General features: G+C 38.8%; 2 protein-coding genes across 2 annotated transcripts; one reads left to right on the top strand and one right to left on the bottom strand.

The window, feature by feature from the left end:
• Positions 1-34,696: 34,696 nt before the first annotated feature.
• Positions 34,697-126,947, top strand: LOC131996386 (uncharacterized). Its single transcript, XM_059366030.1, has 2 exons — positions 34,697-36,919; positions 126,918-126,947. The coding sequence occupies exons 1-2, from the start codon at positions 34,697-34,699 to the stop codon at positions 126,945-126,947; spliced, it is 2,253 nt and encodes a 750-aa protein (XP_059222013.1).
• A 378-nt stretch (positions 126,948-127,325) lies between these two features.
• LOC131996385 (uncharacterized) lies at positions 127,326-127,745 on the bottom strand. The gene has a single exon (XM_059366021.1). The coding sequence runs from the start codon at positions 127,743-127,745 to the stop codon at positions 127,326-127,328; it is 420 nt and encodes a 139-aa protein (XP_059222004.1).
• Positions 127,746-144,179: the final 16,434 nt, after the last annotated feature.

Here is a 144,179-nt window from a genome sequence, read left to right as displayed (position 1 = left end):
GATCTCGTCTTGAAAAACGCATTATTTTTCATTTGGAAATATTCTGTTGCATAATGTTAATTTTGTACCATTCATTAAAGTGATCAAGATCGGACTGGAGATAATACTGATCATCTTGGTCATTAAAAGACCTAAAAATTTTCACATCATCGGCAAACATCAAAATATTAGAATGCTTTATTATGTTAGGTAAATCATTAATAAAAAGACAAACAAGATCTGGCCGAGGTGGCTACCTTGGGGAACACCGGATTAAACAATTATGGTTTTTAAGATCGGATTTCCAAATTTCGCATTTTATGTACGGCTAATCAGATATATCATAATAAAAGATTTTTCAATATCTGCCGTAGATATCCATAGATATTAATGAATTATTTAACAGTATCAATAAAGGATAGGAAAGCTGATCGGCACTCTGTTTAAAAATGCTAGCCGGGATACAGTCCGGACCAGCAAGAAATGTAGCATTCAAAGCATTCCTGTAGAAAAGAGTAAAATTTTGCTATATTTTATAATTATTTTTAGCAAAGCAATACTCTTTTTTATGGGAGGGACATTTAGTGGGAAATTGTTTTGGGAATGAAATAGCAATATTTAGGGAGGATGGAAACGATACTCTGGTTGACGAGTATTAGATCGAGTGATTTACCAAATGAATCATATACATTACTGATCTGAAAAAATCCGAAGACGAATAAAGAAATAACGAAATCGTTAGAAATGCTAATAGTAACAACTGGTATTCCGGTCCGGCTTGGACCACAATTAAATTATATGTTGGAGACCTGTGTAAAATGTCAGCTAATTCGAATAAGAATTGCGCCCTTTGGGGGCTCACGAAGAAAAATAGAGAGATCGATTTATATGGGAGCTGTATCGGGCTATAGACCGATTCAGACCATAATAAACACGTATGTTGATGGTTATGAGAGGATCCGACGCACAAAATTTGAGGAAAATCGGATAATAATTGCGACCTCTAGAGGCTCAAGAAGTCAAGATCCCAGATCGGTTTATATGACAGCTATATCAGGTTATGAACCGATTTGAACCTCATTTGACACAGTTGTTGAAAGTAAGAATAAAATACGTCATGCAAAATTTCAGCCAAATCGGATAAGAATTGCGCACTCTAGAGACCCAAGATCGGTTTATATGGCAGCTATATCAAAACATGGACGGATATGGCCCATTTACAATACCAACCGACCTACACTAATAAGAAGTATTTGTGCAAAATTTCAAACGGCTAGCTTTACTCCTTCGGAAGTTAGCGTGCTTTCGACAGACAGATGTACTGACGGACAGACGGACGGACATGGCTAGATCGACATAAAATTTTGCGACGGGCGATCAAGAATATATATACTTTATAGGGTCTCAGACGAATATTTCGAGTAGTTACAAACAGAATGACGAAATTAGTATATCCCCCATCCTATGGTGGAGGGTATAAAAACAAAAGACTAATAATGATACATTCTTCGAAAGGATTCTAATAACCACAATTTCAATACCAGACATGCATGGAATTGTTGTCTGCTCGGAGGGTAATTTGGCGGATACTGCAATCAGCATCACATCTGTAAATTCTGTACTATGAACAAAAGATCTCCATATCGTAAACCTTATATGAAGCCATGTTTCAGTAAAAGCTACAACCGAAAATCAAAATCAAAGCTATCTGAGATAAGAGTAGATAATTTGGTATTTAACACTTTGATATAAAAAAGAGATGTCATTATCAAAGGTTTCTAGTTTTTTAGAACAAGTCATGTGACAAAAAAGCAGTATCATTACAATGAATATCGTTATAGATATATTCTTAACAGTCTTCAACGGTTGTTGCACCCGCGAACCTAACCGCAAACAATGTATTTTTGGGTGCAATAACCTGTAGTTGTTAAGAAGGTACAGTCGTTACAGGTGAGGTTAAAAGGAGTATGGTATCTATCACTACCGGAAGGGTGTGTATTGATGGAAGCTGAAGCAAGGGAGCGATTAGTTGAAGGCGGGTTTGAAGCATATGAAGTAGATGGATCGGATGATTGTGAGCCATTAACATTGATTGATGGAATTGATAACGTAGCTATTGATGAATTTGATGGGGCAATATTGACGAGATGTTTGGTGCATTATTAGAATTTGTATCGAAATAAGCAGAAGAATATTCGTTAGTAATTAAAGTTTTAGAAGGTTTTTTACGTTTCCGCAACTAGTTATTAGACGAAGCCAAAAACTTTTGCAAACCGGATTTTCAAAGCATTTTTGTATCTGAGAATTTTTCGGCCTAAACAATGAGATCTTTGTTAGCAGCGAACGCCGGGCAATGCCATCTGAAATGCTTCAACGTCTCGTCATCTTTCTTAAATGCTATCACTTGCCGCACCTATTTTGCATAAGTGTGCCCGTAGTCCTATATGTGCCGTTGTCCTATGTGTGTTTAAATCGAAAGCTTTGTTTACCTTCTTCTTACTTCCTTTAAGTAATAGCCTCTTCTTCTCAAGATCCAAAATTCCCCATGAGATCTTAGTTGTCCTACCAACCGTTTCGCAGTTATACACGGGCGTTCGTCCCCCCACGCCTTAAACTCGGATCGCGTCGACCCGAAAGCGTTCGTGTTAACCAAGTTTATTGACGGCAGTTCTCCGGCCTTCACTACCAAATCATCTGCTTTTTCATTCCCCCTTACTCTGCTATGTCCCGGCACCTAAATCCATGGGATTGTGGATTGTATTATGACCAGGCAGTCGAAAACAGATGTCAATTCCTGGGTTCTCTATGTAGACCCCCAGGTCCACTCTGTCCTCTAGCTTTGATCCACGTGTGTAGCATGAACTTCCTGATGGTAATACCAGAGTTCCATGATTGTGCCATTGGCAGCAGTGCCTCTTACTCGACCTCAAGTGTCGACTCAGGTATCTGATTGGAAACATCCTCCATTACATCTATGTTTCTTATCGTCGCCTTGATTATACCGCTATGGTATGACCAGCTCCTATCCTCAATCCATTCTCCCATCGCCTTAAGTCTCGAAGCCTCAGAGGCTGCCTCACACTTAATCTGTACGTCTGTGGGTCGGATATCTAAATAGTCTCCATTGCCCTAGTGGGAGGCCACCGTAGCGCAGAGGTTAACATGTCAGCCTATGACGCTGCACGCCCGGGTTCAAATCCAGGCTATACCATCAGAAAAAGCTTTCAGTGGTGGTTTTCCCCTCCTAAAGCTGGCGACATTTGTGAGTTCTTCTCTCCAAAGAGGTGGCCGAATCTTGGGAAACCACCACCATGGATTCTGCTTAAAATAATACAAATGAATTTGGTTGAAGGGCATAATTTTATGGTTACTTAGACCATACTTGGAACAGTTGTTGGTCATAACAGTCATAACAGAACGACTGTGCAAAATTTCAACTAAACCGGAGATCGGTTAATATGGCAGCTATATCAGGTTAGAGACTGATTTAGTCAGTACTTGACACAGTTGTGTGAAGTCATAGCAGATCACTACACCAAAAATGTCTGCCAAATAGTGCAACAATTACGTCTTTTAAGGGCTCAAGAAGTCAAATCGGGAGATCGGTTTATATGGGAGCTATATCAGGTTATAGACCGATTCGGACCGTACTAAGCACAGTTTTTGGAAGTCATAACAGAATACCACATGCAAGATTTCCGCAAAATCGGACAAAAAATCGACTTCCAAGGGCTCAAGAAGTCAAATCTGGAGATCGGTTTATATCGGAAATCTCCAATGGCCTACATCAATATTTAGTACCTGTGCAAAATTTCAAGCAGCTAGCTATTCGCGTTTGACCGCTATCGTGGTTTCAAAAGATGGACGGACATGGCTATTTCGAATCAGAACGTCGAGACGATCAAGAATATACAATATACACTTTATGGGGTCTTAGACGAATATTTCGAGGTGTTAATAGATTACCCATCTATGGTGGTGGGTATAAAAAAGAAATATAGAGAAATGATCCATTTTCTTCATAAAGGTATAATGTTTACTTTTAAAGCAGTTATGAAGTATTTTGACTTTGTGTTGAATTTAAGGTATATGTAGGAGCTCCATAACAATCAGTGTGCCGAGCGCTAAAGGCAGGCATGCGATTGCAGCAGCACAGACTCGGAAAAAGATTTGGCGACGGAAAGGCGAACACAAAAAAAGATGCAGTATGTAGATTCTAACTTAAAAATAAAAATAACTCAAAGCGAAAGAATGACATTGACATGACTTTGACGAAAACGCCAGCTCAATGCTGAAAGCGTGCGAAATATTAAAAATTAGAAATCATTTTTGTTACGGCTAAAGAAATCAATATCTTAAAAGATATAGAAAAAAATATAATCATTTTTCCAACAACCAATTGGGAGATTTCTAGTGGAAAATAAGTGACTCTTTCGCTAATCATACTCATAAAAAAAAAAACAAGTAAAAGCGTGCTAAGTTCGGCCGGGCCGAATCTTATATACCCTCCACCATGGATCGCATTTGTCGAGTTCTTTTCCCGTTATCTCTTCTTAGGCTAAAAAAGGATATAAGAAAAGATTTGCTCTGCTATTAGAGCGATATCAAGATATGGTCCGGTTCGGACCACAATTAAATTATATGTTGGAGACCTGTGTAAAATGTCAGCCAATTCGCATAAGAATTGCGCCCATTGGGGACTTAAGAAGTAAAATAAAGAGAACGATTTATGTGGGAGCTGTATCGGGCTATAGACAGATTCAGACCATAATAAACATGTTTGTTGATGGTCATGAGAGAATCCGTCGTACAAAATTTCAGGGATATCGGATAATAATTGCGACCTCTAGGGATCGAGAAGTCAAGATCCCAGATCGGTTTATATGGCAGCTATATCAGGCAATGGACCGATTTGAACCATACTTGGCACAGTTGATGGATGTCATAACGAAATACTTCGTGCAAAAATTCATTCAAATCGGATAAGAATTGTGCCCTCTAGAGGCTCAAGAAGTCAAGACCCAAGATCGGTTTATATGGCAGCTATATCAGGTTATGAACCGATTTGAACCATACGTGGTACAGTTGTTGGGTATCAAAACGAAACACGTCGTACAAAATTCAATTCCAATCGGATAAGAATTGCGCACTCTAGAGGCTCAAGAAGTCAAGACCCAAGATCGGTTTATATGGCAGCTATATCAGGTTATGGACCGATTTAAACCATACTCGGCACAGTTCTTGGATATCATAACAAAACACGTCGTGCAAAAATTAATTTCAATCGGATAAGAATTGCGCACTCTAGAGGCTCAAGAAGTCAAGACCCAAGATCGGTTTATATGACAGCTATATCAGGTTATGGACCGATTTGAACCATACTTGGCACATTTGTTGGATATCATAACAAAACACGTCGTGCAAAATTTCATTCCAATCGGATAAGAATTGCGCACTCTAGAGGCTCAAGAAGTCAAAACCCAAGATCGGTTTATATGGCAGCTATATCAGGTTATGAACCGATTTGAACCATACTTTGCACAGTTGTTGGATATAGCAACGAAACACGTCGTGCAAAATTTCATTCCAATCGGATAAGAATTGCGCACTCTAGAGGCTCAAGAAGTCAAGACCCTAGATCGGTTTATATGGCAGCTATATCAAAACATGGACCGATATGGCCCATTTACAATACCAACCGACCTACACTAATTAGAAGTATTTGTGCAAAATTTCAAGCGGCTAGCTTTACTCCTTCGGAAGTTAGCGTGCTTTCGACAGACAGACGGACGGACGGACGGACGGACGGACGGACGGACGGACAGACGGACGGACATGGCTAGATCGACATAAAATTTCACGACGATCAAGAATATATATACTTTATAGGGTCTCAGACGAATATTTCGAGTAGTTACAATCAGAATGACGAAATTAGTATACCCCCCATCTTATGGTGGAGGGTATAAAAAAATCTATCAATTTATGAGTTTCAGTCAGTAACTAGGATGGCTACTAAATTGGATCCAAGATTCAAAAAGAACGTGTTTCAGTATAATTCAAAAGCTGAACAAGCATCAGCAATTCGACCTGTTCGACCAGAAAAGCTGCCAGTAGGCTCGTTATCCCGCTTTGATTATTTTATAGTTTTCCTTGAGCCATGTGTAAAAAACATCCCAATAAACTGCCGCTTTTTTACGACATGCTCTGTTATAAAGTCTGCAAACCTCTCCCAATGCTGCGAATCTCCACGGTCATCCATGTAGTGAGAGTCGCATCCCACCCTATAATTCCCTCATTTCCTGTCTATTTTGCCTCACTAAGGATAGCAAATTTTACCATAACAATTCCATTGAGAAGAAGCTGGAATACTTCTCTCATATCAGTGAATGCTCTCCGATTAAAATTTTTAATTATATAGGACCTCCTTCGTATTGACGAGTCCGAAGGCCTTTAACAGAGCGATAGCACTTAGTATAGAAGTTTACACGGCTGATTACCTAAAGTAATTTCTGAAAAAGTGTCGCCAGCACTAGGAGGAGATAGCTGAAAATTTTCCGATGTTCTCGTCGAGTTTTGAATGGGTTCAGCGTCAATAGCGGACATGCTTACCTGTGAGCTATGATAGCTCCCATCATTAAGAAGCATCGGTGCAAAATTCGGTGCTTGAATGCACACTCTAATTAAATGTCCATATAGAAAGAGGAACCCCAAGGGTTTTCAAATCTTAATCGAAGAACGCATAGAAAATATAGACGAAACATTTTTTTGCGTTTTGAGAATTCGAAAATTGAAGCAGGCCTGTATATATATATTTAATTTGTTTCCTGATCAATATATGTACATAGGTGTTGCAAGTGGAATGACTAGATAATTATAACCCCATCAAATGGTGATGGGTCAACCAGGGAAAGGCCGATATATCATTGCGCTAAAACTTTTATTTATGTTGTCAAATTCAGAGGTTATCTTATCATAAAATGTCTCATATTTTACTGGCAATGAAGCCATTTCATCTGCAGCTGGGATTCTTTGTACCAAGCCCCTTGCTGGTGCTTGTCTGAGTGGCTTTTTAAGCCAAACCAAACGAAGCTATTGATTTTAATAATTCACAGTGTCAAGAAAAGCCAACAGCAACAACAATACCAAGAAAAACAATGAACGGAAGTTGAAATAATGGGATCTTTCTGCGGCAGCATCATCCATCGGTAGCTCACGCATGAGTGGCGCGTGCCGGTATTTAGTGCGAGAACAGTCAGTCGAATTTTCTCATGATTTTCATGATGCGGCCATTACCGTTTTTCAAAGGTTATGCAACCCCGTTAGGAAGCCCAATAGCAATCTGTCAGCTCAAATAGCAGGAGTACATTTTCTTAAAGTAAATGCCCTATTTTTATTTTTATTACATTTCATTTTTGCAGCAAACCATGGGGATGGGACGACAATCAACATTTCAATATTTTTCCGTCTTTTATTGGTGGTGTGGCAAAGATGTTAAAGGACTGTGGGTCTTATTCTTAAATTTTAATATTTAATACAAACATATGTAATTTTTGTGTAAGCGAAGTTTCTGTTGCTGTTTTAGGTCTTATTGATAAATGGCTCCCAATTTATTGTATTTTGAAGAGTTACGTTCTTGGACCATTTTTCATTATGTAAAACACATTGTTTAAATTATTAAAAACATCGTGAAATGTTTTTATGAATCCAAATGATAACCATTAGTCTAGTGTGAGGGAGGGAGGTAGAAAGTCGACGACAGATGCATCAGATGTTTTAATTTTTTTTTTTTTGACACTAAAAGCTTTCGATAAAACCTTTCGACGGGGGCGAGAAAGTGTAAGATAACTTATTTACGTTTCGCACGCAATCTTCTTAAAATCTTATCTATATCTTCTACATATATACACACTAGCTGACCCGGGCCCTGCGCCTTCTTTTACTTTATATGAAAAAAACTTTCCTTGGAATATTTATTTTCGACAATTAAAAAGCTTTCAGTGAAATACCATGCTACGAAAATAGTATATCGCTGGACTAACAGTTTAACAATATAAGTGCCTTTATCTGAATCCCATATGGTCTTTATTGGTCTACGAATACGAAGTTTGGATATAGGGTGTACTCCATTCTTAAAATACTTCATTTAAGCCCGTCTACTCATGATTTCTGATTTGGTGGTGTTTTCGGGGAGAGGTGGTCCCCCAGATACTTGGCCCTGGAAAATATCAGCATCGTGCTCTTCTCTCAAATACCACTATTGCCATTGGCTTAAGAGGAGTTTACAGAATGAGGCGTCCCCCAAAACACATGGCCCCAAAATAGGTTATCAAATATGTTTTCTAATCTTAAAAACCTTTCATTTGAGCCACATATTGGCATGGTCGAAAAAGTTTATTCCATTAGGGGTGTTTTTTGGGAAAGGGGTGATGCCCTAAATACATAGTCCTAAATTTGGATATCAAATACGTATTCTACTCCCAAATACCTTTATTTGAGCCCCATATTGCGATGGTCACTAAAAAATTGCTGTTTGTGGGGTATTTTGGGAAAGGGGTAGACCCCCAGAAAATTGGTCCCGAAAATGGGTATAAATTCTTGCTCTACCCCCCAATTCCTTTCATTTAAGCTCCACATTGACATGGTCGGTAAATAGCCCGATTTAGGGGTGTTTTGGGGATTGGGGTGGTCCCCAATCCTCTGCTAATCCCGGAAAATATATCCGCAACTTGCTCTATGTATCATTTATTTGAACCCCATATTGCCATTGCCCTCTATATTGGATATCGAATTCGTTTTCTAATCTCATTTAAACGCCTTATTGCAAAAGTCAGCAAATATGTCAGGTTTGAGGTATTGGCCTTAAAAGCTATGAATATTTAGTTCCACTGTCCTGAAGACCCAAATTGTATTGGTGAACAAATACGTCCTACTTGAGGGTTGTTATGGTGGTGGGACGTCCGCTAGACACTTGGCCCCTAATGTTAATATCAGATACGTGGTCTACTCCCACATACCTTTAATTTGAGCCCCATATTTCCATAGTCGGCAAACATGACCAGCTTGGGGGTGTTTTGGGGGATGGGCGGCCACTCAGTGAGTTGGCCTTGAAAATATATATCGGATTTGTGTTCCACTTTGAAAATCCTCTTATTCGAGCCTCATATTGCAATAATCAGAAAATACTTACTATTTGGGTGGTGTTGTGGGGGTGGGGTGGCCCCATAAACACTTTTCCCGAATATTGATATCAAATTCGTGCTTTACTTCCGAAGACATTTTATTTGGGCCTTATATTGCTATGGTCGTAAATTCGTCGCCTTCGGGTGATGTTTTTGGTGAGAGGCGGCCCCCAAACACTTGGTCCCATATTTGGATATCAGACTCGTATTCTACATTCAAATACCTTTTATTGAAGCCCCATATTCCTATGGTCAGTAAATAAGTTCTGTTTGGGGGGTGTTTTGGGAAAGGGATGGACCCCCGAAAACGTGGTCCCACATTTGTATATCAGTTTCGTATTCTACTCGCAAATACCTTTCATTTGAGTCCCATATTGCTATGGTCGGTAAATATGTCCAATTTAGCGGTGTTTTGGGGCTCGGGGTGGTCCCCCTAGCACTTGGTCCGGCAATTGGATATCAGATACGTTTTCTTATCCTAAATACCTTTCATTTGAGTCCCATACTGTCGTAATTGGTCTAAATATATGTTTGGTAGGTTTTAGGGTGGGGCAGCCCCCTTAGGTACCCATCCGAAATTTGTATACAAAATTTTTATTTTTAGGGTACTACATGAGTGCACACAAAATTTCGCTTAAATCACACCACCAATGTCCGAGATCTGGCGTTTCTGAAAATTAGGGTAAGGGGGAGGGTCCGCCCCCTTTAGATATCAAAAAATGTAGTACCCTATTTTCACCACTGATTCAATAAGCACCATCTGTGAAAATTTAAAGAAAACAAGTAAAAGCGTGCTAAGTTCGGCCGGGCCGAATCTTATATACCCTCCACCATGGATCGCATTTGTCGAGTTCTTTTCCCGGCATCTCTTCTTAGGCAAAAAAGATATAAGAAAAGAGTTGCTCTGCTATTAAAACGATATCAAGATATGGTCCGGTTCGGACCACAATTAAATTATATGTTGGAGACCTGTGTAAAATTTCAGCCAATTCGTATAAGAATTGCGCCCATTGGGGCTCACGAAGTAAAATAGAGAGAACGATTTATATGGGATCTGTATTATATGGCAGCTATATCAGGTTATGAACCGATTTGAACCTTATTTGACACAGTTGTTGAAAGTAAAAATAAAATACGTCATGCAAAATTTCAGCCAAATCGGATAGGAATTGCGCCCTCTAGAAGCTCAAGAAATCAAATCCCCAGATCTGTTTATATGACAGCTATATCAGGTTATGGACCGATTTCAACCATACTTGGCACAGTTGTTGGATATCATAACGAAATACTTGGTGCCAAAAATTCATTCCAATCGGATAAGAATTGCGCACTCTAGAGGCTCAAGAAGTCAAGACCCAAGATCGGTTTATATGGCAGCTATATCAGGTTATGGACCGATTTAAACCATACTTGGCACAGCTGTTGGGTATCATAACAAAACACGTCGTGCGAAATTCCATTTCAATCGGATAAGAATTGCGCCCTCTAGAGGCTCAAGAAGTCAAGACCCAAGATCGGTTTATATGGCAGCTATATCAAGTTATGAACCGATTTGAACCATACTTGGCACAGTTGTTGAATATAATAACAAAACACGTCGTGCAAAATTTCATTTCAATCGGATAAGAATTGCGCACTCTAGAGGCTCAAGAAGTCAAGACCCAAGACCGGTTTATATGGCAGCTATATCAGGTTATGGACCGATTTGAACCATACTTGACACAGTTGTTGGATATCATAACAAAACACGTTGTGCAAAATTTCATCCCAATCGGATAAGAATTGCGCCCTCTAGAGGCTCAAGAAGTCAAGACCCAAGATCGGTTTATATGGCAGCTATATCAGGTTATCGACCGATTTGAACCATACTTGGCACAGTTGTTGGATATCATAAAGAAACACGCCGTACAAAATTTCTTTCGAATCGGATAAGAATTGCGCACTATAGAGGCTCAAGAAGTCAAGACCCAAGATCGATTTATATGGCAGCTATATCAAAACATGGACCGATATGGCCCATTTGCAATACCAACCGACCTACACTAATAAGAAGTATTTGCGCAAAATTTCAAGCGGCTAGCTTTACTCCTTCGGAAGTTAGCGTGCTTTCGACAGACAGACGGACGGACGGACTCTAGAGGCTCAAGAAGTCAAGACCCAAGATCGGTTTATATGGCAGCTATATCAGGTTATGAACCGATTTGAACCATACTTGGCACAGTTGTTGAATATAATAACAAAACACGTCGTGCAAAATTTCATTTCAATCGGATAAGAATTGCGCACTCTAGAGGCTCAAGAAGTCAAGACCCAAGATCGGTTTATATGGCAGCTATATCAGGTTATGGACCGATTTGAACCATACTTGGCACAGTTGTTGGATATCATAAAGAAACACGCCGTACAAAATTTCTTTCGAATCGGATAAGAATTGCGCACTCTAGAGGCTCAAGAAGTCAAGACCCCAGATCGATTTATATGGCAGCTATATCAAAACATGGACCGATATGGCCCATTTGCAATACCAACCGACCTACACTAATAAGAAGTATTTGTGCAAAATTTCAAGCGGCTAGCTTTACTCCTTCGGAAGTTAGCGTGCTTTCGACAGACAGACGGACGGACGGACGGACGGACGGACAGACGGACGGACATGGCTAGATCGACATAAAATGTCACGACGATCAAGAATAAATATACTTTATGGGGTCTCAGACGAATATTTCGAGTAGTTACAAACAGAATGACGAAATTAGTATACCCCCCATCTTATGGTGGAGGGTATAAAAAGAAAACACACGAATATACAAAGAAAGAAGCAACAAGTAAAAGCGTGCTAAGTTCGGGCGGGCCGAATCTTATATACCCTCCACCATGGAGAGTCATATAAACCGATCTTGGGTCTTGACTTCTAGAGTCTCTAGAGGGCGCAATTCTTATACGATTGGATTGAATTTTTGCACGAAGTATTTTGTTATGATGTCCAACAACTGTGCCAAGTATGGTTCAATTCAGTTCATAACCTGATATAGCTGCCATATAAACAGATCTGGGAACTTGACTTCTTGAGCTTCTAGTGGGCGCAATTCCTATCCGATTTGGCTGAAATTGTGCATAACGTATTTTATTTTAACTTTCAACAACTATGCCAAATAAGGTTTAAATCGGTTCATAACCTGATATAGGTGGCATATTAAGCGATCTGGGATCATGACTTCTTGAGCCTCTAGCGGTCGCAATTATTATCCGAATTGCCTGAAATTTTGTACGACGGATCCTCTCTTGGCCGTCAACATACGTGTTTATTATGATCTGAATCGGTTTATAGCCCGATACAGCTCCCATATTAATTGATCTCTCTATTTTACTTCTTGAGCCCCCAAAGGGCGCAATTCTTATTCGAATTGGCTGACATTTTACACAGGTCTACAACATATAATTTAATTGTGGTCCAAACCGGACCCTATCTCTCTCATAGCAGAGCAAATCTTTTCTTATATCCTTTTTTGTCTAAGAAGAGAAGATGCCGGGAAAAGAAAAGATTCGGCCCGGCCGAACTTAGCACGCTTTTACATGTTATATATATATATATATATATATATATATATATATATATATATATATATATATATATATATGTATATATATATATATATATATATATATATATATATATATATATATATATATATATATATATATATATATATATATATATATATATATATATATATATATATATATATATACTAGCTAACCCGGACCAGCTCCGCTGCGCCTTCTTTTACTTTATATGGAACAAAAGTTTCCTTGGAATATTTTTTTCGACAATTAAAGATCTTTTTGTGAAATACCATGCTACGAAAATAGTATATCGCTTGACTAACAGTTTTGCAATATAAGTGCCTTTATCTGAATCCCATATTATCTCTATTGGTCTACGAATTTAAGTTTGGATGTAAGGTGTACTCCATTCTTAAAATACTTCATTTCAGCCCGATATTCTCATGATGTCTGATTTAGTCGTGTTTTCGGGGGAGAGATGGTCTCCCAGATACTTGGCCCTGAACAAATATCACCATCATGCTCTTCTCTCAAATACCATTTATTTAAACCCCATATTGCCATTGGCTTAAGAGGAGTTTACAGGATGAGGCGTCCCCCAAACACATGGCAAATTGGTTGTCAAATTCGTTTTCTAATCTCAAATACCTTTCATTTGAGCCACATATTGACGTGATCGAAATTTTTTTTCCCTTTAGGGGGTGTTTAGGGATTTTGGGAAAGGACTGATACATGATCCTACATATGAATATAAAATTCGTATTCTACTCCCAAATACCTTTATTTGAGCCCCATATTGCGATGGTCACTAAAAAATTGCTGTTTGTGGGTTATTTTGGGAAAGGGGATGTTCCCCAATTGGTCCCGAAAATGGGTGTCAATTCTTGCTCTACCCCCCAATACCTTTCATTTAAACTCCACATTGACATGGTGGGTAAATATGCCCGATTTAGGGGTGTTTTGGCGATTGTATTTGAATCCCATGTTGTCATCGGCCACAAAATTGGATATCAAATTCGTTTTCTAATCTCAAATACTATTCACTTAAACCCCTTATTGAAAAAGCCAGCAAATATGTCCAGTTTTGTGTATAGGCCCTAATAACTATGAATATCGAGCTCCACTGTCTTGAAGACCCAAATTGTCTTGGTGAGCAAATACGTCCTATTTGGGAGTAGTTATGGTGGTGGGACGTCCGCTAGACAGTTGGCCCCTAATGTTCATATCAGATACGTGGCCTACTCCCACATACCTTTCATTTGAGCCCCATATTTCTATAGTCGGCAAACATGACCGGCTTGGGGGTGTTTTGGGGGATGGGTGGCAGTGAATGGCTTTGAAAATATATATATTGGATTCGTGTTCCACTTTAAAAACCCTCTTATTTAAGCCTCATATTGCAATAGTCAGAAAATACTTACTATTTGTGGGGGTAATCACAAGTAATATTGAGAGTGAAGAGAAAATCCTCCTTCGTAAGAATCGGTTATCCATTTTATTGCATTATTACTGCAATAGATCTTGTCTCTAAGCCAAAAAAAAACATGCCATTACCAAATTTTAAGACGATCGCATGATACCTACGACCTGTACTTTGCACAAACATGGACAGACGGACATAGCTAAATCGAATCAGAAGTTGGTTTTGAGTCGATCGGTATACTAATCAATGGGTCTATCTCTCTTCTCTCTTGGTTGTTACAAACAAATTCACTAAGTTATATTGCCTTGTAGTACCACAGTAGTGGTGTAGGGTATAAAAATGAATTTGTGTTTGTTTGTGGGTTTGTAAATTTATTTTTTCCGTATAGGCTCGAAACGGCTGAACAGATTTCTTGGAAATTTTCACAGATTGTGGGGACGGGTCTGGAAGGAGCAATGGGATATATAATTTTTTGATATCGCAAGGGGGGCGAACCATCCCCTACCCCAAAAGGACCACCCAAAAATAAAAGTGGACCGATCGGGAGAATTTGGGTCTTAAATAAAAGGTATTCGGGAGTAGAATACAAATTAGATATCAAAAGTTGAGTCCAAGTATGTAGGGAGGTTCTTCGACCCCAAAACCCCTTCATATAGGCATATTGGACGATAATGACAATATGGGACTTAACTGAAAGCTATTCGGAAGTAGATTACGAATATAGTCTGGAAGAAATTTTCTTATAACGCGAGGATGGCGGACCCTCCCTCGTTACCACAAAAACACCAAACTAAATCAAGGTTGACCAGTCGGGACAATATGTGTATCAAATGAAAGGTATTGGAGAGTAGAATACGAATATGGTGGGTCCAAGGAATACGGGGTCTTCTCCAAATCCGAAACTCTCCAAAAAAACATATTGGGCGTACACATTAATATGGGACTCAAATGAAAGGTATCGGGAAAAGATTACAAATATGACATAAAAATTTGTTTGTTTGTACCGTGTAGACTCGAAAACGGCTGAACCAAATTCTTTAAAATTTTCACAGATAGTGGGTAGTGGTCTGGAAGGAGCAATAGGTTATATAATATTTTGATATCTCAAAGGGGATGTACCCTCCCCCTGACCCAAAAAGTACTACCCATAAATAAAAGTGGACCGATCGGGGCAATATGGGCACCAATGGAAAGGTTTCGGGAGTAGAATACAAATTTGATATCAAAAGTTGGGACCAAGTACCTAGGGGTCTGCCCCGACCCCAAAACCCCTTCAAATAAGCATATTGGACGATATTGACAAAATGGGACTCGAATGAGAGGTATTCGGGAGTATATTACGAATATGGTCAAGAAGGAGGGATAGACTATATAATATGTGGATATCGGAAAGGGGTCGGACCCTCCCCCGTCCCCAAAAATACCACCCAAATTCAAGGTTGACCGATCGGGACCATGTGGGCATCAAATGGAAGGTATTAGAGAGTAGAATATGAATATGATATTAAAAGATGGGTCCAAGGAACCCAGGGGCCACTCCAACCTAAAAAGTTCCCCAGCCAAGCATATTGGACGTGCATATCAATATGGGACTCAAATGAAAGGATTATGTCTTAGTATTTGCGGGTCGCCCCAACCCCAAAATGCCTCGCAAATGGGAGTTTTACTTGATCATAGCTATATAAGACTCAAATGCAAGGTATTTAGGAGTTTATTACGAATATGACCTTAAACTTTGTGTCCCAGAATCTAGGTGGCGCTTTACCTTCAAAAATCGCCTCCAATAGATTATTTGGCCAATTAAAACAAATAGGGGATCAAACGATAGATATTTTTGACTAGAGTGCGTCATTCAAACATGTGCTCAAGTGGCAGATGGAGAGTGGCGCATAACCCTCATACAGACACCCTTCACCAAACGGCTGTATACACCAATCATAATAATATGGGGTTAAATTAAAGGTATAAGGTTGTGGACTGCAATCTGATATCTTCATTCTACTCATACATCTAGCGGACCAATTCACCCCAAAACAGTCGATCAATCATAATGACCTAAAAGTACACTGTGTGATTTATTTAATGTGCGGGGACACAAATAAATGTAGGCCGGCATACCCCAAAAATTATGACGTTTAGTGTGATAGGAGGAGTTGCAAACCTTAATGTTAAGATTGCAACCATTTTAAGCTCATCGATAGACAAGACGAAACGACGTGCTGCTGGGCCAAACTTTTTTGTTCAAAAGTTTTGCAACAACTATCGCCATCGCACCAAATATATAGACTGGCAAATAAGTTCTTTACCACAGAAAATAGTTTAATAACGCAATTAGATTTGATTTAAAAAAGGACTAAGTGATGACTATTAAAAAGGTAGTCATATAGTCATTTATAGACAACTACCACATGAGGATCAATGTTATAGACGTTAACCCACACAAGCGAGCAGCAGCAGATGGGAGATGGGTAGGGCGATTTAAGCGAAATTTTGTTGGCACACTTATATTAACCTAAAAACAAAAATTTGGTATCACAATCTGCGATGGGATGTCTAGGAGGGCCGCCCACCCCAATGTGGGTATCAAATTAATGGTATTTGAGATAGAAAACGAATCTGATATCCAATTGTAGGACTAAGTGTTTCGTGGGTCACCCCACCCCCCAAAAAACCCCGAATCGGACATATTTACTGACCATAGCAGTATCGATCTTAAATGAAAGGACGTTGGGGGTAGAGCAAGAAATTGCTTCCATTTTTGAGACCATGTCGCTGGGGATCCACCATACCCTTAAACAGGACTTTTACTTATTGGGGTTTTTGGGTGTTTCAGAGTAGAAAAACTAACTGGAAATTTGGAATACATTTTGAACTGACTTGGGCAGAAATTTCCAAATTTGGTGTACTCCTTTCCAATATAGCATTATCGGCCGCAGCAGCGTGGGCCGGGCTCAGCTAGTCTTATATATAAAAATCAATTTGTGTTTGTTTGTGTAATCCTTATTGACTCAGAAACTGTTGAACCGATTTTCTTGAAATTTTCACAGATGGTGCATAATGATCCCGTGGTGAAAATAGGGTACTACATTTTTTGATATCTGAAGGGGGGGGAGGGGGGGGGGACGGACCCTCCCCCTAACCCTAATTTTAGAAACGCCGGATCTCGGAGGTGTGTGGTGCGATTTAAGCCATATTTTGTGTGCTCTCATATTGTACCCTAAAAATAAAAATTTGGTTTCCAAATTTCGGATGGGGTACATAAGGGGGCCGCTCCACCCTAAAACCTACCAAACATACATTTACACCAATCACGAAAAAATGGGACTCAACCTAAAGGTATTTAGACATAAGACAACGTATCTGATATCCAATTGTCGGACCAAGTGTTTCGGGGAGCCATCCAAACACACAGAACACCTATAAATCAGACATATTTACCAACCATGGCAATATGGGACTCAAATGAAAGGTATTTGCGAGTAGAATACGAATCTGATATCTCAGTGTGGGACTACGTTTCCGGGGGTCCATCCCTTCCCCAAAACACCCCCAAACAGGACTTATTTACTGACCATAGGAATATGGGGCTTATATAAAAGGTATTTAAGTGTAGAATTTGAATCTGATATCTAAATATGGGACCAAGTGTTTGGTGGGCCGCCTCTCCCTAAAAACATCCCCCCAAGGTGACATATTTACGACCATAGGAATATGGGGCTCAAATTAAAGGTCTTTGGGAGTAAAGCACGAATCTGATAACAATATTCGGGAAAAGTGTCTATGGGGCCACCCCACTCCCACAACACCACCCAAATAGGAAGTATTTGCTGACTATTTCAATATGAGGCTCAAATAAGGGGATTTTTAGAGTAGAACACTAATCCGATATATATTTTCAAGGCCAACTCACTGAGTGGCCGCCCTTTCCCCAAGCCGGTCACGTTTGACGACTATGGAAATATGGGGCTCAAATTAAAGGTATTTTGGAGTGGACCACGTATCTGATATCAACATTAGGGGTCAACTGTTCGGGGGACGTCCCACCACCATAACAACCCCCCATTGGACGTATTTGCTCACCAAGACAATTTGGGTCTTAAAGAGAGTGTAAATACTCATAGTTTTTAAGATCAATACCCCAAACCGGACATATTTGCTGACTTTTGCAATAAGGAGTTTAAATTAGTTTAGTAAACGAATTTGATATCCAATTTTGAGGCCAATGGAAATATGTGCTTCAAATAAATGATATATAGTTATATGAAAAAGGAACACGTTGATGATATATTTTCCGGGCTTAGTGTTTGGGGGACCACCCCAATCCCCAAAAGACCCCTAAATCGGGCATATTTACCCTACATGTCAATGTAGAGCTTAAATGAAAGGAATTGGGGGTAGAGAAAGAATTGATCAAGAGAATATCGGGCTGAAATAAAGTTTTTTAAGAATGGAGTACACCTTACATTCAAACTTAAATTCGTTGACCAATAAAGATCATATGGGATTCAGATAAAGGCACTTATATTGTTAAACTGTTAGTCAAGCGATATACTATTTTCGTTGCATTGTATTTCACTAAAAGCAGCTTTTTAATTGTCGAAAATAAATATTCCAAGAAAAATTTTATTCCATATAAAGTAAAAGGAGGCGCAGCGGAGCGTGTCCAGGTCAGCTAGTCTATAGATATAACAAGTAGGAGCGTGCTAAGTTCGGCCGGGCCGAATCTTATATACCCTCCACCATTGATCGCATTTGTCGAGTTCTATGCGCGGTATCTCTTTTTAGACAAACATAGAATACTGTTATCCTATTGGAGCTATATCAAATTATAGTCCGATTCGGACCATAAATGAATGCTGATTGACATTGTGGAAGTCATTGTGTAATATTTCAGTTCATTCGGATAAGAATTGCGCCTTGTAGGGGCTCAAGAAGCAAAATTGGGAGATAGGTTTATATAAGAGCTGTATCAAGCTATTGATCGATTCAGACCATACTAGACACGTATGTTGAAGGTCATGAGAGGAGCCCTTGTACAAAATTTAAGCCAAATCGAATCAGAATTGCGCCCTCTAGAGGTTCAAGAAGTCAAGATCCCAGATCGGTTTTTACGGCAGCTATATCAGGTTCTATATCGATTTACGCCATACTTGGCACAGTTATTGGAAGTCATAACAAAACACCTCATGCAAAATTTCAGCCAAATCGGATGAGAATTGCTCCCTCAATTGGCTCAAGAAGTCAAGATCCAAGATCGGTTTATATGACAACTATACCAGATTATGCACCGATTTGAATCATACTTAGCACAGTTGTTAAAAGTAACACCAAAACACTACGTGCAAAATTTTAGTTAAATCGGACGATAATTGCGCCCTCTAGAGGCTCAAGAAATCAAGAGCCCAGATCGGTTTATATGACAGCTATTCCAGATTATGAACCGATTTGAACCATACTTGGCACAATTGTTGAATATCATAACAAAATACGTCGTGCAAAATTCCATTCCAATCGGATAAGATTTGCGCCTTCTGGAGGTTCAAGAAGTCAAGACCCAAGATCGGTTTATATGGCAGCTATATCAGGTTATGAACCGATTTAAGCCATACTTAGCACAATTGTTGGATATCATAACAAAATACGGCGTGCAAAATTTCATTTAAATCGGATAAGATTTGCGCCTTCTAGAGGTTCAAGAAGTCAAGACCGAAGATCGGTTTATATGGCAGCTATATCAGGTTATGAACCGATTTGAGCCATACTTAGCGCAGTTGTTGGATATCATACCAAAACACGTCGTGCAAAATTTCATTCAAATCGGATAAGAATTGCGCACTCTAGAGGCTCAAGAAGTCAATACCCAAGATCGGTTTATATGTCAGCTATATCGGGTTATGAACCGATTTGAGCCATACTTGGCACAATTGTTGGATATAATAACAAAACACGTCGTGTAAAATTTCATTCAAATCGGATAAGATTTGCGCCTTCTAGAGGTTCAAGAAATCAAGACTCAAGATCGGTTTATATGGCAGCTATATCAAAACAGGACCGATATGGCCCATTTACAATACCAACCGACCTACACTAATAAGAAGTATTTGTGCAAAATTTCAAGCGGCTAGCGTTACTCCTTCGGAAGTTAGCGTGCTTGCGACAGACAGACGGACTGACGGACGGACAGACGGACGGACAGACGGACGGACAGACGGACGGACGTGGCTAGATCGACGTAAAATTTCGCGACGATCAAGAATATATATACTTTATGGGGTCTCAGACGAATATTTCGAGTAGTTACAAACAGATTGACGAAATTAGTATACCCCCCATCCTATGGTGGAGGGTTTAAAATTAATTTGTGTTTGATTGTCTTTTAGTTTTTTTGTTCGATGTCAGTTAGTTAGTTAGTTTGTTAGTTAGTAAGTCAGTTTGTTAGTTAGTTAGTTAGTTAGTTAGTAAGTTAGCTAGTTAGTTAGTTAGTTAGTTAGTTAGTTAGTTAGTTAGTTAATTAGTTAATTAGTTAGTTAGTTAGTTTGTTTGTTTATTTGTTTTTTTTGTTTGTTTGTTTGTTTGTTTGTTTGTTTGTGTGTTCCTTATGGACTCAGAAACGGTTGAACCTATTTTCTTTAAATTTGCACTGATGTTGCTTCATGATCCCGTGGTGAAAACAGGCTACCAAATTTTTTAATATCTGAAGGGGGAGCGGACCCTCCCCCTTACCCTTATTTTCAGATACGTCAGATCTCGGAGATGGGCGGTGCGATTTAAGCGAACCTAGGGTAGGCCCCAAAACCTACCTAATCTTATATATAAAAATCAATTTGTGTTTGTTTGTAGATTTGTTTGTTTGTTTGATTATTAATATGTTTGTGTGTTCCTTATAGACTCAGAAACGGCTAAACCTATGTTCTTGAAATTTTCACAGATGGTACATATGAAAATAGTGGTGAAAATAGGGTACTACATTTTTGGATATCTGAAGGGGGAGCGGACCCTCCCCCTTATCCTTATTTTCAGAAACGCCAGATCTCGGATGTGGTTGGTGCGATTTAAGCGAAATTTTGTGTGCTCTCATATAGTATCCTAAGAATAGAAATTTGTTATCCAAATTTCGGATGGGGTACCTAGGGGGGCTGCCCCATCCTAAAACCTATCAAACATATATTTAGACCAATCACGACAATATGGGACTCAAATGAAAGGTATTTAGGATAAGAAAACGTATTTGATATCCAATTGTCGAACCAAGTGCTAGGGGGACCACCCCAACCCCCAAAACACCCCTAAATCGGTCATATTTACCGACCATATCAATAGGGACTCAAATGAAAGGTATTTACGAGTAGAATACGAATCTGATATCCAAATGTGGGACAAAGTTTCTGGGGGTCCACCCCTTCCCCCAACAGGACTTATTTTCTGACCATGGTAATATGGGGCTTAAATAAAAGGTATTTGAGTGTAGAATTCGAATCTGTTATCCACCCCCAAACATGACTTATTTACTGACCATGGTAATATGGGGCTTAAATAAAAGGTATTTGAGTGGTATGTGAATCTGATATCCAAATATGGGACCACGTGTTTGGGGGGGCCGCCTCTCCCCAAGAACATCCCCCAAAGGGGACAAATTTACGACCATAGCAATATGGGGCTCAAATGAAAGGTGTTTGGGAGTAAAGCATGAATTTGATATCAATATTCGGGAAAAGTGTTTATGGGGCCACCCCACCCCCCAACTAGGAACTAGGAAGTATTTGCTGCCTATTGCAATATGAGGCTCAAACTTAAATTCGTAGACCAATAACGATCATATGGGATTCAGATAAAGGCACTTATATTGTTAAATTGTTAGTCAAGCGATATACTATTTCGTAGCATGGTATTTCACTAAAAGCTCTGTAATTGTCGAAAATAAATATTCAAAGGAAAATTTTGCTCCATATAAAGTTAAAGAAGGCGCAGCGAAGCGGGCCGGGTTCAGGTAGTAAAATATAAATTTGAGCATACGCTGATTTTTGATGTGAGAAATCTGGATAAATCATGAATTTGTGAAAACAATTTAATTTGGCTTTTAATTTGGTCATAAACTTGTGTCTTCTCCTCGATATTCCCAGGCAGTGACACAAGAGGTGCTCGACCGTATCCAATTCCATCTTTGCCAACGCACATCCTATAGAAGTTTGCCTCTCCCAGCGTCCAGCGCGGCGCAAAAATCAACATTTTCATGTGCTCCTACGATATAGAAATGGTACATATAGGAATGTCAGATTTTTTGTCATAACAAAATACCGTATGCCAATTTCATGTAAATCGGACAAAAATGCGGCTTTCAAATACTCAAGAAGTCATATCGGGAGATCAATTTAAATTGGGGCTATATCCAAATCTGAATCGATATGGCCCATTTGCAATCCCCAATGACCTACATCAATAAGAAGTATCTGTGCAAATTTTAAAACGGTTAGCTTTACGCGCTCGACCGCTTTCGTGAAAGAGGGACGATATGGCTAGTTCGAATCAGAATATCGAGACGGTTAAGAATGTATATCAATTATTTCGAGATGTTCCAAACGGAATGACTAGATTAGTATACCCCCATCCTATAGTGGTGGATATAAAAAGAATTAATAAAATTGATTACAAAAATATAGTATCACATGGAATCTCTTCTATTTAACAACATTTTTATATAAGACCCCACATGCTATCCACTCCAATATAAATGTAACATACAGCTAGACACTAACAATGCAATCATCCACAATACAATCAAAACTAAACAAAATGTAAATGACAAGGAGCTTGGTGTTCTGAAAATGTAGCTAATTTGCCTGGTTCGTTTGTTCAAATGGCGTTTGTTTATTTTCTTTTCAGATGCTGGATGGCTGATGCCATTTGTTGGTGATTTCAACAGCATTGTTGTAAGAGCTGCTGTAAATTCAAATGTTGCACTTCTAGTCAGCACAATTTACAACACGTTAACACCCTGCTTCAAAAAATCAAATGGATAGTTTCCTTGGCTGCTCCAACAAAATACGTCGGAAGATTTTCTCTGGAAATTATTTTATTTTTTTGCAAATAAGGACCACAGGGTTTATGTTTTTGTGTCTGGTGCAATTTGTTTATTGTTGGCATAGAAATTAAAAGTAACATTTTGTGTACTTCCTTTTAACGACAGCGGGATGGTGTTAAGTGCGAACAAGGAAGTTCTAAATAGCTAAGCAAATTTGAACAAATTTATTCATTGAAAAAGTATTTTGCTGTATTAAATTTAACAAAAAGCAGTAAAGTGAAAGAAGTCTGTCAAACCAACAAAAATTAAAGCTTCTGGGAAGCGAACAAGGATGATCGACAGACCGGTTTAGATGGGAGCAATATCAGATTATAGACAGATTTGGACCGTATTTGGCAGAGTTATTTGAAATCGTAACAGAACACCGCATGCAAAATTTCAGCCAAATAAGACGAACATTGCGGCTTCTAGGTGCTCAAGAAGTCAAATCGGGCTATCGATTTTCATGCAAGCTGTATCGATTAGGACCGTACTTGGTATACTTGGTGTCCCCATAGACACTTTTCCCAAATATTGATATCAGATTCGTGCTTTACTCCCAAAGACCTTTCCTTTGAGCCCCATATTGCTATGGTCGTAAATTTGTCCCCTTTGGGGGATGTTTTTGGGGAGAGGCGGCCCCCTAAATACTTGGTGCCATATTTGGATATCAGATTTGAATTCTACACTCAAATACCTTTTATTTAAGCCCCATAGCCATGATCAGCAAATAAGTCCTGCTTGAGGGGTGTTTTGGGGAAGGGGTGAACCCCCAGAAACTTTGTCCCAAATTTGGATCTCAGATTCGAATTTTACTTGCAAATACATAATAAATAAATAAAAATTAAGGGGTGTTTTGGGGCTGGGGGTGGTCCCCCTAGCACTTGGTCCGACAATTGGATATCAGATACGTTTTCTTATCCTAAATACCTTTCTTTTGAGTACCATATTGTCGTGATTGGTCTAAATATATGTTTGGTAGGTTTTAGGGTGGGGCAGGCCCCCTAGGTACCCCATCCGAATTTTGGATACCAAATTTTTATTTTTAGGGTACTATATGAGAGCACACAAAATTTCGCTTAAATCGCAGCACCCATCTCCGAGATCTAGCGTTTCTGAAAATTGGGTAAGGGGGAGGGTCCGCCCCCCCTTCAGATATCAAAAAAACTAGTACCCTATTTTCACCACTGGGTCATTATGCACCATCTTTGAAAATTTCAAGAAAATCGGTTTAGCCGTTTCTGAGTCTATAAGGAACACACAAACATACAAACAAACAAACCAACAAACGAACACAAATTGATTTTTATACCCTCCACCATAGGATGGGGGTACACTAATTTCATCATTCTGTTTGTTTGTATTCGTCTGAGACCCCATAAAGTACATATATTCTTGATCGTCGTGACATTTTATGTCGATCTAGCCATGTCCGTCCGTCTGTCCGTCCATCCGTCTGTCCGTCCATTCGTCTGTCCGTCCATCCGTCTGTCCGTCCATCCGTCTGTCCGTCCATCCGTCTGTCCGTCCATCCGTCTGTCGGTCCATCCGTCTGTCTGTCTTTCGAATGCACCCTAACTTCCGAACGAGTAAAGCTAGTCGCTTGAAATTTTGCACAAAAAATTCTTATTAGTGTAGGTTGGTTGGTATTGTAAATGGGCTATATCGGTCCAGGTTTTGATATAGCTGCCATATAAAACGATCTTGGGTCTTGAATTCTTGAGCCTCTAGAGTGCGCAATTCTTATCCGATTGGAATGAAATTTTTCACGACGTGTTTTGTTGTGTTATTCAACAACTGTGCCAAGAATGGCTCAAATCGTTCCATAACCTGATATAGCTGCCATATAAACCGATCTTGGGTCTTGATTTCTTGAGCCTCTAAGGTGCGCAATTCTTATCCGATTGGAATGAAATTTTGCACGACGTGTTTTGTTATGATATTCAACAACTGTGCGTAGTATGGTTCAAATCGGTTCATAACCTGATATAGCTGCCATATAAACAGATCTTGGGTTTTGACTTCTTGAGCTTCTAGAGGGCGCAATTCCTTTCCGATTTGGCTGAAATTTTGCATGACGTATTTTATTCTTACTTTCAAAAACTGTGTCAAATAAGGTTCAAATCGGTTCATAACCTCATATAGCTTCCATATAAACCGATCTGGGATCTTGACTTCTTGAGCCTCTAGAGGTCGCACTTATTTGTTATCCGATTGTCCTGAAATTTTGTGCGACGGATCCTCTCATGACCATCAACATACGAGTTTATTATCGTCTGAATCGGTCTATAGCCCGATACAGCTCCCATATAAATCGATCTCTCTATTTTTCTTCTTGAGCCCCCAAAGGGCGCAATTCTTATTCGAATTAGCTGATATTTTACACAGGTCTCCAACATATAATTTAATTGTAGTCCAAGCCGGACCATATCTTGATATTGCTCTAATAGCAGAGGAAATCTTTTCTTATAACCTTTTTTGCCTAAGAAGAGATGCCTGGAAAAGATCTCGACAAATGCGATCCATGGTGGAGGGTATATAAGATTCGGCCCGGCCGAACTTTGCACGCTTTTACTTGTTATATATAAGAAGATGGGGTCTTAGACGAATATTTCGAGCTGTTATAAACGTAATGACTAGATTAATATACCCGCATCCTATGGTGGTGGGTATAAAAACAAAAACAAAGATAATACAACACAGATACACCATGGCAAATTTGCCCCGCCTTCCCTGCGAGTGGTAATACACAACTAAATTAATGCGAAATGTACAAACAGTTTAATTTATATTTTTTTTTCAAACGCAATAGCATAGAATGAAGTTTTTGAGGCATTCTCGTAACTTCACGGAAAAAATAGGTTTTTAAAAGCATTTTTCGAAATGTGAATTCATACCCAGCTGATGCTACGACGGCATAGTTAAGTATTTAAAGCCTTGTCCGTCAGTCTATTGTAGGGATTCAAGAATGAATACTCGCCTCTTCGGAGGATGCTTGGGGACCGACTACCAACTATTTCTCTCCCAGCAGATTTTAATTGTGGCACGTAGAAGGATTGATACCTGTGTATCGATGACCTCACCTCGGCATTTAGCTGTTCCATTGCGGGCACCACTCCTTGGCATATTTCCATCGTTCATTACCCGTTTCATACGGGAACGGAGGCGCCTAATTAGGATAATGCATGGTTTTGGCGATCATTTTGTGAGCGGATATCCGCAACATTGACAGGATCATCTTAGGTGCCATCTACCATTACGAGAAGAACCGATTGAAGGATTGATTAAAACGCATATGGTTCAGCTCCTCAGTTCAGTCAAATTGGCTGCTGGTTTTGCTAACAGGGAATGTATTAGAGGAATTCGCGCGACGGATGGATCCTTGGTCTTCGATAACAGGAGCAAGGCAGACTACCTTGCTGATCACCTTGACAATGTACAGAATGTAATGGACTCATTCAGGTCAATGCGGGCTATGCGGTGGTTTCCTATAGGTCGGTGTGGAATGGCGCCAACTGTGTTCCTCCGCTCCAGGTTCGTAAGATTTTGTTACATTTGTTGTTGTTACGTATGCTTTTTCCGACTGGTGTTGCATGCAGGTCTGCGGAGTCGAGAAAATTATCTCGACTTCGACTCCGGACAAAGTTGTAAAAATGTTAAAAGAGTCTGACCAGGCGAAATCACGATCATTGCAGCCCACCCTTGATACATTTAACACACCACAAATGTTGAGACTCACTAAAGTGTTTTTTGTTGTTTTGTTTTGAAATAGAAGTTAGAAATAACAAGTAAAAGCGTGCTAGGTTCGGCCGGGCCGAATCTTATATACCCTCCAACATGGATCGTGTTTGTCGAGTTTTTTTTTCCGGCATCTCTTCTTAGGGAAAAAAGGATATAAGAAAAGATTTCCTCTGCTATTAGAGCGATATCAAGATATGGTCCGGCTTGGACCACAATTAAATTATATGTTGGAGACCTGTGTAAAATGTCAGCCAATTCGAATAAGATTTGCGCCCATTGGGGGCTCAAGAGTAAAATAGAGAGATCGATTTTTATGGGAGCTGTATCGGGCTATAGACCGATTCAGACCATAATAAACACGTCTGTTGGTGGTCATGAGGGGATCCGTCATACAAAATTTCAAGCAAATCGGATAATAATTGCGACATCTAGAGGCTCAAGAAGTCAAAATCTCAGATCGGTTTATATGGCAGCTATATCAGGTTATTGACCGATCTGAACCTAATTTAGCCCAGATGGGGGAAGCCATAGCAAAACACGTCGTGCAAAAACTCTTTCCAATCGGATAAGAATTGCGATTTATGTGGCAGCTATATCAGGCTATGGACCGATTTGAACCCTTTTTGACAAAGTTGTCGAAAGTAAGAATAAACTACGTCATGCAACATTTCAGTCAAATCGGATAGGAATTGCACCCTCTAGAAGCTCAAGAAGTCAAGTCCCTAGATCTTTTTATATGACAGCTATATCAGGTTATGAACCGATTTGAACCATACTTGGCACAGTTGTTGGATATCATAACAAAACACGTCGTGCAAAATTTCATTTCAATCGGATAAGAATTGCGCACTCTAGAGACCCAAGAAGTCAAGACCGAAGATCGGTTTATATGGCAGCTATATCAAAACATGGACGGATATGGCCCATTTACAATACCTACCGACCTACACTAATAAGAAGTATTTATGCAAAATTTCAAGCGCCTAGCCTTACTCCTTCGGAAGTTAGCGTGCTTTCGACAGACAGATGGACGGACGGACAGACATGGCTAGATTTACATAAAATGTCGCGACGATCAAGAATATATGTACTTTATGGGGTCTCAGACGAATATTTCGAGTAGTTACAAACAGAATGACGAAATTAGTATACCCCCATCTTATGGTGGAGGGTATAAAAATAAACTCATCAAAATTTCGGGCAAATTTTACTAAGAGAATTTTCTATCGAAATATTGTTTTTAGAGAAAATGTTAATTATGTTTGATTTCTAAAGAAACATTCAATATTTTTTTAACAAAATATCATTGTAATTTAAAAAAATAACAAGCTTTTTTTAAAAATACAAATACATTGTGAATTTTGTCTAAAGAAAAAAATTCATTAAAATTTTGTCTAAATGAAAAATTTTATTACATTTTGGTGTTTCGAATAAATGTCATTTTAATTTTGTGTTACAAAAAAATGTCATTCAATTTTATTCTGAAAAAAAATTCATTTAAATTTTCTGTTTGGAAAAAATCTCATTTGAAATTTTGTTTTTAGAAAAAATGAATGAAATTTTGTCTCTTAAAAATAATTGCATTGAAATTTTGTCGTTAGAAGAATTTTTGAAATTTTTTCTTAATAAATGCCCTTGAACTTTTGTGATAAGATAATTTTTATTAAAAACTAGCTGACCCGCGCTCCGCTGCGCCTTTTTATACCCTCCACCATAAGATGGGGGGTATACTAATTTCGTCATTCTGATTGTAACTACTCGAAATATTCGTCTGAGACCCTATAAAGTATATATATTCTTGATCGTCGTGAAATTTTATGTCGATCTAGCCATGTCCGTCCGTCTGTCCGTCCGTCCGTCCGTCCGTCTGTCTGTCGAAAGCACGCTAACTTCCGAAGGAGTAAAGCTAGCCGCTTGAAATTTTGCACAAATACTTCTAATTAGTGTAGGTCGGTTGGTATTGTAAATGGGCCATATCGGTCCATGTTTTGATATAGCTGCCATATAAACCGATCTAGGGTCTTGACTTCTTAAGCCTCTAGAGTGCGCAATTCTTATCCGATTGTAATGAAATTTTGCACGACGTGTTTCGTTGCTATATCCAACAACTGTGCAAAGTATGGTTCAAATCGGTTCATAACCTGATATAGCTGCCATATAAACCGATCTTGGGTTTTGACTTCTTGAGCCTCTAGAGTGCGCAATTCTTATCCGATTGGAATGAAATTTTGCACGACGTGTTTTGTTATGATATCCAACAAATGTGCCAAGTATGGTTCAAATCGGTCCATAACCTGATATAGCTGTCATATAAACCGATCTTGGGTCTTGACTTCTTGAGCCTCTAGAGTGCGCAATTCTTATCCGATTGAAATTAATTTTTGCACGACGTGTTTTGTTATGATATCCAAGAACTGTGCCGAGTATGGTTTAAATCGGTCCATAACCTGATATAGCTGCCATATAAACCGATCTTGGGTCTTGACTTCTTGAGCCTCTAGAGTGCGCAATTCTTATCCGATTGGAATGGAATTTTGTACGACGTGTTTCGTTTTGATACCCAACAACTGTACCACGTATGGTTCAAATCGGTTCATAACCTGATATAGCTGCCATATAAACCGATCTTGGGTCTTGACTTCTTGAGCCTCTAGAGGGCACAATTCTTATCCGATTTGAATGAATTTTTGCACGAAGTATTTCGATATGACATCCATCAACTGTGCCAAGTATGGTTCAAATCGGTCCATTGCCTGATATAGCTGCCATATAAACCGATCTGGGATCTTGACTTCTCGATCCCTAGAGGTCGCAATTATTATCCGATATCCCTGAAATTTTGTACGACGGATTCTCTCATGACCATCAACAAACATGTTTATTATGGTCTGAATCTGTCTATAGCCCGATACAGCTCCCACATAAATAGTTCTCTTTATTTTACTTCTTAAGTCCCCAATGGGCGCTATTCTTATGCGAATTGGCTGACATTTTACACAGGTCTCCAACATATAATTTAATTGTGGTCCGAACCGGACCATATCTTGATATCGCTCTAATAGCAGAGCAAATCTTTTCTTATATCCTTTTTTAGCCTAAGAAGAGATAACGGGAAAAGAACTCGACAAATGCGATCCATGGTGGAGGGTATATAAGATTCGGCCCGGCCGAACTTAGCACGCTTTTACTTGTTTTATTTTATATGGAACAAAAGTTTCCTTGGAATATTTATTTTCGACAATTAAAAAGCTTTTAGTTAAATACCATGCTACTAAAATAGTATATCGCTGGACTAACAGTATAACAATATAAGTGCTTTTATCTGAATCCCATATGATCTTTATTGGTCTACGAATTTGGGTTTTGATGTAAGGTGTGCTCAATTCTCAAAATAATTAATTTCAGCCCGATATTCTTATGATGTCAGATTTAGTGGTCTTTTAGGGGGAGAGATATCAGCATCGTGCTCTTCTCTCAAATACCATTTATTTAAACTCCATATTGCCATTGGCTTAGGAGGAGTTTACAGGATGAGGCGTCCCCCAAACACATGGCTCCAAAATAGGTTACCAAATTCGTTGTCTAATCTCAAATACCTTTCATTTGAGCCACATATTGGCATGGTTGAAAATTTGTTCCCATTTGGGGGTGTTTTGGGAAAGGGGTGATGCCCTAAATACTTGGTCCTACATTTGGATATCAAATTCGTATTCTACTCCTAAATACGTTTATTTGAGCCCCATATTGCGATGGTCACTAAAAAATTTCTGTTTGTGGAGTATTTTGGATATCAATTCTTGCGAAAATGGGTATCAATTCTTGCTCTACCCCCAATACCTTTATTTTAAGCTCCACATTGACATGGTGCGTAAATATGCCCAATTTAGGGGTGTTTTGGGGATTGGGGTGGTCCCCCAAACACTAAGCCCTTGAAATATATCAGCAATGTGCTCTATTCTCATATATATATATCATTTATTTGAACCCCATATTGCCATTGCCCTCAAAATTGGATATCAAATTCGTTTTCTAATATCATTCAAACTCCTTATTGCAAAAGTCAGCAAATATGTCCGGTTTGGGGTATTGGCTCTAAAAACTATGAATAATTAGTTCCACTCTCTTTAGGACCCAAATTGTCGTGGTGATGATTTGGGGGTTGCTTTGGTGGTGGGACGTCCCCTAGACAGTTGGCCCCTAATGTTGATATCAGATACGTGGTCTACTCCCACATACCTTTAATTTGAGCCCCATATTTTTTTAGTCGGCAAACATGACCGGCTTGGGGGTGTTTTGGGGGATGGGCGGCCACTCAGTGAGTTGGCCTTGAAAATATATATCGGACATACGAGAATACATAGCAGCGAACGGACGTGTTTTTCTTTGTTCCGCCTTTAATTGAAGTTTTGCATTGTTTTCCCCACTTAAATTTTAAAAAATCTTGTTTAATAGTGTTCAAAAAGTCTTGATTGATAGAAACAATAAAACATATAGTTATAAAAGCGTTCAAAATAACCAACAAGTGAAAACAAAAATTGATATTTCTACTTCTGAACGGCAAAAGAAGTAAAAAAAAACAAACATAAACAAAAACATTCTCTCTCCACCACAGTGTAAAGTGTTCTCTTTAAGGAGGCACTTAACTTCTAAATACCTACGAAGAGTACCAGTGTATTAAAACAAAAACAACACAAACAAACAAAAAAACAGAACAGTTGTACTCATTTAAAACAAGTAAAAGCGTGCTAAGTTCGGCCGGGCCGAATCTTATATACCCTCCACCATGGATCGCATATGTCGAGTTCTTTTCCCGGCATCTCTTCTTAGGCAAAAAAGGATATAAGAAAAGATTTGCTCTGCTATTAGAGCGATATCAAGATATGGTCCGGTTTGGACCACAATTAAATTATATGTTGGAGACCTGTGTAAAATGTCAGCCAATTCGAATAAGAATTGCGCCCTTTGTGGGCTCAAGAAGTTAAATAGAGAGATCGATTTATATGGGAGCTATATCAGGCTATAAACCGATTCAGACCATAATAAACACGTATGTTAATGGTCATGAGAGAATCCGCCGTACAAAATTTCAGGCAAATCGGATAATAATTGCGACCTCTAGAGGCTCAAGAAGTCAAGATCCCAGATCGGTTTATATGGCAGCTATATCAGGTTATGAACCGATTTGAACCATATTTGGCACAGTTGTTGGATATCATAACAAAATACTACATGCCAAAATTCATTCAAATTGGATAAGAATTGCGCCCTCTAGAGGCTCAAGAAGTCAAGACCCAAGATCGGTTTATATGACAGCTATATAAGGTTATGGACCGATTTGAACCATACTTGGCACAGTTGTTGGATGTCGTAACAAAACACGTCGTGCAAAATTTCATTCCAATCGGATAAGAATTGCGCACTCTAGAGGCTCAAGAAGTCAAGACCCAAGATCGGTTTATATGGCAGCTGTATCAGGTTATGGACCGATTTAAACCATACTCAGCACAGTTGTTAGATGTCATAAAAAAATACGTCGTGCAAAATTTCATTCCAATCGGATAAGAATTGCGCACTCTAGAAGCTCAAGAAGTCAAGACCCAAGATCGGTTTATATGGCAGCTATATCAGGTTATGGACCGATTTAAACCATACTTGGCACAATTGTTGGATATGATAGCAAAACACGTCGTGCAAAATTTCATCCCAATCGGATGAGAATTGCGCACTCTAGAGGCTCAAGAAGTCAAGACCCAAGATCGGTTTATATGGCAGCTATATCAGGTTAAGGACCGATTTAAACCATACTTGGCACAATTGTTGGATATCATAACGAAACACGTCGTGCAAAATTTCATTCCAATCGGATGAGAATTGCGCACTCTAGAGGCTCAAGAAGTCAAGACCCAAGATCGGTTTATATGGCAGCTATATCAAAACATGGACCGATATGGCCCATTTACAATACCAACCGACCTACATTAATAAGAAGTATTTGTGCAAAATTTCAAGCGGCTAGCTTCACTCCTTCGGAAGTTAGCGTGCTTTCGAAACACGTCCGTTCGGTGTGAGAACGGACGTGTTTCAATTACCTCCTTGAAGTTTTAATAGAAACATCAGTTTAAACCCATTTCAATCTACCGACAACCAAAGATTGCCATAACAAATTCACTGTGATACCTAAAATAACAGAAAAACAGTCAAACACCGTCGATACAAATAAACAAAACAAAATAAAATAAACAAAACAACTTGTTTGCTACAAGTACATATACATCAAACTAGATAAATTTGAACATCTCTCTGTGCTCTTTATCTAAATTCTCGTGAGTGTCTGCGCTTGAAAATATAAAGAACCAATTAACATTCAGTGCAAATTCTTAAGTGACAACAAAACAAAAACAAAAAAAAAAAAAAAAAAAAAAAAAACACAAACTGAAAAAATAAATAAATATCTCTTAGCATGGCACACTCTGAGCAAGTACCAGTAATTGAAATAACAACAATAAACAGTGAAAACACGCTCACCACAGATAAGTTGGTTATGGCGCCAAAAAGGTGGAGAGAAGGCCGTGGATCTTACTCTGATGAGAACGTATGCAAAACTCCTCGCTTGTCTAATTATGACTCTCCTCAACGTATTGTTCAACTCATAGATAAACGGTTCGAGAAACAATCTGAGCTTATCAAAGCATTGATACTCGAGAGTGAATCTAGACTCTTAAGTGTTATAGATAAGAGCATGGACGAATTTAGAAAAGACATTGGTAAGCTATCAGAAAAGCTTTCTAATATAACCAATCGTGTTGAGAAAATTGAAACAGTGGCAGACAAAATTGAAAACATGAACCAGGATATAGGTGTATTAAAACATGAAATCGAAAAACTAAAAGTTCAACAACAAAAACACGAAAATTTACACGTTGCGAGTGACCTTCGGATAAACGGTATCCCTTATACAAATAACGAAAATCTATTTCAAATTTTTGACACTCTTTGCAACAATCTAAACATTGCTACTCCAACCATCAGAGCAATTTATCGAGTCTGCAATGTTAATAAAAATAGAGACACTCCAGAAACAATCATGGTGAATCTAACATCACCCTCTGATAAAAACTTTATTTTAAAAAATATATCGCAGTTCAAAAAAAGTCATAAAACTGCATTGCAACTACAACATGTGGGATATGATTCCGATAAACATATCTATGTAAACGAAAATCTTACCAGTTATAACTACAAAATACTTCAAAATGCACTTAAACTAAAACGGCAAAAATGCATCGAGTCAACATTTAGTCTCCGTGGCCTCGTATATGTCAAAAGAACAAAAGATGAGCCACCTATCATGGTTGATAGTACCAGCAAATTAATCAATCTTTTTCGCGGCGGTCCTGAACCAATCAACATGCCAGCAGAATATTCCAGCAATAATAATGATCAAAATTAAAATATTTCATGACTCAATATATAAATTATTCGAACTTTTTATTATTATTTACATAAATTGTTACTCACTGATTTCCTGCATAGAAAAAATAAATGTTACACCACTTACTTTAAGTAAATTTCACATTGTAGTCCTAAGTAACTATACAAACCTTTGTAGCATTACTTATTTTTCTTATAATATTAGATAGAGCAAAACAATGTTCCAAAGACAACTTAAAATGCATGATACGAATACTATCAAAACAAAAAACAGGCCTAAAACTGGTGCACATAAATGCCCAAAGTCTTAATAACAAAATGGATGAGTTTCGCGATACATTTATTAACTCCGACATCGACGCCATTTGTATATCTGAAACGTGGTTTCATCCTGAAATCGATAGCAGCATTTTTCATGTTACGGGATACAAACTGTTTAGAGCGGATCGTCATACTCATGGCGGCGGGGTAGCTATATATATCAAACATGGTATAAGCTGCTCTCTCAAATGTATGTCAAACCGCTCTTCCCGCATTGAATACTTATTTCTGGAACTTTTATCTGATGACAAGAAAAGATTACTGCTGGGTTGCGTCTACAGACCAAATTCATCAATAGATTTTGAAGAATTAATAGAAACTATTGATATAATTTCCATCGAGTACGACAATATAATCGTAGCTGGTGATTTTAATAGCAACTTGCTTGTTGAGCGCTGTCTTGCCGACTCAATGCAAACCCTAGGGCTACTTCCTGTGAATGATTCCGCACCAACTCACTTCACAAGAAGTAACGCGAGTCTGCTAGATGTGTTCTTTGTCAGCCATTTGTCCAAAATATCTCTCTACAATCAGCTAGATGCCCCCGCATTCTCCAAGCATGATTTGCTTTTCGTCACATACCACTTCGAAATTAATCCCACTGTTTGTACATCGACATATCGCGACTTCAAAAACATTGACTGGCCACTTCTGCATCAAAGTTTAGATGAAGTACCTTGGGAAGAGATTTTCTATATGGAAGGTGTTGACGAACAAGTTTCCTTCCTAAATCATAACCTTTGCTCAATTTACGACACATGCGTTCCTGTCAAAGTCATTTATACTAACAGAAAACAACAGCCATGGTTTACTCCTGAAATCAAGCACTTGATCAGCGTTCGAAATTTGGCATATAAAAGATGGAAACGTTATAGACTGCCTACACTGTATGACACGTTTAAATCCGCTAGAAGAGATGTGCTCAAAAAGACTAACGAGTCCAAAAAGCAGTACTATAAAAGGAAATTCGAAAATGCAATTGATAGTAAGCGAAAATGGAAAGAAATAAGGAACATCGGAATTGGATCGAAATCCAATACCAACACTGATTGTCTTTCTATCTCTGACCTAGATGAGATAAATGAAAACTTTTTGAAAATAAATACTGTGGACCCTGGCACAAACACTTATTCTAATATTTCTACAGCACAGATTGAAGACACATTCTCGTTTAGATGTGTTAGTCCCGAAGAAGTCTTACAAAGTTTTGCAACCATAAAGTCTGACGCAATGGGATTTGATGGCATACATCCTAGATTTGCCAAATTGGTACTGCCGAAAATACTTCCATTTGTTACACACATTTATAACAACATTCTTACAAAGTCAACGTTCCCAACAGACTGGAAATTGGCAAAAATTATACCGATACCCAAACAGAATTCAGAGTTCCGTCCGATTGCTATCCTGCCGTTTTTCTCTAAAGCTTTGGAACGTATTATAAATACTCAAATAGATGCCTTCCTGAGTTTCAGAGGTCTTTTGAATGATAGACAATCTGGTTTTCGAACAAAAAGAAACTGCTCTACTGTATTAATTGACGTTGTGGAAGAATTGAGACAAAATATGGATAATAATATGGTATCATTTCTGGTTTTACTGGACCACAGTAAAGCCTTTGACACAGTGAACCATGATATTCTTATCTCGAAGCTTGACAGACTTTTCTTTTTCTCCAAACCGGCCTGTAAACTGATTTCATCATACATTACCGGACGCCGTCAATCCGTCAATGTCGGTGATACAACATCTGCGGCACTTGATGTACCTAGAGGTGTTCCGCAGGGCTCTATCCTTGGTCCCTTACTTTTTTCTGTATACATAAATGATCTACCTGATATTCCAATGCATTGTAATGTGCAAATGTACGCTGACGATGTTCAGCTTTTCTCCAGCGCTAAACCAAATTGCGTACAATCATGTATAAATAATATTAATTGCGATCTGAATGAAATCCAGAACTGGGCGAGTAAAAATAGTCTCTGTCTAAATCCGTCAAAAACTAAACTGATGAAAATTTTAAAACGATCAACCACCCAGATTCCTCCTGTAAGAGCTACTTTGAACAACTCGGTAATAGAAACTGTTGATACATCCTGCAACCTTGGTGTAATATTCAATTCCAAACTGACTTGGACTAATCATATAAACAAAGCTGTTGGTAAAGTTCAAGGAATGCTGCGAAGTTTGTGGTCTGCGCGGACTTCTACACCTTTTCAAGTACGTATGCTTTTAGCGAAATCTTACCTTATACCTACTCTACTTTATGGATGTGAAATTTTCGCAAATTGTGATTCGAGAGACTTCAACAAACTAAAAGTAAGCTACAATAACATTGCTCGCTACATATTTAATAAGAAAAGGAGAGACCGAATTTCTCAATTCGCCCACAAAATATTCGACATTAGTTTCGAAAACCTCCTCAAAGCGAAATGCGTTATTTTACTGCAAAAAATAATCTATCTTAAGCAGCCAAAATATCTTTATGATCATCTCCATTTTGCTCGATCTGGCAGAGGACTAAAAATCATTCTACCACGCTTCCGAACCTCAAACTCTGAAAAACAATTTTTAATCAACAGTATTCGTCTTTGGAACAATTTGCCATCCAACATCCAAACCATAAGTAATGCTACTCTTTTCAAGAAAACAATTTTCAAACACTATATTTAAAGTATAATTCCTAAAAAAATTCTCTTATGATAAATTTTATAATATAATTACTTTTTTATTTATATTTTTCTTAACACATATTCGATGTAATCCATTCCTTAAACCGGCATCGTCACTTATAAGATTTTTATCTTGTGATGTCTGGTATCAATAAACAAACAAACAAAAACGGACGGACGGACGGACGGACAGACGGACGGACATGGCTAGATCGACATAAAATTTCACGACGATCAAGAATATATATACTTTATGGGGTCTCAGATGAATATTTCGAGTAGTTACAAACAGAATGACGAAATTAGTATACCCCCCATCTTATGGTGGAGGGTATAAAAAAAACAGAAACATAAACATAAAGCACAATTACAAAACAATACCAACCTTGTGAACATAACAAGAGAAAGAAGAACAAAAACAGTCACTAAACGTCAAATGGTTATAACACGGCATTGCCAGATCATAGGTTCGTGACCTAGCTAAAAAGACATTGGCAATACCTCAAACGAGTTGCCAGATTGTCAAATAAAATTACAAAATCGGAAAATTATTAAATCCCATAAAATCGTCAAATATTGAAAACATTTTTATTTTTATTATTAAATTCTTAATCGAAAATGTCCGCTCCAAAAAGATCAAGACTCCAAGCCCAAAACTCATTGACTGAAAATCTGGCTAATTCCCCCAGAATTGCGGATTCCTCTTTTCGCCTCTTGCAAATCCTGGACAGTCGACTCGAAAAACAATCCGAAAGTATATCTAGTGAAATAAAAGCAATGACTAAGGAAAGTGAGGACAGAATATTAACAGAAATTAATAAGAAAATAACCGAAATGAGAGTGGACTTAAACAATGTAATTGAAAGAGCATCATAATTAGAGACAGCTATGTGTGAAATTTCCAACCTCAAAACCGAGATAAAAGACTTAAAAATAAAAGCACTAAAACAAGCTAATTCTCTGGTTGCATGTGATATTAGACTTAACGGAATTCCGTACACTGAAGGCGAAAATCTTCCACTCTATTTTGAAAATATATGTCAAACTATAAACATTCCTACACCAGTTGTTAAATCCATATACCGACTGCAAAACAAAAACAATAAGCACCAGAATTATTCCCCAGATGCTGTAATTATTGTCAAACTACACTCTCCATACGACAAAAACTATTTCTTAAAAACATTAAGCGAATTCAGAATCGAACCAAATCGAACCTATCCTTATCAATATTAGGGTTTCAAACGGAAACCAATTTTTATATTAAAGAAAACCTAACACATTCCAACTATCAGATCCTTCAAGCTGCAGTTCGATTGAGGAAACAAAATCAAGTACATTCGGCGTACACTTATCGCGGATTGGTCTATATCAAACACTTTGTTAATGATAACCCAATTTGCATTGAACACATCAATATGCTGGATACTCTTTTTCGCTCTGCTGAAACTAGCAGAGAACAACATAACGCAGATACTTGCTAAAACAATAATGATGAGAATCTTTTTAATTAAATTTTTCATGAAATTAAACCCTTTTAAACTATTATTTATTTATTTTTATTTATCTTTCAAACTAAATAACGTTGCCTTTTCATACATAAATTTAAAATCAAAGATTTGTACTGTCTACAATTACATCTATGTTTCTCAATATGTTGTTCCCTCGTAATGAAAGGGAAAATTCTAGAGACAATATACACCTGATGGTCAGGGTTCTAGCGCGACAGAAGCCAGGACTGAAAATTGTGCATATAAATGCTCAGAGCCTTAAGAACAAAATTGATGAGTTTCGCTATATATTTGAGAAATCCGGTGTTGACGTTATTGCGGTCTCTGAGACATGGTTTCAACCACATTATGGGAATAGACTGGTATCTGTAGATGGTTACAGGTTTTTAAGATCCGATCGGGATGGCAGAGGTGGTGGAGTTGCTATCTATATAAGACATGACATAGATTTCAGACCCATTGCTTCGTCTAGTTCAACAGACAAAGTTGAATATATTTTTGCCGAACTTCACTGTTTGCGTAGAAAAGTTCTGGTTGGGGTTGTATACCGTCCGAACAAAAGAGTGCAATATGATGACTTGGTGAAGAGACTTGAGGATATAAATTGTCATTATAATGATATTATAGTCACTGGCGACTTTAATAGTAATGTGCTTGAAGAAACACATTTGACGGGGAGCATGCAATCAATAGGGTTGCATGTTGTTAATTCCAATACTGCCACACACTATACAATGACAACAGAGACTCTTATTGACTTGTTCTTCGTAAGTTCCAAGACTGATGTTAAGTTATATGATCAATTATCGGCACCCCTATTTTCAAAACATGATTTATGTTTTTTGACTTATGGCGTTCCAATGGAATATACAAGTATAACATATACGTACAGAGACTATAGAAACATTGATTATAAGTCACTACTTTGTGAAATTGGCACCGTTGAGTGGCAGAAACTTTATGGCATGTCTTGCGTAGATGAACAGATTGCATTTCTTCAACATAATGTGAGTCAGATTTTCGACAAATGTGTTCCGATGAAGACCCGAACTGTTTTTTCGAATGGGAATCAGTGGTTTGATAATGATATTAAAGTATTGATACGTAAAAGAGATTGTGCGTACTCTCGATGGAAGCGTTTTAGAACACCTGAACTCTTTAATGATTACAAGCGTGCGAGGAATCAGACCACTTCTTGTATAAAGACGAAGAAAATAGCTTATTTTAGTCGTAAATTTCAAGAGGCATTGAACACGAAATATACTTGGAGACATATAAAGTCAATTGGAATAGGAAGTGATAATGCATCAATTGATAGACATGTTGATTTAGATGAGATTAATAGGAGTTTCTTGAACATATCTTTTCCTGAGCCAAACGTACATTTCTACGACAGTGAATTTAGTAACGTAAACCATAGTAGTAACAACACCTCACCAGACCTACGTTTTGATCTTGAGCGTTTTGAACAAAACGATATCGTTAGCGCTGTAGAATCAATTAAGTCTAATGCCATTGGTTCTGATGGTATTGACCCAAGATTTTTTAGGATAATTCTACCCTTTATTCTTCCGTATATGTGCCATCTTTTTAACAATATTATTTTAAGGAGTTGCTATCCACAGTCTTGGAAACGGGCAAGGATAGTCCCAATACCAAAGAATAACCAGGAATTTAGGCCAATAGCAATACTTCCATTCGTCTCTAAGATATTTGAGACTCTAGTCAACCGGAAAATATCTGAATATATTGCGAATAATTCGCTGCTAACAGATTTTCAATCTGGTTTCCGGCCAAAGCACAGTTGCACTACTGCACTGTTGAAAGTAGTTGAAGATGTAAGGAGTGATATTGACAGCGATAAAGTTGCCTTTCTTGTTCTTTTAGATCATTCGAAAGCTTTTGATTCCGTTGATCCCAATATACTTTGCCTTAAACTGAAACATTTATTTAAATTTTCTGAAAGAACAACGGATCTTATATATTCCTATCTTACGAATAGCCAATCGGTATGTGTTGATAGCCGCTGTTCTAGTTATCTTCCAGTCTCAAGAGGTGTTCCACAGGGGTCTGTGTTGGGCCCACTCCTTTTTTCCTTATATAGCAATGACCTTCCTGGACAGTTGCGCAACTGTGGTATTCATATGTATGCCGACGACGTACAGCTGTATATGAGCTCCTCGCCGGGGAGGTTGATCGATGGCGTACTTCGACTAAATAATGACTTGGATAGGATAAACACATGGGCAAACGCCAACGGACTTCTTTTAAATCCAATAAAGTCAAAGTGCCTTGTAATTGGTAGGAATCGGGTGACAATGCCGCCCAATCTTGATGTGGCAATTGCTGGAGCCCCAATTGAGATTGTTTCATCTGCAAGAAACCTTGGTTTGGAGTTTGATGATAGACTTTCATGGAAGAATCATGTCAGAATGACAGTGGGCAGGACCTACGGCGTTTTACGAAACTTATATATGAGTCGACAGTATACCCCTTTGTCAATAAGAATGCTTTTGGCTAGGACATTTATTCTGCCGAAACTATTATACTCTTGCGAGGTTTTTTACGGTAGTGATGTAACTCATAGGAATAAATTGCACGTGGCCTTTAACGATGTCGTTAGATACATTTTTGGTTTGCGTAGAAGAGACCGGGTATCTGACTTTGCCAGACAAGTATATGGTGTCTCTTTTAACTCGTTCCTTAAGATACGCTTGTTGCAAATGATCCACAAGATAATTTATACCAATGAACCGTCATATCTGGCTTCTGTTTTGCGTTTTGCTAACTCTACAAGAGGTAAACAAGTAATACAAATACGTCATCAATATCGTGTATCTGAACAACAGTTCTTTGTTAATGCTATACGTCTCTGGAATAATCTTCCCAATAGTATTCAAATTATAAGTAATGAACGACAGTTCAAATCTTTGATTTATAATCATTTTAATTAATTATTTGTTTTGTTTTTTTTTATAACTATTTTTTTAATTTATTTTATTAGTAACTTTGATTAAATTTTCTTTAAAGTTTCTTTTTCTTTTTTTTGTTTTGTTTAAACCTTTTTTTAACTTAAATATTGTATCAGTAACTTTGCTTAAATTGTTAAATATTTTGTACCAATTATTGTTCTATTTAAATGAAAACTTGTTGAACTCATTGTATTTATCAATTTACTAACCCATGCTTTATATAAGACACTGTCTTTTGTATGGGTTTTATCATAATAAAAATACAAATACAAATACAAAATACAAATTCGTATTCCACTTTGAAAATCCTCTTATTTGAGCCTCATATTGCAATAATCAGAAAATACTTACTATTTGGGTGGTGTTGTGGGGGTGGCGTGGCCCCGTAGACACTTTTCCCGAATATTGATATCAAATTCGTGCTTTACTCCCAAAGACCTTTCATTTGAGCCTAATATTGCTATGTTAGTAAATTTGTCCCCTTTGGGGGATATTTCTGGTGAGAGGCGGCCCAGCAAACGCTTGGTCCCATATTTGGATATCAGATTCGTATTCTACATTTAAATACCTTTTATTAAAGCCCCATATTCCCATAGTCAGTAAATAAGTCCTGTTTGGGGGGTGTTATGGGGAAGGGGTGGGCCCCAAGAAATGTGGTCCCACATTTGGATATTAGACTCGTATTCTACTCGCAAATACCTTTCATTTGAGTCCCATATTGCCATGGTCAGTAAATATGTCCGATTTAGAGGTGTTTTGGGGGTTGGTCCGCCCAACACATGGTCCGACAATTGGATATCAGATACATTTTCTTATCCTAAATACCTTTCATTTGAGTCCCATATTGTCGTGATCGGTCTAAATATATGTTTGGTGGGTTTTAGGAGGGGCAGCCCCCCTAGGTACCACATCCGAAACTTGGATACCAAATTTTTATTTTTAGAGTACAATATGAGAGCACACAAAATTTCGCTTAAATCGCACCACCCATCTCCGAGATCTGCATTTCTGAAAATTAGGGTAAGGGGGAGGGTCCGCCCCCCTTCCGATATCAAAAAATGTAGTACCTTATTTTCACCACGGGGTCATTATGCACCATCTGTGAAAATTTCAAGAAAATCGGTTCAGCCGTTTCTGAGTCTATAAGAGACACACAAACATACAAACAAACACAAATTGATTTTTATACCCACCACCGACGGATGGGGGTATATTCATTTTGTCATTCCGTTTGCAACACATCGAAATATCCATTTCCGACCCTATGAAGTATATATATTCTTGATCAAGTTAAAAATCTAAGACGATCTAGACATGTCCGTCCGTCAGTCTGTTGAAATCACGCTACAGTCTGCAAAAATAGAGATATTAAGCTGAAATTTTGCACAGGTTCTTTTTTATCCATAAGCAGGTTAAGTTCGAAGATGGGCTATATCGGACTATATCTTGATATAGCCCCCATATAAACCGATCCTCCGATTTAGGGTCTTAGGCCCATAAAAGCCACATTTATTATCCGATTTTGCTGAAATTTGGGACAGTGAGTTGTATTAGGCTTTCGACATCCACCGTCAATTTGGCCCAGATCGGTTTAGATTTGGATATAGCTGCCATATAGACCGATCCTCCGATTTAGGGTCATAGGCCCATAAAAGCTACATTTATTACCCGATTTTGCTGAAATTTGTCTTAGGCCCTTCGACGTCCTCCGTCAATACGGCTCAGATCGGTTCAGATTTGGATATAGATGCCATATAGACCGATCTCTCGGTTTTAGGTTTGGGGCCATAAAAAGCGCATTTATTGTCCGATGTTGCCGAAATTTGGGACAAAGAGTTAAGTTAAGCCCCTCCACATATTTCTGCAAGTTGGTCTAGATCAATCATGATTTGCATATAGCTGCCATATAGACCGATCTGTCGATTTAAAGTCTTGGCCCCATAAAAGGCGCATTTTTAATCCGATTGCACTGAAATTTGACACACTGACTTATGTTATGCTTTTCAACATCCGTGTGGAATATAGTTAAGATCGGTTTATTTTTAGATATAACTACTAAAAAGACCAATATTTTATTATATAAAATTGAACAATAACTTTTACTTCTTAGTATCTGGTCCAAATCGGAACATAGCTGCTATGGGGCATAAGGTATGAATTTTGCACCGGATTTTGAGGAAAGGTGGTTCACATATATATCCAAGGTGGTGGGTATCCAAAGTTCGGCCCGGCCGAACTTAACGCCTTTTTACTTGTTATATATAAGGTTTGTCTTGAAAAATTTTTTATTAAAACTTTTTTGGAAAAGTTCTGAGTCGATCGGTATGCTTGTTAATGAAGCTAACTCTGTTTTTTGTACGACAATAGTGTTGTAGGGTATAAAAATATTAAAAATTTATAGCCACTTTTTTATACGCTCAGTTTTTGAATATTTGAAAGAAAGTCCGTGCTCAGAAACGTATTGCTAACTATTTTTTAAGTATTTTAAAATTATAATTTCGTGGATAGATCGGCTTGAGGCAATGTACAATTTGAAACAAGTAAAAGCGTGCAAAGTTCGGCCGGGCCGAATCTTATATACACTCCACCATGGATCGCATTTGTCGAGTTCTTTTCCCGGCATCTCTTCTTAGACAAAAAAGGATATAAGAAAAGATTTCCTCTGCTATTAGAGCGATATCAAGATATGGTCCGGCTTGGACCACAATTAATTTATATGTTGGAGACCTGTGTAAAATGTCAGCTAATTCGAATAAGAATTGCGCCCTTTGGGGGCTCAAGAAGAAAAATAGAGAGATCGATTTATATGGGAGCTGTATCGGGCTATAGACTGATTCAGACCATAATAGACACGTATGTTGACGGTCATGAGAGGATCCGTCGCACAAATCGGATAATAATATAGAGGCTCAAGAAGTCAAGATCCCAGATCAGTTTATATGGCAGCTATAGCAGGTTATGAACCGATTTGAACCATACTTGGCAAAGTTGTTGAATAGCATAACAAAACACGTCGTGCAAAATTTCATTCCAATCGGAAAGGAATTGCGCACTCTAGAGGCTCAAGAAGTCAAGACCCAAGATCGGCTATATCAAAACATGAACCGATATGGCCCATTTACAATACCAACCGACCTACACTAATAAGAAGTATTTGTGCAAAATTTCAAGCGTCTAGCTTTACTCCTTCGGTAGTTAGCGTGCTTTCTACAGACAGTCGGATGGACGGACAGACGGACGGACATGGCTACAACGACATAAAATGTCACAACGATCAAGAATATGTATACTTTATGGGGTCTCAGACGAATATTTCGAGTAGTTACAAACAGAATGGCAAAATTAGTATACCCCTATCCTATGGTGGAGGGTAAAAAAAGCAAGTAAAAGCGTGCTTAGTTCGATTAGGCCGAATCTTATATACCCTCCATCATGGATTGCATTTGTCAAGTTCTTTGAATAAATTTTTCAAATATGTGTGAGCTTTATAAAGTTATTAACCAATATGGTCCGTAGTTGTCATGGCTGTTAGAAGTCGTAGGAAAACACTACCTCCAAAATAATGTAAAATGGCGCTCTCCAGATGCTTAGAAAGTCAAATTGGGAGATCGTTTTATATAGCAGCTATATCAGGTTATCAACCATAGCTAGCACAATTGTTTTAAGTAATACCAAAACACAACGGCAAATTTCAACCACTAATAAGAAGTATGTGTGCAAAATTTTATGAGCCTCTAGAGTGCGCAATTCTTATCCGATTGGGATGAAATTTTGCACTGTGTTCTATTATGATATCCAATAACTGTGCCAAGTATGGTTCAAATCGGTTCATAACCTGATATAGCTGCCATATAAACCGATCTTGGGTCTTGGCTTCTTGAGCCCCTAGAGTGCGCAATTCTTTTCCGATTGAAATTAAATTTTGCACGACATGTTTTGTTATGATATCCAACAAGTGTGCCAAGTATGGATCAAATCGGTTCATGACCTGATATAGCTGTCATATAAACCGAGCTAGGGTCTTGACTTCTTGAGCCTCTAGAGGTCGCAATTCTTATCCGATTTGAATGAATTTTTGCACGAAGTATTTTGTTATGATATCCAACAAGTGTGCCAAGTATGGTTAAAATCGGTTCATAACCTGATATAGCTGTCATATAAACCGATCTGAGATCTTGACTTCTTGAGCTTCTAGAGGGCGCAATTCCAATCTGATTAGGCTGAAATTTTGCATGACGTTTTTATACCTTCCACCATAAGATGAGGGGTATACTAATTTCGTCATTCTGTTTGTAACTACTCGAAATATTCGTCTGAGACCCCATAAAGTATAAATATTCTTGATCGTCGCGACATTTTATGTCGATCTAGCCATGTCCCGTCCGTCCGTCCGTCCGTCCGTCCGTCCGTCTGTCCGTCCGTCCGTCTGTCCGTCCGTCCGTCAGTCCGTCTGTCTGTCGAAAGCACGCTAACTTCCGAAGGAGTAAAGCTAGCCGCTTGAAATTTTGCACACATACTTCTTATTAGTGTAGGTCGGTTGGTATTGTAAATGGGCCATATTGGTCCATGTTTTGATATAGCTGTCATATAAACCGATCTAGGGTCTTGACTTCTTGAGCCTCTAGAGTGCGCAATTCTTATCCGATTGGGACGAAATTGTGCACAACATGTTTCCTTATGATACTAAACAACTGTGCTAAGTATAGTTCAAATCGGTTCATAACCTGATATAGCTGCCATATAAACCGATCTTGGGTCTTGACTTCTTGAGCCTCTAGCGTGCGCAATTCTTATCCGATCAGAATGAAATTTTGCACGACGTGTTTTGTTATGATATCCAACAACTGTGCCAAGTATTGTTGAAATCGGTCCATAACCTGATATAGCTGCCATATACACCGATCTTGGGTCTTGACTTCTTGAGCCTCTAGAGTGCGCAATTCTTATCCGATTGAAATGGAATTTCGCACGACGTGTTTTGTTATGATACCCAAACAACTGTGCCAAGTATGGTTTAAATCGGTTCATAACTTGATATAACTGCCATGTAAACCGATCTTGGGTCTTGACATCTTGAGCCTCTAGAGGGCACAATCCTTATCCGATTTGAATGAGTTTTTGCACGAAGTATTACGTCATGATATCCAACAACTGCGCCAAGTATGGTTGAAATCGGTCCATAACCTGATATAGCTGTCATATAAACAGATCTGGGGATTTGACTTCTTGAGCTTCTAGAAGCCGCAATTCCTATCCGATTTGGCTGAAATTTTGCATGAAGTATTTTATTTTTACTTTCAACAACTGTGTCAAATAAGGTTCAAATCGGTTCATAACCTGATATAGCTGCCATATAAACCGATCTGGGATCTTGACTTCTTGACCCCTAGAGGTCGCAATTATTATCCGATATGCCTGATATTTTGTACGACGGATCCTCTCATGACCATCAACAAACGTGTTTATTATGTTCTGAATCGGTCTATAGCCCGATACAGATCCCATATAAATCGTTCTCTCTATTTTACTTCAAGAGCCCCAATGGGCGCAATTCTTATACGAATTGGCTGAAATTTTACACAGGTCCCCAACATATAATTTAATTGTGGTCCGAACCGGACCATATCTTGATATCGTTTTAATAGCAGAGCAACTCTTTTCTTATATCCTCTTTAGCCTAAGAAGAGATGCCGGGAAAACAACTCGACAAATGCGATCCATGGTGGAGGGTATATAAGATTCGGCCCGGCCGAACTTTGCACGCTTTTACTTGTTTATTTTTTTTTTTTTCAACAACAGTGTCAAATAAAATACAAGTCGGTTCATAACCTGATATAGCTGCCATATAAACCGATCTGGGATCTTGACTTCTTGAGCCTCTAGAGGTCGCAATTATTATACGATTTGTCTGAAATTTTGTACGACGGATTCTCTCTTGACCATCAACATACGTGTTTATTATGGTCTGAATCGGTCTATAGCCCGATACAGCTCCCATATAAATCGATCTCTCTATTTTAATTCTTGAGCCCCCAAAGGGCGCAATTGTTATTCGAATTAGCTGACATTTTACACAGGTCAACAACAAATCATTTAATTGTGGTCCAAACCGGACCCTATCTTGATATCGCTCTCATAGCAGAGCAAATCTTTTCTTATATCCTTTTTTGCCTAAGAGAGATGCCGGGAAAAGAACTCGACAAATGCTATCCATGGTGGAGGGTATATAAGATTCGGCCCGACCGAACTTAGCACTCTTTTACGTGTTGTTATTATACCCACCACCATAGGATGGGGGTATACTAATCTAGTCATTCCGTTTGTAATACCTCGAATTATTGATCTGCGATAAAGTATATATATTCTGGATCGTCTCGGCGTTCTGGGTCGATCTAGGCATGTCCGTCCGTCGATAGCGGTCGAACGCGTAAAGCTAGCCGGTTTAACTTTGCCCAGATGTCGAAATCACAATATCGGTCGAACGCGTTAAGCTAGCCGCTTGAAATTTATTAACTTCTGATGTGGGTCATTTGTGGATTAGAAATGGGCCATATCGGTTCAGATTTGGTTATAGCTCCCATATTTACTTTATCTCTCGGCTCTTCTTGAGCCGCTGTAAGCCACAATTTTTATCCGATTTTGTTGAAATTTTGTACATAGTGTTCTGTTATGACTTTCAACAACTGTGCCAAATACGGTCCATAACCTGATATAGCAAAGTGCCGGTGTCTGTTAACCGTGAAAGCCGGAAATGCTCTAATGTCTCGCCATCCTCCCCACATGCCCTACGTATGCTATCACTTGCCGCACCTATGTGTCCCGAAGGCTATACTAAAAAGAAACAAAATGGTCCTTTTTTGCGGATTTAGCTAAAGATCTCAAAATTGGGTGTAACATCGTGGCCAGCAAAGCGTGGCTAGTCTTCTATATATATAACAGAGTTGCGTGACTGACTGATTGCTGAATGACTCACTGGTCATCGCTCAGCCCAACGGCTTAAGCCTAGAATCATGAAATTTTGCACGAATGTTGGTCTTGGTCTTGGGATAAGGCTGGATTCAATGATATTCGTACGTTTAGGTAATAACAAGTACGAAATGGTGCATGTTTGCATAGCGCGAACGGAAAGAGAATTATGTTCTTGAGCTCAAATTAAGGACGTCTCGAAAAAATTAGGATTGGTAAACAAATTTTGGAAATTCGTATCGGAAGTGGAAGAAATATTACGTTTAGTACCACAATAGGTACTATTTGGTATATTCGTTGTAATTTTAACTAGAGCTCTGAATTTTGGTACCTGGATACAACATGACTACATTATATGGGCGACTATAGAAGTATTTCGAAATTTGTACATTTAGGTACTAAAAAAAGTACCAAAAATGTACGAAATGGGTGAAATTTATACAGGGCTGTATAGAGCTAGAATTTTCAAATTTTACTTAAGGAAAGAAAAGAAAAAATGGGAAAATAGTACTGGAAACGTGAGAAAATGTACGTTTAGTACCGCAATTGGTACTTTCTTTACAGATGGAGCTAGAGGCCTGAAATTTGGTAGGTACAACTAAGAAATAAATGATAGATTGCTTAATGATTTTTTCAAAATTTTATATTTCGGTACCAAAATTGGTACCGTTTGCTACTTTCTTCACAGATGGAGTAAAAGGTCTAAAATTTTGCATGTCGGTACAACTACGAAACTAGTGATGGGTGAAACTGAAATTTAGTATGTAGGTACAATAAGGCATAATATTTTGTGTGACTAAATGATCCTTTAAAATTCGTACATTATGGTACCATTTGCTACTTTCCTTATAGATGAAGCCACAAGGCTGGCATTTGCCAAGTAGGTGCAATCGAGAAATAAATGATGTATGACTAAAAGATCTTATTGAAATTCGAACATATTGATACTATTTAGTACTTTCTTTAAATATCAAGCTAGATGTAGATAGAAATAAATATTGGGTGACTAAATGATATATTTAAAAATTCGTACAAATTCGTACCAAAATTGTTACCGTTTGGTACATTCTTTGTAGGTGGAGTTATAGGTCTGAAATTTGGCTTATTGGTAAAAATAGGAAATGATTAAAGGATGACTAACTGATCTGTAACCAGATTTGAACTTTGTGGTACCAAAAAGTGTAAAATAATACTTAGTTACTTATCTTCGCCTACAAGAACAGTGAGATATAAGCAATTTGACAAACATTATCGCAATCTTGAAAAATACGGCATGGGGAAGAAAACGATTGCAGTTTGTACCTTGAAAATATATATAAAAGATATTTTTTAATCGTACACTTAGGTACTTAAAAGTAGAAAAAAGGATATTCTTATTTATCAATGAGTGCTGTCCGGTCCAAGTTTAAGCTCATTAATAAGGGACCTCCTTTTTATAGCCGAGTCCGAACGGCGTCCCCACAGAGCGACACCTCTTGGGAAGAAGTTTTTACATGGCATAGTACCTCACAAATATCGCCAGCATTTGGTGGGGATAACCACCGCTGAAATATTTTTTCTGATGTTCTCGCCAGGAGTGAGATAAAGCTCTCAAAATTGGGAAACAGAGGCACCTAAGGCAACTTAATAATTTTTCCGATATATTATTATTCTTGATACTATTTTGTATTTTCTTTAAGGAAGGGGACAGAATTCTAATTTTTATACCCTCCACCATAGGATGGGGGGTATACTAATTTCGTCATTCTGTTTGTAACTACTTGAAATATTCGTCTGAGACCCCATAAAGTATATATATTCTTGATCGTCGTGAAATTTTATGTCGATCTAGCCATGTCCGTCCGTCCGTCTGTCGGTCGACACCACGCTAACTTCCGAAGGAGTAGAGCTAGCCGCTTGAAATTTTGCACAAATACTTCTTATTAGTGTAGGTCGGTTGGTATTGTAAATGGGCTATAATTATAAGTACAAGTCATTTTTCAATTGCGTATAACAAAATATTGGTCTTTTAAGTAGCTATATCTAAAATTAAACCGATTTGAACCATGTAATAAACGGATGTCTAAATGCTTAGCATAAGTCACTGTGTAAAATTTAAGTGGAATCGGATTATAAATGCGACTTTATGGGATCAAGACTATAAATCGGGATATCGGTCTATATGGCAGATCTGGACGGATCTGAATCAAATTTAAAAAGGATATCGAAGGGCCTGACACAACTCACCGTCCTAAATTTCGGCGCCACCGGACAATAAACGCGCCTTTTATGACCCCAAAACCTTAGATCGAAAGATCGGGCTATATGGCAGCTATATTCAAATCAGAACCGATCTTTGCCATATTGCAGAAGCATGTCGAGGGGTTTAATTTAACCCACTGTCTCCAATTTCAGCCAAATCGGACAATAAATGCGCCTTTTATGGGCCCAAAACCTTTAATCGAGAGATCGGTCTATATGGCAGCTATATCCAAATCTTGGCCGATCTGAGCTAAATTGACAAGGGATATCGAAGGGCCTAACTCTACTCACTGTCCCAAACTTCAACAAGATCGGGTAATAAATGTGGCTTTTATGGGCTAAAACCCTAAATCAGGGAATCGGTCTATATGGCTGCTATATCCAAATCTGGACTGATCTAGGCCAAATTGACGAAGGATGTCGAAGGGCTTATCACAACTCACTGTCCCAAATTTCAGCAAAATCGGAAAATAAATGTGGCTTTTATGGGCCTAGGACCCTAAATCGTAGGATCGGTATATATGGCAGCTATATCCAAATCTGGACCGATCTAGGCCAAATTAACGAAGGATGTCGAGGGGCCTAACACATCTCACTGTTCCTAAGACCCTAAATCGGAGGATCGGTCTATATGGCAGCTCTATCAAAATCTGAACCAATCTGAGCCAAATTGACGAAGGATGTCGAGGGGCCTAACATAACTCACTGTCCCAAATTTCAGCAAAATCGGATAATAAATGTGGCTTTTATTGGCCTAAGACCCTAAATCGGCGGATCGGTCTATATGGGGGCTATATCAAGATATAGTCCGTTATAGTCCATCTTCGTACTTAACCTGCTTATGGACAAAAAAAAATGTGTGCAAAGTTTCAGCTCAATATCTCTATTTTTGAAGACTGTAGCGTGATTTCAACAGACAGACGGACGGTCATGTCTAGATCGTCTTAGATTTTTACGCTGATCAAGAATATATATACTTTATGGGGTCGGAAATGGATATTTCGATGTGTTGCAAACGGAATGACAAAATAAATATACCCCCCATCCTTCGGTGGTGGGTATAAAAAGGATATAAGAAAAGAGTTGCTCTGCTATTAGAACGATATCTAGATATGGTCCGGTTTGGACTACAATAAAATTATATGTTGGAGACCTGTGTAAAATGTCAGCCAATTCGAATAAGAATTGCGCCCTTTGGGGGCTCAAGAAGTAAAATAGAGAGATGGATTTATATGGGATCTGTATCGGGCTATAGACCGATTCAGATCATAATAAACACGTATGTTGATGGTCATGAGAGGATCCGTCGTACAAAATTTCAGGCAAATCGGATAATAGTTGCGACCTCTAGAGGCTCAAGAAGTCAAGATCCCAGATCGTTTTATATAGCAGCTATATCTGGTTATGAACTGATTTGAACCTTATTTGACACAGTTGTTTAAAGTAAGAATTAAATACGTATTGCAAAATTTCAGCGAAATCGGATAGGAATTACGCCCTCTAGAAGCTCAAGAAATCAAGACCCAAGATTTGTTTATATGACAGCTATATCAGGTTATGAACCGATTGAACCATACTTGGCACAGCTTTTGGATATCATAACAAAACACGTCGTGCAAAATTTAATTCCAATCGGATAAGAATTGCGCACTCTAGAGGCTCAAGAAGTCAAGACCCAAGATCGGTTTATATGGAAGTTATATAAAAACATGGACCGATATGGCACATTTACAATACCAACCGACCTACACTAATAAGAAGTATTTGCGCAAAATTTCAATCGGCTAGCTTTACTCCTTCGGAAGTAAGCGTGCTTTCGACAGATAGACGGACGGGACGGACATGGCTAGATCGACATAAAATGTTACGACGATCAACAGTATATATACTGTATGGGGTCTCAGACGAATATTTCAAGTAGTTGCAAACAAAATGACGAAATTAGTAATACCCCCAATCCTATGGTGGAGGGTATAAAAATTACATTTATAAAAAAAATGCTGCTGACTAGTTGTGTGTAATAGGGGAGTTTTGGAGTTTTTTGTCAACATTTTGGGAGTTTACGGTCAAAGCGTATAGAACTACTATCCTACATGAACCAAAGCTGTTTAATATTGAATGATAGACTTCAATTCTGGAGCACTGTGGGATCTGTATCAACTACCCCTAACCTGTAATATGAAATATGTTATACCGACAAAAAATTGAAAGTAGGAAAATAACAAGAAAAACTATTTTTGGAGATCATAAATTTGTGTGAACAGATCGGGTTTTCCAAGAATATAAATTTGTGTACCCTCCACCATAGGATGGGGGGTATACTAATTTCGTCATTCTGTTTGTAACTACTCGAAATATTCGTCTGAGACCCCATAAAGTATATATATTCTTGATCGTCGCGACATTTTATGTCGATATAGCCATATCTATGCGTCTGTCCGTCCGTCCGCCTGTCTGTCGAAAGCAAGCTAACTTCCGAAGGAGTAAAGCTAACCGCTTGAAATTTTGCACAAATACTTCTTATTAAAGTAGGTCGGTTGGTATTGGAAATGTGCCATATCGGTCGGTGTTACGATATCCAAAATTTGTGCGAAGTATGGTTCAAATCGGTTCATAATCTGATATAGCTGTCATATAAACAATTCTGGGGACTTAACTTCTTGACCTTTTAGAAGGAGCAATTCCTATTCGCTTTGGCCGAAATTTAGCAGACGTGTTTTATCCTTCCTTTAACAACTGTGTCAAATAAGGTTAAAATCGGTTGATATCCTGATATAGCTGCCATATAAACCGATTTGGGATCTTGAATTCTTGAGCCTCTAGAGGTTGCAATTATTGTCCGATTTGCCTGAAATTTTGTACGACGGATTCTCTCATGACCATTAACATACGTGTTTATTATGGTCAGAATCGGTCTATAGCCCGATACAGCTCCCATATAATCGATCTCTCTATTTCACTTCTTGAGCCCCAAAGGGCGCAATTTTTATTCGAATTGGCTGACATTTTACACAGGTCTACAACATATATATATCTACAACATATATATATCTTGATATTGCTCTCATAGTAGAGCGAATCTTTTTTTATATCCTTTTTTGCCTAAGAAGAGATGCCGGGAAAAGAACTCGAGCAATGCGATCCATGGTGGATGGTATATAAGATTCGGCCGGCCGAACTTAGCACGCTTTTACTTGTTTTTCTTTTTTTGAAAATTGTGGTATCTATTGGGTGCAGGTACTGACACATCGTCGGTGAGCTTAATTTAACGCTGATTGCCGACGCAGTGCAAACATCTATTGGAAGTTGTATTAATGGCTTCGAACGCTAGACAACGGCAACGGCTCTTGCTCCTACGCCGTGTGCCCAGGTTCGCATTAACGACGAAAAGTACCCTTAGCAAAATTCCAGCTCAAGTTAGGAAAGAGGAATCGTAATAAAATTTGGATTGGCGACAAGTAGACGACTAAACCAGTTACAACAATTTTTCCCATCATGTTATGGGGGAAAACTTGCCTGTCAAAAGACTGCAGTTTTTTATATCCCAAAAATCAAACGAAAAATTTCTCAAAATTCTTAGGAGTGAAATTTCTGGAATCCGTTTTAATGTCTTGTTGCATTTGAATGTTACTATAAAAAAACAAGTAAGAGCGTGCTAAGTTCGGCCGGGCCGAATCTTATATACCCTCCACCATGGTCGAATCTGTCGAGTTCTTTGCGCTGTATCTGTTTTTAGGCAAACAAAGTATAATGAACAAGTAAAAGCGTGCTAAGTTCGGTTCTTTTCCCGGCATCTCTTCTTAGGCAAAAAAGGATATAAGAAAAGAGTTGCTCTGCTATTAAAACGATATCAAGATATGGTCCGGTTCGGACCAAAATTAAATTATATGTTGGAGACCTGTGTAAAATTTCAGCCAATTCGTATAAGAATTGCGCCCATTGGGGCTCACGAAGTAAAATAGAGAGAACGATTTATATGGGATCTGTATCGGGCTATAGACCGATTCAGACCATAATAAACACATTTGTTGATGGTCATGAGAGGATCCATCGTACAAAATTTCAGGCATATCGGATAATAATTGCGACCTCTAGGGGTCAAGAAGTCAAGATACCAGATCGGTTATATGGAGCTATATCAGGTTATGAACTGATTTGAACCTTACCTCGCCAAGGTACCAAAATGTACCAACTGCGGTACTAAATGACCATTTTTCCCACTTCCGGTACTATTTTGAGCCCCATCCGTTCAAGCTGTGTAATAAGCACCATGTGTTATCGCGCGCCTACGGCCCAAGACCCACATTTGTGCCAAATTTCATGATTTTAGCTTTAGCCGTTTGGACTGGGCGTTGATCGGTCAATCAGCCAATCACTCGTTTTTATAGAGCTAAAATTGCATCAAAGTCGGAAAACGGAATCGAGGGTGAGGCGTAATGGGTTAAAATTTGTTTTTAAAAATATTCATTGAAATTTGTCTGTAGAAAAAAGTAGGAAAATGTTGTTTGGGACAGAGAAGCATAATAATAAAAAGACTTTAAAAATGATAATTCAAAATTAAAATTTGGTTTTAAAAAATAATCTCGAGGTTAGGAGTTATAGTTACCCCTATTAATATAATATAAAGCTGCATGGTAACAAACTTCAATTTAATCGTAATATCACAATTCTATCACCTTTTCAAATTACCTACTTCGCGTTTCCCATACGTTGATGGAAACACTCGTAGAACGCATTCTTTAAAAATGTAATACGATAATATCATAATTTCATCACCTTTTTTCCAAATTTTGCATACTTCGCGTTTCCCACATGTTAATGGAAACACTCGTAGATTCCACTCTTTTAAAATGTAATATGATCAAGCCACAATTTGCAAAGCTACCTGTGAATGGTCAAATAATCAATTTCCCACAGTAACTGTTTTGATGTCCAAGCATTTTTGGCCATCAACATGAAAATGACTCTTTGTAGCAAGCTGGCAATTAAGATAGAATAAGTTAGTTCGTATTCAGAATTCACTAATAAAGGTTGTGGTTCCTTAATAATTACGAACAAAATAAAAAATTCAAACCGCTGTTTTTTTATAAAAGAAAAACCGCGTTCTATTAGCTGCGCAGTCGGTAGGATTTTCGGGGTGTTAAAGATAACTTTAATACATGGATATCTTAATATCCTTCAACGAAAATAGAGAACTCTACGAAACAAAAAGGGGAAAGTGTTAATTGAAAAAAGGACTTGGCATTATTGTTAAGAAGTTTAATGAAAATAAACACCTTTTCGATCAAGCTACGCTGTGTTTTGTAATAGAACCTAAAAGTGAAAAAATCGAAAACTACGAAATTTAAACGGAAAGTGTAAAATGAACAAGTAAAAAGGCGTGAAGTTAGTCCGGGCCGAACTTTGGATACCCAACAACTCGGGTATGTATGTACACTACCTAAAAATATGCGACACGGATGTCGAAAAGCCTAACACAACTCACTGTCCCAAATTTCAGCAAAATCAGATAATAAATGTGGCTTTTATGGGCCTAAGACCCTAAATCGGAGGATCGGTCTATATGGCAGCTATATCCAAATCTGGACCGATCTGGGCCAAACTTACGAAGGATGTCGAGGGGCCTAACACAACTCACTGTCCCAAATCTCAGCAAAATCGGAAAATAAATGTAGCTTTTATGGGCCTAAGACCCTAAATCGGCGAATCGGTCTATATGGGGGCTATATCAAGATATAGTCCGATATAGACCATCTTCGAACTTAACCTGCTTATGAACAAAAAAAGAATCTGTGCAAAGTTTCAGCTCAAAATCTCTATTTTGAAAGACTGTAGCGTGATTTCAACAGACAGACGTACGAATATGTCTAGATCGTCTTAGATTTTTATGCTGATCAACAATATATATAGTTTATACCAACCACCACATCCTTCGGTGGTGGGTATAAAAAAGGGCTTGCCAATATTGTTAAGACGTTTAACACCTTTTTGATCAAGCTACGCTGTGTTTTGTAAAAAACCAAAAAGTGGAAAAATCGAAAATTCTACGAAACGGAAAGCTGAAAGTGTAAAGTGGAAAAAGGACTTGGCATTATTGTTAAGACGTTTAATGAAAAAAAAACACCTTTTTGATCAAGCTACGCTGTGTTTTGTAAAAAACCAAAAAGTGGAAAAATCTAAAACTCTACGAAACGTGGAAAGTGTAAAGTGAAACAAGTAATCGTGCTATGTTCGGCCGGGCCAAATCTTATATACCCTCCACAATGGATGGCATTTGTCGAGTTCTTTTCCCGGCATCTCTTCTTAGGAAAATAAAGGATATAAGAAGCGATTTGCTCTGCTATTAGAGCGATATCAAGATATGGTTCGGTTTGGACCACAATTAAATTATATGTTGGAGACCTGTGTAAAATGTCAGCCAATTCGAATAAGAATTGTGCCCTTTGGGGGCTCAAGAAGTAAAATAGAGAGATCGATTTATATCGGCCTATAGACCGATTCAGACCATAATAATCACGTATGTTGATGGTCATGAGAGGATCCGTCGTACAAAATTTCAGGAAAATCGGATAATAATTGCGACCTCTAGAGTGTGAAGAAGTCAAATCCCAGATCAGTTAATTTGGCAGTTATATCAGGTTATGAACCAATTTGAACCTTATTTGACACAGTTATTGAAAGTAAGAATAAAATACGTCTTGCAAAATTTCTGCTAAATCGGATAAGAATTGCGCACTCTAGACCCAAGATCTGTTTATATGACAGCTATATCAGGTTATAAACCGATTTGAACCATACTTGGCACAGTTTTGGATATCAACAAAATACTACGTGCAAAATTTTATTCCAATCGGATAAGAATTGCGCACTCTAGAGGCTCAAGAAGTCAAGACCCAAGATCGGTTTATATGGCAGCTATATCAAAACATGAACCGATATGGCCCATTTACAAACCCAACCGACCTACACTAATAAGAAGTATTTGTGCAAAATTGCAAGCGGCTAGCTTTACTCCTTCGGAAGTTAGCATTCTTTCGACAGACAGACGGACGGCCATGGCTAGATCGACATAAAATGTCACGACGATCAAGAATATATATACTTTATGGGGTCTCAGACGAATATTTCGAGTAGTTACAAACAGAGTGACGAAATTAGTATACCCCCATCCTATGGTGGAGGGTATAAAAAGGAAAAAGCACATGTCCTGTTCTTCAAAGCTATGACGAGACGTCTCAACTATTCGTTTCCGAACTGATAAAGAACAGGCTGAGATTAAAGCAAGGGAGACGTTATAAATCAACTTCCAAATCATGAACAGAAATTAAAGCAATACTCATAAACAATTTCGGGGAAAGGCTCGATAAATAGAGATCTGTATCTGGACGACATAATAGTGTTTTCCACTTCTTTGGAGGAACATATCAATTCTTTGAAACTAGTGTTCGATCGTTTAAAATGGGCGAATTTAAAAATATATAATTTCTCAAAAGAGAAACCGATTACATAGCGCATGTGGCAACCCAGCATGGAGTCAAGCCCAACCCGAAGAAAGTTGAATGTATTTGTACTTACCCAATTTCTCGCACTGTGAAACAAATAAAACAATTCCTTGGCTTAAGTGGCTGCTATAGGAAGTTCATAGAGAACTACTCGCAGATTGCTAAACCGCTGACAAAATATCTGAAGAAGGATACTGAGATAGACATAACAGATTCAGAGTATATCCGTGGTTTTACGGAACTAAAAAGGAGGCTTATTACCGAGCCACTTCTAATATATCCGGATTTTGATAAGTTATTTACCTTGACAACCAATGCAAGCAATTTCGCCTTAGGAGCCGTTCTCTCTCAAGACGGCCATCCCATATGCTATGCCAGTCGTACCCCGAACGAACAGCTATGAGCAATCTTTAGAGCTGATACAAAACAAGTAAAAGCGTGCTAAGTTCGGCCGGGCCGAATCTTATACACCCTCCACCATGGATCGCATTTGTCGAGTTCTTTTCCCGGCATCTCTTCTTAGGCAAAAAAAAAGGATGTAAGAAAAGATTTGCTCTGCTATTAGAACGATATCAAGATATGGTCCGGTTTGGACCACAATTAAATTATATGTTGGAGACCTGTGTACAATGTCAGCCAATTCGAATAAGAATTGCGCCCTTTGTGGGCTCAAGAAGTAAAATAGAGAGATCGATTTTTATGGGAGCTGTATCGGCCCATAGACCGATTAAGACCATAATAAACACGTATGTTAATGGTCATGAGAGAATCCGTCGTACACAATTTCAGGCAAATCGGATAATTGCGACCTCTAGAGGCTCAAGAAGTCAAAATCCCAGATCGGTTTATATGGCAGCTATATCAGGTTATGAACCAACTTGTACTTTATTTGACATTGCTGTTGAAAGTAACAATAAAAAAACGTCTTGCGAAATTTCAGCCACATCGGATAGAAATTGAGCCCTCTAGAATCTCAAGAGGTCAAGTCCACAGATCTGTTTATATGACAGCTATATTAGGTTATGAACCGATTTGAACCATATTTGACACAGTTGTTGGATATCATAACAAAATACTACGTGCCAAAATTCATTCAAATTGGATAAGAATTGCGCCCTCTAGAGGCTCAAGAAGTCAAGACCCAAGATCGGTTTATATGACAGCTATATAAGGTTATGGACCGATTTGAACCATACTTAACACAGTTGTTGGATATCGTAAAAAAACACGTCGTGCAAAATTTCATTCCCATCGGATAAGAATTGCGCACTCTAGAGGCTCAATAAATCAAGACCCAGATCGGTTTATATGGCAGCTATATCAGGTTATGGACCGATTTGAACCATACTTGGCACAGTTGTTGGATATCATAACAAAACACGTCGTGCAAAATTTCATTTATCGGATAAGAGTTGCGCACTCTAGAGGCTCAAGAAGTCAAGACCCAAGATCGGTTTATATGGCAGCTATATCAAAACATGGACCGATATGGCCCATTTACAATACCAACCGACCTACACTAATAAGAAGTATTTGTGCAAAATTTCAAGCGGCTAGCTTTACTCCTTCGGAAGTTAGCGTGCTTTCGACAGACAGACGGACGGACGGACGGACATGGCTAGATCGACATAAAATTTCAAGACGATCAAGAATATATATACTTTATGGGGTCTCAGACGAATATTTCGAGTAGTTACAATCAGAATGACGAAATTAGTATACCCCCCATCTTATGGTGGAGGGTATAAAAATATAGAGGAACTGTCCCACGACTCATTGACAACCAAACCAACGATACACTCTATTAGAAATAACTTTGCGCTACTAAGAGCCAAAATTCAGACTATTATTCCACACCGAAGACAACCCAGAGGGATATTTAACATCGTTGGAAAAGGCTTAAAATTTGTAACAGGTACATTAGACAGTGACGACGAAATTTCCATAAATTCGACATTACAATTTTTGAATAACATGACGGACTACAACTCTATGAAAAGCGATTCACTAGCAGAAATTAATGATGTTTTAGAACGACAAATAGAAAATATAACTAAACACACTACTTACGGACAGTCGACAACCTTCAAAATAGAATCACCAACCTAGAAGACGAAGTTTCGCTTCTTGAGCACGTGTATTAAAATGACAGCGACATTTGTCTTTTACGGGACCACATCGACAACATTGAACAAATCATCTTCACAAGCAAATTAGGGTTTGTCCCTGCCACTCTCCTGGCCCAACGGGAATTCGACATGCTAAGAGACTACGATACATACAAAAAGGTTAATGTAGTAACAACAACTTTTGACAATTCGATTGTAATAACCCTCCTTATACCTATGCTTTCATCAGACATTTAAACAATGGTGACTTTTGAGCCCATTCCTGACAGCTACAATAAAAGCCTAAAACATTCCGATAACCATGTTTTAAATAAAGGAAAATAATAGAGTTTATAGAACAAATATCAAAGACAATCTGACAAAAAACCTACAACCCATTAATGACGCCTGCATTTTTGATATTATCTTTAAGAACGAAGCCAATTGCAAACTGATCAAATTTTCAGGTGAAAATGTAAGAGAGATATTCCCAGGCGCTCTTCTTTTCTCAAATTTTAAGGAAACAATTATATCTAATTGTAAGACAAATTTTCCAAGTTTGAATCTAACAGGCACATTCCTAATTAAGTTCGAAAATTGTACAATTTCAGTTGACAACGATACGTATACAAATAATGTTGTTAGAATAAAAGAAAAAATCATTATAAGCCACCTAATAACAAAAATCAAAGAAAATCACACTATACCAGACCTAAAGCTTGAAAAACTTTATGTTAAACAGTTACATTTTGAAAACTCTGTAACCAAGATGAAAAGACAAAATACTATACCCATTGTAATTTCTAATTTTAATATACTTACCACCATTATTATTTTCTGTATAATTCTTTTCTATATAAGACAACGCTAACAAAGAGTCGTTTCGTCGGAGCCTCAAGCTAACGGAGGGGGAGTTATAGTTGCCCCTTATATATAAAAATCAATTTGTGTTTGTTTGTAGGTTTTTTGCTTGTTTGTTTGTATGTTTGTGTGTTCCTTATAGACTCAGAAACAGCTAAACCGATTTTCTTGAAATTTTCACAGATGGTGCCTAATGACCCCGGGGTAAAAATAAGGTACTACATTTTTTGATATCTGAAGGGGGGGCGGACCCTTGCTCTTACCCTAATTTTCAGAACGTCAGATCTTGGAGATGGGTTTGTGCTCTCAAACAGTACCCTAAAAATTAAAATTTGGTATCCAAATTTCGGATGGGGTACATAAGGGGGCTGCCCCACCCTAAAACCTACCAAACATATATTTCGACCAATCACGACAATATGCGACTCAAATGAAAGGTATTTAGGATAAGAAAACGTATCTGATATCCAAATGTCGGACCAAGTGCTAGGGGGACCACCCCAAGCCTCAAAACACCCCTAAATCGGATATATTTACCGACCATGGCAATATGGGTAAGTATTTTCTGACTATTGCAATATGAGGCTCAAATTAGAAGGGTTTTAAAGTGGAACACGAATTCGATATATATTTTCACGGCCAACTAACTGAGTGGCCGCCCATCCCCCAAAACACCCCCCAAGCCGGTCATGTTTGCCAACTATGAAAATATGGGGCTCAAATTAAAGGTTTGTGGGAGTAGACCACGTATCTGATATCAACATTGGGGGCCAACTGTCTAACAGACGTCCCACCACCATAACAGCCCCCGTATTTGCTCACCAAGACAATTTGGGTCTTAAAGAGAGTGGAACTAAATATTTTTAGTTTTTAGGGCCAATACCCCAAACCGGGCATATTTGCTGACTTTTGCAATAAGGAGTTTAAATGGGATTGGAAAATGAATCTGATATCCAATTTTGAGGGCAATGGCAATATGGGGTTCAAATAAATGATATATAGATATATTAGAATAGAGTACGTTGCTGATATATTTTCCTGTCTTAGTGTTTAGGGGACCACCCCAATCGCCAAAACACCCCTAAATCGGGCATATTTACCCACCATTTTAATGTGGAGCTTGAAAGAAAGGTCTTGGAGGGTAGAGCAAGAATTTATACCCAATTTCGGGACCAATTTTCTGGGGTATACCCCTTTCCCAAAATACACCACAAACTGCAATTTTTTACTGACCATCGCAATATGGGGCTCAAATAAAGGTATTTGGGAGTAGAATACGAATTTAATATCCAAATGTAGGACCATGTATTTAGGGCATCACCCCTTTCCCAAAACACCCCCCAGTGGGAAAAAATTTTTCAACCATGCCAATATGTGGGTTAAATGAAAGGTATTTGAGATTAGAAAACGAATTTGATAACTTATTTTGAGGCCATGTGTTTGGGGGACACATCATCCTGTAAACTCCTCTTAAGCGAATGGCAATATGGGGTTTAAATAAATGGTATTTGAGAAAAGAGCATAACGCTGATTTTTTTTCAGGGCCAAGTATCTGGGGGACCACCTCTCCCGCTAAAACACCACTAAATCAGACATCATGAGAATATCGGGCTGAAATGAAGTATTTTAAGAATGGAGTACGCCTTACATCCAAACTGAAATTCGTAGACCAATTAAGATCATATGGGATTCAGATAAAGGCACTTATATTGTTAAACTGCTAGTCAAGCGATATACTATTTTTGTAGCATGGTAATTCACTAAAAGATCTTTAGTTGTCGAAAACAAATATTGCAAGGCAACTTTTGTTCCATATAAAGTAAAAGAAGGCGCAGCGGAGCGGGCCCGAGTCAGCTAGTATAATATAAAGCTGCATAGTAACAAACTTCAATTCATTCTTAATATCACAATTCTATCACCTTTTCAAATTTACCTACTTCGCGTTTCCCATGCGTTGATGGAAACACTCGTAGAACGCATTCTTTAAAAATGTAATACGACAATATCATAATTTCATCACCTTTTTTCCAAATTTTGCATACTTCGCGTTTCCCACATGTTAATGAAAACACTCGTAGATTCCACTCTTTTAAAATGTAATATGATCAAGCCACAATTTGCATAGCTACCTGTGAATGGTCAAATAATCAATTTCCCACAGTAACTGTTTTGATGTCCAAGCATTTTTGGCCATCAACATGAAAATGACTTTTTGTAGCAAGCTAGCAATTAAGATAGAATAAATTAGTTCGTATTCAGAATTCACTAATAAAGGTTGTGGTTCCTTAATAATTACGAACCAAATAAAAAATTCAAACCGATGTTTTTTTATAAAAGAAAAACCGCGTAGTAGTGTTAGGTCGTCTCTATATATTTTTTCACTGAAAATTAGTCCTTAATAAAAATTCATTAAAATGTAGTCTTTAGAAAAAATAAGTGGGCTCGAGCTCGTAGAAATTTGTTCAGTTTTAGATATAGCTCCCATAAACGTGCATCTCTCGATCTCCACTTTTAAGGCCTTTGCTAAACCATTTTTAAATCGATCTTCTCAAAAAATCGATTTTTAAATTTGACGACTTAGCCTGATATCCAATTTGTTGTAAGGTTTCAAACGGTCGGCTTCGCCCGACTTAAGCCTCTCCTTACTTGTTTTAGATAAAAAAATATCCGCTTTTGAACAAAAGGTCGAAACCAAACCTCATCTACATGTGTAAGAACTCACATGAAAAAGCTACAAGTAATTCGGAATAAAAATCTGGAAATAATTTATGGTCTCCCGATGAGATTCTCCACCGATGAGTTACATACAAAATCGAACCTTAAAATGATAAACAATTTGACAATTTCATCTGATATTTGACGATAAATGCAGATCAAGCTATGCCCATCTGAGAAGTTTGATTCAATAATAACTAACATAGCAATACTTTCAAGTATAGCCTATTTTAGTTGTTGTTTTTAAAACTTTTCTTACATAATTTTTGTGAAATTAATAATATTACTATATTTTTCCTTATAATTGTTCTAATGTAAACGTAGTTAGTAAGTAAACATGTCCCCTGTATCGAACTCAAAACATTGCAAATAATTATAGTATACATTATAAATATGATAGAACAAGTAAAAGCGTGCTAAGTTCGGCCGGGCCGAATCTTATATACCCTCCACCATGGATCGCATTTGTCGAGTTCTTTTCCCGTTATCTCTTCTTAGGCTAAAAAAGGATATAAGAAAAGATTTGCTCTGCTATTAGAGCGATATCAAGATATGGTCCGGTTCGGACCACAATTAAATTATATGTTGGAGACCTGTGTAAAATGTCAGCCAATTCGCATAAGAATAGCGCCCATTGGGGACTTAAGAAGTAAAATAAAGAGAACGATTTATGTGGGAGCTGTATCGGGCTATAGACAGATTCAGACCATAATAAACATGTTTGTTGATGGTCATGAGAGAATCCGTCGTACAAAATTTCAGGGATATCGGATAATAATTGCGACCTCTAGGGATCGAGAAGTCAAGATCCCAGATCGGTTTATATGGCAGCTATATCAGGCAATGGACCGATTTGAACCATACTTGGCACAGTTGATGGATGTCATAACGAAATACTTCGTGCAAAAATTCATTCAAATCGGATAAGAATTGTGCCCTCTAGAGGCTCAAGAAGTCAAGACCCAAGATCGGTTTATATGGCAGCTATATCAGGTTATGAACCGATTTGAACCATACGTGGTACAGTTGTTGGGTATCAAAACGAAACACGTCGTACAAAATTCCATTCCAATCGGATAAGAATTGCGCACTCTAGAGGCTCAAGAAGTCAAGACCCAAGATCGGTTTATATGGCAGCTATATCAGGTTATGGACCGATTTAAACCATACTCGGCACAGTTCTTGGATATCATAACAAAACACGTCGTGCAAAAATTAATTTCAATCGGATAAGAATTGCGCACTCTAGAGGCTCAAGAAGTCAAGACCCAAGATCGGTTTATATGACAGCTATATCAGGTTATGGACCGATTTGAACCATACTTGGCACATTTGTTGGATATCATAACAAAACACGTCGTGCAAAATTTCATTCCAATCGGATAAGAATTGCGCACTCTAGAGGCTCAAGAAGTCAAAACCCAAGATCGGTTTATATGGCAGCTATATCAGGTTATGAACCGATTTGAACCATACTTTGCACAGTTGTTGGATATAGCAACGAAACACGTCGTGCAAAATTTCATTCCAATCGGATAAGAATTGCGCACTCTAGAGGCTCAAGAAGTCAAGACCCTAGATCGGTTTATATGGCAGCTATATCAAAACATGGACCGATATGGCCCATTTACAATACCAACCGACCTACACTAATTAGAAGTATTTGTGCAAAATTTCAAGCGGCTAGCTTTACTCCTTCGGAAGTTAGCGTGCTTTCGACAGACAGACGGACGGACGGACGGACGGACGGACGGACGGACGGACGGACGGACGGACGGACAGACGGACGGACATGGCTAGATCGACATAAAATTTCACGACGATCAAGAATATATATACTTTATAGGGTCTCAGACGAATATTTCGAGTAGTTACAATCAGAATGACGAAATTAGTATACCCCCCATCTTATGGTGGAGGGTATAAAAATAAACTAAAACTATATTTATAATATTCTATAAAGACAAAATATAGCTCAGGCTAGGATCGCCTCAAAACTAGTTTTCTTAAGGACAAAATTTTTATGAAATTCTTACTTTAAACAAACACCAGTGGAGATATTATACCTCAACCAAGTTTTTTTTTGTAGGGTTTTTGAGCATTGTCCTTCAAAAAAGAATTTTGAAAATTGGACCAAAAATGAAAAAAAATTTCAAATTTCAAAGCGTTATCTCTATCCGTTCTCAAATGGCATATTTTTAAATGTTTTTTTTCGAGTTTCTCCCGTTGCTTTGTTTGGGTGCCGGGTCACAGCGGACAAAGGTGGAATGAAAAGGCGGACGATTTGGCAGTGAAAGCCAGAGGTCTGCCTTAAATCAATTTGGTTAATCAAATCTTTTCGGATCGAAGCGATCCGTGTTAAGGGCATAGGTGACGAACGCTTTTAATAATCCTGAACAGCGAAACGGTCGGTAAGACGACGAAAATCCTATGAGGACATCCGGATCGTGAGAAGACGAGGCTATTATTGAATAGAAGTAAGAAGCATATCAGTATCGCATTCGGTATCATAACGGGACACAAAGGACTACGAGCATACTTATGCGAAATAGGTGCGGCATGTGTAGGGTATGTATGGAAGATGATGAGACGTTAGGGCATTTTCTATGTCATTGCCCGGCTTTCGCGGCTTGCAGACACTGGCAGGTGGAGACACAATACCAGACATAAACCAACTTATGGTATGAAAAACAATAAGCGATTTTGTAAGTAGCACCAAATTAGATTTGAGACTTATATTTTCTTTTTCGAGGTTAGTTTTTAGAATTTAGAGTGCAAAACAAGCCGATTACTGGTTTTCCAACTTAACCTAGATGGTGATACATATATGTATTAGGGTGGTTTTATCTCAAAAGGAAAAATCGATGTCGACGTTTTTGGTGGCACCCCCTAAAATGTTTCATTTTGTTGGATTTTAAGATTCCGAAAATTAGAGCACAATTGGAAGATGTTAAAACGTGCTGCTGGGGCCTCAAAGTTTTGAAAATCTCGATTTTTTTTGGCTATTTTGCAACTTTGGGGAATTCGTTGACCAATATCTCTGAAACGGCTAAATCTCTTTTTAACATGTTCAAAAACGAAGAACGTAAGTAGTACTGAATTTCAGATAATGAAGTCAATGCCCCTAAAAACGTTCAAGGTAACCCTTTTGTAATTAAGGTAGAGATCGCATTACCCAATCAACACGAAAATTTGCATATATTACTTTCTAAGCCGGAAGACATACACTATGCATTTTGAGAAAAATCGGTTCGGATTTAAATATAGTTTCTATATTTAATTCGCCCGATTTACACTTACAAGGGCGTAGCTACAACAATTTTCGACAGATTTGCACGAAATTCCATATGAAATGTTGTATTACCATATGCAAGCCCCTGAACATTTTTTTTTTATCAAAATAGGTTCAGATTTGGACATAGTTGTCATTATAGTTTTCAACCTACAGTCACTGCAGCCCAATAATTCAACTTCGGCTACTATATTTATATAGAAGCTGCATCTAAATCATAGCCGATTTTAATGAAAGTTGGCAGAGGCTTTCAGATTGGTAATACAGAGTGAGTTTTTAGCTATTATAATCGCCAAAATATCAAAAAATATTCCATGCCCAAAAAACATGGAACAAGTAAGTGCATGTCAAATCAAATAAGTGGTTTAAAACACTTGTGGATAAAATATTAAGAACAAGTAAAAGAGTGCTAAGTTCGGCCGGGCCGAATCTTATATATCCTCCACCATGGATCGCATTTGACGAGTTCTTTTCCCGGCATCTGTTCTTAGGCAAAACAAGGAAAAGCGTGCTAAGTTCAGTCAGGCCGAATCTTATATACCCTTCACCTTAGATAGCATTTGTCGAGTTCTTTTCCCGGCATCTCTTCTTAGGCAAAAAAGGATGTAAGAAAAGATTTGCTTTGCTATTAGAGCAATATCAAGTTATGGTCCGGTTTGGACCACAATTAAATTATATGTTGAAGACCTGTGTAAAATGTCAGCCAGTTCGAATAAGAATTGCGCTCTTTGGGGGCTAAAGAAGTAAAATAGAGAGATCGATTTATATGGGAGTTGTATCGGGCTATAGACCGATTCAGATCATAATAAACACGTATATTGATGGTCATGAGAGGATCCGTCGTACAAAATTTCAGGCAAATCGGATAATAATTGCGACCTCTAGAGGCTCAAGAAGTCAAGATCCCAGATCGGTTTATATGACAGCTATACCAAATTATGTACCGATTTGAACCTTATTTGACACAGTTGTTGAAAGTTAAAATAAAATACGTCATGCAACATTTCAGTCAAATCGGATAGGAATTGCGCCCTCTAGAAGCTCAAGAAGTCAAGTCCCCAGATCGGTTTATATGACAGCTGTATCAGGTTATAGACCGATTTGAACCATACTTGGCACAGTTGTTGGGTATCATAACGAAATACTACTTGCAAAATTTCATTCCAATCGGATAAGAATTGCGCACTCTAGAGGCTCAAAAAGTCAAGACCCAAGATCGGTTTATATGACAGCTATATCAGGTTATTAATCGATTTAAACCATACTCGGCACAGTTATTGGATATCATAACAAAATACTAGGTGCAAAATTTCATTCCAATCGTAAAAGAATTGCGCACTCTAGAGGCTCAAGAAGTTAAGACACAAGATCGGTTTATATGGCAGCTATATCAGGTTATGGACCGATTTAAACCATACTTGGCACAGTTGTCGGATATCATAACAAAACACGTCGTGGAAAATTTCATCCCAATCGGATAAGAATTGCGCACGCTAGAGGCTCAAGAAGTCAAGACCCAAGGTCGGTTTATATGTCAGCTATATCAGGTTATGGACCGATTTAAACTATACTTGGCACAGTTGTTGGATATCATAGCAAAACACGTCGTGCAAAATTTCATTCCAATCGGATAAGAATTGCGCACTCTAGAGGCTCAAGAAGTCAAGACCCAAGATCGGTTTATATGGCAGCTATATCAAAACATGGACCGATATGGCCCATTTACAATACCAACCGACCTACACTAATAAGAAGTATTTGTGCAAAATTTCAAGCGGCTAGCTTTACTCCTTCGGAAGTTAGCGTGCTTTCGACAGACAGGCGGACGGACGGACATGGCTAGATCGACATAAAATGTCGCGACGATCAAGAATATGTATACTATTGGGCTGCCCAAAAAGTTTTTGCGGATTTTTCATATAGTCGGCGTTGACAAATTTTTTCACAGCTTGTGACTCTGTAATTGCATTCTTTCTTCTGTCAGTTATCAGCTGTTACTTTAAGCTTGCTTTAGAAAAAAGTGTAAAAAAAGTATATTTGATTAAAGTTCATTCTAGGTTTTATTAAAAATGCATTTACTTTCTTTTAAAAAATCCGCAATTACTTTTTGGGCAACCCAATATATGGGGTCTCAGACGAATATTTCGAGAAGTTACAAACAGAATGACGAAATTAGTATACCCCCCATCCTATGGTGGAGGGTATAAAAATAGATTTCCAAAAGGGAGAAAGAAGATAGCATTTTTACTACTAGCTACTAGCTGACCCGGGCCGGCCCCGCTGCGCCTTCTTTTACTTTATATGGAACAAAAGTTTCCTTGGAATATTTATTTTCGACAATTAAAGATCTTTTAGTGAAATGCCATGCTATGAAAATAGTATATCTCTTGACTAACAGTTTAACAATATAAGTGCCTTTATCTGAATCAAATATGATCCTTATTGGTCTACGAATTTAGGTTTGGATGTAAGGTGTACTCCATTCTAAAAATACGTAATTTGAGCTCGGTATTCTCATGATATCTGATTTATTGGTGTTTTGGGGGGAGAGGTGGTCCCCCATATTCTTGGCCCTGAAAAATATCAGCATCGTGCTCTTTCTCAAATACCATTTATTTAAACTCTATATTGTCATTAGCTTAAGAGGAGTTTACAGGATGAAGCGTCTCCCAAACACATGGCCCAAAATAGGTTTTCAAATTCGTTAATCTTAAATACCACATATTGGCATGGTCGAAAACTTGTTAACCTTTGCGGAGTGTTTTGGGGAAGGGGTGATGCCCTAAATACATTTGGATATCAAATTCGTAATCTACTACTTTATTTGGGCCCCATTTTGCGATGGGTGGGTTCAATTCTGAAAACTATAAATATTTAGTTCCACTCTCTTTACGACCCAAATTGTCTTGGTGAGCAAATACGTTCTATTTGGGGGTTGTTATGGTGGTGGGACTTCCCCAAGACAGTTGGTCCCTAATGTTGATATCAGATACGTGGAATACTCCCAAATACCTTTAATTTGAGCCCCATATTTCCATAGTCGGCAAACATGATCGGATTCGTGTTCCACTCTAAAAACCCTCTTATTTCAGCCTCATATTGCAAAAGACAGCAAATACTTACTAATTGGGTGGTGTTGTGGGGGTGGGGTGGCCCCATAGACACTTCTCCCAAATATTGACATCAGATTCGTGCTTTACTCCCAAAGACCTTCCATTTAAGCCCCATATTGCTATGATCGTAAATTTGTGCCCTTTGGGGATGTTTTTGGGGAGAGGTGGCCACTAAAAAAACACTTGGTCCCATATTAGGATATCAGATAATAATTCTACACTCAAATACCTTTTATTTAAGCCCCATATTCCCATGGTCAGTAAATAAGTCCAGTGTGGGGGGGTGTTTTGGGGAAGGGGTGGACCCCCAGAAACGTGGTCCAACATTTGGATATCAGATTCGTATTCTACTTGCAAATACCTTTCATTTGAATCCCATATTGCCATGATCGGTAAGTATGTCCGAATTAGGGGGTGTTTTGGTGTTTGGGTGGTGTGGTGGGGGTGGGGTGGCCCCATAGACACTTGTCCCGAATATTGATATCAGATTTGTGCTTTACTCCCAAAGACCTTCCATTTGAACCCCATGTGGCTATGGTCGTAAATGTGTCCCCTTTGGGGGAGGTTTTTGGGGAGAGGCGGCCCCCCGAACACTTGGTCTCATATTTGGATATCAGATTCTAATTCTATACTCGAATACCTTTTATTTAAGCCCCATATTCCCATGGTCAGTAAATAAGTGCAGTTTGGTGGGTATTTTGGGGAAGGGGTGGGTGGAAGGGGTGTCCCGCATTTGGATATCAGATTCGTATTCTACTCGCAAATACCTTTCATTTGAGTCCCATACTGCCATGGTCGGTAAATATGTCCCAGTTAGGGGTGTTTTGGGGGTTGGGGTGGTCCACCTAGCACTTGGTTCGACATACCTTTCATTTGATTCCCATATTATCGTGATCGGTCTAAATATATGTTTGGTAGGTTTTAAGGTTGGGCGGCCCCCCTAGGTACCCCATCCGAAATTTTAATACCAAATTTTTATTTTTAGGTTACTATATGAGAGCACACAAAATTTCGCTTAAATAGCACCACCCATCTCCGAGATCTGGCGTTTCTGAAAATTGGGGGAGAGGGTTCGCCCCCCGCTTCAGATATCAAAAAATGTAGTACCCTATTTTCACCACGGGATCATTATGCACCATCTGTGAAAATTTCAAGAAAATCGGTTCAGCCGTTTCTGAGTCTATATGGAACACACAAACATACAAACCAACAAACCTACAAACAAACACAAACTGATTTTTATTTATAAGATTACTTTATTATTATAAAATCTAAAATGCTTTTGGAATTTTGGAAATTACTAATTTAAACGCTGATGCGAAACGTTTTCGCTATAAAACTATTTTTTTTTTTTTTTTCAATATTCTTAAACTGTCGTAGCGGACCTTCTTCTGGTCTAACACATTTATATTGCAAACCACGGGCAAATCGATCAATGTATTAGTGTAGGCCCCATATAAGGTTCCATTTCACATGTAAAGACAACAAAAAACAAGTAAAAGCGTGCTAAGTTCGGCCGGGCCGAATCTTATATACCCTCCACCATGGATCGCATTTGTCGAGTTCTTTTCCCGGCATCTCTTCTTAGGCAAAAAAGGATATAAGAAAAGAGTTGCTCTGCTATTAAAACGATATCAAGATATGGTCCGGTTCAGACCACAATTAAATTATATGTTGGAGACCTGTGTAAAATTACAGCCAATTCGTATAAGAATTGCGCCCATTGTTGCTCACGAAGTAAAATAGAGAGAACGATTTATATGGGATCTGTATCGGGCTATAGACCGATTCAGACCATAATAAACAACGTTTGTTGATGGTCATGAGAGGATCCATCGTACAAAATTTCAGGCAAATCGGATAATAATTGCGACATCTAGGGGCCAAGAAGTCAAGATCCCAGATCGGTTTATATGGCAGCTATATCAGGTTATGAACCGATTTGAACCTTATTTGACACAGTTGTTGAAAGTAAAAATAAAATACGTCATGCAAAATTTCAGCCAAATCGGATAGGAATTGCGCCCTCTAGAAGCTCAAGAAATCAAATCGCCAGATCTGTTTATATGACAGCTATATCAGGTTATGAACCGATTTGAACCATACTTGGCACAGTTGTTGGATATCATAACGAAATACTTCGTGCAAAAATTAATTCAAATCGGATAAGAATTGTGCCCTCTAGAGGGTCAAGAAGTCAAGACCCAAGATCGGTTTATATGGTAGCTATATCAGGTTATGAACCGATTTGAACCATACTTGGTACAGTTGTTGGATATCATAGCAAAACACGTCATGCAAAATTTCATTCTGATCGGATAAGAATTGCGCACTCTACAGGCTCAAGAAATCGAGACCCAAGATCGGTTTATATGGCAGCTATATCAGGTTATGGACCGATTTGAACCATACTTGGCACAGTTGTTGGGTATCATAACAAAACACGTCGTGCGAAATTTAATTCCAATCGGACAAGAATTGCGCCCTCTAGAGGGTCAAGAAGTCAAGACCCAAGATCGGTTTATATGGCAGCTATATCAGGTTATAGACCGATTTGAACCATACTTGGCACAGTTGTTGGATATCATAGCAAAATACGTCATGCAAAATTTCATTCTGATCGGATAAGAATTGCGCACTCTACATGCTCAAGAAGTCAAGACCCAAGATCGGTTTATATGGCAGCTATATCAAAACATGGACCGATATGGCCCATTTACAATACCAACCGACCTACACTAATAAGAAGTATTTGTGCAAAATTTCAAGCGGCTAGCATTACTCCTTCGGAAGTTAGCGTGCTTTCGACAGACAGACGGACGGACGGACGGACAGACGGACGGACATGGCTAGATCGACATAAAATGTCACGACGATCAAGAATATATATACTTTATGGGGTCTCAGACGAACATTTCGAGTAGTTACAAACAGAATGACGAAATTAGTATACCCCCCATCTTATGGTGGAGGGTACAAAAATATTTGAATATTCGACTTTTTTGAAAAATTAACCTTTATGTTTTTATACCCACCACCGACGGATTGGGGCATATTCATTTTGTTATTCCGTTTGCAACACATCGAAATGTCCATTTCCGACCCTATAAAGTATATATATTCTTGATCAGCGTAAAAATCAAAGACGATCTAGACATGTCCGTCCGTCTGTCCGTCTGTCTGTTGAAATCACGCTACAGTCTTCAAAAATAGAGATATTGAGCTGAAATTTTGCACAGGTTCTTTTTTTTTATCCATAATCAGGATAAGTTCGAAGATGGGCTATATCGGACTATATCTTGATATAGCCCCCATATAGACCGATCCGCCGATTTAGGGTCTTTGGCCAATAAAGGCCACATTTATTATCCGATTTTGCTGAAATTTGGGACAGTGAGTTGTGTTAGGCCCTTCGACATCTTCCGTCAATTTGGCCTAGATCGGTTTAGATTTGGATATAGCTGCCATATAGACCGATCCTCCGATTTAGGGTCATAGACCCATAAAAGCTAAATTTATTACCCGATTTTGCTGAAACTTGGGACAGTGAGTTGTCTTTGGCCCTTCGACGTCCTCCGTCAATACGGCTCAGATCGGTTCAGATTTGGATATAGATGCCATATAGACCGATCTCTCGGTTTTAGGTTTTGGGGCCATAAAAAGGGCATTTATTGTCCGATGTTGCCGAAATTTGGGACAAAGAGTTAAGTTAAGCCCCTACATATATTTCTGCAAGTTGGGCTAGATCGATCATGATTTGCATATAGCTGCCATATAGACCGATCTCTCGATTTTAAGTCTTGGCTCCATAAAAGGAGCATTTTTAATCCGATTGCACTGAAATTTGACACACTGACTTTTGTTATGCTTTTCGACATCCGTGTGGTATATAGTTCAGATCGGTTTATTTTTAGATATAACTACTAAAAAGACCAATATTTTGTTATATACAATTGAACAATAACTTCTACTTATTAGTATCTGGTCCAAATCGGAACATAGCTGCTATGGGGCATAAGGTATGAAATTTGCACCGGATTTTGAGGAAAGGTGGTTCACATAGATATCCAAGGTGGTGGGTATCCAAAGTTCGGCCCGGCCGAACTTAACGCCTTTTTACTTGTTTTACATAATATTCTTATACCCACCACCGATGGATGGGGGTATATTCATTTTGTCATTCCGTTTGCAACACATCGAAATATCCATTTCCGACCCTATAAAGTATATATATTGTTGATCAGCGTAAAAATCTAAGACGATCTAGACATGTCCGTCCGTCTGTCCGTCTGTCTGTTGAAATCACGCTACAGTCTTCAAAAATAGAGATATAGAGCTGAAACTTTGCACAGACTCTTTTTTTGTCCATAAGCAGGTTAAGTTCGAAGATGGGCTAAATCGGACTATATATTGATATAACCCCCATATAGACCGATCCGAAATTGCTGAAAATGCTGAAATTTGGACCGTGAGTTATGTAATGCCCTTCGATATCCTCCGTCAATTTGGCCCAGATCGGTCCAGATTTGGATATAGCTGCCATATAGACCGATCCTCCGATTTAGGGTCATAGGTCCATAAAAGCTACATTTATTATCCGATTTTACTGAAATTTGGGACAGTGCGTTATTTAAGGCCCTTTGACATCCTCCAATAATATGGCTCAGATCGGTTCAGATTTGGATATAGCTGCCATATGGACCGATCCTCCAATTTAGGGTCTTGGGCCCATAAAAGCCACATTTATTATCAGATTTTGCTGAAATTCGGGATAGTGAGTTGTCTTGGTCCCTTCGACATCTTCCGTCAATATGGCTCAGATCGGTTCAGATTTGGATACAGCTGCCATATAGACCGATCCTCCGATTTGGGGTCATACGCCCATACAAGCTACATTTATTATCCGATTTTGCGAAAATTTGGGACAGTGAGTTGTATTAGGCCCATCAACATCCTCCTTCAATTTGGCTCAGATCGGTCCAGATTTGGATATAACTGCTATATAGACCGATCTCTCAGTTTTAGGTTTTGGGGCTATAAAAAGTGCATTTATTGTTCGATGTTTCCGAAATTTGGGACAAAGAGTTAAGTTAAGCCCCTCCACATATTTCTGCAATTTGGTCTAGATCGATCAAGATTTGCATATAGCTGCCATATAGACCGATCTATCGATTTAAATTCTTGGCCCCACAAAAGGCGCATTTTTAATGTGATTGCACTGAAATTTGACACACTGACTTATGTTATGCTTTTCGACATCCGTGTCGTATATAGTTAAGATCGGTTTATTTTTAGATATAACTACAAAAAAGACAAATATTTTGTTATATACAATTGAACAATAACTTTTACTTATTAGTATCTGGTCCAAATCGGAACATATATTGATATAGCTGCTATGGGGCATACGGTATGAATTTTGCACCGGTTTTTGAGGAAAGGTGGTTCACATATATATCCGAGGTGGTGGGTATCCAAAGTTCGGCCCGGCCGAACTTAACGCCTTTTTACTTGTTTTACATAAAATCGGACAGGTTGGAGGTATTTGCATGATTCTATCTGCGTATTGTACTAGAAGTGATACAAGAAAAAAGTTTTACACATGCATGTGAAGTTTTTCATATGAATATGCCGTAGTATGTGTTTTTAATAGTGAATATAGCACTTTTTGAAAATCGACTTTTTTTTAGTATTTTGACTGATGGCTAGGATATGACAAGACATACCTCAAATTGTTGGAAACATTTCAAGCCCAAAAAACTTTAAAAGATCCCGTGGAATTTCATTGCCAGAGTGAAACTTTTGAAATATCGCAAAAACTTTGGCCAAATTTGTCTTAAGATAACGGGGTAGTTTGCACTTAAAATTTTTCTTGACGCTTCCACTTGATGAAAAAGGTCGGATATGATAATGCTTTCATGGACAAAGTTTGCGAAAACTTGAAGGAAATGGGAGTATCTCTCTTGAAAAATTTTGGAAATTATTCACAACAAGTAAAAGCGTGCTAAGTTCGGCTGGGCCGAATCTTATATACCCTCCACCATGGATCGCATTTGTCGAGTTCTTTTCCCGCCATCTCTTCTTAGCAAAAAAGGAAATAAGAAAATATTTGCTCTGCTATTAGAGCGATATCAAGATATGGTCCGGTTTGGACCACAAGTAAATTATATGTTGGAGACCTGTGTAAAATGTCAGCCAATTCGAATAAGAATTGGGCCCTTTGGGGGCTCAAGAAATAAAATAGAGAGATGGATTTATATGGGAGCTGTATCGGGATATAGACCGATTCAGACCATAATAAACACGTATATTGATGGTCATGAGAGGATCCGTCGTACAAAATTTCAGGCAAATCGGATAATAATTACGACCTCTAGAGGCTCAAGAAGTCAAGATCCCAGATCGGTTTATATGGCAGCTATATCAGGTTATGAACCGATTTGAACCTTATTTGACACAATTGTTGAAAGTAAGAATAAAATACTTCATGCAAAATTTCAGCCAAATCAGATAGGAATTGCGCCCTCTAGAAGCTCAAGAAGTCAAGTCCCCAGATCTGTTTATATGACAGCTATATCAGGTTATGAACCGATTAGAACAATACTTGCCACAGTTGTTAGATATTGTTAGATATGTTAGGATAACAATTGCGCACTCTAAAAACCCAAGAAATCAAGACCCAAGATCGGTTTATATGGCAGCTATATCAGGTTATACACCGATTTGAACCATACTTGGCACAGTTGTTGGATAGCATAACAAAATACATCGTGCATAATTTCATCCCAATCGGATAAGAATTGCGCACTCTAGAGACCCAAGAAATCAAGACCGAAGATCGGTTTATATGGAAGCTATATCAAAACATTTACAATACCAACCGACCTACACTAATAAGAAGTATTTTTGCAAAATTTCAAGCGGATAGCTTTACTCAAGCGGCTAGGTCATGAGAGGATCCGTCGTACAAAATTTCATTTATCGGATAAGAATTGCGCACTCTAGAGGCTCAAGAAGTCAAGATCCCAGATCGGTTTATATGGCAGCTATATCAAAACATTTACAATACCAACCGACCTACACTAATAAGAAGTATTTGTGCAAAATTTCAAGCGGCTTGCTTTACTCTTTCGGAAGTTAGCGTGCTTTCGACAGACAGACAGACGGACGAACGAACAGACGGACGGACATGGCTAGATCGACATAAAATGTGGCGACGATCAAGAATATATATACTTTATGGGGTCTTAGAAGAATATTTCGAGTAGTTACAAACAGAATGACGAAATTACAATAGTATACCCCCCATCCTATGGTGGAGGGTATAAAAAAGGTACTTTTCTTATCGAAAACGATGCCATTTTTAGACCACGAAAAATATTGACATGAATATTTCCCTAGTTTGTGCATACATATACTGGCACAAATTGTGTGAAATTCAAAGTTTGTAGCTTAAAGACAGATGGAGTTATTACCTTTTACATATTTTTTTAGATCTCTTGGAGTACTAGATCATATGATTCGATTCAATAGATCAAAAGTTATGGCCCCATATCTCCCCTATATCTCACCCTGTACTGAAGATATGGACCCACCCATATCTTAGAGCAATGATCCCTGAAGATCGCCTGGCAGCAGCATGCATACAGTAAGGGAAAATCCACTGAAACAGCCCTTCACGACCTAGTCGACTACATAGAGGGTTCTCTCGCTGTCACGGAATATAAAGGGTGATTTTTTTGAGGTTAGGATTTTCATGCATTAGTATTTGACAGATCACGTGGGATTTCAGACATGGTGTCAAAGAGAAAGATGCTCAGTATGCTTTGACATTTCATCATGAATAGACTTACTAACGAGCAACGCTTGCAAATCATTGAATTTTATTACCAAAATCAGTGTTCGGTTCGAAATGTGTTCAAATTTTGACAAATTTTGTTCAGCGATGAGGCTCATTTCTGGTTGAATGGCTACGTAAATAAGCAAAATTGCCGCATTTGGAGTGAAGAGCAACCAGAAGCCGTTCAAGAACTGCCCATGCATCCCGAAAAATGCACTGTTTGGTGTGGTTTGTACGCTGGTGGAATCATTGGACCGTATTTTTTCAAAGATGCTGTTGGACGCAACGTTACGGTGAATGAACACATTTCGAACCGAACACTGATTTTGGTAATAAAATTCAATGATTTGCAAGCGTTGCTCGTTAGTAAGTCTATTCATGATGAAATGTCAAAGCATACTGAGCATCTTTCTCTTTGACACCATGTCTGAAATCCCACGTGATCTGTCAAATACTAATGCATGAAAATCCTAACCTCAAAAAAATCACCCTTTATATTCCGTGACAGCGAGAGAACCCTCTATGTAGTCGACTAGGTCGTGAAGGGCTGTTTCAGTGGATTTTCCCTTACTGTATGCATGCTGCTGCCAGGCGATCTTCAGGGATCATTGCTCTAAGATATGTTTCTATCAACCTATCAACAATCTTCAGCATAAAGGATGACAAACTAATAGTACGAAAAACATTCGCCTTCGTGTAGTTGGGTTTTCCTGCTTTCGGATTATCTTCGTGTCCCTCCATCTACAGGTATATATGACATTCCGATACAAGCAGAGTATATCTTTCTAAGCCAGGGAATCAGTCTATCAGACACAGCTTGTAATTCAACTGGTGATACATCATCAGGGCCTCGCGAAGTCGAAACTTCTTATCGCCTAAAGGATTTTCGGCTCAGACACAATTTCCATAATAGCCTCCGACGAATGCATACCAGTGACAACTCTTCTGGCTCGACGTTGTACGTTAAAGAATTTCCTGGGAATTGTGTATCAACGAGTAGTTCTACAATTTACGGGAATTGTGTATCAACGAGTAATTCTAGTGTTTCTCTGACTTCTGAATATACCCCACCGTAATAAGTCTCGAGGGCATAATCTTTTTAGGCCTCAGATGTATCATCCACGGAGCTGCAGAGTTCTACCCAGGATTTGTTCTGAGCCTTTCTCAGCTCGCCCTTTCATTTCCTTGGCTCAGCCTTATAGATGTCCCAATCGGTGCGGTGCTCTTGGCTTTTGCTCTGTTGAAGAGTTTTCTGCAGTTCTTACTTAGACCAACTAGCTCTGAATCCACCATGGCAGTCGCTGTTTGCCCCATGGCTTGGCACTAGGGCATGCTGATACAAGCGAGTCATTCAGGGCCTTCTTGATCCGCTTGACCACTATGTCTATATTCTCCGTAGTTTCCACTTTCTTTTCTGGTCTAGAAGAGATAGACATTAAAAAATTGCGCCGCAATTTATGCCAATTTGCCTTTTTCTGTTTTAGCCTAGGAACCACTTCCGCAGTATTTTCTCCAAGGCTGAAACTATTGGGTTGCCCAAAAAGTAATTGCGTAATTTCCATAAAGTCGGCGTTGACAAATTTTTTCACAGCTTGTGACCCTGTAATTGCATTCTTTCTTCTGTCAGTTATCAGCTGTTACTTTTAGCTTGCTTTAGAAAGAGAAGTGTAACAAGTAAGAAGGCGTTAAGTTCGGCCGGGCCGAACTTTGGATACCCACCACCTCGGGTATATATGTGAACCACATTTCGTCAAAATCCAGTGAAAAATGCATACCTTATGCCACATAGCAGCTCTATAGATATCATCCGATTTAGACCAAATGCTTATAAGTACAAGTCATTGTTCAACCGAGAGATCGGTCTATATGGCAGCTATATCCAAATCTGGACCGATCTGAGCCAAATTGAAGACAAATATCGAAGGGCCCAACACAAGTCATTGTCCCAAATTTCGGCGACATCGGACAATAAATGCGCTTTTTATGGGCCCAAAACCTTAAATCGAGAGATCGGTCTATATGGCAGCTATATCCAAATCTGAACCGATCAGGGCCAAATAGAAGAAAGATGTCGAAGGGCCTAAGGCAACTCACTGTCCTAAATTTCAGCAAAATCGGATAATAAATGTGGCTTTTATGGGCCTAAGACCATAAATCGGAGGATCGGTCTATATGGCAGCTATATCCAAATTTGGACCGATCTGGGCCAAATTGACGAAGGATGTCGAAGGACTCAACGCAACTCACTCTCCGAAATTTTAGCAAAATCGGATAATAAATGTGGCTTTTATGGGCCTAAAACCATAAATCGGAGGATCGGTGTATATGGCAGCTATATCTAAATTTGCACCGATCTGAGCCAAATTGACGAAGGATATCGAAGGGCTCAACGCAACTCACTGTCCCAAATTTCAGCGAAATCGGATTATAAATGTGGCTTTTATGGGCCTAAGACCATAAATTGGAGGATCGGTCTATATGGCAGCTATATCCAAATCTGGACCGATCTGAGCCAAATTGACGAAAGATGTCGAGGGGCCTAACACAACTCACCGTCCCAAATTTCAGCGAAATCGGATTATAAATGTGGCTTTTATGGGCCTAAGACCCCAAATCGGCGGATCGGTCTATATGGGGGCTATATCAAGATATAGTCCGATATAGCCCATCTTCGAACTTAACCTGCTTATGGACAAAAAAAGAATCTGTGCAAAATTTCAGCTCAATATCTCTATTTTTAAAGGCTGTAGCGTGATTTCAACAGACAGACGGACAGACGGACGGACAAGTCTAGATCGTCTTAGATTTTCACGCTGATCAAGAATATATATACTTTATAGGGTCGGAAATGGATATTTCGATGTGTTGCAAACGGAATGACAAAATGAATATACCCCCATCCTTCGGTGGTGGGTATAAAAAAAGTATATTTGATTAAAGTTCATTCTAAGTTTTATTAAAAATGGATTTACTTTCTTTTAAAACATCTGCAATTACTTTTAGGGCAACCCAATAATATAACGATGATCAGAGAATCTATGGTCATCAAACACTTCTGATACAAAGGTAATATCTAGTACCTCCTGACTATTCCTGGTAATAAAGGTCGGTTTATCTCCCCTTTATTACAAATCGCCAGATTGCACCTTATAATATATTCAGTAAGCAGCTCACCCCTTTCGTTGACATCCGAACTTCCCCATACCTTTGAGGTGCATTAGTATCACTTCCTACAATGAGGTTCTTCTTCCCTACAGAAGCGGCTTCAACCAGCTACCGCCTAACGTTTGAAGGCGGCATCTCTGAATCGTGTGCCATATATAGAGAAGACAGCCAGTAATGGGTCTTATTTATTTCAAGGCTAGCTACTGCTAAATCTTCAGTGCTTAGCGACGGAAGAAGAAAAACATTTAGATTACTCTTTGCAAAAATACAGACTCTGTGTCTCCTATTCCCCGTACCTTGAGAAGTTTAAATAATGGAAGTCTTAGTCCACGAACCATTCCTCCATTCCTTAGTCCACGAATCTCCCATGGTTCCTGGATAAGAACCACGTGGAGTCCCCCTGCCATCAGGAGGACCTTTAGAGCCGCCAAAGTGGTCTTACAATGGTGGAGATTTATCTGTAGAAATCGGACTATAGTCTGATTCAACCAGGAGTTCATCCTCATAAGATTCGATAGAACTTGTCATGATGAGTTTCCGTACGCATCCAGGGGCAGGTAAGAAAGCTGTGGAACCACTTTTCCTCAGGACACTGGACACTTGGTGGGGTGGCCCAATAGGCACTTTTTCCCGAATATTAAAATTAGTTTAATGCTTTACTCCCAAATACCTTTCATTTGAGCCCCATTTGCTATGGTCATATGGTCATATGGTTTGTCCTCTTTAGGGGATGTTTTTGTGAAGGGGTAGACCCCCAGAGACTTGGTCCCACAAAGTCTTTAGCGACATACAAAGTTAAATTTTATTGGAAACTAGTTAGTTTTAGTAGAAATTAGGAAATAAATTTCCTTGTGTTATCACAATATCTTAGTGCCAGTAAAACTTTAACTAACCTAATTCTCCTTTATTTATCCAGAAATTTTAATTTCTCTTATCAAATCCTGTGTTTATGGACACAATGTTTCCTTAGAGTCAAGATAAGGAATGTTTTTTTATACTTTCCACCTAGGATGTAAGCTTGTCCATGCACATTCCATTAAGGAACTGGGGCAAACTTTTCACAAATCAATGAGTGCTGTCCGATTCAATTTTAAGCTTAATAATAAATTAAACCATAGGATGGGGGTATACTAATTTCGTCATTCCGTTTGTAACACATCGAAATATTGATCTGAGACTCAACAAAGTATATATTCTTAAGCGTCTTGACATTTTCAGTCGATTTAGCCATGTCCGTCCGTCTGCCGAAAGCACGCTAACTTTCGAAGGAATAAAGCTAGGCGCTTGAAATATTGTAGGTTTGTTGGGATTGGGATATGGCCCGTTTAAATATATATCGGTTCATATATTAATATAGCTGCCCTATAAACCGATCTTTGATCTTGTCTTCTTAATCCTCTGTACGGTGCAATTATTATCCGATTTGGTTGAAATTTTGGCTCAATTCCCATCCGATTTTGTGCAGCGACTTCTCCTATAATCTTCGACATACGTGCCAAATATTAAATGGCTGAAATTTATCACAAAGACTTTAACTATGGTAATCCTAAGCTTTCAAAATTAAATGGATGTGCCTACACATATTAGCACAACATTTATTGGTAAAATTTGATCAGTAAACAAATTTCGTTATGCCTGAATGCAATTTTTGCCTAAGGATCCCAAGGAGCAGTTCCCGAAGAAATGTTATGTGAAAGTAGATCGAGAATTTCTGCAAAAATCTCTCGTACATAAACACTACACGCAAATAACAAATATTGCAAGGCAAGAAAGCACCGAGAGAAAGACTACTGCTCTGTAATAAAATGTTCACCAAATATTTTATATGAATACATAATGAAATTATAAAGTCAATTGCAAGTTAAATATTTAAAATGCCAAAAGGAATCTTTGAAATCTCTTATAATAAACACACTTAGCATGTACATACATATGAATGTTATGTAGGTGTATGTAGAACGAATCTGTTTGTGGCTCAGTTGCAGAAGGAATATTTTTAACAGCAACAGGATAATAACACAACCAGAATACCATCTCCAATAGGAGCAACACCAGACAACATGTAGCAGACGTGCAAGCTCCCAGACATACACAATCATACTCTGCCATGGAGTGAGAGCAGCAGCGGGGGATTTTTAGTGAGATTAAACTGCAAGGCCTTTTATAGCGTAGTTACACTCCGAAAAAAGTGGTTCATAGAATTAATTAAAAATCTTATTCCAATTAAAAAAGTGAATTTTTACATAATTTTTATACCCTCCACCATAAGATGGGGGTATACTAATTTCGTCATTCTGTTTGTAACTACTCGAAATATTCGTCTGAGACCCCATAAAGTATATATATTCCTGATCGTCGCGACATTTTATGTCGATCTAGCCATGTCCGTCCGTCTGTCCGTCTGTCTGTCGAAAGCACGCTAACTTCCGAAGGAGTAAAGCTAGCCGCTTGAAATTTTGCACAAATACTTCTTATTAGTGTAGGTCGGTTGGTATTGTAAATTGTCCATATCGGTCCATGTTTTGATATAGCTGCCATATAAACCGATCTTGGGTCTTGACTTCTTGATCCTCTAGAGTGTGCAATTCTTATCCGATTGGAATGAAATTTTGCACGTAGTATTTTGTTATAATATCCAACAACTGTGCTAAGTATGGTTCAAATCGGTCCATAACCTGATATAGCTGCCATATACACCGATCTTGGGTCTTGACTTCTTGAGCCTCTAGAGTGCGCAATTCTTACCCGATTGGAATGAAATTTTGCACGACGACTTTTGTAATGATATCCAACAACTGTGCCAAGTATGGTTAAAATCGGTCCATAACCTGATATAGCTGCCATATACACCGATCTTGGGTCTTGACTTCTTGAGCCTCTAGAGTGCGCAATTCTTATCCGATTGGAATGAAATTCTGCACGACGTGTTTTGTTATGATATCCAACAGCTGAGCTAAGTATTGTTCAATTCGGTTCATAACCTGATATAGCTGCCATATAAACCGATCTTGGGTCTTGACTTCTTGAGCCTCTAGAGTGCGCAATTCTTATCCGATTGGAACGAAATTTTGCACGACGTGTTTTGTTATGATATCCAATAACTGAGCCAAGTATTGTTCAAATCGGTCCATAACCTGATATAGCTGCCATATAAACCGATCTTGGGTCTTGAATTCTTGAGCCTCTAGAGTGCGCAATTCTTATCCGATTGGAATGAAATTTTGCACGACGTGTTTTGTTATGATATCCAATAACTGTGCGAAGTATGGTTCAAATCGGTTCATAACCTGATATAGCTGTCATAGAAACCAATCTTGGGTCTTGACTTCTTGAGCTTCTAGAGGGCGCAATTCCTATCCGATTTGGTTGACAATTTTCATGAAGTATTTTATTCTTACTTTCAACAACTGTGTCAAATAAAGTTCAAATAGGTTCAAAACCTGATATAGCTGCCATATAAACCGATCTTAGGTCTTGACTTCTTGAGCCTCTAGAGTGCGCAATTATTATCCGATTTGCCTGAAATTTTGTACGACGGATTTCTCATCAACATACGTGTTTATTATGGTTTGAATCGGTCTATAGCCCGATACAGCTCCCATATAAATCGATCTCTCTATTGTACTTCTTGAGCCCCCAAAGGGCGCAATTCTTTTTCGAATTGGCTGAAATTTTATACAGGACCATATCTTGATATCGCTCTAATAGCAGAGCAAATCTTTTCTTATATCCTTTTTTTGCCTAAGAAGAGATGCCGGGAGATGAACTCGACAAATGCGATCCATGGTGGAGGGTATGTAAGATTCGGCCCGGCCGAACTTAGCACGCTTTTACTTGTTTTACTTAATTTACTTAACCAAAATTCTATTCAACAAGTAAAATTATACTATTGTAGACAACGCTTTTATTAACTCATGATAAAAGTTTTGTTGTTTTCAGTTCAACAATCCGTAAAATCAATTTTTGTTCAATTAGTTAATAAAATTTCCTAAATATGAATAGTTTTGTGCAACTTAAAAAAGCTAAAGTTTTAACATAAGATTTTGTTAAAATGTTGTTGGTTTGAAAGATCTTTAATTGAACTAAACGAAGCTGCTAACTTCCTAGGAATACCAAGACTTAATGACTACAACTAGGAATACCAAGACTTAATGTCCATGTTTTGATATAGCTGTAATATAAACCGATCTTGGGTCTTGACTTCTTGAGCCTCTAGAGGGCGCAATTCCTTTCCGATTGGAATGAAATTTTGCACGACGTGTTTTGTTATGATATCCAATAACTGAGCCAAGTATAGTTCAAATCGGTTCATAACCTGATATAGCTGTCATATAAACAAATCTGGGGACTTAACTTCTAGAGCCTGTAGAGGGCGCAATTATTATCCGATTTGCCTGAAATCTTGCATGATATATTTTTATACCCTTCACCATAAGATGGGGGGTATACCAATTTCGTCATTCTGTTTGTAACTACTCGAAATATTCGTCTGAGACCCCATAAAGTATATATATTCTTGATCATCGCGACATTTTATGTTGATCTAGCCATGTCCGTCCGTCTGTCCGTCCGTCCGTCCGTCTGTCCGTCTGTCCGTCCGTCCGTCCGTCCGTCCGTCCGTCTGTCTGTCGAAAGCACGCTAACTTCCGAAGGAGTAAAGCTAGCCGCTTGAAATTTTGCACAAATACTTCTTATTAGTGTAGGTCGGTTGTTGTTGTAAATGGGCCATATCGGTTCATGTTTTGATATAGCTGCCATATAAACCGATCTTGGGTCTTGACTTCTTGAGCCTCTAGAGTGTGCAATTCTTGTCCGATTGGAATGAAATTGTGCACGACGTGTTTTGTTATAATATCCAACAACTGTGCCAAGAATGGTTCAAATTGGTCCATAACCTGATATAGCTGCCATATAAACCGATCTTGGGTCTTGACTTCTAGAGCCCCTAGAGTGCGCAATTCTTATCCGATTGGAATGAAATTTTGCACGACGTGTTTTGTTATGATATTCAAAAACTATGCCAAGAATGGTTCAAATCGGTCTATAACCTGAGATAACTGTCATATAAACCGATCTTGGGTCTTGACTTCTTGAGCCTCTAGAGGGCGCAATTCTTATCCGATTTGAATGAATTTTGGCACGACGGATTCTCTCATGACCATCAACATACGTGTTTATTGTGGTCTGAATCGGTCTATAGCCCGATACAGCTTCCATATAAATCGATCTCTCTATTTTACTTCTTGAGCCCCCAAAGTGCGCAATTCATATTCGAATTGGCTGACATTTTACACAGGCCTCCAACATATAATTTAATTGTGGTCCAAACCGCACCATATCTTGATATCGCTCTAATAGCAGGGGAATTCTTTTCTTATATCCTTTTTTCCCAAAGAAGAGATGCCCGGAAAAGAACTCGACAAATGCGATCCATGGTGGAGGGTATATAAGATTCGGCCCGGCCGAACTTAGCACGCTTTTACTTGTTTATTCGTACTTGCAACAACTGTGTCAAATAAGGTTAAAATCGGTTCATAACCTGATATAGCTGCCACATAAATTGATCTGGAATCTTGACTTCTTGAGCCTCTAGAGGTCGCAATTATTATCCCATTTGCCTGAAATTTTGTACGACGTATCCTCTCATGACTATCAACATACATGTTTATTATGGTCTGAATCGGTCTATAGCTCGATACAGCTCCCTTATAAATCGACCTCTCTATTTTACTTCTTGAGCCCCCAAAGGGCCCAATTCTTATTCGAATTGGCTGACATTTTACACAGGTGTCCAACATATAATATAATTGTGGTCCAAACCGAACCATGTCTTGATATCGCTCTAATAGCAGAGCAAATCTTTTCTTATATCTTTTTTGCATAAGAAGAGATGCCGGGAATAGAACTCGACAAATGCGACCCATGGTGGAGGGTATATAAGATTCGGCCCGGCCTAACTAAGCACGCTTTTACTTGTTATATATAAGATTTTACTAGCTGACCCGGGCCCCCTCCGCTGCGCCTTCTTTTACTTTATATGGAACAAAAGTTTCCTTGGAATATTTTTTTTTTTCCACAATAGTATATCGCTTGACTAATAGTTTAACAATATGAGTGTCTTTATCTGAATTCCATTTGGTCTTTATTGGTCTACGAATTCAAGTTTGGGTGTAAGGTGTACTCCATTCTTAAAATACTTTATTTCAGCCCGATATTCTCATGATATCTGATTTATGTGTGTTTTCTTCTTTCAAACACCATTTATTTTAACCCCATATTGCCATTGGTTTAGGGGAGTTTACACGATGAGGCGTCCACCAAACACATGGCCCCAAAATAGGTTATTACATTCGTTTTCTAATCGAAAAATTTTACACTTTCGGGGGTGTTTTGAGGAAGGGGTGATGCCCTAAATACATGGTCCTACACTTGGATATCAAATACCTTTATAAATACCTTTATTTGAGCCCCAAATTGCGATGGTCAGTAAAAAATTGGAAAAGGGGAAGACCCCCACAACATTGGTCCCGAAAGTGGGTATTAATACTTGCTCTACCGCCCAATACCTTTCATTTGAGCTCCACATTGACATTGTCGGTAAATATGACCGATTTAGGGGTGTTTTGGGGATTAGGTTGGTTTCTCATTCTATTCTCATATATCTATATATCATTTATTTGAACTCCATATTGCCATTGGTCTCAAAATTGGATATGAAATTCGTTTTCTAATCTCATTTAAACTCTTTATTCCAAAAGTCAGCAAATATGTCAGGTTTGGGGTATTGGCCCTAAAAACTATGAGTATTTAGATCCACTCTCTTTAAGACCCAAATTGACTTGATGAGCAAATTCGTCCTATTTGGGGGTTGTTATAGTAGTGAGACGTCCCATAGACAATTGGTCCCTAATGTTGATATCAGATACGTGTTCTACTCCCAAATTTCCATAGTCGGCAAACATGACCGGTTAGGGGCGTGTTTTGGGGGATGGGCGGCCACTCAGTGAGTTGCCCTTGAAAATTTATATCGGATTCGTGTTCTACTTAAAAACATTCTTATTTGAGCCTCATATTGCAATAGTCAGCAAATGCTTACTTTTTGGGTGGTGTTGTGGGGGTGGGGTGGCCCCATAGACACTTTTCCCGAATATTGATATCAGTTTCGTGCTTTACTTCCAAAGACCTTCCATTTAAGCCCCATATTGCTATGATCGTAAATTTGTCCCCTTTGGGGTATGTTTTTGGGGAAAGGCGGCCGCCCAAAACACTTGGTCCCATATTTGGATATCAGATTCAAATTCTACACTCAAGCACTATTTAAGCCCCATATTCCCATGGTCAGTAATTAAATCCTGTTTTAGGGGTGTTTTGGGGAAGGGGTGGACCACCATAAATATGGTCCCACATTTGGTTATTCGTTTCGTATTCTACTCGCAAATACCTTTCATTTGAGTCCCATATTGCCATGGTCGGTAAATATGTCCGATTTAGGAGTGTTTTGGGGTTGGGGTGGTCCCCCTAACGCTTGGTCCGACAATTGGATATCAGATACGTTTTCCTATCCTAAATACCTTTCATTTAAGTCCTATATTGTCATGATTGGTCAAAATATATGTTTGGTAGGTTTTGTGGTGGGCCGGCCCCCCTAGGTACCCCATCCGAAATTTGGATACCAAATCTTTATTTATAGGGTTCTATATGAGAGCACACAAAATTTTGCTTAAATCGCACCACCCATTTCCGAGATCTGGCGTTTCTGAAAATTAGGGCAAGGGGGAGGGTCCGCCCCCATTCAGATATCAAAAAATTTAGTACCTTATTTTCACCACGGGGTCACTACGCACCATCTGTGAAAATTTCAAGAAAATCGGTTCAGCCGTTTCTGAGTCTATAAGGAACACACAAACATACAAACAAACATACAAACAAACATACAAACAAACATACAAACAAACCTACAAACAAACACAAATTGATTTTTATATATAAGACTAGCTGACCCGGGCCCGCTCCGCTGCGCCTTCCTTTACTCTATGTGAAACAAAAGCTTCCTTGGAATATTTATTTTCGACAATTAAAGAGTTTTTAGTGGAATACCATGCTACGAAAATAGTATATCGCTTGACTAACAGTTTAACAATATAAGTGCCTTTATCTTAATCCCATATAAACTTGAGCAAATACGCCCTATTTGGGGGTTGTTATGGTGGTGGGACGTCCCCTAGACAGTTGGTCCCTAATGTTTATATCAGATACGTGGTCTACTCCCAAATACCTTTTATTTGAGCCCCATATTTGCATAGTAGACAAACATAACCGGCTTGGGGGGTGCTTTGGGGGATGGGCGGCCACTCAGTGAGTTGGCCTTAAAAATGTATGTCGGATTCGTTTCGTTTTAAGCAAATCGGTTCAGCCGTTTCTGAGTCTATAAGGAACACAAAAACATACAAAGAAACAAACAAACTGACAAACAAACTGACAAAGAAACATAAATTGATATTTATATATATATATATGTATATATATATATATATATATATATATATATATATATATATATATATATATATATATATATGTATATGTATATATATATATATATACATATATATATATATATATATATATATATATATATATATATATATATATATATATATATATATATATATATATATATATATATATATATATATATATATATATATATACCATTTATTTAAGCCCCACATTGGCATTGGTTTAGGGGAGTTTGCACATGGTCCGAAAATTGTTCCTCAAATTCCTTTTTCCGATCTCAAATACCTTTCAGGTGAGGTGTTTTGGGGAGGGGGTGATGCCCTGAATACATGGTTTTACATATCGATACCAAACTCGTATTCCGAAATAATCTCTATAAAAAATAGCTGTTTGTGGGGTATTTTGGGAAAGGGGTAGACCCACAAAAATTGGTCCTGCAAGTGGGTATCAATTCTTGCTCTGCCCCCCAATACCTTTCATGTAAGGCTCGCCCGATTTAGGGGTGTTTTGGGGGGTGGATGGTCCCCCAATCACTTAGCCCTGAAAATGTTTCAGCATTGTGCTCTATTCTCATATATTTCAACCATTGGCCTCGAAATTGGTTATCAAATTCGTTTATCTAATCTCAAATACCATTCACTTAAACCCCTTATTAAAAAACCAGCAACTATGTCCGGTTTGGGCTATGGCCCTAAAAACTATAAATATCGAGCTCCATTCGTCCTATTTGGGGGTTGTTATGGTGGTGGGACTTTCCTAATACAGCTCCTCTATAATACAGCTAATACAGCTCCTCTATAAACCGATCTCCCTATTTTAGTTTTTCAGCCCCTAAAGTGGGCAATTCCTACTAGATTTGGCTAAAATTTTATACAATGCCTTCTACTATGGTCTACTATGGTCTCCTATATTCAGTTCAACTATGGTCTGAAAAGAACCATAACTTCAGATTGTTCCAATAACATAGCTATTCTTTTCTTTTATCCTTTGTTTGCCTATCCATGGTGGAGGGTATATAAGATTCGGCCCGGCCGAAATTAGCACGCTCTTATATATAAGAAGACTAGTCGAACCGGGCCCTCTCCGCTGTGCCTTCTTTTACTCTCTAATATCCTTTTAGGATGGGGACATTTCGCCCTGAATGCGGATATCGAATTCGTGCCATTGTAGCCTATGACGCTGAACGCGTTCGAATCCTGGCGAGAACATGTTGGCGACATTTGCGAGGTACAATGCCATGCATGGTCATTTAAAAAATTTTCCCCAAAGATGTGTCGCACTGCGGGACGCCTTTCGGACTCGGCTAAAAAAAGAGGTCCCTTATCATTGAGTATAAACTTAAATCGGAAAGCACTCATTGATGAGTAAGAATTTGGCCCTTCTCGGTTCCTGGTGGTAATGTTCTTCCTTAGGGTAATGTTCTCATTAGGGGAGGGGTGACACCTCAAACATTTCGACTCAAATATGGATATCAAATTCGTGCTGCACTTACAAATCCCTTTAATTTAGCCCCATATTGCCATGGCCGGTAAATATAAACCGTTTGGATGGTGGTTTGGGGCTGGGACGGCCACCGGTACATTGCACTGAAAATAGATATCAAATTCGTTAAAGGAGTTTTGTGGTGGGGGTGGAGAGGGGATGCCCGCTGGGTACTTGGACTTAAATTTTAATACCATATTCGTTTTCTGGTCGCCAACACCTTCAATTTGATACCCTTATTGTGCCCATAGGACCAATTTAGGATGTGGGTGGCGTTTTTGGGGTGAGGGTCCACCTCCGTCCGATTTCTAAAATTATATTGCCTATGTTTCCTTCCAGACAAACGTACACAATCTATGAACATTTTAAGAAAATCGGTTCAGCCAAGTACCATATAAGGTACCATAAGGGGTGTAATGGCGTCTGAGAGAGGTGGCGTGACCCCTTATATTCGATGTGCTTTATATGTCAAATTTTTAAACTACTCCCGAATACCTCTCATTTAAGCTTCATATTGAAATGAACGTCCGGTCCGAAACGGGGCGGTCCGATGGGTACTAAGACTCAAATTTTAACACAATATTCGTATTCTACTCTCCAATACCTTTCATTTGATACCTAAATTGTCCCCATCGGTCCACTTTTGATTTTGGGTTGTGTTTTCAGCATAAGGGGAGGGTCCGCATTCTTCCGATACCAAAAAATTATATAGCCTATGTTTCCTTCCAGAACATCAGTTCTGCCGTTTTTCAGTCTATACAAACATACTTCGACATGATTTGGTATGCCACATACTTCGACATGATTTGGTATGCCAGATCCGTTATCTACTCCGAATACTTTACATTTGATACCCATATTGTCCTTATCGGTCCACTTTTGATTTTAGGTGGTGTTTTGGAGTAGCGGTAAAGGGTCCGCCCCTTTTGTTATCAATAAATTATAAAGCCTATTCCTACTTCTTGACCATATTCGTAATGTACTCCCGAATAACTTTCATTTGAGTCCCATATTGTCATGATCGTCAAATAAACCTATTTTAAAAGGTTTTGGGGCAAGGGAGGCCCTCCATGTACATAGACCCATTTGAATCCCATATTGTCCCGATCGGTCCACTTTTATTTTGGGGTAGTACTTTTGGTGTAAGGGGGAGGGGCGGACCCTTCCGATACCCAAAAATTATATACCCTACGTTTCCTTCCAGACCAACCTACACAATCTTTGAACATTTCAAAGGAATCGGTTTATCCGTCTTTGAGTCTATACGGAACAAACAAACAAACCGACAAACAAACAAACAAACAAACATACAAACAAACAAACACAAATTGAATCTTATATATATAACAAGTAAAAGCGTGCTTAGTTCGGCCGGGGCGAATCTTATATACCCTCCACCATGGATGGCATTTGTCGAGTTTTTTTCCCGGCATCTCTTCTTAGGCAAAAAAAGGATATAAGAAAATATTTGCTCTGCAATTAGAGCGATATCAAGTTATGGTTCGGTTTGGACCACAATTAAATTATATGTTGTAGACCTGTGTAAAATGTCAGCCAATTCGAATAAGAATTGCACCCTTTGGGGGCTCAAGAAGTAAAATAGAGAGATCGATTTATACGGGAGCTGTATCGGGCTATAGACCGATTCCGACCATAATAAACACGTATGTTGATGGTCATGAGGGAATCCGTCGTACAAAATTTCAGGCAAATCGGATAATAATTGCGACCTCTAGAGGCTCAAGAAGCCAAGCTCCCAAATCAGTTTGTATGGCAGCTATATCAGGTTAACAACCGATTTGAACCTTATTTGACACAGTTGTTGAAAGTAAGAATAAAATACGTCTTGCGAAATTTCTGAACAATCGGATAGGAATTGCGCCCTCTAGAGGCTCAAGAAGTCAAGACCCAAGATCGGTTTATTTGACAGCTATATCAGGTTATGGACCGATTTGAACCATACTTGGCACAGTTGTTGGATATCATAACAAAACACGTCGTGCAAAATTTCATTCAAATCGAATAAGAATTGCGCACTCTTGAGGCTCAAGAAGTCAAGACGCAAGATCGGCTTTTATGGCAGCTATATCAAAACAAGGACCGATAGGACCCATTTACAATACCAACCGACCTACACTAATAAGAAGTATTTGCGCAAAATTTCAAGCGGCTTGCTTTACTCCTTCGGAAGTTAGCGTAATTTCGACAGACAGACGGACGGACGGACATGGCTAGACCGACATAAAATGTCGCGACGATCAGGAATATATATACTTTATGGTGTCTCAGACGAATATTTCGAATAGTTACAAACAGAATGACGAAATTAGTATACCCCCCATCCTATGGTGGAGGGTATAAATATTTGGTATCCAAATTTCGGATGGGGTACCTAGGGGTGTCGCCGAACCCGAAAACCTACCAAACATATATTTAGACCAATCACGACAATATGGGAGTCAAAAGTATCGTTTTTAGGATAAGAAAATGTATCTGATATATAATTGTCGGACCAAGTACTAGGGGGACCACCCCAAGCCCCGAAACACCCCCTTAAATGAATGGTATTTGCGAGTAGAATACGGATCTGATATCCAAATGCGGGACCACGTTTCGGGGGATCCACTCCTTTCCCAAAACACCCCCCAAACAGGACTTATTTACTGTCAGTAAATAAGGCTTAAATAAAAGGTCTTTGATTGCAGGTGGCTTAAATAAAAGGATTTGAATGCAGAATACGAATCTGATATCCAAGTATAGGACCAAGTGTTTGGGGCCGCCTCTCACCAAAAACATTCCCCAAAGGGGACAAATTTACGCCCATAGCAATATGAGGCTCTTTGGGAGTAAAGCACGAATTTGATTTCAATATTCGGGAATAGTGTCTGTGGGGCTACCCCAACCCCACAGCACCACCCAAATATTATTTCCTGACTATTGGAATATGAGGCTCAAATAAGAGGGTTTTTAAAGTGGAACACGAATCCGATATATATTTTCAAGGCTAACTCACTGAGTGGCCGCCCATCCCCCAAAACACCCCCCAAGCCGGTCATGTTTGCCGACTATGGAAATTTGGGGCTCAAATAAAGGTATTTGGGAGTATAATACGAATTTGATATCCAAATGTAGGACCATGTATTTATGACATCCCAAAACACCCCCGAAGGGAAAAAATTTTTCGACCATGCCAATATGTGGCTCAAATGAAAGTTATTTGAGATAAGAAAACTAATTTGATAATCTATTTTGGAGCCATGTGTTTGGGGGACGCCTCATCGTGTAAACTCACCTAAGCCAATGGCAATATGGGGTTTAAATAAATGGTATTTGAGAGAAGAGCACGATGCTGACTTTTTTTCAGGGCCAAGTATCTGGGGGACCACCTCTCCCCCAAAAACACCACTAAATCAGACATCATGAGAATATCGGGCTGAAATGAAGTATTTTAAGAATGGAGTACACCTCACATCCAAACTTAAATTCGTAGACCAATAAAGATCATATGGGATTCAGATAAAGGCACTTTTATTGTTAAACTGTTAGTCAAGCGATATACTATTTTCTTATCATGGTATTTCACTGAAAGATATTTAATTGTCGAAAATAAATATTCCAAGGAAACTTTTATCCCATGTAAAGTAAAAGAAGGCGCAGCGGAGCAGTCCCGGGTCAGCTAGTTTTATATATGAGATCGTCGACAAGTTTTTAACCGTGCTGTGAAAAACATTTCAGTAGGTGGCAATTTATCGGATATGTGCTTGGGGAAAACGATAGTTCGTAGCCATACTGTTCAAATTTTGTTCGAAATGTGTTCAAATTTTGACAAATTTTGTTCAGCGATGAGGCTCATTTCTGGTTGAATGGCTACGTAAATAAGCAAAATTGCCGCATTTGGAGTGAAGAGCAACCAGAAGCCGTTCAAGAACTGCCCATGCATCCCGAAAAATGCACTGTTTGGTGTGGTTTGTACGCTGGTGGAATCATTGGACCGTATTTTTTCAAAGATGCTGTTGGACGCAACGTTACGGTGAATGAACACATTTCGAACCGAACACTGATTTTGGTAATAAAATTCAATGATTTGTAAGCGTTGCTCGTTAGTAAGTCTATTCATGATGAAATGTCAAAGCATACTGAGCATCTTTCTCTCTGACACCATGTCTGAAATCCCACGTGATCTGTCAAATACTAATGCATGAAAATCCTAACTTAAAAAAAATCACCCTTTATTAGCTTAGAATAACGCTTTATTTGATTTGTGCGATAGTTTAATATTAGTCAGCGTTAATTCAAAGTGAATAGGGAAAAATGGAAACCAGTTTGCATAACAATAATAATTGACAAATGGAGTGATAATAAGTGATGATAGATTATGTTTAGTAATTCCGTTTGTAACACTTCGAAATATTCGTCTAAGACCACATAAAGTATATATATTCTTGATCGTCTCGACGTTCTGGGTCGATCTAGCCATGTCCATCCATCCGTCTGTTGAAATCACGATTGATGACGAACGCGTAAAGCTAGCCGCTTGAAATTTTGTACAGATACTTAATACCGATGAAAGTCGTTGGGAATTGCAAAGAGGTCATATCTGTTCGCATTTAGCTCCCATATAAACCAATCTCCCGATTTGAATTATTGCGCCCCGCAATTTTTGTCCGATTTGGCGGAAATTTTGCATGTAGTGTGCTGTTATGATTTACAATAACTGTGCCAAATACGGTCAAAATCGCTTTTTAACCTGATATAGCTCCCACCAGGGACGCAGGAAGGATTTTATTATGGGGGGCCAAAATTCTTCTGTTACCGTGAAATTGGTAATGATACTTAATTTTTTTTTCATTAAATTGTGGACGCTATTGAACTGACCCATCGGCGGTGACATTTGGTCATAAAGTCAGAACAGAATTTTGCACTGATTGCCAATACAGTGCAAATATCTTTTGGAAGTTGTATTAATGACTTCGAACGCTGGACAACGAAAACGGTTTTTGCTGCTGCTCCGAGTGCCCAGTTTCACATTAACGACGAAAAATACCCAAGAATAAAACCGCCTTAGAAAAATTCCAGCTTGGATTGGTGTAAAGTAGACGACAGAAACCAGTTACAACATTTGTTCCCGTAATGTGTTGGAGAAAAATTGGCTTGTCGAAAGTCGACAATTTTTTGTATTTCAAAAATTAAACGAAAAAATGTCTCAAAATTCTTAGAAGTGAGATTTCTGGAATCCGTTTTAATGTCTTGTTGCATTTGATTGTTTCTATTAAATAATAAATTTATGGTAATAGTCCTACTTCTTTTGACAGCAGGTTCTATTTTATGCCAAAATCATTCATTCCAGCTTTCTTCGCCAACTGTTCTTAAAAAATTAAAAAAATTATTTTTTGTTTTCTTTTTTCGAAAATTTTTAAAATTCAAAATATTTGAAAAAATTGCTACGTCAATATAAATTCTCTAAATTATGAATATACTGGCATATGTCCGGTCGATTCGCAGCCCCCAATGGTACACCCAATACCAAGATGTAACTATATCACAATTTTATTAGGCTTATCCGTAAAAAAGGAACATTTTTAGAGTTTTAGTGCCTAAATGTACGAATTTAAAAAACCCTCTATTCGGCCTATAATTTTTTTTAAAAATGTTGTCTTTGAAAAAAGTTTTAAAGGAGTTTTGTCATAAGAAAATATTACGCTGAAATTTTTTCTCTAGAAAAATATAACTTGAATTTAAAAAATGTCATTACGATTTTGTTTTTACTAAGAATTTCATTACAATTTTGTCCGTAAGAAAAATAATTCAGCAGAATGTTGTCTTTGTAGAATATTATAAAACATGAAGTTTTGTCATTATTAAAAAACGTTAATGAAATTTTTGTTTAGAATAAATTTAATTTAAAATTGTTCTTCAGACAAAATCATTATGGGGGAAGCTCGGGCCCGAGAGCTGCCCTTGGCTACGTCCCTGGCTCCCATATAAACCGATCTCCCGATTTGACTTTCTGAGCCCTTGCAAGCCGCAATTTTTGTTCGATTTGGCTGAAATTTTGCAAGTGGTATTTTGTTATTACCTCCATCAACTGTGAAAAGTACGGTCCAAATTAGTTTATAACCTGATGTAGCTTCCATATAAGCCGATTGCGCGATTTGACTTCTTGAGCCCTTACGAGCCACAATTTACGTCCGATTTGGTGGGAATTGTGCATGTAGTGTTTTGTTATGACTTCCATGTGCCAAGTACCTTCCAAATCGGTCTTTTACCTGATATAGCTCCTATATAAACCGATTTATTTATTTATTTACACCCGCACAACAAGAATATAAAATTATTATAAATAAAGTGCGGGTAATATCTCCAACAATTGTACATAGTAAACAATTAAAACTAAGAATCTATAGCTATACAATACATCACAGATTTTGAATGAATAACTTACGGAAAAAACTTATAATTGTGGCTTTGTAGATTTGAATTTAAAAGAAAAAAAAAAACAAAAGTGAATTTATCAATTAAAGAGGAATTAGTAGACTTAGTTGATCCGAAGAAAAAGAAATTAAGGTAAGTATAGAAGAATAACAAGTAAAAGCGTGCTAAGTTCGGCCGGGCCGAATCTTATATTCCCTCCACCATGGATCGCATTTGTCGAGTTCTTTTCCCGGCATCTCTTCTTAGACAAAAAAAAGTTTATAAGAAGAGATTTGCTCTGCTATTAGAGCGATATCAAGATATGGTCCGGTTTGGACCACAATTAAATTATATGTTGGAGACCTGTGTAAAATTTCAGCCAATTCGTATAAGAATTGCGCCCATTGGGGCTCACGAAGTAAAATAGAGAGAACGATTTATATGGGATCTGTATCGGGCTATAGACCGATTCAGACTATAATAAACACGTTTGTTAATGGTCATGAGAGGATCCGTCGTACAAAATTTCAGGCATATCGGATAACAATTGCGACCTCTAGGGGTCAAGAAGTCAAGATCCCAGATCAGTTTATATGGCAGCTATATCAGGTTATGAACCGATTTGAACCTTATTTGACACAGTTGTTGAAAGTAAAAAAAAATTCGTCATGCAAAAATTCATTCAAATCGGATAAGAATTGTGGCCTCTAGAGGCTCAAGAAGTCAAGACCCAAGATCGGTTTATATGGCAGCTATATCAGGTTATGGACCGATTTGAACTATACTTGGCACAGTTGTTGGATATCATAGCAAAACACGTCGTGCAAAATTTCATTCCAATCGGATAAGAATTGCGCACCCTAGAGGCTCAAGAAGTCAAGACCCAAGATCGGTTTATATGGCAGCTATATCATGTTATGGACCGATTTGAACCATACTTGGTACAGTTGTTGGATATCATAACAAAACACGTCGTGCAAAATTTCATTCTGGTCGGATAAGAATTGCACCTTCTAGAGGCTCAAGAATTCAAGACCCAAGATCGGTTTATATGGCAGCTATATCAGGTTATGAACCGATTTGAACTATACTTGGCACAGTTGTTGGATATTATAGCAAAACACGTCGTGCAAAATTTCATTTCAATCGGATGAGAATTGCGCACTCTAGAGGCTCAAGAAGTCAAGACCCAAGATCGGTTTATATGGCAGCTATATCGAAACATGGACCGATATGGCCCATTTACAATACCAACCGACCTACACTAATAAGAAGTATTTGTGCAAAATTTCAAGCGGCTAGCTTTACTCCTTCGGAAGTTAGCGTGCTTTCGACAGACAGACGGACGGACGGACGGACGGACGGACAGACGGACGGACATGGCTAGATCGACATAAAATGTCGCGGCGATCAAGAATATATATACTTTATGGGGTCTCAGACGAATATTTCGAGTAGTTACAAACAGAATGACGAAATTAGTATACCCCCCATCTTATGGTGGAGGGTATAATACGTCATGCAAAATTTCAGCCAAATCGGATAGGAATTGCGCCCTCTAGAAGCTCAAGAAATCAAATCCGCAGATCTGTTTATATGACAGCTATATCAGGTTATGGACCGATTTCAACCATACTTGGCACAGTTGTTGGATATCATAACGAAATACTTGGTGCCAAAAATTCATTCCAATCGGATAAGAATTGCGCACTCTAGAGGCTCAAGAAGTCAAGACCCAAGATCGGTTTATATGGCAGCTATATCAGGTTATGGACCGATTTAAACCATACTTGGGAATTTGTTGTTGGGTATCATAACAAAACACGTCGTGCGAAATTCCATTTCAATCGGATAAGAATTGCGCCCTCTAGAAGCTCAAGAAGTCAAGACCCAAGATCGGTTTATATGGCAGCTATATCAGGTTATGAACCGATTTGAACCATACTTGGCACAGTTGTTGAATATAATAACAAAACACGTCGTGCAAAATTTCATTTCAATCGGATAAGAATTGCGCACTCTAGAGGCTCAAGAAGTCAAGACCCAAGATCGGTTTATATGGCAGCTATATCAGGTTATGGACCGATTTGAACCATACTTGACACAGTTGTTGGATATCATAACAAAACACGTTGTGCAAAATTTCATCCCAATCGGATAAGAATTGCGCCCTCTAGAGGCTCAAGAAGTCAAGACCCAAGATCGGTTTATATGGCAGCTATATCAGGTTATGGACCGATTTGAACCATTCTTGGCACAGTTGTTGGATATCATAAAGAAACACGCCGTACAAAATTTCTTTCGAATCGGATAAGAATTGCGCACTCTAGAGGCTCAAGAAGTCAAGACCCAAGATCGATTTATATGGCAGCTATATCAAAACATGGACCGATATGGCCCATTTGCAATACCAACCGATCTACACTAATAAGAAGTATTTGCGCAAAATTGCAAGCGGCTAGCTTTACTCCTTCGGAAGTTAGCGTGCTTTCGACAGACAGACGGACGGACGGACTCTAGAGGCTCAAGAAGTCAAGACCCAAGATCGGTTTATATGGCAGCTATATCAAAACATGGACCGATATGGCCCATTTGCAATACCAACCGACCTACACTAATAAGAAGTATTTGTGCAAAATTTCAAGCGGCTAGCTTTACTCCTTCGGAAGTTAGCGTGCTTTCGACAGACAGACGGACGGACGGACGGACGGACGGACGGACGGACATGGCTAGATCGACATAAAATGTCACGACGATCAAGAATAAATATACTTTATGGGGTCTCAGACGAATATTTCGAGTAGTTACAAACAGAATGACGAAATTAGTATACCCCCCATCTTATGGTGGAGGGTATAAAAACGTCGTGCAAAATTTCATTCCAATCGGATAAGAATTGCGCCCTCTAGAGGCTCAAGAAGTCAAGACCCAAGATCGGTTTATATGGCAGCTATATCTGGTTATGAACCGATTTGAACCTTACTTGGCACAGTTGTTGGATATCATAACAAAACACGTCGTGCAAAATTTCATTTCAACCGGATAAGAATTGCGCACTCTAGAGGCTCAAGAAGTCAAGACCCAAGATCGGTTTATATGGCAGCTATATCAAAACATGGACCGATATAGCCCATTTACAATACCAACCGACCTACACTAATAAGAGGTATTTGTGCAAAATTTCAAGCGGCTAACTTACCTCCTTCGGAAGTTAGCGTGCTTTCGACAGACAGACGGACGGACGGACGGACGGACATGGCTAGATCGACATACAATTTCGCGACGATCAAGAATATATATACTTTATGGGGTCTCAGACGAATATTTCGAGTAGTTACAAACAGAATGACGAAATTAGTATACCCCCCATCTTATGGTGGAGGGTATAAAAATTAATTTGTGCTTGTTTGTAGGTTTGTTTGTTTGTGTGTTCCTTATAGACTCAGAAATGGCTGAACCGATTTTCTTGAAATTTTCACAGATGGTGCATAATGACCCCGTGGTGAAAGTAGGGTATTACATTTTTTGATATCTGAAGAGGGGGGCGGACCCTCCCCCTTACCCTAATTTTCAGAAACGCCAGATCTCGGATATTTAGGAGGGGCTGCCCCACCTAAAACCCACCAAACATATATTTAGACCGATCACGACAATATGGGATTCAAATGAAAGGTATTTAGGACAAGAAAACGTATCTGATATCCAATTGTCGCAACAATTGGGACCACCCCAACACCCAAAACACCCCTAAATCGGACATATTTACCGACCATGGCAATATGGGACTCAAATGAAAGGTATTTGCGAGTAGAATACGATTCTGATATCCAAATGTGGGACCACGTTTCTTGGGGCCCACCCCTTCCCCATAACACCCCCCAAACAGGACTTATTTACTGTTCTTGGGAATTTGGGGCTTCAATAAAACATATTTGAATGTAGAATACGAATCTGATATCCAAATATGGGACCAAGTGTTTGGAGGGCCGCCTCTCACCAGAAACATCCCCCTAAGGGGCCAAATTTACTACCATAGCAATATGGGACTCAAATGAAAGGTCTTTGGGAGTAAAGCACGAATTTGATATTAGTATTCGGGAAAAGTATCTACGGGGCCACGCCACCCCCACAACACCACCCAAATAGTAAGTATTTTCTGACTATTGCAATATGGGGCTCAAATAAGAGGATTTTCAAAGTGGAATACGAATCCGATATATATTTTCAAGGCCAACTCACTGAGTGGCCGCCCATCCCCCAAAAAACCCCCCAAGCCGGTCATGTTTGCCGACTAAAGAAATATGGGGCTCAAATTAAAGGTATGTGGGAGTAGGCCACGTATCTGATATCAACTTTAGGGGCCAACTGTCTAGGGGACGTCCCACCACCATAACAACCCCCAAATAGGACGTATTTGCTCACCAGGACAATTTGGGTCCTAAAGAGAGTGGAACTAATTATTCATAATTTTTAGAGCCAATACCCGAAACCGGACATATTTACTGACTTTTGCAATAAGGAGTTTGAATGATATTAGAGGGCTTAGTGTTTGGGGGACCACCCAATCCCAAAACACCCCTAAATCGGGCATATTTACCCACCATGTCAATGTGGAGCTTAAATGAAAGGTATTGGGGGTAGAGCAAGAAGTGATACCTATTTTCGCAAGAATTGATATCCAAAATACACCACAAACAGAAATTTTTTAGTGACCATCGCAATATGGCGCTCAAATAAAGGTATTTGGGAGTAGAATACGAATTTGATATCCAAATGTAGGACCAAGTATTTAGGGCATCACCCCTTTCCCAAAACACCCCCAAATGGGAACAAATTTTCAATCGTGTCAATATGTGGCTCAAATGAAAGGTATTTGAGATTAGAAAACGAAATTGATAACCTATTTGGGAGCCATGTGTTTGGGGGATGCCTCAGCCTGTAAACTCCTCTTAAGCCAATGGCAATATGGAGTTTAAATAAATGGTATTTGAAAGAAGAGCACGATGCTGATATTTTTTAGGGCCAAGTATCTGGGGGACCACCTCTCCCCTAAAACACCACTAAATCAGACATCATGAGAATATCGGGCTGAAATGAAGTTTTTAAGAATGGAGTACACCTTACATCCAAACCTAAATTCGTAGACCAATAAAGATCACATGGGATTTAGATAAAGGCACAGTCAAGCGATATACTATTTTCGTAGCAAGGTATGTCAAAGATCTTTAAATGTCGAAAATAAATATTCCAAGGAAACTTTTGTTCCATATAAAGTAAAAGAAGGCCCAGCGGAGCGGGCACGGGTCGGCTAGTTTTCCATAAAATTGAACTACATATAGAGTTGAAGACATTTTTATTCGACTTTAGCTTATGTTGTTGTTAAAAATATCTATCTTTATATCTTAATTTTTTCTTCATTCTGTGCATACGGCAAACAGTCGTGTATGACAATTTTATAAGAAATTAATTGTTGGAATAAAATGTTTGTAATTTTTACTATGAATAAACTAAAATCTACAAACATTGAAAAAAACTGGTTTTCCATTGGGGCAAATTTTACTAAATCACAAGAAAAAAATCGTAATTTCGAGCATATGACAAATAATCCAGTTAAAACAAGTAAAAGCGTGCTAAGTTCGGCCGGGCTGAATCTTATATACCCTCCACCATGGATCGCATTTGTCGAGTTCTTTTCCCGGCATCTCTTCTAAGGCAAAACAGGATATAAGAAAAGATTTGCTCTTCTATTAGAGCGATATCAAGATATGGGTCGGCTCGGACCACAATTAAATTATATGTTGGAGACCTGTGTAAAATGTCAGCCAATTTGAATAAGAATTGCGCCCTTTGGGGGCTCACGAAGTAAAATAGAGAGATCGATTTATATGGGAGCTGTATCGGGCCATAGACCGATTCAGACCATAATAAACACGTATGTTGATGATCATGAGAGAATCCGTCGTACAAAATTTCAGGCAAATCGGATAATAATTGCGACCTCTAGAGGCTCAAGAAGTCAAGATCCCAGATCGGTTTATATGACAGCTATATCAGGTTATGAACCGATTTGAAACTTATTGACACAGTTGTTGAAAGTAAGAATAAAATACGTCATGTAAAATTTCAGCCAAATCGGATAGGAATTGCGCCCTCTAGAATATCAGGTTATGAACCGATTTGAACCATACTTGATACATTTGTTGGATATCATAACAAAACACGTCGTGCAAAATTTCATTCAAATCGAATAAGAATTGCGCACTCTAGAGGCTCAAGAAATCAAGACCCAAGATCGGTTTATATGGCAGCTATATCAAAACATGGACCGATATGGCCCATTTAAAATACCAACCGACCTACACTAATATGAAGTATTTATGCAAAATTTCAAGCGGCTAGCTTTACTCCTTCGGAAGTTAGCGTGCTTTCGACAGACAGACATGGCTAGATCGACTTAAAATGAAATGACTATCAAGAATATATATACTTTATGGGGTCTCAGGCGAATATTTCGAGTAGTTACAAACAGAATGACGAAATTAGTATACCCCCCATCCTGCGGTGGAGGGAATAAAATTTAATCCCTGGTAGTAAAAGTTACATAGACTTCAATACGGATGGTTCAAAACTAGACAACCAGGTGGGTTTTGGGGTGAACTCTAAAGAAATAGAACTGGTCATATCGAAAAGGTTATCCGACCACTGCAGTGTGTATCAAGCGGAGACCCTTGCAATTAAGTGGCGGAATGGCTAAGATATAATGTCATAACGACGATTGACATAAATATCTTCTCAGACAACAAGGCAGTCATTAAATCCCTGGAGAACGTATTTCTGAACACAACAACCCCCCTCGACTGTCGCTGATCTCTCAACGAGATGGTTCTGGGTGCCGGGCCACAGAGATATCCCAGAGAATTGTAGGGCGGGCGAACTTTCAATTGTAGGGCGGGCGACTGGAAACTACCTTACACATTCCAGGGATACTGGAATCTGTGGATATGCCTCTAGCGACATGTAAGATAAGTTTTCCGGCGCAGGCCCAAAGGGCAACGAATGATAGATAGACTATGTAGCCTAATCTAGACTTGAAGAAGTCTGCCGCTTTGCTGTCATTGGCTAAAACAGGCGTCTCAGTCATTGTGTTCGTCATGACAGGTCACTGTCTAATCGTAAAACATTCTGACAGACTGAAGGTTTCCAGGAACAACTTTTGCAGAAGCTGTAGGGACATCGAGGAAAAAGAGACTTCCACTTAAGGTTCTCATTTCTTTGAGAACCTGTTTGATTTAGCGGATGTGAACCGAATGTTCAAGTTGTTGGGTTCTTTAAAGCGATATCGATAGTTAAACGGTAGGAATTAGAAAATATCTTCCTACTTCTGTTCCTGTGGTATCACAATGGACGAAAACGTCTAAATTAGTCTGATGGCAGACTTCCACTTAAACCTAACCTAACCTAACCTATCGTATTGTGACTTTTAATCATTACCGGACCATGTCAATGAACTGACAAATAGTGATATTCAGTGATGAAAGATATTTGTATAGTAAAAATGTCATCACGGATTTTAAAGCAAAATTGTATACTATATATTACGTGTACCTTTATATTCGAATTTAAAAAGTTATTTTCAGCTATTCACTTGTACTTACAATGGAAAATTTATGTCCGTTCACTTCCGAGATCAAAACTGAAATATTTTTTTTGGGCTACAGCAGAATTATAATTGGCATAATGGGTCAATGGTTATTTTAATTTTTTTTTTCAAATATTTCGAAACTAACTTAATTTGATTTTTTAACATTTTATTTCTCGATAAAAAGAGTTTGCCACTGATATAAAAATTTAAATTTTTTTATGGAAAATAAACTAAATTTATATTTGGCATCTGTAGACCCTTTAAGGCATTTTATTCCTTTTAGCAATAGCAAATATTACGGCAAGAAAAAGAGGCAAACTTTTTTATTTTTCTAAGTACACAAGAACTCGTCTGTAAAAACTCAGTCCGATCAAATAGATACTGCTAAAAATATTTAGAAAAAACATAAATTTTGCGAATTATTTTCTAAAATGTCTTGAAAGGGAACTCAAAGGTTTAGAGATCACTAAATTTTCTTTCTATTAACATATTATTTTGTATAAACTTATCTCTATTTACCCATTTAAAGCCTAAACAAAATGTTTTGAAACAAAAACCGTAAAAGGTACTTTATTAATTTTTCGCTCAAGCAGTATTTGAAATAAAAAACACAAAGTAAAATTCAAAATTAGAGTTTATTTCAAAACTTCTTGTTGGGGACGAAAAAAGGGAGGAGACGACGTGTATTTCCTTTCGAGTTCTATTGAAAGTCTGACTGTCTGGTTTGCATGAGAGAGAGAGAGAGAGAGAGAGAGAAAAACACAAGTAAAAGTGTGGTAAATTCGGCCGGACCTAATCTTGGGAACCCACCAACTACCATCTGGGTTCTGCTACAAATTTATACAATATATATTAAGATGTAGGGCTACATTTTATTCTACATACCAAACTTCTGTCAAACCAGCAAAACTGAAAGCTTCAAGGAACCGAACAAGGATGATCGAGAGACCAGTTTACATGGGAGCTACATCAGGTTATAGACTGATTTTGACCCTATTTGACACAGTTGTTGGAAGTCATAACAGAACACCGCATGCAAAGTTTGAGCCAAATCGGACAAAATATGCGGCTTGTAAGGACTCAATAAGTCAAACCAGGAATAGACTCCAAGAGAACGTGGAAGGTTATTCGAGACATAGGAATTGGGAAAGATACTAATAGATGGTCAACAAACTTGGACATCAATGGGCTTAAAGATGCTTTTGTTAATGTCCCACAGATCCCAGTTGATCCCAATTTCTATGGCTTCAATGTCACCCCTCCCTCGATGACGACTCTGGTTTTGGCTTCAGCTGTATTGGTCCCACCGATGTCCTTGAGTGCGTCGCGACTGTAAAGTCTAACGCTGTCGGATCTGATGGCATTGATCCTAGATTTGTAAGCCTCTTGCTCCCCTTATTATTCCTCATGTAACCTATGTTTTCAATAGGATTTTGACCATGAGTTACTTTCCATTAGCGTGGAAACATGTCAAAGTTATCCCATTGCCTAAAAATTCCAAGGAATATAGACCAATTGCGATTCTTTGTTACTTGTCAAAGGTCTTTGAGAAATTGTTGTATTTGCAAATGTCGTCTTTTGTCAACGAGAACTCTTTGTTATATGTGAGACAGTCCGGGTTTCGACCTAACCACAGCTGCGTAACTGCCTTGGCAGAGGTCACTGAGAGGATCAGGGTCAATTTGGAGAATGATAATATAAATTTCCTTGTTCTTCTTGACCATTCTAAGGCATTTGACACTCTGGATCATTCCTTGTTATGTGATAAGATGAGACATCTTTACAATTTTTCTTCTACGTCAGTTCGTCTTATTTTGTCGTACCTGTCACACCGCACTTAGTCCGTCAGTTATAAGTCTGCTCTATCGGCACCTCTGCTTGTTTCAAAAGGTGTTCCTCAGGGATCAATTCTGGGTCCTCTTCTCTTTTCATTGTAGGGTAACGACTTGGCGGGTCAATTGTCTTATTGTGAGGTACATATGTACGCTGACGATGTACAAATATATATCGGCAGTCCGATGGATGAGATTGCTGAAAACATACGTCTGCTTAATCGTGATCTGTCAAGAGTCAGCACGTGGGCGAAAGCCAATGGCCTGTGTCTCAACCCTGTAAAGTCCAAGTGTGTGGTTATCAGAAACAGGCTGTCTCGTTTTTCATGTGATGTCGGTATATTCATTAACGACTCTAGATTGGAAATCGTTCCTCATGCAAAGAACTTGGGCGTTGTTATTAACAGCACTCTGACTTGGCGTAATCATATCGACTCTGTCGTTGGTCAGGGATATTCAAAATTGCGTGCTCTCTGGGCCACTCAGTCGGTTACTCCGCTGCGGGTTAGGTCTCTCTTGGCAAAGACTTATCTTGTTCCTGGCATTCTCTACGGCTGTGAGTTGTTTGCTAATTGCGACTCGGTAAGTAGACGTAAGCTAAACACCTTTTTTAATAGCGTTACTCGTTATGTATTTGGCTTGAGACGGCGCGATTCCATCTCTGAATACTCTTTATCTCTGTATGGCGTCTCCTTACAGCAATTGTTGTTCCTAAGATCGCTTACTTTCCTGCATAAACTGATCTACACGCAGGCACTGATTTGATTTCGCCAGATCTACTAGAGGTAAAAAAAAATCATTCCCAAAATGTATCGGAGGCTTGTTTCAGAATGGCATATGTTCATATTCGCTGTACGTCTCTGGAATTCTCTTCCAAACGATCTGCAATTACTCAGTAACTCGGCAACATTTAAAACCAGACTTTGGAAACATTTTACTGCATTAAGTTGATGAATGTTAAGACTCATTTATATATTTATTTTTATACCCTCCACCATAAGATGGGGGGTATACTAATTTCGTCATTCTGTTTGTAACTACTCGAAATATTCGTCTGAGACCCCATAAAGTATATATATTCTTGATCGCCGCGACATTTTATGTCGATCTAGCCATGTCCGTCCGTCTGTCCGTCCGTCCGTCCGTCTGTCTGTCGAAAGCACGCTAACTTCCGAAGGAGTAAAGCTAGCCGCTTGAAATTTTGCACAAATACTTCTTATTAGTGTAGGTCGGTTGGTATTGTAAATGGGCCATATCGGTCCATGTTTCGATATAGCTGCCATATAAACCGATCTTGGGTCTTGACTACTTGAACCTCTAGAAGGCGCAAATCTTATCCGATTTGAATGAAATTTTGCACGACGTGTTTTGCTATGATATCCAATAACTGTGTCAAGTATAGTTCAAATCGGTCCATAACCTGATATAGCTGCCATATAAACCGATCTTGGGTCTTGACTTCTTGAGCCTCAAGGGGGCGCAATTCTTATCCGAATGGAATGGAATTTCGCACGACGTCTTTTGTTATGATATCCAACAACTATGCCAAGTATGGTTTAAATCGGTCCATAACCTGATATAGCTGCCATATAAACCGATCTTGGGTCTTGACTTCTTGAGCCTCTAGAGGCCACAATTCTTATCTGATTTGAATGAATTTTTGCATGACGTATTTTTTTTTACTTTCAACAACTGTGTCAAATAAGGTTCAAATCGGTTCATAACCTGATATAGCTGCCATATAAACTGATCTGGGATCTTGACTTCTTGACCCCTAGAGGTCGCAATTGTTATCCGATATGCCTGAAATTTTGTACGACGGATCCTCTCATGACCATCAACAAACGTGTTTATTATGGGCTGAATCGGTCTATAGCCCGATACAGATCCCATATAAATCGTTCTCTCTATTTTACTTCGTGAGCCCCAATGGGCGCAATTCTTATACGAATTGGCTGAAATTTTACACAGGTCTCCAACATATAATTTAATTGTGGTCCAAACCGGACCATATCGTGATATCGCTCTAATAGCAGAGCATATCTCTTCTTATAAACTTTTTTTGCCTAAGAAGAGATGCCGGGAAAAGAACTCGACAAATGCGATCCATGGTGGAGGGTATATAAGATTCGGCCCGGCCGAACTTAGCACGCTTTTACTTGTTTTATTTTTACTTTCAACAACTGTGTCAAATAAGGTTCAAATCGGTTCATAACCTGATATAGCTGCCATATAATACAGATCCCATATAAATCGTTCTCTCTATTTTACTTCGTGAGCCCCAATGGGCGCAATTCTTATACGAATTGGCTGAAATTTTACACAGGTCTCCAACATATAATTTAATTGTGGTCCGAACCGGACCATATCTTGATATCGTTTTAATAGCAGAGCAACTCTTTTTCTTATATCCTTTTTTTGCCTAAGAAGAGATGCCGGGAAAAGAACTCGACAAATGCGATCCATGGTGGAGGGTATATAAGATTCGGCCCGGCCGAACTTAGCACGCTTTTACTTGTTTGTTATAATATCCAACAACTGTGCCAAGTTTGGTTCAAATCGGTCCATAACCAGTTAGCTGCCATATAAACCGATCTTGGGTCTTGACTTCTTGAGCCTCTACAGTGCGCAATTCTTACGTTCTTACGACGTGTTTTGTTATGATACTCAATAACTGTGCCTCGTATGGTTCAAATCGGTCTTTAACCTGATATAGCTGCCATATATAAACAGATCTTGGGTCTTGACTTCTTGTGCCTCTAGAGTGCGCAATTCTTATCCGACTGGAATGAAATTTTGCACGACGTGTTTTGTTATGATATCCAACAACTTTGACAAGTATGGTTCATATCGGTCCATGTTTTGATATAGCTGCCATATAAACCGATCTTGGGTCTTGACTTCTTGAGCCTCTAGAGTGCGCAATTCTTATCCGATTTGAATGAATTTTGGCACATAGTATTTTGTTACGATATCCAACAACTGTGCCAAGTATGGTTCAAATCGGTCCATAACCTGATATAGCTGTCATATAAACAGATCTGGGGATTTTACTTCTTGAGCTTCAAGAGGGCCCAATTCCTATCCGATTTGGCTGAAATTTTGCATGACGTATTTTATTCTTACTTTCAACAACTGTGTCAAATAACGTTCAAATCGGTCCATAACCTGATATAGCTGCCATATAAACCGATCTGGGATCTTGACTTCTTGGCCCCTAGAGGTCGCAATTATTATCCGATATGCCTGAAATTTTGTACGACGGATCCTCTCATGATCATCAACAAACGTGGTTATTATGGTCTTAATCGGTCTATTGCCCGATACAGTTCCCATATAAATCGTTCTCTCTATTTTACTTCTTTAGCCCCCAATGGGCGCAATTCTTATTCGAATTGGCTGAATTTTTACACAGGTCTCCAACATATAATTTAATTGTGGTCCGAACCGGACCATATCTTGATATCGTTTTAATAGCAGAGCAAATCTTTTCTTATATCCTTTTTTGCCTAAGAAGAGATGCCGGACGAAGAACTCGGCATATGCGACCCCATGGTGGAGGGTATGTAAGATTCGGCCCGGCCGAACTTAGCACGCTTTTACTTGTATATATAAGATTAGTTAATTTTGACTGAACCATGGGGTAACTCTTTTTTTATACCCTCCACATAAGATGGGGGTATACTAATTCGTCATTCTGTTTGTAACTACTCGAAATATTCGTCTGAGACCCCATAAAGTATATATATTCTTGATCGTCGTGACATTTTATGTCGATCTAGCCATGTCCGTCCGTCTGTCCGTCCATCCGTCCGTCCGTCCGTCCGTCTGTCTGTCGAAAGCACGCTAACTCCGAAGGAGTAAAGCTAGCCGCTTGAAATTTTGCACAAATACTTCTTATAGTGTAGGTCGGTTGGTATTATAAATGGGCCATATCGGTCCATGTTTTGATATAGCTGCCATATAAACCGATCTTGGGTCCTTGACTTCTTGAGCCTGTAGAGTGCGCAATTCTTATCCGATCAGAATGAAATTTTGCATGACGTGTTTTGCTATGATATACAACAACTGTGCCAAGTATGGTTCAAATCGGTCCATAACCTGATATAGCTGCCATATAAACCGATCTTGGGTCTTGACTTCTTGAGCCTGTAGAGTGCGCAATTCTTATCCGATCAGAATGAAATTTTGCATGACGTGTTTTGCTACGATATCCAACAACTGTGCCAAGTTTGGTTTAAATCGGTCCATAACCTGATATAGCTGCCATATAAACCGATCTTGGGTATTGACTTCTTGACCCTCTAGAGGGCGCAATTCTTATCCGATTGGAATTAAATGTCGCACGACGTGTTTTGTTATGATATCCAACAACAGTGCCAAGTATGGTTCAAATCGGTCAATAACCTGATATAGCTACCATATAAATCGATCTTGGGTCTTGACTTCTTGACCCTCTAGAGGGCACAATTCTTATCCGATTTGAATTAATTTTTGCACGAAGTATTTCGTTATGATATCCAACAACTGTGCCAGTATGGTTCAAATCGTTCATAACCTGATATAGCTGTCATATAAACAGATCTGGGGATTTGATTTCATGAGCTTCTAGAGGGCGCAATTCCTATCCGATTTGGCTGAAATTTTGCATGACGTATTTTATTTTTACTTTCAACAACTGTGTCAAATAACGTTCAAATCGGTTCATAACCTGATATAGCTGCCATATAAACCGATCTGGGATCTTGACTTCTTGGCCCCTAGAGGTCGCAATTATTATCCGATATGCCTGAAATTTTGTACGATGGATCCTCTCATGACCATCAACAAACGTTGTTTATTATGGTCTGAATCGGTCTATAGCCCGATACAGATCCCATATAAATCGTTCTCTCTATTTTACTTCGTGATCCCCAATGGGCGCAATTCTTATACGAATTGGCTGTAATTTTACACAGGTCTCCAACATATAATTTAATTGTGGTCTGAACCTGACCATATCTTGATATCGTTTTAATAGCAGAGCAACTCTTTTCTTATATCCTTTTTTGCCTAAGAAGAGATGCCGGGAAAAGAACTCGACAAATGCGATCCATGGTGGAGGGTATATAAGATTCGGCCCGGCCGAACTTAGCACGCTTTTACTTGTTCAGTTTAAGCATGTCCGGCTTTGATGCTGAACGCCTGGATTCAAATCACGGCGAGTACATCATAAACAAAATTCTGCCCGGCCGAATCTTATATATCCTCCATGGGTCGCATTTGTCGAGTTTTTTGCCCGGTATCTCTTTTATCTCTCTCTTTTTAAGCCAACAAAGGAAAAAAGAATGAATGGATGTTAAAGACCATGGTAGAAGTCATTGTGTTAAACTTCAGCCAATTCAGAATTGTGCCTTTAGGGGTGCAAGAAGTAAAATTGGAAGATCGGTTTATAAAGGAGCTGCATCAGGCAATAGACCGATTAAGATCATATTTAAGACGTATGTTAAAGGTCATGGGAGAAGCCGTTGCAAATTTTAGCTAAATCGGATAAGAATCTCACCCTCTAGAGGCTTAAGAAGTATAAATGGCACGGTTGTCAGATTGTAAATCGATTTAGACCGTACTGGGCATAGTAGTTGCTAGACAAAACAAAACACTCGCTGTAAAATTTCAGCCAAATCGGATAAGAATTGTTCCCTCTGGTGATTCAGGAAGTCAAGATGCAAGATCAGTTTATAAGGCAGCTATATCACATCGACCGATTTGGGCTAATTACAATGCCAACCAGCCTACACTAATAAGAAATAGTTGTGCTAGATGGACTTAACATGTCATGACGATCAAGAATGTATGGGATCTTAGATGAATATTTCGAGGTGTTACAAACGGTATACAAATTTTTAGCGACGATGCTGACGACACTTGTGAGGTAATAACCTTAGGTAATCAGCCGTTTTGAAGTCTCTACTAAAGTTCTGTCGCTCTGATCATTGATCTTAAACTTATATCGGGCAGCATTCATTGTATCGGTCTGCATATGAGAGAAGCATCCTCGTTGTTCCTGAATTGAGTATTCATGGGTAAATTTGCAGTTTAGCATAGTTTGAAGAGGCCGCCGTGGCTTACAAAGGGTGATTTTTTAAGAGCTATAGGAAAGTTTTTCAAAAAAAAAAAACATAAAATTTAGAAAAATTCATGAAATCTTTATCGATAATACGTGCATTGTTAGCTCTTGTAATGCTTCTGGCTAATCTTCACTCCACAATCGACAATTCTCCTTATTTACGTACCCATTAGGCCAAAAGTGAGATTGGTCGTAGAATGGAAAAAGCGCGAGATGAACTTTCTTAAATGAGCACGCATTTTGATAATAAAATTCAATAATTTGCAAACGTTGTTCGTGTGCAAGACGATTCATGGTTAAATTATAGACCAAACTGAAGATGTTTGAGAGTGAAACAAAACTCGAATCTTGCCAAAAAGATAATAGCTAAAATATTACGTTTTAGATTAGGCAAGGTTGCAAGGGAATGATACGAGACATTAGATGACCAGGTATCCGCAGAGGTCTTGTGATGCATTGTTATTCCTCAATTAGATCTTTGAGTAGATTAACGGACATTGACTCGGGTTGATGACTTATCTTTTCGGACCATTTATATGACAGGATTTAAAAGTGTATGATAGGAAGGAGATCCCAGTTTTGTTTACCTTCAATGACCTAAAATCTGACATTGGGTGAAAAAATTATCACTACGATTCAAGAAATGGTTTCCATGGCATCAGTAACAGATGTCATCATCATGAAGCTACGTTTCTTTATAACGTAGCAGAGAGATTGTAATTAATATTTAAGAGAGACGGGTAACTGTCAACTGCTGAGACTAGGAGGGGGTCGCTTCCTCTCTCGCAGGCGCATCAGCCTTCTCATTTCCTGTCACAACCCTAGGACCAAGATAGCCCCAGTATGTGCAACCTACTGCCCCCAATGTCTACCCTTGTCAATAGTCAATCTGCAGATCCATCATTGCCCCTTCGAGTATACCGGTATATCTGGCGGCTTCTTTTCGGCCGATTTTCTGATATATGCATCAATTGGGTGGAACTTAATAACACCTACAGGTATCTGGTAGCATTGGTATCCATAACACCACTTTTAATCTTAAGGTATGTCACAAGCTAAAATACAAGACGTCCATACCTTAGAATATGTTGCAACACAGCTGAATACAGATAATGGATCAGCTTGTTCCTTAAACACCATCTGCTAGATTTTGGTAAGAATAGAGTGCAACGAAAACCTTTCTCACACCCTGTTCTTCTTACTGCTCGGAATCTTCCCAAGTTGACCCTTGCTGTCTTGTAAGCTTAAATTCTGGCACATCTCTCTAAGACATCTCTATGCCTGACATCGGATGCCTAACCTCTTCCGCCTTTGAGAAACTTACTAAGGCATCATTGCTATAAGTAATCATCCAAGCATATCTATTTTGTTGAATTGACAATAACATGTATTTGCGTTTGATGAATTACGTATTTTTATTTCAATAAATATCAGTGCATCAACCACCCACAAATATTGAATTTCTAACTAATATTTTCAATCATTAAATCCTCTTTATATTCATACTTGGGCGAGGACCACAGCACTGCTTACACTGCATGTGGCTGTTGATATTTGGTCCTTTATAGAACCCGTAATTACAGGTTATTACCAGAGTAAATAATAATAATAACATTTGATTGAATTTGTATTTTACAAAATCATTTCGGCTATTTTGCTATAGGTTTGTGTGTATACAAATTAACTATGAGCATAAACTAAACAAACTTTCATAATGGTTATGTTGGTATGCCAATATTACATTTATTCTGTGTACATCTGCATATATGTGAAAGGTGCAGGAGAACATTTATAACTTGGCTACTTATCTGATTTTGATGAATATCGGATTTTTGAAAGTGGGGTTTTTAGATAATAAAACCCTAAACGAGATAGATTTCAAATAATTTTAATTGTTTTTTGTTGGTCATCAATCTTAGGTACATCAGTGTAGAAAACAGGTCCTGAAAGAGCTGGCGTTCACCAATCCCAGAGATCTCCTTCTGAAGATGACGTCAATTACTTCATCAAGAAGACACCTTCCAGGTCATATTCGCCTTATACTGCCCTAATCAAAAGAATGTCCATAGTTAATGGAACGCATGGTTCCCGACTTCCTTTATCTTAGGGCGATCTTCGTTGTCTCACACTCGAAGGTATAGGAATAGGCGCAATTCCAAGGCAGCCGGTTTCATACACCGATTGATTTATAATTTTTAACTTATTTTATGATTATAGTTTGAATAACGTACCGTAATCCGCTAGCACTAACCTGTAAAAATTATTTTATACTAATTGTGCTAGGTTTACGTCATATCAAATAGATTAAGGTTAACTCGGTGTAATACCCACTCTTCACCACGACAATGCGAGCTCTCATACACCGGCTCAAAAAACTGCATTTTTGATCACTCAATACATCGATTTGATGAGTCATCTGCCGTATAGTCCTGACATGGCACCCAATGATTTCTTTTTATTCCCGTACGTAAAAAATAAAATGACCTTTTTCGAAACCTGAAGAAGCGGTTGATGCGCTCAGAATGCATGTTTTGGATACCTCAATCAGAGTGGCAAAAGTGCTTCGACAATTGGTTCAAACGCATGCAAAAGTGTACAGATTTTAATGGGGAATATTTTGAAAAAACAATAAAACGATTTTCAATGATTAATATTTGTTTTTGATCTCTAATTCCGAAATATAAAAGGCAACCCTAGTACATGACACTGATCGTTAACCTGTCTCTGAACACTCTTATGGTTCCCGATGTCTGGAAAATGGGCAAAGTGATCCCGCTACGTCCCCAAAGTGATCCCGAGGCCTGAAAAAGACTTAAATTAAGAAGAGGTGTACAGACCGATCTCCTTTCTGTCATCAGTAACTAAGACGTTTGAGGGACTTCTTCTCCCGAACCTGGTAGGAGAATTTCTATTTACTGAGCACCAGGGCGTATTTCGTATATTGCATAGTATGATGACAGCTTTGCACGTCATCACTATACATATTAACGGTGGTCTAAATCAGTCCAGGCCATGCAATAGGACTGTCTTCAAGGCTCTGGACCTCTCGAGAGCATTCGATTCAGTCAGTCATGCCACGCTTTTTGAAGACATCGATAACACGCCCCTCCAACCGGGCCTTAAACTTTGGGCAACGAACTACTGTATGCTCGTCAATCATTTGTGGAGTTCTACTTCGTGTCGATGAGACTCGCCATAAAATCTTTAGCCACACTGCATAATCCATCGTCAGCGGAGATGAATAAGGTGTTGTGTGATTGTCGTAGGCGTTAGAAATCCCACCAACAAATATTCCAAAATACTTGGTGTCACATTTGGCAGTCTCTATAAATCTTCCGAGGATGCCACTGCAATTTGCTACAAGGTCAGAAGTAGAAACAAGGTCTTCAAGTTGCTTGCCGGCAGTACTTGGGGTGCTGACAAACAAACCTTAATAAGTAAATACAGCGGGGTGGAATAACGTAAAGATATGTCACAAGTCGGTCCTATGAACTGCGACGGGCTGTCTTCTCAGTTCCCATCTGGATCACCCACATCAGGCTAATCACAACTATATATATCGTATCGCAGAGACCATTCCAATCACTATCATGTAGATAGGCATCCACCTGTCATGAATATCAGGGTATATCTACATGATCTAGATCGTAAGGTTGAGAGCTACAAGAGACAACCTTTAGATCGAGTAGCGTTTCAGTCAGGTCTAGATGGATTTCATGCAGATACGGTAGTAAGAACGATGAACACCAACCAATTGCAGTCTTTGGAGATCCAGTTTTAAAGTGAGTGATATCCGGTGATGGACTTTTTTGATCCATACTTGGCATGGTTGTTGGAGGTCAAAGCTAGAACTAACGTGTACAATGTTAGATAAATCGGGTGGTAATTTCGCCTTCTAGACGACCAAGAAGTCTAATTTGAAGATCGGATTATATGGCACCTATATCAGGTTATGAATCGATTAAGAACATGCTTTGGTCAATTGTTCGAAGTCGTAGCAAAACACCTCATCCAAGATTTCAGCCAAATCGGATAACCATGGAACCCTCTAGAGTAGAGCTGGCAAAATCCAAACCCCAATTATTCCATTATGAAATAATACCTAACGAATAAATTTATGGTACAATACCCAAAAAAATAAAACGACATCCAATTTTGAATTTAATTCACTCAAATTATTTATCTATATAATAGCTGGACCTGGCCCGCTCCACTGCGCCGTCTTTTACATTATATGGAACAAAATTTTTTTGGAATATTTATTTTCGACAATTAAGGAGCTTTAAGTGAAATACCTTGCTACGAAAATAGTATGTCGCTTGACAAACAGTTTAAAAATATATGTGCCTTTATCTGAATCACATGTTTTAGGGAGTGTGGTGGTCCCCCAATCGCTAAGCCCTGAAAATATATCAAAAACGTACTCTATTATCATATACTTGAACCCCATATTAGTATTCGCCTCAAAATTGGGTTTCAAATCTCAAATACAATTCACTTAAACCCCTTATTGAAAAGGCCAGCAACTATGTCCGGTTTGGGGTATGGGCGGCCTCAAACACTTGGTCCCACATCTGGATATCAGATTCGTATTCTACACTCAAATACCTTTCATTTAAGCTCCATATTGCCATGGTCAGCAAATAAATCCTGTTTGGGGGTGGTTTTGGGGAAAGGGTGGATCCCCAAAAACTTGATCCCACATTTGGATATTAGATTCGTATTCTACGCGCAACTACCATTCAATTATTTGAACCCCAAATTGCCGTTGCCCTCAAAATTGAATGTCAAATTCGTTTTCTAATCGCATTTAAACTCCTTATTGCAAAAGTTAGCAAATTAGAAAATACTTCCTATTTGGGGGTTCCAAATATGGGACCACGTTTCTGGGGGTCCACCCCTTTCTCAAAACACCCCCCCCCCCCCCCAAACAGGACTTATTTACTGACCATGGGAATATGGGGTTTAAATAAAAGGTATTTAAATGTAGAATACGAATCTGATATCCAAATATGGGACCAAGTGTTTGGTGGGACGCCTCCCACCAAAAACATCCCCCAAAGGGGACAAATTTACTAACATAGCAATATGGGGCTCAAATGAAAGTTCTTTGGGAGTAAAGCACGAATTTGATATCAATATTCGGGAAAAGTGTCTACGGGGCCACGCCACCCCCACAACACCACCCAAATAGTAAGTATTTTCTGGCTATTGCAATATGAGGCTCAAATAAGAGGGTTTTCAAAGTGGAACACGAATCCGATATATATTTTCAAGGCCAACTCACTGATTGGCGCCCCATCCCCCGGAATACCCGCCAAACCGGTCATGTTTGCCGTCTTTGGAAATATGGTGGTCAAATTAAAGGTATGTGGGAGTAGACCAAGTATCTGATATCAACATTAGGGACCAACTGTCTAGGGGACGTCCCACCACCATAACAACCCCCAAATAGGACGTATTTGCTCACCAGGACAATTTGGGTCTTAAAGAGAGTGGAACTAAATATTCATAGTTTCTTGAGCCAATACCCCAAACCGGACATATTTGCTGACTTTTGCAATAAGGAGTTTGAATGATATTAGAAAACGAATTTGATATCCAATTTTGAGGGCAATGGCAATATGGGGTTCAAATAAATGATATAACGAATTTGATATCCAATTTTGAGGGCAATGGCAATATGGGGTTCAAATAAATGATATATATATATGAGAATAGAGCACATTGCTGATATATTTCAAGGGCTTAGTGTTTGGGGGACCACCCAATCCCAAAACACCCCTAAATCGGGCATATTTACCCACCATGTCAATGTGGAGCTTAAATGAAAGGTATTGGGGGTAGAGCAAGAAGTGATACCCATTTTCGCAAGAATTGATATCCAAAATACTCCACAAACAGAAATTTTTTAGTGACCATCGCAATATGGGGCTCAAATAAAGGTATTTGGGAGTAGAATACGAATTTGATATCCAAATGTAGGACCATGTATTAAGGGCATCACCCCTTTGCCAAAACACTCCCAAATGGGAAAGAATTTTCAACCATGCCAATATGTGGGTCAATGAAATGTATTTGAGATTAGAAGAGAATTTGATAACCTATTTTGGAGCCATGTGTTTGGGGGACGCCTTATCCTGTAAACTCCTCTTAAGCCAATGGCAATACGGATTTTAAATAAATGGTATTTGAAAGAAGAGCACGATGCTGATATTTTTTAGGGCCAAGTATCTGGGGGACCATCTCTCCCCCTAAAACACCACTGAATCAGACATCATGAGAATATCGGGCTGAAATGAATTATTTTAAGAATGGTGTACACCTTACATCAAAACCCAAATTCGTAGACCAATAAAGATCATATGGGATGCATATAAAGGCACTTATATTGTTAAACTGTTAGTCAAGCGATATACTATTTTCGTAGCAAGGTATGTCAAAGATCTTTAAATGTCGAAAATAAATATTCCAAGGAAACTTTTGTTCCATATAAAGTAAAAGAAGGCGCAACGGAGCGGGCACGGGTCAGCTAGTCGTATATAAATTGCGCACTCTGTGTATACGGTTTGTATGGCAACTATTGGGTTGCCCAAAAAGTAATTGCGGATTTTTTTAAAAGAAAGTAAATACATTATTAATAAAACTTAGAATGAACTTTAATCAAATATACTTTTTTTACACTTTTTTTTCTAAAGCAAGCTAAAAGTAGCAGCTGATAACTGACAGAAGAAAGAATGCAATTACAGAGTCACAAGCTGTGAAAAAATTTGTCAACGCCGACTATATGAAAAATCCGCAATTACTTTTTGGGCAACACAATATATCAAATTTTAAACCGATTTAGACCCTACTTAGCACAGATTTTGAAAGTCATTACAAAATACCTTATGCCAAATTTGCGCCAAATCGAATAAGAATTGAGCCGTTTAGAGGCTCAAGAAATCTAGACCCAAGATCGATTTATTTGACAGCTATATCAAAACATGGACCGATGAGACATATTTATAATCCCAACTGATCTACACTAATAGGGAGTATTTGTGCAAAATTTCAAGCGCCTAACTTTATCAATTCGAAATAAAGCGTGGTTTCCACAGATGGACGGACATGGCTAAAACGCATAAGGATATCGAGACGATCAAGAATACACATATATACATTGTTGGGTCTCAGATGAATATTTATATGTCTTACAAACGGAAAGACGAAATTGGAGGGAATAAAAAGGAAAAACTAGTAAAAGCGCGCCAAGTTCGGAAGGGTCGAATCTTGGGAACCCGCCACTATGAATTCTGCTAAAATTTTATGCAAAATAAATGTAGTTGAAGGACATTATTTTATTCAACATACTAAACTTTTGTCAAACCAGCAAAAATTAAAGCTTCTAGGAACCGAACAAATATAAACGAGAGAACGGCTTACATAAGAGCTATACCAGGTTTAGACCGTATTTGGTACAGTTGTTGGGAGTCACAATAGAACACTGCATACAAAACGTCAGACAAAAATTGCGGCTTCCAAGGGCTAAAGGTATCAAATCTAGACACCGGTTTATATGGGAGCTATATCAGGTTATAGGCCAATTTGAACCGTACGTGGCACAGTTGTTGGAATTTATAACAGATACGTGCAAAACTTCAGTCAATTCGGATAAAAATTGCGGCTTCCAGGGATCAAGAAGAAAAATTGGGAGAGCGGTTTATATGGGAGCTATATCCAAATCTGAACCGATATGACCCATTTGCAATTCCCAACGACCTACATCAATACAAAATACGTGTGCAAAGTTTCAAGCAGCTAGCTTTACGCGTTCGTCCGCTATGGTGATTTCGGGGCTAGACATGGCTAGATCGACTCAGAATGTAGAGCCGATATATATATATATATATATATATATATATATATATATATATATATATATATATTTTTTTTTTTTTTTTTTTTTTTTTTTTTTTTTTTTTTTGGGGTCTAAGATCAATATTTGGAGGTGTTACAAACGGAATCACTAGATTAATATACCTCCATTCTGTAGTGGTGGGTATAAGAGTGTACAAAGGGAACGTGTTTTATTTAGCTAACGACATATTAGATGCATTTGTGGAAAGTTCTTCATCCGTAGACGGAGATGGTTAGGTTAGATTGAGAAGAAGGTGCAGATATTAATTCGCCCCATGCCACTATGGACATACACCTAAGCCAGTAATCGGCATATTGTGCGCTCTAAAAACTATAGTGTAACCTCTAAATAGAAAATTTTAAGTTAGGAATTCAGCGCTATTTACAAAATCCCTAATTGTTTTCAATACCTCTCCCCTAAGTTGGGTCATGTCTGGTATTGCGTCACTAATTAAGTGCTGTTATCTGTTAGAGGCGAAAGCCGGGCAATGACAAAGAAAATGCTCCAACGTCTCACCGTCTTCCCCGCATGCCCTAAACTTGCCATCACTTGCCGCACCGATTTTACGTAAGGTAGCTCGTAGTCCTATTTGTCCTGTTACGATACTAATAGCTATACTGACCTCCATGAGCACTCGTCGCCCACTCCCTTAACTCGGACTGCGTCGACCGGAAAGGCTTCGGGTTAACCAAGTTTATTGACGGCAGTCCTCTGCCCTTCATCGCCAAATCCTCTGCTTTTCATGCCCCTTACTCCGATTTGGACCTGCACCCAAACGATACGGATTGTGCCATCTTCAGAGAAGACGTTAAGCTCTTTCTTACACTGCAAGACTGTTCGTGACCTTACCGTCCTAATTGTTATTGCCCTTATGGCAATTTTACTGTCGGTAAAGATGTGCACACTCGACGTCCTCGCGTTAGCACTTCACCACGTCGCGTATTCCGTGATCGCCCGGATCTTCGCCTGAACCTGTTATATGGTCCTTATGTTGCTCTTTTTCTCCATAGCAGTCCACCAAACTACTGAGGCGTGAGTAAGTATTGGTGTAATTACGCTCCTGTAGAGCCCGTAGACTATCCTCGGATTAAGGGCCCCAATTGGAGCCTATGGCCCGTCTACATAGTGCCCAAGATCTGTGAATCTTCTTAGTACGCTCCTAAATCTGACACTTCCAATTCAGTTTCCTGGCCAAGATGACTCCTAAGTATTTGATATCGAAATCGTCTTATTGAGGAAACGTTAAATTGGCCCACCTTCGTCTTCCTCGTGAACAGGCATATTTAACATTGAGACCTCTGGGTCTAGCCCTGTCATATGCCATATGCAAGTCCCTTTCGGCCCTTCTAAATAGCTCGTCCGGATCCTTACCCCTTAGAAGTATTATAACATCTTCTGCATAGCAGACGGGTTCAAATCCCTCCTTAGTCAGCATCCGTATTAGGTCATTTATGGTGGTCACTCATAGGAGTGGCGTTAAATGTCCCCCTGTGGCGTGCCTTGTGCCACTTTCTCCCTTATATTTATGCCATAGGAAACACATTTTATACCGTCTGGATGTACGTGTTGACATCGAAGGATTCTTCTATTTTATGCACAACCTCGTGCAGGGCAGTCTCCAACGACCTTCCCTTGACATAGGCATGCTGTTTGTATCTGAGCAGTTCGCTGGATGTCGTACTCTTTATCATGGTGTCCATAATACGTTCCATGGTTTTGTGTAGAACGAACGTAAGGCTTTTGGGTCTGTAGACCTTTGGCGTCGCATAACTTGCCTTGCCGGGATTGGATATAAACACCACTCTCGCCTCTTGCCAGGCTTTCGGAGTATATGCAAGTCCAAGCCACGCTGTGAAAATATTGGCTAGTTGAGGCGCCAGATAGTCTGCCTCTTTCTCAGGGTATTATAACTTAGTGCTTTCGTTTGTAACACAGGAAGAGAGATAGATCCATGACAAATATACCGATTGACTCAGAATTACTCTCTGATTCTGTTTAATATTACTAGTGAATTTCATAGAAATTAGTTCAGATTTATATATGGCTGTCATATATGTATTTCGCCCGATTTTCACTTCTGGGGTTGTTATGAACCCGGGTTCAAATTTGTATCTCGAAGACCAATTTCCTAACTCTGCCCCAGAATGCAGCCCTTAAAGACTATTTAGTGACATCTGAAAATAGGCAAACCTAATGAAAGAAATGACAAGGGAGAAAGAACAAGTAAAACCGTGCTAAGTTCGGCCGGGCCGAATCTTATATACTCTCCACCATGGATCGCATTTGTCGATTTCTTTTCCCGGCTTCTCTTCTTTGGCAAAACAGGATATAAGAAAAGATTTGCTCTGCTATTAGAGCGATATCAAGATATGGTCCGGTTTGGACCACGATTAAATTATATGTTGGAGACCTGTGTAAAATGTCAGCCAATTCGAATAAGAATTGCGCTCTTTGTGAGCTCAAAAAGTAAAATAGAGAGATCGATTTAAATGGGAGCTGTATCAGGCTATGGACCGATTCAGACCATAATAAACACGTATGTTGATGGTCATGAAAGCATCCGTCGTACAAAATTTCATTCAAATCGGATAATAATTGCGACCTCTAGAGGCTCAAGAAGTCAAGATCCCAGATCGGTTTATATGGCAGCTATATCAGGTTAAGGACCGATTTCAACCATACTTAGCACAGTTGTTGGATATCATAACGAAATACTTCGTGCAAAAATTCATTCAAATCGTATAAGAATTGTGCCCTCTAGAGGCTCAAGAAGTCAAGATCCAAGATCGGTTTATATGGCAGCTATATCAGGTTATGGACCGATTTAAACCATACTTGGCATAGTTGTTGGATATAATAACAAAAGACGTCGTGCGAAATTCCATTCCATTCGGATAAGAATTGCGCCCCCTTGAGGCTCAAGAAGTCAAGACCCAAGATCGGTTTATATGGCAGCTATATCAGGTTATGGACCGATTTGAACCATACTTGGCACAGTTGTTGGATATAATAACAGCACACGTCGTGCAAAATTTCATTCTGATCGGATAAGAATTGCGCACGCTAGAGGCTCAAGAAGTCAAGACCCAAGATCGGTTTATATGGCAGCTATATCAGGTTATGGACCGATTTGAACTATACTTGGCACAGTTATTGGATATCATAGCAAAACACGTCGTGCAAAATTTCATTCCAATCGGATAAGAATTGCGCACTCTAGAGGCTCAAGAAGTCAAGACCCAAGGTCGGTTTATATGGCAGCTATATCAAAACATTGACCGATATGGCCCATTTACAATACCAACCGACCTACACTAATAAGAAGTATTTGTGCAAAATTTCAAGCGGCTAGCTTTACTCCTTCGGAAGTTAGCGTGCTTTCGACAGACAGACGGACGGACGGACGGACGGACAGACGGACGGACATGGCTAGATCGACATAAAATGTCACGACGATCAAGAATATATATACTTTATGGGGTCTCAGACGAATATTTCGAGTAGTTACAAACAGAATGACGAAATTAGTATACCCCCCATCTTATGGTGGAGGGTATAAAAAGAGATGAGAGAAGCTTCCGGGCAAGACACGTTTTTTTTTGGTGGTAAAATGAAGAGGTTATTCGGTTATACATACGAATAAAAAACAAGTAAAAGCGTGCTAAGTTCGGCCGGGCCGAATCTTATATACCCTCCACCATGGATCGCATTTGTCGAGTTCTTTTCCCGGCATCTCTTCTTAGGCCAAAAAGGATGTAAGAAAAGATTTGCTCTGCTATGAGAGCGATATCAAGATAGGGTCCGGTTTGGACCACAATTAAATTATATGTTGTAGACCTGTGTAAAATGTCAGCCAATTCAAATAAGAATTGCGCCCTTTGGGGGCTCAAGAAGTAAAATAGAGGACCGATTCAGCCCATAATAAACACGTATGTTGATGGTCAAGAGAGGATCCGTCGTACAAAATTTCAGGCAAATCGGATAATAATTGCGACCTCTAGAGGCTCAAGGAGTCAAGAACCCAGATACTTGGTACATTTGTTGGATGTCATAACAAAACATGTCGTGCAAAATTTCATTCCAATCGGATAAGAATTGCGCACTCTAGAGGCTCAAGAAGTCAAGACCCAAGATCGGTTTATATGGTAGCTATATCAAAACATGGACCGATATGGCCCATTTACAATACCAATTAGAAGTATTTGTGCAAAATTTCAAGCGGCTAGCTTAAGTCCTTCGGAAGTTAGCGTGCTTTCGACAGACAGACGGACGGACGGACGGACATGGCTAGATCGACTTTAAATGACATGACGATCAAAAATTTATATACTTTATGGGGTCTCAGACGCATATTTCGAGGAGTTACAAACAGAATGACGAAATTAGTATACCCCCTTCCTATGGTGGAGGGTATAAAAATCAATTTGTGTTTGTTTGTAGGTTTGTTTGTGTGTTCCTTATAGACTCAGAAACGGCTGAACCAATTTTCTTGAAACTTTCACAGATGGTGCATAATGATCCTGTGGTGAAAATAGGGTACTAATTTTTTTTATATCTGAAGGGGGGCGGACCCTCCCCCTTACCCTAGTTTTCAGAAACGCCAGATTTTGGAGATGGGATGTGAGATTTAAGCGAAATTTTGGGCGCTCCCATATAGTACCCTAAAAATAAAAATTTGGTATCCAAATTTCGGATGGGGTACCTGGGGTTGCCGCCCCACCCTAAAACCTACCAAACATATATTTAGACCAATCACGACAATATGGGACTCAAATGAAAGGTATTTAGAATAAGAAAACGTATCTGATATCCAATCGTCGAACTAAGTGTTAGGGTGACCACCCCAACCCCCAAAACACCCCTAAATCGGACATATTTACTGACCATGACAATATGGGACTCAAATGAAAGGTATTTGCGAGTAGAATACGAATCTGATATCCAAATGTGGGACCACGTTTTGGGGGTCCACCCCATCCCCAAAACACCACCCACGCGAATTTGATATCCAAATGTAAGACCACGTATTTAGGGCATTACCCCTTCCCCAAAACTCCCCCCAAAGGGTAAACATTTTTCGACCATGCCAATACGTGGCTCTAATGAAAGGTATTTGAGAATTGAAAACGAATTTGATAACCTATTTTGGGGCCATGTGTTTAGGGGACGCCTTATCGTGTAAACTCCCCTAAACCAATGGCAAAGAAGAGCACGATGCTGATATTTTTTAGGGCCAAGTGTCTGAGGGACCATCTCACCCCCGAAAACACCCCTAAATCAGATATCATGAGAATATCGGGCTGAAATATTTTGTGTTTAAATGTCTTATTCCAACTGAAAAATATATGTGTTCTAATTCAATTACAGGAATACAAAATTACAATGACTACCCAATAGATTAATAAAACTAAAAGTAGTAATATGAGAAAGGTGTTTTTACATTCATTTTACAACACTGTCCCTGAATGTACACTCCTGTCATTACATTAAAAATAGTTACTAAAATATTTAATGATATGTGAATTTACAAAAGACCGAACTTTTTTCTAAGATATTTTAGCTTTTGCGATGGTACAGCTTTGGTAAATACATCGGCTAACATTTCATTGGTAGGAGTGTATTCCAAAGTAACTTCTTCCTCATCAATTTTTTGCCTTATAAATTTTGCTTTTATGTCGACGTGTTTAGTTCTGTTGGAATAGTTATTGGTCAATGCCACATATATTGCACCCTTGTTATCGCAGAATATTTTCATGGTCTTTTCGCAATGAGGATTTATTTCCTTTCAAGTCTTTTCAGCCAGACTGACTCTTGTATAGCAGCTGTTAGAGACATGAACTCCGCCTCGGTAGATGACGGAGCTACTGTTTTTTGTTTCTTTGTTGACCAAGATATTGCAGCAGATTGGCACATGAATATATATCCAGTGGTCGATTGGCGGTCGTCTATATTTCCAGCCCAGTCAGCATCACAGTATCCAACAACTGAACTCTCCACATCAAATTTATATTCGAGACCTACAGTTGCCGTGCCTTTTAAGTATCGCATGACATGCTTCACTGCTTCCCAGTGAGCTCTCCCTGAATTAGTGCTGAATCGACTTAATATATTTACTTCATATGAGATGTCTGGGCGTGACAAATGTGCTGCGTACAACAAATATCCAATTGCTTGCATATAAGGAACCTTTGACATTTCCTGTCTCTCATTTTCATTCTTTGGGCACATGAAAACAGATAGGTTCTGATTAGTGTCAATCGGTGTTGAAATTGGATTGCACTCATTCCAAAACGATATAAAACATCATTTATATATTGTGATTGATCTATTTTTATATTATCACGATTTCGAGTTATTCGCATTCCGAGTATTGTAGAAACTTCTCCTAGCTTCTTCATTTTAAATATTTTGGAAAGCTTCTTCTTTATATTTTGCAGTATCTTTGTATTATTACAGAATGTGAGGTCGTCATCAACATATATCGCAACATATAGTTTATACCCATTTTCCAAGTTGTGGTATATATTGGGTTGCCCAAAAAGTAATTGCGGATTTTTCATATAGTCGGCGTTGACAAATTTTTTCACAGCTTGTGACTCTGTAATTGCATTCTTTCTTCTGTCAGTTATCAGCTGTTACTTTTAGCTTGCTTTAGAAAAAAAGTGTAAAAAAAGTATATTTGATTAAAGTTCAATTTAAGTTTTATTAAAAATGCATTTACTTTCTTTTAAAAAATCCGCAATTACTTTTTGGGCAACCTAATACATCGATCTACATCACTCCGTACGAGTCTCAGCTTGATGAGTTCGCAAATTAGCATCTTGTTCCAGACTCTTCCAGATTGCAGACTCTTTTCGTTTCATCAGAGAATCCCTCAGGTTGCTCCATATAAATGACCTCCTTAAGGCTTCCATTTAAATATGAACTAACAGCATCCATTTGATGAATTTCAATTCAATACTTAGCGGCCAGTGCAACTAAGTACCTTATAGAGTCATATCTGACTACTGGTGAAAAAGTTTCGTTGTAGTCAATTCATTCTCGTTGACTAAAACCTTTGGCAACTAGTATAGCCTTATATCTGTTAGATGAAAACATCTGTTTTCAAGTTTTAATTCTGTTAAAGTCCAAGTATTATTTTGTTTCAATGACGCAATTTCTTCTTTCATTGCTAGTTTCCATTTACTTGCATTTTCTGTAGCCATTGCTTCTTTGTAGCTTTCAGGATCATTTGAAACAAAATCAATGGCACAGAACGTTAACGAATTTTGGTTTAGATTTGCAATACGCTCGGATATTTGGATAATTGGCCCCTCTACATTTTCTTGCCTGTTAGTTTCATCGCTGTTTGATGGCCAATAACTATCCATATACTCACTATCGGTATCAGATTCGTCAGTATGATTAACTTGAGGAATTAAGTTGTCTTCATTTGAGTCCGCCACATTGGAATCTTCATTGGCTGTTACCGAAGGTGTTGATTCACTAACATTTGGTTAAGTAAGATTTCCACTCTCCCCTGAATCTGCACCTTCGCTTTGCATTAATTCCGGATAATACAAATCTTCTTCATGTTGCTGTGTTACGTTTACTTTGCTGTTTTCCATAAAAATTGCATCACGGCATATTATTATTTTACAACATTTGGGATCGAAAAGTCGGTAAGCTTTGCTTTCGGCACTATATCCCACCATAATGCATTCGGTTGACTTCGGGTCTAGTTTAGATCTTTTCTCTTTCGGTATATGAGCGAAAGTAGGGCAACCAAACACTCTCAAGAACGTTGGATCGTCGACCAATGAATATTGCTTCTGGACATTTCTTTTGTGATCTAAAGGGTACTCGATTTATAAGAAATGATGCAGTAACTGCGGCCTCTGCCCAGAATCGATAGTCAAGTCCACTATCAATGAGCATGCAAAGAACTCTTTCAATTATCGTGCGGTTCATCCTCTCTGCCACACAATTTTGTTCCGGTATATATGCACATGTTTTTTGATGTATAATCCCGTTTTCTTTGCACAGTTTGGAAAATTATCCGCCATTATCAGACCGGATAATCTTCAATTTCTTGCCCGTCTGAGTTTCAGCCATTTTTTTAAACTCAGCGGACTTTGAATCATCAATGAATGTGACCAGAAAATGTGCGCCTGAAAACGAACATGTGTTCATAGGTCCAACGACATCAGTGTGTACAATTTCCAAAACTTTTGTGGCTCTGATGCTATAATCATCCCTCGCTTATTTTGGATTTTGCAATAATAATCACTGATTTGTCACCTTTTTTTTATTTGCCTAACTGACAACAAATTCGTACACAGCCTAGGAACATATTCGACATTCTCAACAGTTCCGATTTCCTATCATTTTTTTCTTGTCCATTGCTACTCACATTATTCCTGTTCAGACAATTCTTAGATATGTGACCAATCCTTTTGCAATTGTAACATGTTATTTGCTTTTTTTTTTTCTTGGAAAACTTAGCTTGAAGTGCTGAATCATTTCCACTAACCTTATCGAATTTTGCATCTCGGAGCAAAAGATTTTTGACCATATCCACAGTTAGTTAGCTTACAGTTTTCAACGGCCATAACTAATGGTTTGAAGTCATCGCTCAGTCCAGCTAGCATCAACGAGGCAGTCAACTCATCGTCGATATTCAATCCAGCATTCTTTACCTTCAAATCAATGATGATCAAATCGTTCATATACTCTTGAATTATATTGTAATTCTGCATCTTGATGTTCACCAACTGCTTCAATAGTTCTACCTTCCTTGTTAGTCCCGTATCCTCATAGGCATTAATCAGCAGCAGTGTGGCCATAACTATTGGGATCTACCATCAATGTGATTTCCGCAAGAGCTTTTCATTCAATTCCGTGTCCGGCATAGCTTCAATTACAGCTTTCCAGCAACCTTTTATAACCAAAAAAAATTGTGACTGTCTCTACCAGACATCAAAATTCTCACGGCCCCGCAATCTTTCCATTGGGCAAAATAATTGGCTGCTTGTCATAGTTTTTCCCTTATATTCACAAAATTAGGTAGAATGAAAAAGTTTCTTTTCATTTTTTTTGTGTCTAAAGGCCCATAACCTTTTGTGTTTAAATGTTTTATTCAAACTGAAAAATATATGTATTCTAATTCAATTACAGGAATACAAAATTACAATGACTACTCGATTTATTAATAAAACTAAAAGTAGTAATACGAGAAAGGTGTTTTTACATTCATTTAACAACAAAATAAAGTATTTTAAGAATGGAGTAAATCGTACACCCAAACTTAAGATAATATGGGGCTCAGATAAATTCACTTCGTCGCTTGACTAACAGTTTAACAATATAAGTGCCTTTATCTGAATCCCATATGATCTTTATTGGTCTACGAATTTAAGTTTGGATGTAGGATGTACTCCATTCTTAAAATACTTTATTTCAGCCCGATATTCTCATGATGTCTGATTTAGGGGTGTTTTGGGGATGGGGGTGGTCCCCCAAATTCTAAGCCATGAAAATATATCAGCAACGTGCTATATTCTCATTTATCTATATATCATTTGTTTGTCTTGGTGAGCAAATACGTCCTATTTGGGGGTTGTTATGGTGTTGGACGTCCGATAGACAGTTGGCCCCTAATACCTTTAATTTGAGCCCCATATTTCCATAGTCGGCAAACATGACCGGCTTGGTGGTGTTTTGGGGGATGGGCGGCCACTTACTTAGTTGGCATTGAAAATGTATATATCGGATTCGTGTTCTACTTTAAAAACCCTCTTATTTGAGCCTCATATTGCAAAAGTTTGAAAATACTTACTATTTGGGTGGTGTTATGGGGGTGGGTTGGCCCCGTAGACATTTATTTTCCGAAAGGTATTTGAGAAAAAACTACGATATGTGTCTGGATGAAAGCTCCTCTTAATCGGACATCATGAGAATAGCGGTCTCAAATCAAGTTTTTTTAAGAATGGAGTACATCTACCATCCAAACTTAAATGACCCTAAGCCCTCCGAGCAATTTTTTAGACCAACTAGCTGACCCGGGCCCGCTTCGCCGAGCCTTCTTTTACTTTATATGGAACAAAAGTTTCCTTGGAACATTTTTTTTTTCTACTATTAAAAAGTTTTTAGTGAAATACCATGCTACGAAAATAGTAAATATATCGCTTGACAAACAGTTTAACAATATAAGTGCCTTTCTCTGAATCCCATATGAACTTCATTGGTCTACGAAATAAAGTTTGGATGTAAGGTGTACTCCATTCTAAAAATACTTCATTGCAGCCCGATATCCTCATGATATCTGATTTAGGGGTGTTTTCGGGGGTGAGGTGGTCCCTCAGACACTTGGCCTTAAAAAAATCAGCATCGTGCTCTTCTTTCAAATACCATTTATTTAAACCCCATATTGGCATTGGTTTATAGGAGTTTACACGATGAGGCGTCCCTCAAACACATGGCCCCAAAATATGTTATCAAATTCTTTTTCTAATCTCAAATACCTTTCATTTGAGCCACATATTGGCGTGGTCGAAAAATTTTTAACCTTTGGAGGGTGTTTTGTGGAACGGGTGATGCCGTAAATAAATGGTCCTTCATTTGGATATCAAATTCGTTTTCTACTCCCAAATATCTTTATTTGAGCCCCATATTGCGATGGTCCGTAAAAGATGCTGTTTGTGCGATATTTTGGGAAAGGGGGTTAACCTTCAGAAATATGGTCCCGAAAGTGGTTATCAATACCCCAATGCCTCTCATTTAAGCTCCACATTGACATGGTCGGTAAATATGCCCCATTTATTCTCGATTTAAACATGCTCTATTCTCATATATCTATATATCATTTACTTGAACCCCATATTGCCATTGGCCTCAAAATTGGATATCAAATTCGTTTTCTAATCTCATATAAACTCCTTATTGCAAAAGTAGCAAATATGTCCGGTTTGGGGTATTGGCTCTAAAAACTATAAATATTTAGTTCCACTGTCTTTAAGACCCAAATTGTCGTGGTGAGCAAATACGCCCTATTTGGGGGTTGTTATGGTGGTGGGACGTCCCCAGGACAGTTGGTCCCTAATGTTTATATCAGATACGTGGTCTACTCCCAAATACCTTATTATTTGAACCCAATATTTCCATAGTCGGCAAACATGACCGGCATGGGGGGTATTTTGGGGGATGGGCGGCCACTTAATGAGTTGGCCTTGAAAATATATATCGGATTCGTGTTCTACTCTAAAAACCCTCTTATTTGAGCCTCATATTGCAATAGTAAGCAAATACTTCCTATTAAGGTGGTGTGTGGGGGTGGGTTGGCCCCATAGACACTTTTCCCGAATACTGATATCAGATTCGTGCTTTACTCGCAAAGACCCTTTATTTGAGCCCCATATTGCTATGGGCGTAAATTTGTCCCCTTTGAGCGATGTTTTTGGGGAGAGGAGGCCCCCTAAACACTTGAACCCATATCTGAATATCAGATTCGAATTCTACACTAAAATACCTTTTATTTAAGCCCCATATTTTAATGGTCAGTAAATAAGTCCTGTTTGGGGGGGTGTTTTGGGAAAGGGGTGGACCCACGGAAACGTGGTCCCACATTTGGATATCAGATTCGTATTCTACTCGCATATACCTTTTATTTGAGTCCCATATTGCCATGCACATGGTCCGACAATTGGATATCTGATACCTTACATCCAAACTTAATTTCGTAGACTAATAAAGTTCATATGGGATTTAGGTAAAGGCACTTATATTGTTAAACTGTTTGTCAAGCGATATATTTACTATTTTCGAAGCATGGTATTTCACTAAAAACTTTTTAATAGTAGAAAAAAAATATTCCAAGGAAACTTTTGTTCCATATAAAGTAAAAGAAGGCTCAGCGGAGCGGGCCCGGGTCAGCTAGTATAAGATAAAGATCATATGGGATTCAAAAAAAGTATTTATCTTGTTATACTGTTGGTTAAGGGATATTCACTTACTATTTTCGTAGCATGGTATTCATTAAAAGCTCTTTAATTGTTGAAAATATATATTCAGTGGATAATTTTGTTCCATATAAACTAAAATAAGACGCAGCGGAGCTTGTCCAGTTCAGCTAGTATCATATTTTGGTGCTTGCTTGTTCAATAAGATAAATTTATCCTCATTAATATGAATATTGGTTTTTTTCTTTCTGATGCTTAGTATGGACCAATTTTAAAATCCCATTAATGCTGCTGGTTTGAAGTCCATTTTCATGCTTGTTATACCCTCCACCGTAGGATGGGGGTATACTAATTTCGTCATTCTGTTTGTAACCCCTCGAAATAGTCGTCCATAAAATATATATATATTCTTCATCGTCATGACATTTTATGTCGATCTAACCATGTCCGTCTGTCCGTACGTCTGTCTGTCGAAAATTCGTTAACTTTCGAAGGAGTAAAGCTAGCCGCTTGAAAATTTGAACAAATACTTCTAATAGGTGTAGGTCGGTTGGGATTGTAAATGGACCATATCGGTCTATGTTTTGATGTAGCTGCCATATAAACCGATCTTGGATCTTGATTTCTTGAGCCACTACAGGGCGCAAATTTTATCCGATTTGGCTGAAATTTATCATGCGGTGTTCTTTTTATGACTTTCAATAACTGCGCTAAGTATGGTTCAAATCGGTCCATAACCTGATATAGCTTAGCTGCCATATAAACCGATCTTAAATCTTGACTTCTTGAGCCACTAGAGGATGCAATCTTTATCCGATTTGGCTGAAATTTCGCATGAGGTGTTTTGTTATGATTTCCAACAACTGTGCCAAGTACGGGTGAGATCGATGCATAACCTGATGTAGCTGTCATATAAACCGATCTGGGGTCTTGATTTCTTGAGCCTTTAGAGGCCGCAAATCTTTTCCGATTTCGCTAAAATTTTGCACGACGTGTTTCGTTATGACTTTCAACTACTGTGCAAAGTATGGTTCAAATCGGTTCGTAACCTTATATAGCTGTCATATAAAATTATCTGGGATCTTGACTTCTTGAGACTCAAAATGACTCAATTATTATCTGATTTGGGTGAAATTTTGTACAACGGCCCCTCATATGACCTTCAACATATGTGTCACATACGATCTGAATTGGTTTTTAATCTAATAGAGCTCCCCTATAAAACAATCTCCAAATTTTACTGTTTGAGCCCCTAAAGGGCGAAATCCTTATTCGATTTGGCTGATATTTTTCACAATGACTTCAACTGTGGTCTCCAACATTAATTCCATTATGGTTCGAATAGAATCTGTTTGCAACACATCGAAATATCCATTTCCGACCCAATCTTACATACAAAAATCAATTTGTGTTTGTCTGTAGGTTTGTTTGTTTATTTGTTGGTTTGTTTGTTTGTTCATTTGTTTGTTTTTTTGTTTGTTTGTATGTTTTTGGTTCCTTATAGACTCAGAAACGCCTGAACCGATTTTCTTGAAATTTTCACATATGGTGCATAATGATCTTATGGAGAAAAGAGGGTACTAAATTTTTTGATATCTGAAGGGGAGGCGGACCCTCCCCCTTAACCTAATTTTCAGAAACGCCAGATCACGGAGATGGGTGGTGCGATTTAAGCGAAATTATGTGGGCTCTCATATAGTACCTTTAAAATAAAAATTTGGTATCCAAATTTCGGATGGGGTACATAAACATATATTTAGACGACAATATGGGACTCAAAAGAAAGGTATTTAGGATAAGAAAACGTATCTGATATACAATTGTCAGACCATGTTCTAGGGGGAACACCCCAACCCCCCAAACACCCCTAAATCGGACATACTTATCGACCATGGCAATATGGGACTCAAATGAAAGGTATTTGCGAGTAGAATACGAATCTGATATCCAAATGTGGGACCACGTTTCCGGGGGTCCACCCCTTTCCCAAAACACCCCCCAAACTGCATTTATTTACTGATCATGGGAATATGGGGCTTAAATAAAAGGTATTTGAATGCAGAGTACGAATCTGATATCCTAATATGGGACCAAGTGTTTGGGGGCCGCCTCTCACCAAAAACATCCCCAAAGGGGACAAATTTACTAATATAGCAATATGGGACTCAAATAAAAGGTCTTCGGGAGTAAAGCACGAATTTTATATCAATATTCGGGAAAAGTTTCTATGGGGCCACGCCACCCCCACAACACCACCCAAATAGTAAGTATTTTCTGACTATTGCAATATGAGGCTCAAATAAGAGGGTTTTTAAAGTAGAACACGAATCCGATATATATTTTCAATGCCAACTAATTAAGTGGCCTACCATCCCCCAAAACACCCCCCAAGCCGGTCATGTTTGCAGACTATGGAAATATGGGGCTCAAATTGAAGGTATTAGGGGCCAACTGTCTATCGGGCGTCCCACCACCATAACAACCCCCAAATAGGACGTATTTGCTCACCAAGACAATTTGGGCCTTAAGGAGAGCGGAACTTAATATTCATAGTTTTTAGGGCCAATACTTCAAACCGGACATACTTCCTGACTGTTGCAATAAGGAGTTTAAATGAGATTAGAAAACGAATTTGATGTCCAGTTTTGAGGGCAGTGGCAATATGGGGTTCAAATAAATGATATATATTGTAGATATATGAGAATAGAGCATGTTGCTGATATATTTTCAGGGCTTAGAATTTGGGGAACCACCCCAATCCCCAAAACACCCCTAAATCAGACATAGTGAGAATATCGGGCTGAAATAAAGTATTTTAAGACTGGAGTACATCCTACATCCAAACTTAAATTTGTAGAACAATAAAGATCATATGGTTCAGATAAAGGCACGGTAATTGTCGAAAATAAATATTCAAAGGAAAATTTTACTCCATATAAAGTTAAAGAAGGCGCAGTGAAACGGGCAGGGTTAAGCTAGTAAAGTATATATATATTCTTGATCAGCGTAAAAATCTAAGGCGATTTAGCCATGTCCATCCGTCTGTCCATCTGTCTGTTGAAATCACGTTAAAGTCTTTAAGAATAGAGATATTGAGCTAACATTGCACAGATTCTTTTTTTGTCCATAAGCAGGTTAAGTTCGAAAATTGGCTATATCGGACTATATCTTGATATAGCCCACATATAGACCGATCCGCCGATTTAGGATCTTAGGCCCATTAAAGCCTCATTTATTATCCGATTTTGCTGAAATTAGGGTCAGTGAGTTATATAAGGTCCTTCGACATCCTTCATCAATTTGGGTCAGATCGGTCCAGATTTGTAAAAAGATGCCATATAGACAGAAACTCTATTAAGAATCTGGGCCCATAAAAGGCGCATTTATTACCCGAAATCGACCGATCCGCCAATTCAAGGTCTTAGGCCAATAAAAGCCACATTTATTATCCGATTTTGCTGAAATTTATAACAGTGAGTTGTGTTAGGCCACTCGACATCCTTCTTCAGATTGGTTCAGATTTGTATAAAGCTGCCATATAAACCGATCTCTCTATTAAGGACTCTATTAAGGCCCATAAACGGCGCATTTATTACCCTATTTTGCCGAAATTTGGGACATTGAGTTGTGTTAGGCCGACATCCTCCTTCTATTTGGCTCAGATCGGTTCTGATTTGGATATAGCTGCCATATAGACCGATCTCTCGAATTAAGGCCTTGGACCCATAAAAGGCGGATCTTGCCGAAATTTGGGACAGTGAGTTGTGTTGGGCCCTTTAACATTCTTCTTTCATTTGGCTCAGATCGGTCCAGATTTGGGTATAGCTGCCATATAGACTGATCTCTCGATTTAAGGCGTTAAATGCATTTTTAATAAAACTTAGAATGAACTTTAATCAAATATATAATTGCCATTTTGTTCGATATCCTTTTGCCATCTTCCTGGCAAATTTAGTATTCCACGCTCATAGAACTTCTGGCCTTTATCTGCAAAAAACTGAACCAAGTGCGATTTTATAGCCTCATCATTGCTGAAAGTTTTACCATTTAAGGAGTTCTGCAAAGATCGAAATAAATGGTAGTCTGATAGTGCAAGGTCAGGGCTATATGGTGGATACATTAAAAGTTCCCAGCCAAGCTCACTCAGTTTTTGGCGAGTGACCAAAGATGTGTGCGGTCTAGCGTTGTCCCGGTGGAATATGACACCTTTACGATTGACCAATTCTGGTCGCTTCTCCTTGATGGCTGTATTCAATTTGTCCAATTGTTGACAGTAAACATCCGAATTAATCGTTTGGTTCTTTGGAAGCTGCTCAAAATATACCACACCCTTCCAATCCCACCAAACAGACAGCATAACCTTCTTTTGGTGGATATCAGCCTTTGAAGTGGTTTGAGCTGGCTCACCATGCTTGGACCATGATCGTTTTCGACTAACGTTGTTGTAAACAATCCATTTTTCATCTCCAGTTATGATTCTATTTAAAAACGGATCGAATTCATTGAGTTTAAGTGCAATCACAAGCGTTGATTCGGTTTGTTAAATGAATTTCTTTCAATACATGTGGTAACCATATTAAAATTGACGCCAAAGAAACAAATGTAAACAAAATTTCGCGCACTTTTTTTCTAAAGCAAGCTAAAAGTAAAAGCTGATAACTGACAGAAGAAAGAATGCAATTACAAAGTCACAAGCCGTTGAAAAAATTTGTCAACGCCGACTATATTACTACTATATTACCGACAATTACTTTTTGGGCAACCCAATATAAAAATCAATTTGTGTTTGTTTGTTGGTTTGTTTGTTTTTATGTTTGTGTGTTCCTTATAGACTCAGAAACGGATGAACCGATTTGCTCAAAATTTTCATAGATGGTGCATAATGACCCCGTGGTGAAAATGGGGCGCTACATTTTTTGATCGGACCCTTCCCCTTACCCTAATTTTCAGAAACGCCAAATCTCGGAGATGGGTAGTGCGATTTAAGCGAAATTTTGTGTGCTCTCATATAGTATCCTTAAAATAAAAATTTGGTATCCAAATTTCGGATGGGGTACTTAGGGGGGCTGCCCCACCTTAAAACCTATCAAACATACATTTAGGCCAATCACGACAATATGGGACTCAAATGAAAGGTATTTAGGTATATTATTTGTATGATATCCAATTGTCTGACCAAGTGTTAGGGGGACCACCCCAAACCCCAAAACACCCCTAAATCGGACATATTTACCGACCATGGCAATATGAGACTCAAATGAAAGATATTTGCGAGTAGGATACGAAGCTGATATCCAACTGTGTGACCACGTTTCTGGGGGTCCACCCCTTCCCCAAAACACCCCCCAAACAGCACTTATTTACTGACCATTGAAATATTGGACTTAAATAAAAGCTATTTTAGTGTAGAATACGAATCTGATATCCAAATATGGGACCAAGTGTTTGGGGGGCCGCCTCCCACCAAAAACATCCCCCAAAGGGGACAAATTTACGACCATAGCAAAATTGGTCTGAAATGAAAGGTCTTTGGGAGTAAAGGACAAATTTGATATCAATATTCGGGAAAAGTGTCTATGGGGCCATCCCACCCCCACAACACCAACCAAATAGTAAGTATTTTCTGACTATTGCAATATGAGGCTCAAATAAGAGGTTTTTAAAGTAGAACACGAATCCGATATATATTTTCAAGGCCAACTAACTGAGTGGCCACTTATCCCCCAAAACACCCCCCACTCCTGGAAATATGGAGCTCAAATTAAAGGTATGTGGGAATAGACCACGTATCTGATATGAACATTAGGGGCCAACTGTCTAGCGGACGTCCCACCACCTAACAATCCCCAAATAGAACGTATTTGCTCACCAAGACAATTTGGGTCCTAAAGAGAATGGGGCAAAATAGTCAACGTTTTTAGGGCCAATACCCCAAGTCGGACATATTTGCTGACATTTGCAACAGGGAGTTTGAATGAGTTTAGAAAACGAATTTGATATCTAATTTTGAGGGCAATGGCAATATGGGGTTCAAATAAATGATATATAGATATATGAGAATAGAGCACGTTGCTGATATATTGGGTTGCCCAAAAAGTAATTGCGGATTTTTCATATAGTCGGCTTTGACAAATTTTTTCACAGCTTGTGACTCTGTAATTGCATTCTTTCTTCTGTCAGTTATCAGCTGTTATTTTTAGCTTGCTTTAGAAAAAAAGTGTAAAAAAAGTATATTTGATTGAAGTTCATTCTAAGTCTTATTAAAAATGCATTTACTTTCTTTTAAAAAATCCGCAATTACTTTTTGGGCAACCCAATATTTACCGGGCTTAGAATTTGGGGGACCACTCCATTCCCCAAACACCCCTATATGGGGCATATTTACCGATCGTGACAATGTGGGGCTAAAATGAAGGGTATTGGGGTGGTAGAGCAAATATTGGGGGGGGGGTGTTTTGGGGAAGGGGTGAATCCCAGAAAAGTGGTCCCACATTTGGATATTAGATTCGTATTCTACTCGCAAATACCTTTCATTTGAGTCCCATATTGCCATGGTCGGTAAATATGTCCGATTTAGGGGTGTTTTGGGGGTTAATGGTGGTCCCCCTAATACTTGGTCCGACAATTGGATACCAGATAAGTTTTATAATCTTAATTACCTTTCATTCGAGTCCCATATTGTCGGGATTTGTCTAAATATATGTTTGGTAGGTTATGGAGTGGGGCGGCCCCCCTAGGTACCCCTTCTGAAATTCGGACACTAAAGGCAGGTGAGAAAGCAGTGGAACCACTCTTCCTCAGGACACTGGACACTAGCGGTGCGGACGATTCCTCCATATATGCTTCACTAGCTGCTGCTGACGAAGTACCTTTTGGGTTCCGTCCTTCCCCGCTAGCGACCACCTTAATCCTAATCCAACGGGATGACACACCCTCACAGGGCTTATCGGCTCCCGTTTCAACGTATTTCCCTCCTATTTTGATCGAGGCAGGGGGGTATTTCAGTCTCCTGCAATCCGCCGGAGAGAGATGTGGCCGATAGTTTCTCACGGAAGTGTTCAGCAACAGCTGCTGAGTCATCTTCTGAAGGAATATCTTCCTTCTTGACTAAATCCAACGTTGAAACTGGCCAGATCTGGCCAATATTTTTTGGGCGTTGATCCCCAATTAGTTTGTATCGGCCAGCTACCAGCCTGCACCGTCACAAACTGGAGGAGCTCCAGGCATTCCTGCATGGAGATTGGAGTGTACAGGTGACAGTCCATTGACTATCCCACTTCAAATGCTCCTAGGTATGCAGCCCTTCTCATCACCCCTGTCGCCAGCCACCATCACTAAGCTGTGCCTAGCGACATTAGCAAAGATTCTTGGACCCATATAACTATTTTTCGTCTTAGTAATTTTGGCCATGGGATGCCCTCCAGGTGATCACAGCCTTATGGGTAGCTGCGGTGCCGTTCCGAATCTAGACGCTAAGCCTTTGGGGTAGCCCGTGCAGCGAATCTCCGAGCCCTATTAATTAATCGAACCTCTTAAAGAGCATATTGGACTGCCGGAGAAGGCCGATGACCCAGGCGAATAACAGTCTTTACAGATGATAAAATAGGTTCGTCCTTGTCCTAAAGACTCAAACCGGGTGTCTTTGTCAAAAGCCCTGGTGACAAGTCATCTATCAAGTCATCAGTCAATATGAACTCTTAGACTCAAATAATCAGGTATTCCGATGCGACTTCTTTAGAACATATATTTTTAGCAGATTTTGTTAAAGTTTTGTATGTACATCATATCATCTCATCCAATACTCACAAAAAATTGTCGCCTAGATAAAAAGCAGATACCTTGATCGGATATTGAAATTAGTGGAAAATTCGAGGCTAAAAAACTCAAGAGGAGTAATGTAGGACATTAACAAGTAAAAAGGCGTTAAGTTCGGCCGGGTCGAACTTTTGATACCCACCAACTCGGGTATATATATAAACCACCTTTCGTCAAAATCCGGTGAAAAATGCATACCTTATGCCTCATAGCAGCTATATCGAAATATGTTCCGATTTGGACCAAATACTGATAAGTACAAGTCATTGTTCAATTGTGTATAACAAAATATTGGTCTTTTTAGTAGCTATATCTAAAAATAAACCGATCTGAACTATAACGACACAGATGTCGAAAAGCCAAACATAAGTCAGTGTGTCAAATTTCAGTGAAATCGGATTATAAATGCGCCTTTTATGGGGCCAAGATTTTAAATCGAGAGATCGGTCTATATTTCATCTATATCCAAATCTGGACCGATTCGGGCCAAGTTGCAGAAAAATATCGAAGAGCCTAACACAACTCACTGCCCCAAATTTCAACAAAATCGGATAATAAATGTGGCTTTTATGGGCCTAAGACCCTGAATCGGCGGATCAGTCTATATGTGGGCTATAGTCCAATATAGCCCATCTTCGAACATATCCTGCTTATGGACAAAAAAAAGAATCTGTGCAAAGTTTCAGCTCAATATCTCTATTTTTAAAGACTGCAGCGTGATTTCAACAGACAGACGGACGGACATGGCTAGATCGTCTTAGATTTTTATGCTGATCAAGAATATATACACCATCCTCCGGTGGTGGGTATGAAAAAGGACCGGGGAATCCTTAACATCGTCAATTAATAGACCACAGCAATGTAAGGGGTGATTTTTTAAGAGCTATAAGAAAGCTTCTCAAAAAAAACCCATGTAATTTAGAAAAATTCATGAAATCCTTATTTGAGTCTATAGTACCGTCCATATAATTTAATTTTTGAAGACTATTACACGCAAAGTTTGACCGTGAGTGCGCTTCAAATGGTCCATCCGCTTGGTCCACTTTTGGCATAGTCTTTCCAACATTTCGGCTGGTATCTAATGAATAATTGCTTCAATGTTGTCTTTCAATGCGTCAATTGAAGCAGGCATGTCTGCATAGGCATGAACTTTAACATAGCCACACAAAAAATATGCTAAGGCGTTCAATCGCACGATCTAGGTGACCAATTGACCGGTCCCGAACGTGAAAAAAATGTTCACCGAAATTGCCTCTCAGTAAGTCCATTGTTACCCATGTTGTGTGGCATGTGACACCGTCTTATTGAAACCACATGTCATGCACGTCAACCTCTTGCATTTTAGCCAAAAAAAAAAAAACAAGTAAAAGCGTTCTAAGTTCGGCCGGGCCGAATCTTATATACCCTCCACCATGGATCGCATTTGTCGAGTTCTTTTCCCGGCATCTCTTTTTAGACAAAAAAGTATATAAGAAAAAAATTGCTCTGCTATTAAAACGATATCAAGATATGGTCCGGTTCGGACCACAATTAAATTATATGTTGGAGACCTGTGTAAAATTTCAGCCAATTCGTATAAGAATTGCGCCCATTGGGGGCTCACGAAGTAAAATAGAGAGAACGATTTATGTGCGATCTGTATCGGGCTATAGACCGATTCAGACCATAATAAACACGTTTGTTGATGGTCATGAGAGGATCCGTCGTACAAAATTTCAGTCATATCGGATAATAAGTGCGACCTCTAGGGGTCAAGAAGTCAAGATCCCAGATCGGTTTATATGGCAGCTATATCAGGTTATGAACCGATTTGAATCTTATTTGACACAGTTGTTGAAAGTAAAAATAAAATATGCCATGCAAAATTTCAGCCAAATTGGATAGGAATTGCTCCCTCTAGAAGCTCAAGAAGTCAAATCCCCAGATATGTTTATATGACAGCTATATCAGGTTATGGACCGATTTCAACCATACTTGGCACAGTTGTTGGATATCATAACGAAATACATCGTGCAAAAATTCATTCAAATCGGATAAGAATTGTGCCCTCTAGAGGCTCAAGAAGTCAAGACCCAAGATCGGTTTATATGGCAGCTATATCAGGTTATGGACCGATTTGAACCATACTTGGCACAGTTGTTGGATATCATAGCAAAACACGTCGTGCAAAATTTCATTCCAATCGGATAAGAATTGCGCCCTCTAGAGGCTCAAGAAGTCAAGACCCAAGATCGGTTTACATGGCAGCTATATCAAAACATGGACCGATATGGCCCATTTACAATACCAACCGACCTACACTAATAAGAAGTATTTGTGCAAAATTTCAATCGGCTAGCTTTACTCCTTCGGAAGTTAGCGTGCTTTCGACAGACAGACGGACGGACGGACAGACGGACGGACGGACGGACGGACGGACAGACGGACGGACGGACGGACGGACAGACGGACGGACATGGCTAGATCGACATAAAATGTCGCGACGATCAAGAATATATATACTTTATGGGGTCTCAGACGAATATTTCGAGTAGTTACAAACAGAATGACGAAATTAGTATACCCCCCATCTTATGGTGGCGGGTATAAAAATTGGATATCATCTTACGATAGCGCTCACCATTCACAGTTACATAACGATTCGCATCATCTATGAAGAAGTATGACCCAATGCTTTTGCAATGCTTCTGGCTGATCTTCACTCCAAAATCGACAATTCTGCTTATTTACGTACCCATTTAGTCAAAAATGAGCTTCGTTGCTGAGCAACATTTTTCGATAGAGAGGTGGATCTTCGGCCGACTTTTCAAGAGCCCACTCATTAAAAATCCTGACTTGCGGTAGGTCGTTCGGCTTAAATTCTTGCACCAGCTTTATT

Source organism: Stomoxys calcitrans, chromosome 1 (assembly GCF_963082655.1).
Source record: "Stomoxys calcitrans chromosome 1, idStoCalc2.1, whole genome shotgun sequence".
Taxonomy (NCBI): domain Eukaryota; kingdom Metazoa; phylum Arthropoda; class Insecta; order Diptera; family Muscidae; genus Stomoxys; species Stomoxys calcitrans.
The sequence above is the reverse complement of the archived record's forward strand: the minus strand, read 5'-3'. Positions and strand labels throughout refer to the sequence as shown.

Excerpts from the sequence above, each read along its gene's own strand:
- LOC131996386 (XM_059366030.1), top strand. The coding sequence starts at position 34,697 with ATGGATGAGTTTCGCGATACATTTATTAACTCCGACATCGACGCCATT. Across the intron at positions 36,920-126,917 it reads GGACTTCTACACCTTTTCAA|GAATACAAAATTACAATGAC; the intron begins GTACGTATGCTT and ends ATTCAATTACAG.
- LOC131996385 (XM_059366021.1), bottom strand. The coding sequence starts at position 127,745 with ATGTCAAAGGTTCCTTATATGCAAGCAATTGGATATTTGTTGTACGCA.